A 144,179-nucleotide genomic window follows, 5' to 3' on the forward strand; every position below is an offset into this window, starting at 1 on the left:
CTGTGTTGGAAACCAACAATTTCCCTGCTCATCTCTTCCCACTTCTAGCTTAGTGGTAAGTTATTCTAAGAGACTTTCTAGTTCTGCTAGTAGTTACCTCCCTAACTTTGAAAACTGTTTCTCTTTCTCTGTATTGATTTATCAGTATCATATTATCTATTGACTTCCTTCTATGAAAGGAAGGTCTTTCCCATTCCTCCTTACATGTTTGTTATTTTCACTTTCCTGTTGATAAAATGTGTTACTTAAATAATATGTTTTCAACTCTATTTCCCTATCAACTTTAGTTTCTATCTCATCTCCCTTCTATGAAAATAAAGGTGTTGGGTTCCCATCATGGTTCAGTGGTTAATGAACCCAACTAGTATCCATGAGGATGCAGGTTCCATCCCTGGCCAGACTTGGTGAGTTAAGGATCTGGTGGTGCCGTGAGCTGTGGTATAAATCACAGATGCGGCTTGGATCCAGCATTGTTGTGGCTGTGGTGTAGGCCGATTAGGCCCCTGGCCTGGGAACCTCCATATTCCACAGGTGTGGCCCTAAAAATCCAGAAAGAAAGAAATAAAGAAAGAAAGAAAGAAAGAAAGAAAGAAAGAAAGAAAGAAAGAAAGAAAGAAAGAGAGAGAAAAAACAAAATAAAGGTGTCGGTAGGAGAGAACTCTAGCTTTATCCAGCAACTCTTTTTTTTTCCTTGCCTTTTGTCAAATATGCATTTACTTCTACCATATCCAGGTTATAAACATTTACATTTTGTTCTGGAATTATATTCAGTGTGTCACACTTGTCTGCACTTAGTGATTCTAAGGAAAGAAGTGATTGGGCTTGTGGAAGGAGGGATGTAAGAGATTATATGCTGTTCTGCTTTCATTCTCTGTTTTACTCTGTACAGAGATAATAACTTATTGTCTATAGGTCTCAAAATTTATCATATATTATCTTATGATTTTCTTATAGACTAAGTTATTAATATCTTTGTTTTGAAGATAACGAAATTGAAATCAAAATAAGTAAAATGACTTGACCAAGGTCATATAACTGGGAAGTAGAGCAGTTGACAGTCAAGTTAGGTTTTCTGATGACATATCACCTCATAAATCTGTTCTTAGTAAAATTTCCTAACCATTCAAATTTGCAAAAAAAGAAAAAGAAAAAAAGTAGAGAAATTTGAAGAAAAAGAAAAAGTCTGGGTTGGGTGTCTTGATTCAGGTTTGAAATCCATAGTTCATGTTTGAGTAGAGAAATCTGAAGCAGTTTCAAAGAACTGTAGAAATGCCTCCAGGCACCTGTGTGCTTCATGAATCCAAGTTGGTAAATGCTTACCTATCAGTGAAGAATCATCCAACATTAAACTAACCTTTACCAAGTACTCATATGCTAGTGTCTGAGTTAGGATATTTCATACTCATTATCTTATTAATCCTTCACAGCAATTCTTAAAGTAGAGAACATGTTAGAGATGGAATTAAGTAATTTGAAGTTCAATAACTCATCCCTATCATTCAGTCTATTCCTTCCATAAAATGGGCTAGAATAACCTCTCCTCCAGATATTTTTCAAAGGTGCATATTTGGAAGATGAATTGAAGTTGATAGAATGAAATGAGATTAAGTATCTTGGTTACTTCGGAGACAGGCAGTATACAAACATAACACTGATGAGTAATAGTGAAGTATTATAAAGCTTTGCTCAGGTTACTGGCAATGAAACTGACCCAAATGAATGGGCATTGGGAACCGATCCTGTGCAATGCAAATGATTCTGAACACTCTTCTTCTAAATTGCTAAATTCCAATGAGGATCATGCTAGCGTGATTGTACAATAATAATAGGTTCCTAATCCACAAAACTCACCCCGGGCATTTCCTATCATTTTTCAGTAATCCTGTGATTAATGCAAACTCATTAAAGAGGTATCTCAGGCAGGAGGCAGATCCAGATTTTATGCAGCTTATGTGACAAGGGGACTCTAAGGAAATAAATGAATGCAATGTTACAAATACAAAAGTAGACACAAAAAATGAATCTTTTTTGAATAACAGAGTACATCTCAAAAAATATAGGTATTGCAAACATGAGATTTATTGCAACAATTAAAAATTCAGAAAATAACATAACTTTATTAATGAACGCATCTATATGGTACTTTCTTTATATCTACTGTTGACCACATATTGGTTGACCACCTCTTTCTTTGACAATGTATTTTAAAAAAGTATTTTCTGTAAAGAGAATCAATAATTCAATTTTTCTTCAGTTTATTAAAATATATTTGTATAAAATTATTCTCGATAGTTTAGAAAAGTTTCAGCTTTACAATTCATTATTGATAATGGAAAATATCTGCCAAATTTCTTCTACACCTGTGATATGAGATTTGGATGACTTTTCACAGACTACCTCCGGGCTCTATACACATTAATCACTGCGTTTCTCCACTACCCTCATGTTTCCTGAGCCAGATGATTTAGGGCTGCTTGTATCTTCATAGGAGCCGAACTTTGGCCTTGCCCTTCCTTTGAATCTTGGTGCTAGTTGGTTATAAAAGTGGAGGCCAGTCCTACATCAAGATAAATAATAACCTAACTTTTCATAAAAATGACCGGGACCATATAATTTTATTCTACTAAACCCCAAGTAAATGCTAACCTACCTCTTCACTTTAACTCTATCTCACAAATACCCATGGTCATTTTGACAGCCAACTTTAGAGGAAAAGTGATAAAGTAAAGGGGGAGACAGAACTGCATTCTTTTCTTTGTTGTTTTTTTGTTTTTTCTTTTTAGGGCCGCATCTGCAGCATATGGAGGTTCCCAGGCTAGGGGTCCAATCAGAGCTGCAGCTGCTGTCCTACACCACAGCCACAGCAACGAAGGATCCGAGCTGTGTTTGCGACCTACACCACAGATCGTGACAATGCCAGATCCTAACCCACTGAGCGAGGCCAGAGATTGAACCTGCAACCTCATGGTTCCTAGTCGGATTTGTTTCTGCTGCGCCATGATGGGAACTCTAGGAACTGATTCTTAACCAACTTCAGTTAAATAGAATTTGCTTTTGAAAATTAAGAAAAAAATAGAAAAGAAAAATGGCCATGGGAATACTCTTGTAGTCTCAGAAGGGGCTCATTAAGTGAGGTATTTTGAAATTTAATCTTTATTAGTTTCACATAAAATTCACTCTGACACCAGGATTGTGGGGATAACAGAATTGGAGTGCAAAATCTTGATTTTGGTCCTGGCTTTCCCACTGATTCACTGTATGGGCCTTGGACAAGTTATTCAACCCCTGGCCTTTCAGTTATTTCCTTAAAAATATGAGTTTTGACTAGGTAATACTCTGAGTGCTCTTCTCCCTCTGGCATTGAATTGTATCAAGTAGAATTGGCTGTAGTAGCTAAAATCCAAACATATGGGGAAGGGGGGCTTCCTGTCTTCACAGTCTCAGGGCATATAATATCTAGGCCTGAATTCAGGAGTCAGAAGTAACCCTAGCATTTCTACTCCATCTTGGAAGAAGCTGCCTTGTTTTTCAAAAATTTAGTGATTTCCTTTCAAGAAAAAAGGTGTAGTCTTAGCAAGGACTCTAGTCCCTCTGCATCCCAGGATCTCCCTATGAGTCACTATGTAATTGATGAAGGGCTCATTTCCATGGTGACCACTTCTACTCTTCCCAGCAGCTGGAAATCTTAATCCAGCCCTGACATAGCTTCCTCAGTTGGGCTGGGCACCCACTTAACCAAAGCATTCAGGGCAGGACTTGACAGCTCGGCACTTTAGGCCCTGGAAGGTATTCCAGAAGGGAGAAGGGTGGGGGCATGGTGAAACCACTCATCTGTGCTCTCATTTTTTCCAGGGGTTAAGGTCTCAAGAGGTGTGTCCTAGCTCGAAAGGAACGTTAATGGCCAAAAGTCTTAGAGGTTCTCAAATGCTGAACAAAACATTTCTCAGTGAGTAGGGATGTCCAGGGAGACTTCGCCATACTGTTTGCTTTGGAGCTTCTTTGACAATCTTCTCTCTTCCTTGGTCCATTGGGCTAGGTTGGCTACATCTCAATTTCAATAATGGCTACCTCTTTCACTACCAGTCCATTCTCTCACAGTTTCCAGGTCTGTCCGACTCTAACTGCCTTTGCTCCAGGTCTGTCAGTATAAGACCAAGAGCCATTTGCCTGAATGGAGAACCATGCCTAAAAGTGAACAGACGGTCACAGCTGTGTCAGAGGATTCAGGCTCAAGTACATTCTAAAATAGAACACGGCCATAGAGGGCATGCTGTGCTCAACACTGCCAGGGAATGCAGCCTTGAAGCTTGGGTTTTTCACGCCTCAAACTCATTAACCCCCCAGCCTACATTTCACACATCATGTTCCTTCAGAATCTTTGGCTTCCTTCCTTCAAACGGAACACCCTTTTCTTCCTCAGGTGGCTTTGACTGGTCCTTTACTTTGTTACTGATACTACTACTCATCCAGAATTTTCTGAATTCCAGGGCTATAGTAGGAAACAGAATGTCCCTGTGGAAGGGAAGATCTGCTCTAATTATGAAAATTATTGGATTATAGGCATGTTGAGCTGGAAGGGGATCCTAGAAATCATGTCATTCTATCTCCATCATCCTACACTTTGTGCAAAAACAGGATCAAAGGTTACATGGTGAGTTTGGGTCATTACCAAGAAAGTAGGATACTGACTCCTTGCCCTGTATTTTTATAAGACCATTTATGAATCATTATTCTTAACAATTTTGTGAAGATACTTTAGATAAGTTTGATAGAAGTGGCTATCATCTACACTCATAGCACCAATTGTCTTAACTGTTTGCTTTAGTTTGAGTAAACTGTAGCCTAGAAGTACCAAAGAAATGATCCCTTGACATACACAAGCATATTGAATCTTTGTTTTCATTATCTAAATCTCCATGTACAAACATCATAGTTCATAACTAAGCACATTAATACATGCACATATTCATTCAAGAGGCCGTCAGACTATAGCCTGTTGGTAGGCGCTGTCTCTGGTCCTAAGGAGTATGAGATAGGAAATAAGACAATGCCAAGGTGGAATCCCCAGCACAGCAAGAGAACCATGCATGACCCCCTTCTACCCTTGTATGATATGGCTGTAGAATAAGGCAAATGGGAATACCTGTTTTTAAGGATATAAGATTGCTAGAGGAAAGAAGAGGAGAGAAGGATTAACTTAAACTAGATGCCCAAGGAAGACTTTTTGGGAAGGTAGTATATGAAATGGTCTCAAAGGATGGGTAAGAATTTTACATGCACACAATGGCAGGGGAGTGATAATCAAAGAGGGGAAGCAGTGTGGCCATAGCAAGAAGGTGGGGGAGATCCTGAGGGTGTTGATGCCAACTTGTGGCAAGTTGATGCTAGATCTCATGGTTGAGTCAAGAGGAGGAGGAAGCATGACTCTCTACTCAGAAAGAGGTAATTCCCAAAGACTTAGACCTAACTTTCTGTAAATTTGCATATCTGGAAAAAAGTACCAAATAGGTAGGACTTTCCAATTTTAGTATTTCTCATTTTAGCTATTTCTCTACAGAGGAGTGGCAAGATCTTCCTGCTTGGCTAGGTTCAAATCCTGCCTTTGTAACTCTGTGACCTTAGGCAACTGACCCAATCCCATCAGAGCCTCTGTTTTCTTATCCATGTAATTCAGCTAGGGTGCCTGTGAGAATGAAAATAACTTAAAGCCTGAACACTTTTCAGAATAGTTCTTGGTTCATATTGATATGTAAGTTCTTCCCCGTGAGCTCAGCCTCCCAGGGCACAAAGATGGATTTGGTAACCAGACTGACTGGATCACTGCTTGAGGCTTGGGTTTCATTGCTGATAAAGAAGATTCAGTATAGTTATATGTAGAGTGATCAACTACCCTGTTTTGTCCAGGACTGAGGGGTTTCCTGGGACATGGGACTTTAACTGCTAAACCTGGGATAGTCTCAGGGAAATCAGAATGGATGGTCCCCCTACCCATGGATGAGAGTGGTGGCTCTAGAGAGATCACTTAGGTTCAAATCTTAGTTTTTTCATTACCACACACATAACCTTGAACTAGGTACCTAACACTCTACTGTGGCTCAGTTTCTTTATCTGTAAGATATAGACTAAAATCATAGTACTAACCTCATAAAGTTGTTACGAAGATTAAAAAGTTAATATACATCATGCTAGCTCTTTCTTTTGTCTTTATTCACCTAACTCTACATTCCTTAGACAATAATTAAAAAAAAACTTGTTAAAAAGAATCAAATTAATTTCTACCCATGTACTTACACACTTTATATTCTCAATGGATTTGAGGTGGAATGAGTCTCTTCTCTACAAGTCCCTGGCTCTGTCCTCATATTTGTGAGATTGTATTACTTGGTCTTTGGCACCATTGGGTGCAAATGGAAAGCTGTGAGAGTATTTAGGGAGAGAATGTGAACTATGACTCAGGTCCTTTCTACTCTCCCTGAAGTGGGCATTGTGGTAAAGTGGAAAGTACTCGGGGAAGGGGGTCAGGACACTGGGCTCTGTCACAGGTTTGACCTTGGCCTTCCCTCTCTGGATCTCAGTTTCTAATCCTTTAAACAATGGGATTGGGTGGCATGATCCCCAAACTCCTTTGGTTTCCATTGAAAATATTACATGGACACATTTTCTTCTTTTCCCTTTCTTTCTCCAGCTCAGGACACAGAGAAGGGAGAAGCAGACAGGAGCAGTCTCCTTGCATTTCCCCAAATGTCTCCCCATCCTAAGGAGAGGAATTCTGAAGCCTCACACAAAGACTAATGTAGGCTCTGCCCCCTCTAATTATGGCCCATTAAGGCCCCAGATCCCTCCTGTCTGCAGAACAGACTATCTAACATTCTCCCTGGCAGTCCCTTCGCCAAGGACTCAAGCCATTGCACTCACTTCTGTTGATGTTTATGTTGAGAAAGTAGATAATCCCCACTGCAGTGACAAGTTGATTGAAGCAAGTAAAAACCGAATAGGGTTTAGAATTCTAATTGCTGACAGATTCATAATGGTGTGTGAGCCTGATGTCTGCCTGGCTGCTCTGCTATTCAGAACAAAGTGTGACTAAAGAGTGTATTGTTTCTGGTATGAAGTTTTTCAACCCCAGAATTGTTTCTTTTCTGAATGGAGGTGTGGGAGAGAAATGTGGCTTTCTAAAAATGATAAAGAAAAACAGCCAGAGGATTTAAAACAAGGGGAAAAAGAGAATTGGATGGGTGGAGTTTTCTACTGGAAAGATAAAGGTGGAGATGGGTTTAGGGAGGAGGACATCTGGCTTCTCTTTGGATGGTGACATTGTATTGCTTGGGGCAAGTCACTTAACCTCACTGACCTGTCTGTTAAACAGGTGTGTTAGGTTGAAAGTGTTTACAATTTTGTTGTCTTACAGTAGTTGTGTACTAAATATTTCTAGGAAAAATAATATACAGTCAAACAAAATCAGAATAGTTTGGTTTAATATCACCAAACTCCTGGCACTAGCTGAGAATATATATTGTCCATTGATATCTGTATGTATCTGTGAAATTACACAAAGTAGACTGCAAGAATTCACAAACACATCTCTCATATTGGCTGTCCTTGGGTGGATAAGGAGGGAAGTAAGACTAGTGGTTGGGGAAAAAAAGTATTTCGACTGTATTTGCATAGATTTATTTCTTATATAAAATATTTGCAAGAAATAGGACAAAATATAAAGAATTATCTATTATAGGTAGTGGGAAATACAGGTGTTATAATAGTTATGATTTTTTGTACTTCTCTTATTTCTCTAAATTAAAATGTTGAGAAAATATTTATTGCTTCTTCAAATTCTAGTATTTTGTGATTTTGCAAGACATCCTCTTTGAGCTTCAGCTTTCTCATTCTTATCTCAAAAACAAGAAAGTAGAATTTAAGAATCCTTAAATTCTATTCCAGGTAAGAAATAAAAACAATGGGGGAAAGGGATAAAAACATACATAGAGAGTATGGCATTAATATATGCATGATACTATATATAAAATAGATAACCAACAAGGACCTACTGTATATAGCACAGGGAACTATACCAATATTTTGTAATAATCTATAAGGGAAAAGAATCTGAAAAAAATATGTATGTATAATCAAATCACTTTGCTGTATACTTGAAACTAATACAACATTGTAACTCAACTATACTTCAATTTAAAAAGAAAAGAAAGGAAAAGAAAAGAAAAGCAAAATGGCTAATTGGCAGAGCAGGAAGAATCAATTTTACGCAAGTATGCTGGAAGATGGTGTTGGGACAAAAGAAAAGTGATGATTTTTTTCTCTTTTCAATTTCTAGTAATTCTCTCTCTCTCTCTCTCTCTATATATATATATATTTCCCAAATGCTAATTTAAACATATAACACTTTATTCAATGTACGGTCATTCCTTAAGTCCCTTCTCTCTGGATTCTTTTATGCCATCTTCTCTTTAGCATGTGTACCATATACTGCTTTGCTCTTGAACTACCCTGGCTCCTGTATCCTTGTAGCCTAAACATTACTTTTCTTGATGCTCTGATTATTCTCCATGAAAAAAACATTATTTATACACATATATAATATATATATCTAACATATAGAAAACACACACACACACATCTCAAATGCATATATGTATTCATTTGTTATATTATATGTGTATATATATGTATATGCATTTGAGATTTATCAGCTCCAGGAAAAAAATATATTTTGTAGCTCATGGTCTTTTTCTGGTTTCTTAACCACTTTTATTTTCAGGAGTATCCCTAAAATGTGCACTCTTAGTAACTTTCTAAAGCTTTGATGCTGAAAAACCTTTTGGAATGGATAAATTCATGTTTATAATAATTTTACTCACTCATCAGTTGTCATTATTGGGTGGAGTTAACTTGAGACAAAACATAGAATGTTTCTTTTCAGAAATAAACTTCAGTTCTATACTCTACCTGCTCTATTATTTTGTCTCTTCACATCCTAATCTCACATCAATCTGACTTTTTTAGAACTATCTCCTGAATTTATCCAAGTTCTTCTCCAGTAAGATGGTGAAAAGCTTCAGGCACATTATGAGCTAATAAATTGACAGTTTCTAGATTAAAGCAAATGCAGAGACAATGATTAAAGAGCTTCTACACTAGTAAAGTGAATAATAAGCACTCAGAGATTGTCCGTGGATAAAGGATCCCTGTGGGCATATTTCAAAGTCCATTCAGTGGTCAGGGGTTGGAGAGCTCTTATAGGAGAAGAACATGCCATAAATCACTTGCTCTTCAGATTTGTTTCTAAGGAGACAGAGACTGAAGCCATGACTTAACCTTGCCAAGATTTTAAACCTGTGGTTCCATGAAGTCTAAGTATTCTGAAGCTGAGACCACCAAGCTATGTTTCTAATATCAAAAGCCAACTGAACACTGATACTCTCCTGACATTCTGAGAACACTAACATGGGATGGTTCTCTACCCTTCCCTAGCTGGTTTTTTTGACAGTCATTACTTCCATTCTATATTGTGGGTGGTGGTGTAAATTTAGGAAAAGTTAACTGTTAGCCACTCCAGATCCAACAAACACAATTTAACCATTATGAACATTGAATCCTTCTGCTAGCTTTTAACACCTGCCTTTTCAGAGCTGTTGATTTTTTTTTTTTTAATGAAAAGTCACACCCTGATCAACTTAAAGTGTAATTGACAGAGAGAAAACAGAGCCTGGGTTATTGTCACTATCAATGGACCATAAAGAAGATGAAACCTGATGACACTGGCATGTGGGGGGAGAAGTTCCAGTGCTATTGTATCTTCTGAACCACTGACCATCAACAGGTGTTTATGGACATCACAGTTATTGCATATCCATCACAAACCTTGGGAAAGAAGATTGAGAGAGTGAGGGGAGAAGAAGAAAGATTTGGAGTTATCCCTGAGAGGGGTCCTCAGTCTTCTAAGGGTTGAATTCTTGTAACTGTTTCTTGCTTTAGGAATACTAAGAGTCAAATGGCTACCCTGAACTCCTGTTTTCCTAGGGACGTCTATGAGAAATACAATATCTTGATATTACACTAGAGAAAAAGGATTGAGGATTATGCACATCTTCTTATTTAAAGACATAGAAACCAGAGAACAAAGCTCATGACCCCACAATCAACTGAGCATCAGAACTGGAAGTTGTATTTTTTTTTTTTCACTCCCAGGCCCATGTTAGGCCTGAGCTTTGAAGGCAGATTTCATTGGACTTTTTTATCCTTTTTAATTTAAATTTATTGGAGTATACTTGATTGGCAATATTGTATTAGTTCCAGGTGTACAGCAAAGTGAATCCGTCATACATATAATTATAACCATTCTTTTTGCCCATATAGGTTATTACCAACTATTGAGTAGATTTTCCTGTGCTATACAGTAGCTTCTTAATCATCTATTTTGTACAGTAGTGTTTGTGTATTATTCCCATACTCCCAATTCTTCCTTCCTCCCAATGGTTTCATCTATGGTAACCATAAGATTGGTTTTGAAATATGAGAGTTTGTTTCTGTTTTTTAAATAATTTTATTTTACTAGATTCCACATGTAAGTAATACCATATATCTGGTTCCCCCTGACTTACTTCACTGAGTATGATAATCTCTAGGTTTAAATTCCACCTCCTCTCCTTAAGAAGATTGTAAACTCTTGAGCATGTTACTCAGTCTCTGTGCCTATGTTTCTCAATCTGTCAGTTCAAAATAATAGTAATATCTATTTTATGGGATTGTTGAAAGGATTAAATAATATAATTAAGGTAAAGTGCTTAACATAGTTCCAGGCACATGTTAATACAATTTATTCTAGCTATTATTATCATTATTATTATTGTTATATCATGCAATTGAGGACATAGCAAGTCAAATCTGTATTCCCTGGATAGGGAGGTATTTTTTATGGTAGCAAGAAAGTGGCAGATCTGATCCTATCACTGTCATTAAGAAACTTTTGAGCCTCTGCATCACATTAAGATTTTGCCTGCCTTCTTTATCCTCAAGATAAGGTTCACAAGACCCTTCCCAGCTGGCACTGGCTGGCAGTCCCAGCTCCATCCTTGGTCCATCTCGTTACCTATCCACCTGCCTACTGCTCCCCTCCCCAAGGTTTGATCAGCCCCACCCTAGTTTTCTCAACAATTCATGACCTCCCTCATCTGCAGGGCTTCACACTTTTTCCCTAGACCAGACAAATGCCCTCTCTAATCTCTTTTCCTGGTTAATTTCACTTACTCTTCAAATTGCTTTGCTTTAGCTAGGCAGCCTCCAACAAGCTGTTCATACGTTGTTTCCTTCATGACACACTTTTGAGTTTCCTGTTTTCTTGTCTCACTATATAGCTTGATTAGATATAGACCCATATATCTAAAATAGAGATATATTTTTTTTGCTGTTTTATCCCAGCTTTTAGAGTCATGTCTGCCTTGAGGGTAGGTACTCAATATATATTTATTGAATCGACAAATGATACCAGGGTTCCCTTCTCCCTACATGGAGAATCTTGCAGCCTGAACATAATGAAAAATTTTGTTCTACTCCCAGTTGCTGGTAAATGGAGCTTACAGGTTGGAATCAAAAATTACAGACGTAGCAGTTTCCCAAGAGGACCCACCTGAACCTTTGACTTCACATGAACAGGGTTTAGGAGAGAAGATTGCCGTGCCCTGAGAGAGGCCTGGAATATCAACAATTAGGCCATGGGAAAGAGAGGAGAATGGTGATTAGGTCTCTGTGCTAAGCGAGGGACTTGAAGATGTGTAATTTCCATTGTCTGTCTAGGTAATCCTCCCTTACATTTTCCCATGATTGCCCGCAATAAGATTTCTTAATCATTTGGGAGGTTTAGAGTGTGATCCCTCGAATGTGTAATTATCTCCATTATTCAAAACAAAGAAGACGCGTGCCTGTCAGAAAAAAATACAAATAAAAATGTAGCCTCCAGCAGAAAACCAAGCTCAACTCTCTACTCCACTCCAGATTCTCTCTCTGTTTTTCTCCCAGTCCTCCTCCCACCCCCACTCCAGCCCTTCACATGAAGTGGTCCACATCTCTGCTTCTGTAGGCTCTTAAATTTCAGCAGCAAGGCAGGAGTATGTATAAGAAGTGGACAGTTTCCTTGGACCAAAAAACATGCAGCATTCAGTTCAGACCAAGGCTAGATGGCCCCATCTCACAGGAGGGCATGTGCTGGGCCAAAACGTAGTTGCTGCACACCTTCTCAAGTAGTTTCAGTGTTCTGTTTTGTTTTTTTCTTCTCCTCTCTGTAGAAAACACATTGTTCATTTATCCTTCTGAAATCTTGAAATGGTGGTTCTGGTTCTTACAGCCTGTTCAGCCAAGGACTTGCTCTTGATAATCCCTGGGACCCACTGGGCCTCACAGTAAAATGAGAAAAAACCCTACATGGGGTTTGGATGACTGTGTTCTAGAGATGCCTCTGCCCAATACCAGCTGGGTGACCTTGAGAGTTTTCTTCTCCTTGGGTTTTGATTTTTCTCATCTTTAAAAGAAAGCTTTGGTTTACAGTTGATCATGGACATGGAGAGCAGATTTGTGGTTACCAAGGGGCAGGGAGCAGGAAGTGGGATGGACTGGGAGTTTGGGGTTGGTAGATGCAAACTATTACCTTTAGAACGGATAAGCAATGAGGTCTGACTGTACAGCACAAAGAACTATATCCAATCTCTTGGGGTAGAACATGATAGAAGACAATATAAGAAAGGGAATGTATATATATGTATGACTGAGTCACTTTGCTAAACAGCAGAAATTGACACAAAACTGTAAATCAACTACATTCTAATAAAAATGAGAAAATAAGAAAACAAAGCATTGGTTTACACAAGGGATAGCCATTTTTTTTTTTTTCTGTAAATGATCATATAGTAAATATTTCAGGAACTGAAGGCCACATGCTCTTGATTGCACTTACTCTCTTCTACTGCTGTAGCACAAAAGCAAGCCACGGTCAATAATGGTGAGTGTGGCTAGGTTCCACTGAAACTTATGGATATTGAAATTTGAATATCATATAATTTTTACATGTCATGGTGCATTCTTCTTCTTTTGGCTTTTAAACCATTCTTAACTCATGGGCCATACAAAAGCAGGCTACAGGCCCTAGTTTATCAATCACTGATCTGTATCTTAGTTCTACAAGGGGGCAGGATCTACAAAATTCAAGGGAGATGTGTACCATAAATACGCAGCAGCATACTTTGTTCCATTGATCTGATTGCCTTTTTGTCACCATATTCAATTTACTTTGAATTTCAAATGCAATTAATATGAGTGTGTGATTTTGTTTTGTTTTGTATCACAGGGAATTTGAAAAGACTGAGTGAGTCTTTCGATTTTGATTTTGATTTTGATTTTGATTGTCCCCAAGACCTTCATGTTCATCCTCTAAGAACTCCTGGAATGGGTTACAGCTCACCTTCTAGGGTAATTCTGGGCCACTGTGGACCAAACAACATTTGTTAAGTTTCATATATTCATGGCCATGACAGGGAGCTGAGGCATGAATAATACAAAAGAGTGGATAGAAAATCATTTATACTGCATTCGGCTTTAAAATACACCATGGATATTTTTTTCCCTCTGAAGATTTACCTTCTTAATCCCTTTTGCTGATATGAAAATGAGTTTGCATTACCTGAGCTCACAGTGGATTATGGAAGAATGGAGGCAGAGGAGAGATGTGCTGGAAATGCAATAAAAGTGACACCCCAGGTTAAGTCTTTCTCCTCAATGCCTCTTGACTCTCCCACCACTGGGATTTCTCTTTTTTGCCAGTTCCTCCATCACACCCTCTCATCAGAGCCATACTATTGTCTTTCCCATCATGAAATTTCACCTTAGTCTGACCCCGATCCTGGGACTTCACTCACCTGGTTTTGAGATTGGGATGTGAAAACACTGCATAATTGAAATAGTTTATGGATCCATAATGAACTGTATGGAAGGAACATAATATTGACTCATCAAATTCAATTTTTAATTTGTTTAAAGGCACTTTTATGGTGGAGATTTGCCTTAGCTCTCACATGAATATTCCAGTGCCCCCCCTTTTTTCCATGGCATCCTCTTTTTTCACCCAGGAGGAGGTCACTACTTTCCAGGTTAGCCAACCAACATGTGAATGCATCCAGCACAGGCCTTGCCACCCCGCTTCTTCAATATCCTGGAAGAGATTTGAACAAGCTTTAGTGAGAAGCTGAGGAAAGTTTCTGAAAAAGTGACTCCCCTTAGCAGTTAACTTGAAAGAGTTGGGAGATGAGTGATAAGTACTACACTTCCCCTAGATGAGTTGATCTAAGATTAACAGCTGATCAGGAGCCTACTTTCCAAATGGATTCTGGCAGGTTCTAGGATACTTTGTGCAGCATAGGGGAGCAGCACTGAACAAGGATTGGCGTTGCATCACATCTGGGCAAAACCCGCCAGTGACATGCCTCAAAAGTGTCCTTGACCTCAGAGTGGCATAGAAGGTATGGTAAATGGTCTATGAATCTCTTTGGAGAGTTCAGAGACAGTAATCTCAGGATCTGGAAAAATGTCATGATGAGAAAAAGCAATGTCAAAGCAGAACATGATGTGGAATATATGGCAAGAGATTTGTGGCATTTCAATTCGTGAGTGTTTATTGAGTTTTTGAGTACATGTCAGATACTGTTCTAGCCACTTGAGATACAGTAATAATAATAATAAAAAAACATAAAAATCCCTGCCTCATGAAGCATTTTGGGGATGGGGAGCAAAGGGAGAGGAAGGAAAATAGACATGATAGAGGAATCCTTAAGAAGCTGAAAAATACTGTGGATGGAGAATGCTGGAGGTAAGTGGTTGATTCTGAATATAGTAATCAAGGATGGTCTCATTGAGCAAAGACCTGAAGAGGGTGAGAAAGAGAACCTTGGGGATACTGAGAATATCCAGAGCAAAGGCTCTGAGGCGGGATATGTTTGACATGTTTCAGGAACGAAGGAGGCCAGTATACCTGCAAGTGGTATGTTAGGAGTGAGTCAGGGAAGTCAAGATCAGGTGGGCCATGTGCATCCAGATCTTGGATGTGGCTATAAGCTTTGGCTCTTACTTTCAGTGAGATGGGAAGTCTTTCACTATTTTGTGTAGATGGGCAACATGATCTGACTTAATTTTTAATGGGATCACTTTAGATGCTCTGAGTAAAATCATTTATAGATATATATGGGGGAAACAGAGAGAACAGTAAGGAGGCTAATGCAATAACCCAGGTGAGATATCATGGTGGCTTGGATGGGGGTGCTGCAAGTAGATTAACATAAGTGATTGGACTCTGGACATATTTGGAAGTTGGAACAGTAGCATTTTATTATTGTATAGATATGGGCTATGGGAATATGAGGAAAAGTCAAACAAGTCCACGTTTTTTGTTCTGAGCAAATACAAAAATACGGTTGCCATTTCCAGAGTTTGGAAAGATTAAGAAAGAAGGCTAGGGGTTATGGAACATTAGGAATTGATATGGGATGTGTTAAGCATGGGATATCTATCTATACTCTTAGGAGGAGGTGGGATCTAGTGAACAAATGACAGGGTTATTGAGGAATAAAGGCAGTAGAACACATGGGCATTAAAGCTGGAAGGTAGAAATGAAAACATCTCAGCTAATAACAGCTTGTACTGATAGAGCTTTGGTCCAGAGGTTTTCTGCATGATGTAACATCAGCCTTCTCAGAACTTAGATACATTCTTGCAAAGAACAGAAGAGAAATGTGAATGAACTCAGTTGGAATTTAAAGAGACTAAGTTTATCCAGAATGGTAAACATTGTTATTTTTGCCACCAGGCAGAAACTGGGCTTCAATAAAGATTATATGCAAATGTATTACAATTTTCCTTGTGAATCTATGTTTTCTGTTGTAAATACCATATGTGCTACACATTTTAATAGCATGAGTGAAGGAAAGATAATACAGTGAATGTATGAACTTCATGAAAGAGTAACCTGAAAGGTACATTTGAATGCAGAGTGGAAAATATAAATTCAAGGAAGGAGTGGTGGAGCTCACATAAACTGATAAGACAGGTAATCAATGGTTCTTCTCTTATTTCATTAGAAAATACCCGAATGGCAGGTCCTAGATCTAGGGATCAGACCCTAGTGTGACATCAACAATCAGAGAAATCTTCAGGGAGCATGTCTCAAACCACCTCCTATGAGGGAGTCACTTGCGAAGAGTTCATGGAATTACCACTATCATTTCCACACATTCTGAAGAGCTGGCATGGAGCAGGGATTATACTTTTGCTCTATTTTTTTTTTTTCTCTTTTGGACACACCTGCAGCATGCAGAAGTTCTTGGGTCAGGGATTGAATCCTTGCCACAGCAGTGACCACTCCCGATCCTTAACCCACTGCACCAAAACAGAACCCATACTTGTGCTCTAAAGGATAGAGATTAGGACTAATGTAATGGGTGCTCTTGGAAAAATGATTTCACAAGGTAAAATTGACAATGTTGTTCAAAGATGGGATGAACTGCTCCTAGGAGTTAGTGAGCACCCTGTAGACAGAGTTTACAAACAAACTCCAGAGCCATTCGGCAGAGAACTGTACAGAAAGCATCCAACAACAAGTTCCTGCCCAAACCTGAGATTCTATTAGCTAATCATGGCACCATGAAAAATGTGGACTAAGACAAATACTATTGATAAAGGCTCAGCAAGATATAGGAAGACCAAAAATAAGGACCAAACTCATGAAGTCATTTTCTGTTTGTATGCATTTGGCAAAGTTTAATGACTGGTCACAAATCTAGTGTAGACTTTTACTGGCTGATTAGATAGGAATATTTTAGGTTTATTTTAAATAGAGAGACTTGAACAGTGCCTAAATAAATACTAGATAATTTGGCAGTTAAGAATAGTTTCAGAAGAGAGCTCTTATTCTCCCTTTTTTTATAAACGTAAGCAAGAAAAAAATGTTTCTAACGGAGGTTTTAAAGGATCAGAATCTGGGATTGAAGAAGAGGCCACAAAGCTTCATTTTACTGTGAGCTGTCATTTTTCAGATGGCTCCTAATCACATTCCACAGCCTGTCTGGAAGGACCAAAATATTAGTGTTCTTAGATGCAAGGCAGTTAAGTGATTACTGTCTCATGCAAAGGCATCTTGGTTTTAGCTGAGATCGACACAGCGGAATTACAGTCTCTGTGTCCTTAAGTTGGCTTCAGACATTTTTTGACAAACAAAAAGACTACAGTCACACCATTAAGGTATGTGTAGAACTCATGGAGGAGCTCAGAATCAGGATCTTGTCTCTGTTGCATGATATCCTCCTTTGAGTTTGTAACTCAGAGTTCAGTCATTGGGCAGTCCTCTTTTTGTCCAGAAATTTCACATTTAATATCCATTCAATTCAGCCAATACTTTTTTTTAGTACTCACTATGTAGCATCTGTTATGGGAATTACTGTGGGCTTTAGAAGGTAATGTGGGCTATGTCCTGGCCTCCAGGAGCTCACAGAGGGAGTGAAAATCCAGGAAACTAACAATGAGAATGTTGTGCTTTGTGTTACAATAGAGCCCAGGGAGCAGTCCATGCTTGACTTCAGAGAGTTGATACAGGCCAACTTTTAGAGGTAATTAGATTTTAGACAAGAAGGCAAAGATGGGAGATTTTGTCTGGCAGGAAGACTAACACAAATCAAGGTCTGGGGGCATGGAAAAATAGGAAGGCTTAGCACCTCAGGCTGGTTGGAGGAAAAGTTAGGTGGATGAAGAGGGTTGAAGGTTAGAGATGAGGCCAGACAGGTAAGATGGAGCCAGAATCTTAAAGGACTTGGTGTGTTAACCCTAAGAGTTGGACTTAATATCCTGAAAGTAATAGGAGACATTCTTATTTCACAGAGTTGTTGAAGATACAACAAGATAATCCATGGGAAAACACTACAGGAACACATATTTAGAGATCTGTTTATATTTTCTGTCATTTCCATTTTGCGGGGAAGATCCTTGGACCATAAGAGAATGTAATCAAAAGATTGCGAGATAAGTGCAAAGGGTTCTGTACCTGGAAAGAGGTCAGTGAGAGACAAATCCAAGGTAAGCTCATGATACTGAGGAAGGAAGACATCCTGATGCCTTCCCATAGCCCAAGGCTCGTGTGGTTGCTTCAGGGAAGCAAGCACTTGTGTTTGCACAGAATGTAACACCTTTATATTTGCATTGGCTGTGAAAGATTGTAGACCAAGTTAATATACTTGCTTGGCAACCCTGGAAGAGTCTAGGTGTGCTCTGGTGGTTGAGATGTCAACTTTTAGAAAAACTATACAGTGAAAATAAAATTATCTAAAAGAAGCTGTTGTGATGGAAAAAGACACTAGAATCCAGGGTCAGAGAGAATCTGGACCAAATTTGAATCCTGGGGATCGTGCCCTCCCTCTTTTTGTCTTATTCTTTTTAATTGAATTTCTGCGATATAACTAGTATTTTGACAAATATATTCACCTATGTACCCATCACCTCAAACAAGATAAAGAACATTTCCATCCACCCAAGAAATTTCCTCATGCCACTTTTTAGACAATGCACTTTCACTTCTAGCCTTGGATTTATATCACTATGAATAGTTTTGGTTTTTTCCTAGGACTTCATGTAAATGGAATCATACGTATTATTTTTTGTATCACTTCTCTCTGTTTTTTTTTTTTTTTTTTTTTAATGACTGTGCCCTCAGTATGTGGAAATTCCAGAGTCAGAGACAGAATCCAAGGTGCAGCTTGTCCTATGCAGCTGCTGGGGCAATTCCAGATCATTAACCCACTGCACTGGCTGGGGATCAAACCCCTGTCTCTGCAGCGACCTGAGCTGCTTCAGTCGGATTCTTAACCTACTGAACCATAGCAGGGAACTCCTGTATGACTTTTTTTATTCAGTATATTATTTTGAGATATATTATGCTGTGTACATTAGTGATATTTCTTATTACTGTGGAGCAGTTGTCTACCATAACTCCTGATTACTAAACTAAAACGTGTTGCTCTATTAACTGATGATAGATGGATTGTGTTGAATTTTCAGCTTATTCTTTTTTTTTTTTTTTTTTTTTTTTGCCTTTTCTAGGGCTTCTCCCACAGCATATGGAGGTTCCCAGGCTAGGGGTCTAATCAGAGCTGCAGCCGCTGGCCTACACCACAGCCACAGCAACATGGGATCCGAGCCGTGTCTGCGACCTACACCACAGCTCACGGCAACGACGGATCCTTAACCCACTGAGCAAGGCCAGTGGAACCTGCAACCTCATGGTTCCTAGTCAGATTCGTTAACCACTGCACCAAGACGGGAACTCCTCAGCTTATTCTTTTATCCGTGGACTCTACTGGCAAAGATGGCAGAGACAGCACCCCTAGGCACAAAGTGTAAGTGTAACTTGCTACAATAGTTTAAAAGGAGAATTTGACAGTATCTATTTGTTTTAAAACTTCATTCTTTTTTTATTTAGCAAGTCTACTCTTTAGGATCTATCATACAGAAATAGTCACATGTTTTAAAAGCCATTAGTATGAAGCATTTTTTAAAATCCTCTACATTTATTCCTCTGGAATCTCCATCCATTCCACAGGATTTTTTTTTTGCTATTGTTGTTGTTGCATCCTTACCTTTTACTCCTCCCTGGTACTGAATTTTTTAGCTGACCTTAATGTTATTTAGGAAGGAAGGCATTTTTTAATGCAGCCAATTCCTCATCCAAAAGAACTAGAAATCTAGGAGTTCCCATCATGGCTCATTGGTTAATGAACCTGACTATTATCCATTAGGACACCAGTTTGATCGCTGGCCTTGCTCAGTGGGTTAAGGATCCGGCATTGCCGTGAGCTGTGGTGTAGGTCTCAGGTGCAGCTCGAATCCCAAGTTGCTGTGGCTGTGGCGTAGGCAAGCAACTACAGCTCTGATTCAACCCCTAGCCTGGAAACCTCCATATGCTGCAGGTGTGGCCCTAAAAAGACAGAAAAAGAACTAGATATCTATATATTCTATGTATTTGTATTGACATTGTTAACATCGGAAAACTTCGATTGTCTCAAAGCTTCTAACTTTGGTTTTTCTTCTTCATCCTTAGTTCTGAACTTGTCCAGAATTTAAGAAATCACATAAGGAGTTGAAAAAGTGGAATGTTTCATATGTTGCTGTTTCTTGCATTTCTCCCTGGCATCCTGGGACACCTTGTTATCCAGCCAGGTTTTTTTAGCCAAATGCCTTTTCAAAGAGGTTTTTGTAGTTATCTAATGAGTTTACCCTATGAAGTGGTCACTGTAAGTATTTTTATTTTACAATTGATGGAATTTAGTCACAAACCAAGTAAATATCCTCCAGAGGGAAAGACCAGGCAATGGCAGAGCCTCAGACCAAGGAATGCCCTGCTTATGTCTTGGCATCTGCACGCTCCAGCAGTCCACCTGAATGCACAGCCCGCAACCTGAATGTCTGCTAGCATCTGTAAAAGAGTGGTATTAAGACAGTTGTAGAGCTCAATGACATGAGCCAAAGTCCAATCCTGGTAATACGAAAGTCTAGAGCTGATGTGCACTCTTCCACTTATGAAATGAATGTTTCAGTGTTTATAGAAGTCCTATTTTTGTGCAAAACATTATTCTAAATTTGGGGCCAAGACTAGGAATGGATCATTCTTTGGCACTTAGTATGCGTACCAAATAAGGCAAATAATAAAAACAGTAACATCGAATCCTTACTATGTGCCAAGCATGGTGCCAAGTATGTTATATAACTTTCACTATTTAAATCTCACAACAGGTAATGCTATTATTATCATTTTATGGATTAATAACCTGCTGTCCAGAGAAGTTAGGTGACTGGTTATAGTAGCACAAGGGGAAGTGACAGAGCTAGCCTTTGAACCAGGCAGTTGGTCCCTCAGGTCTGCATTTTTAATATCCTGACTATGCTGATCCGTATAAGAATGCTTCCACTTCATAGGTATTATAGGGCAGTTTGCAAATGGGTGTCCTTCTGGAAGGATGGGAAGGTGTGGTCAACAGCCCGTTATGCTCTCACTAATCACTCACTGTTTTCCACATGTATCACTCATATTTTCACACTTTTTTTGCTCTTTCTGTTTGACTCTAGCTTGAAATGAGCTCACTCCTATATTCTCCAAGCCTGCCTGTCCTTTGAGATTCAGGTCATGTGGCACAGATTTCACGATGGCCTTCTAAACATCCACCACCAGAGTTTATTTGTGTTTCCTCTGCATTCCATCGCCATCACCTGCTGCTTATATTTTTATTTTGCCTGATATTAGAGTTGATATTTTTTAACCTATTTCTTCTCTCTATGGCTTTTTTTTCCCTTGTGTTTTTAGGGCCACACCCACGGCATACGGAGGTTCCCAGGCAAGGGGTCAAATAGGAGCTGTTGGCCTACACCACAGCCACAGCCACACCAGATCTGAGCTGTGTCTGCAACCTACACCACAGCTCACGGCAATGCCATATCCTTAACCTACTGAGCGAGGCCAAGGATCAAACCTGAGTCCTCATGGATAATAGTCAGATTTGTTTCTGCTGAGCCATGATGGGAACTCCTCTCTGTGCCTTTCTTGAGTGCAAAATGTAAGTATTATTTGTCTTTCATGCAAGACTGGGCATGGTAGGTGTACCAGAAGTAGGTACACTATTACCTGCCAGAATGGTAAGGGTTAAATGTGACCAAGAAGGGGCTGGGCATGAAGTAGTTACATTTTTCTTAAACAATTATCATTTAGTCATCTGTCTTCAGGTCAAGGGCTTCTCCACTCTGGGTTTTCCAGAAGAAGATTTATCTTGGATCCAGCTCTCTTCCTCCTCTCCTTCATAGGAAAGATACGCTGAGTTGAAGCAAGTTGTGCAAAAAGGGGTTGAAGTGATGAAATTCGATCATAAATAACAGAGACCAATGGGTCTTTCTTGTAACTCTCAAAAAGCTCAGGAATGGTCTGATGTATAACGATTCTTTTCTTAACAATAATCTGCTCCCATTGTTTTAAACAATACAACCACTGAGTCTTTGGAGTTCTGTGCTCTTTGCTGGGGAGATTCAGAGGTCTCTGGAGCCGAGACTTGCAAAGCTCATGCACTTTCTTCACTTCATGGATCCAAATATAGGCTCTGGTCATCTGTCCTCTGAATGTTCATACTCTGTCTTAAAGAGGTTAATGGATCTATCCAAGATCACTGAGCTACTTTTTTTTAAAATGAATTCTCACAGGTCACATGGAGCTAAAACAAAATTGCCAGGAACTATCATTTTAGAATTTGTATCATGATCAAATTTCTCCTTTCTCTTACAGAGATCAAAGAGAATATTTTTGAACTTCTGAAAAGCTGTAGAAGAAAGGGAGACTTTTATGAACCAAGGGGTTAAGATAATAATGATAATTTAAAAAGGGCATAGTTTCTAGTTTCCCTCTCACCTAAAGTCCTGTTGCATCAGGCTGTGTCCCTGCCCAGCCAGAGTATTAAATTCACTGCAAGCTGCTCAGAAAGCTGTATCTATTTCAAGGTCGCAGCCCAGGCTGTGCCTTTTTTTTTTTTTTTTTTTTTTTTTTTTTTTTTTTTTTTAATGAATTGTTGGGCGGGAGAGGGGTTCAGGAGGGTGGGGAGACAGAAGGTAGAAGAGAAGGGGGGTTATTTCAGGCCTTGCTTCTCTAAGCCTTCGACGTCTGAGCCCCAGGACAGACCTTCCTGTTGTGAAATACTGGACCAGTTGTTGCGGTCTGAAGATAAACAACATTCCAGTAGTTCCCCCAGAGGCTACCCGAGGCCTTGTGCTTTTTAACATTTCCCTGGCCCTACGATGATCCAGGAGCTGAAGCTTACTGCAGTGCTGCAGTACACACAGCAATTTTGTGGTCTCTGTGTTCTTACATTGGGCTATGGTAATGAGCCCAGGGTGAGATCTAAATGCCTCTGCCTGGTTGTTAAACCCCTGCAACACTAGCATCTTTTGTGTAGCTTTGGACACCCAAGCTGTGCTTATGAGAGGTTTGTAAGAATGGTTTTTTGCCCTGGTATGCGAGGTTTCTGTCTTCATTAAAGTTGGAGGCTGAACTAGGACTCCCAGGTTATGTGAGGGCAAGTTTGGAAACCAGATGCAAACCGTTAACAAAATCCACCTGGGTTCATCATGAAAGGGTTGGGCCCCAGGTTGCTGTACCCAACAGAACAGGCATTTCAACGAGTTTCTCATTAGTTCTTGGTTCCTATATAGGTAGGCGTGGCTTTAAAGGGCATAAAACCACAACAAATCAAAGAATAGCTCAGACTTGCCCTTGACTTTATGACTGAGAATTTGAGTAATGATTCATGGACTGTGAATGTCGGCCCTGGTCCCTGGCTCATCTCTACCTGCAAACACCATTGCAGCCAACAAATTTGAGAAACACATTCTCTCAGTTCTGGTCACTTTCTGCAGCTTATCAATGGCACTTACACCCATTGTTATAACTTCACCACAGTTGCCTATAGGGCATATACAAGGAGTATTACTAACCTAATTTTAATAACAAGAAACTGAGGCTCAGAGAAACGAAAACATTTCCAAAATCTTACACCTGCCACTATTGTATAAGTCAAATAATTTTAATTTCTGTTGCCATTCGGCATTATTTTACCTTTTGTGTGGGTATGAATATGTATAATCGCTAATTCAGTCAGTTTAAGATGGCTATAGCAGGCAAACATCTAAAGTGTCCCACAGTGATTTCTACCTCCTTTATACAAAAAGAAAAAAAACATTTTTTTGCTGTAGTAATGACTTTACTATTATGTTTTGGGTATGACACTGTGGGGTAGTGTGAACAAATATGCAGATTAAAAATTTGAATATGATATTTTCAATAAAAGGAAAGCCATCATAACATAACAGAGACATAAATAAAAAGAAAAATGGCTATTTTAATCATTAGCAAATAAACACAATATTAAGACATTCACCTTTAATAAAACTTAGCACCTGGCATGCCCAGTTTTTGAAACAATGACATAATAGTAACGAATTATAGGTAATGGAAAAAATAAATAACAATAACTGTGAAAGGTAACCAAAGGCAAGAAAATAAATACTAATACTGAAAAGACTTTTGCAATCATCAAGCTAAATGGTCAAATAATCTAGGACATAAAACAGCTTAAGAGAGCAATGTCTGTAATATGATGGCAGATTCAAAGTACATGGAGTAGAGCTTGAGAAGGAGGTTAAAAAGAGAAATAAATATAATCAGAGGAAAAATGTCACACATGTACCATCCCATAGTTTTCCAAATTTTTAAATTATAAATGACTTCTCTTACTCTTGACAAAAATTCTGTGATATAGCGAAGGAAGCAAGGAGGAGGTTGTTATTCCCATTTTACAAACATGGAAACTGAGGAGCAGAGATATCAAAAGTCTTGCCTAAGGTCAAAGAAAAGAGAAAAAGTTAATAATCAGCTCTTGTACTTCGAGCTTCTCATTTATGTTTATGCGCTTAGAGCTTAGCCTTTTGTATAGTACTCATGTCAAAATCTATGTCTTTACAAAAAGCTTTTGATGGCCAATAAATAGGAACATATGGGAAAAAAATAAGCCTCCATGTATTTTAAAGCAGCAATGGAGTAATTGCAAGATAGTTTTACTTTCCATTAATAATCAATGAAAACTTTCCAATTAAACCAGAATTTGAATAATTCAAGAACTGTGTCACATAAACTCTTCTGTTCTCTTTTGGTTCTGTTTTTTACATTTTTGTCTGTTTTGTTTTTAGGAATAAGTCCAGCAACTGTAAATTTGCTTATTAAAAAAAAAGGGATTTTTCTCTTTATATAAAAATCAGTCAGTCAAGGATTCAAGTGAAGATGATTATTGCTATTCTGTTTTTGAAATGTCCTTTAGTGTGTGACATGGACGCATCAGACCATGAGGCATACTTTGCCAAAAAGTGTGATAAGAACACATACATCAGAGACAGCTAGAGGAGGGTGTGGCACCTGATGGGAAACCAGTAGGAATGGCAGCTATGACCCTGTAACTAAGGGGACAGCAGAGGAGTCCTAACTCTCCACTCTAATCTGACTGCCCAGGGCCAGTGGAATCAGCAGAGGTCAGAGCTTAAAAATCCCCTGGTCCATTTATAGACAGAAAAATAAGAAGCCAAAGAAGGAGAGATACTTACAGGTTATCAGGAAGCATAGCTGTCTTCCGTGATTTCCACTCTCATTTTCCCCCTTGTATTTAGAGGAATAACAGGATTTTTCTGGTGAGAGTAGCAAGCATTGGGAGTGTATTACATCACTGCCATGGCTTCTGGGATCTTTGCCCCCCTTTTCCATCTCCCCCAGGGGCAAGTGGGATTGATCTTTAGCCCCCTATGCAATGCCTTGGAAGAAAGCTCGGCCATACATTGCCACCATCCTATGCTTGGTTATCTAGGGCTTATCTTGCAGTGGGAGGGAAAATGCAATGTTCTAGGTTCTGGAGTTCTGTTTCTGCACTTTATACCCGTACAATCTGAGACCAGTCCCTTAACTTTACAAGGCCTCAGTGTTTTCATCCCTTACATGGGGTTTAACAGGTGCTACCATGACACCTTCACACATTTTTATGAGGATTAAAAAAGATGGATGGTATTAACAATTGTAAACACTGCAGGACAGCATAGGTATTAACACCATCTGTTTCCAAGAGGAGTATAGAATAGGGGTTAGAAGCTATGGATTTACTTAAAGTTTGTTCAAAAGCTGCTTTGGCCACTCAGAAGCTGTTTAAATTCAGGTGTGTTGTGTACCTTTGCCAAAATCTCAGTCTCTTCATTCTGAAGTGGGAATTGTAATAGTTCCTACCTCCCCTCAATGGATGACTTTGAGTGTTAAATTAGGTAATGCCACAGTGGATAACACATAGTAAGTAATCAGGATGTGTTTCTATTCCTGGGACACCATAGCTACAAACTCTGGCTACTGTGATTCCCAAAATCTGCAAGAGTAAGCCTTTCTGGAAATCCACACTAGAATTCCTTATACCGCATGGGTGTTCTTTTGAGCTAATCCTTAACTATCCTTGGGAATATCACTATTCCCGATTTTTAAAATACAGTTATGTTTATAGCAGTCAGTAGAAGTAAAAAGAATTCTGTAGAAATAATTCAGCCAGTGGAAGTAAGAGAATTTTGACAAAGTCAAAAGAATTTTTCTGTACCATGTTTTCTTACTTCTGTATTCTAAATTTTTCTTGGATGATAGTGAGCTCTGGCAGGGATGGGAAGGACAGTGGGCTTGGGAGTTGATGAGAAAAGGGAATGAAAGCGATTGAGGAGATGACCAGACTGAGAATTTCATCCTAGGTCTGCTCCAAAGACACAGTGTGACCTATCACCTCAGGTGTCTTTTCTGAGAAAAAAGAAAAGTTTCCCACTAAGGGAAGGAGGAGGGTAGGATCAGAGCTCCTCAATGTGGCAAAACAGTCATAGCAAAGCACTGACACGGTTTCTGGTACAGAATTTGTACTAAATAATTATTCTTCCCCACTCTTTCTCCTTTCTAAGGAATTCCTAGCGCTAACATTCTGTAATTTTGGAATTGTGTCTTTTGGCAAAGGGAGACAGACCCCTCTGTCATAGTTATGTTGAAGTGTTTAACATATGGGCAAAACCTCGTGGAAAGAATCCCAGGAAATCAGGTGATAGTTTCCTGGTCTCAGAAACTCCTTCCTAGTCCACCTTTAAGATCTTTTCTTTTCTTTTTTTTTTTTTTTAATAATAATTTTGTGAATCCTCCCAGTCAAGACCTTGGCACTCTTGCGTACAGAGCTATATGTACTTTAAGCCACTCTCTCTGAAGCAGTGATCCATATCTTGGTGCCATGTCATCCAGAATCCTTTGGAAACCAATGTTTATTAAAGGAGGATGGATGGTACTGAGCCAAGCCCTGCAGACCACACAGAGAACTGAACTTAGGAGCCTCACCTAATTAATTGCTCTAATTGGCTTTACTAACCAGCCAGCTTCACTGCAGAGATATTATCTGTGAGCTGAGAAAGGGATCTTAAGTATCCTCTCTAATCAAGCTCCTGATGTTATAGGAGTGGAAAGTACAGATGGGAGGGTCCGAGTGACTGTCCAAGGGTCAGAGAGAGGTAGAAGGGGTAGCACTAAAAATTGGATCTTTTGACTCCCAGTCATTTTGTCACCAGTGCCCCAAAATAATGTCAAGGCATAGAGAATGCATCTTTCTTCATGTTAAACTGAACCTCCTTCCACCAAATTTTCCAAATCTCCTCTAGACATTCAAGTTCAATAACTGAATGGACAAGGGTATGCACTCCTTAAATGAAAGGCACTGCAGAGGCTGTTTAAAATGGCCTGGAGGCTGAGCCTGCTGACCTTGCACTGGGTCAATCTTGGGTCAGACACCATTCACTAAATGGAATCTCAATGCACAGATTTCAGGGTTTTATTCTGTGGGTTTAGCTGGTATATTGTCCCAGCTGTTGGAAGTACAGGCCATAACATAAGTCTCTTGCCTCTGTTGCCCCTGTGGAGAGACTTGTGCTTGGCAATTTCAGGAAAGTCTGTTGGCTGGGGTGATGGGTTTATGGAGAATCCTGAGGAAGCAAGCAGTATTATTCAAGTAGAGCAGAAGTTCTCAATCTTGAGCATTGGAATCACTTGGAAGGTTGGTTAAAACACAGAATAGGGGCCCTGTCCCCACCTTTCATGATTCAATAGGTCTGAAGGCAGGAGTTCCCTGATAGCCTAGTGGTTGTTAGGATTCAATGCTTTCACTACTGTATCTCGGGTTCAATCCCTGGTCTGGGAGCTGAGATCCCACATCAAGTCTCTGCATGCTATGGGAAAAAAAAAAAATCTGAATGGGTCCCACAGATTGCATTTCTATCAATTTCTTTAGTGATGCTGCTGCTGCTGTTCTGGGGACCACACTGAGAGCCACTGGCCGAGAGCATAATGTGTTGATGTACACAGCTGGTATCCAGCCACATACAGCTGATGTCCAACAATTTGAATGGAATATAAAGAATTCTGGAAGCTCTCTCTTTAATGAGCTCCTTAGGCAAGCACTGCAGCTTTTTCCTTTGGGTCAGCCTGGGTCTTTAACAATCTGGCTAGCATTTAGGAAGGCATTTGATATTCTGGTTTTAATGTAAACACTTCCCACCTGTCCCAAGTATGTGTATCCCTTTCCAAGAGCTTCAACATTTCTGACATTGGCAGAACCCTAATCTTCTCTCTCCCTTCTCACTCTCTCCCTCTCTCCTGGCCAGCATCTGTTCATTTCACAGCTGTGGCTGTTTCATTCTGTCTGCCCCTTTCTCCTTGTGTCCCCAACAGCTCACTGGCCCCTCCCCCACCCCATTCGGATCAAAATACTCTGTTTTTATTTATTTACTCCACAGCTGTCAGTGTTGTGTCTGGGTCACTGCAGTGCAACTTGCAGGGAAATGTGATCCATGAAGAGTCCTTAAAACTGCAGATACTTGTAGTAACCAATGGACCCACACTCAATAACATAGATAGCTTCCTTGGTCCCTGGGTTGGTCTGAAAAAGGCTGCCTTAAGGCTGTGTGTCAGGGTGACCCCAGGAGGAATGAAGCTGAATGGTCCTTGGAATTTACACTCAACCGTTTAAAGGTATTGAACAATTCTGAGTATTTAAAACTTTAGCACTAGAAAAGGAGATGGAATTGTTCAGTGGAAAGAGCTCTAAATTAGGAATCCAGAAACTAAGTTCTAATTCCAGCTCTGCAACTAATAAGCAGAGTGACTCTGAACAATGAGCTCCCCCCTTTCTAATCCTTATATTGAAAATAGTGGACTTGATAATTTCCAAAGTCCTGCTCTCAGTGGCCTGAGTAATAAAAATGTGAAGACTCCCTTGAGTGTTTGATTTCTATATGGTGGCTCCATATCCTATACATAGTGATCCCAGCTTGGATTCTAAGGAGTTTCCAATTTTTCACTGGGGTAACTGAAAAACTTGACAGTGTGGGTTTTGAGGCAGAGACTAGGACAATGAAAGCAATATAAGTGAATAGATCAACCAATAAGGATTTATTCAGCAAGTGATATGTCTAAAGGAGATTTGAGAGAGGCAATCTGGCAAGCATTCATTCACCACTGGTTGAAGAGGGACTGAACTGGACCAGATGTAGGAAAGGTAATCAATATGAAAGAAGAATCATCATTATACAGAAGGAAAGTGAACAGACTCTGTGAATCTATTCTGCCTTCTATTCTTCATATCCATGTTCTGAGTTAAACCAACCTGAAGGATAAAAGACAGAATCAGGAGTTCCCATTGCGGTTCAGCACTAAGGAACCTGACTAGTATCCATGAGGATGCAGGTTTGATCCCTGGCCCCGCTCAGTGGGTTAAGTATCTGGCGTTGCCATGAGCTGTGGTGTAAATCGCAAACACAGTTTGGATCTGGCATTTCTGTGACTGTGGCGTAGGCCAGCAGTTACAGCTCCAATTCAATCCCTAACCTGGGAACTTCCGTATGCCACAGGTGTGGCCCTAGAAAGAAAAAAAGAAAGAAGCAACAAAGAATCATGCAGATATTAGTGGGGAAATGACCTAAGGAATGAAATGAATAATAAATACTGCCTGGTAAAAGTTTTAATTGAATTGCCCTGATTTCTCACAGTAGGTAATCTTTTTGGGAAACAGTTAATATCATATAGGTTAAAGAAAAAAAAATCCTTCTTAATGCCCAAAATGCACTCCTGTGTTAATATATTTTTTCTCTTTAGTGCCTTAATATTTTGGTGCTCTTTTTGTTGCTAATTTTTCATCAAAAAAGATGAAAAAATGCATTAAATAATAATTCACTTTTTAGAGCCAATTACAACTGCAGTACACAATCACACCCTCTTTTTCATTTGATTAATACAATCACCCTATGAGGTGGCCAAATAATCACTGCTATTCTCTCTCTTTCTCTCTCTCTTTTTTTTTTTTTTTTTCTTTTTAGGGCCACAACTACAGCACATGGAAGTTCCCAGGCTAGGGGTTATAATCTGAGCTACAGCTGCTGGCCTAGGCCACAGCCACGATGTTAGTTTCGAGTCGTGTCTGCGACCCGCGACACAGCTCATGGCTACACTGGATCCTTAACCCACTGAGTGAGGCCAGACATTGAACCCACAGCCTTATGGATACTGGTCCAGTTCATTAACCACCGAGCCATGATGGGAACTCCCTCACTGCTATTCTCAATTCCACATTAGGGATCTGGGATCAGAGAGGATCATGGGCACTGTTCAAATGGATAGTAAGTGTGATAATGTCACCAAAATACAGACCTTAATTTCCATTAATTAATTTAAAAACATTTAATATGTCTTGAAAATAGGACTTAGTTGGGCTGATGAAGATAGAAAAGTTTTCTGTTCTTAAAGGCAGTTCAGCGGGGAAGGTCGAGCGTGTGAAGGACTGGATGCAACTATGAGTTTCAAGTGCTGTGACCAAAGTACCATGTCAAATAGGAGCACAAAGTGGTAAGCTTCAGGAGAGAAAGTCACACTGGTTTCTGTTAATCTCTAAGTTATGAAGGTTTCTCTCTGGCAGACATTTAGACCCCATTTTACTATAACTCTGTTCCTTAGCATGCACACAATATGTAGAGTGCATACCAATAAGAATTTATCTAGAAATATTGACTGTGATGCCCATTTCTATACAACAAATACAATTGATCACTTCGCATGAGTTACAAATAAAAAATATTTCCATGATGATAAACATCTCAAAATGTGATTTGGAAAAGATTTTGCAGAAGAAAGAATAAGGAAACGGCCAGTTCTGTGCAATATTAAACTTTTGGACTATGGTAAGCATGCCACATTTCCTTCATAGGGCTTCCTCAATATTGCAGAAAATTTTCAATTTAAGTATTTCTTCAACATTTTAGTCATTCTCCTGCCTTCATTTTTTTACTCATCATTTTATATTTTCCATGTTGGTAAGTTTTCAGTCTAAAAATTCCTCTGTGAATAGAGGCCATTTCAATAGAAGGTTACTTATTTTTTCTATTATTTTTCAGGTCTTTAACTCCTTTCAGAACTAAACATGTATACTTAATATAGAGCATGAGGGCATAACCTCACGAAGATTATATAGAGTTTAGTTGTTTGATAAATCGGTATGCCTGGTTAACATTTCCTCATTAATTTCTTCCAATGAAAGACATGTCTGAACTTTATATGATGAAAGAATCTTTTGCTGAACATATGTGCAAAATTCCTTTAATAAATACTTATTGAGCAAAAACAGCTATGCTGGGGGAACTAGTGGAGCTCTCAGAGGAGCCTTAGGAATGATTTAATTAAATACTTTTATTTTAGAGAAGTTCAGTAATTACCATAACTCACCCAACAATTCAGAGGCAGAGCTGGCACCAAAATTTTTCACTGTTGATTTTTTTCCTCAGAGGCTATTTCCTGTAACTGACTTAAGGTCAATGGTATTTTCAAGCAGGTAATTTTCCTGGTCCCCACAATTTCACCATAAACTTAATTTAATCATAAGTTCTTTAGAGACTTCTTCAACAGATGTTGTACCAAATCCTGCTGAAGCTGTTTGGAAACAGTGATACTGGGAAACTTTAATCAGATATTTGCAGTGTTTCTAAGCAATTAATTGACAGTGGTATTCTATAGTGCAAAGATCCCTGTTTGTTACTCAATGAAGAATCTATTAATACTTTTTGAGGAGCCCTTATGCAAATCCCTTTATTTCTCTAGGTCCTCATTTTTCTTTAGTAAAATTATGAGACTGGTTTAAAGATCTCATTTTTTTTTCCCCTGACATTCTGGCTCTATAACTCAAATCTGGCTATTGAATAAGACATTCAAGATGATCATGACTAGATGAGTCCCATTATCTTAAAGGGTATTTTGTATCACAGAAATTTTAACTGATATCTCATTGTTCATTGATTTAAATATTTTATATCAAATTTTTATTTTGTTTAATTTATCAGATACACACACACACACACATATATATATATACTCATCAATGATGTATGGGGATTTTAGATTTTGTTTACCTGAAGGTAATTGTCCCATGAAAGAAAATGGCTATGAGATAAGTCTCTTTCATGGGAAGCCAGTCCACTTAAATCTAACTGTAAATAGACCATTAACACCTCTACACTTTTGTTTATGAAACTGACAGAAGTTTAGCCTTGGGTAAAATCAGCTCAACAAACAGTGAGAGGAATGCAGTGGCCTACCCCATCATTGGAGAGCAGACTAAAAATTCTTCTTAAGTGGCCTGCAGTTGGAATAGACTGCTTCGTGAATTCTTTCCATATCCAATTCTCATGATTCTGCAATAACTCTACTTCCTGAATGTAAAAATAAACTGTTAGAAGAGCAGTGGAATGGTGACTCCCTTCCACCCTAGGACAGGTCCAACTCCCAGTTAGATTCACCTTTTTTCAACTCAGGTAAAACACCACTATCTGATTTTTTTTTTTTTTTAAACACCTACACTTTGAGGGCCTGATATGACTGAGAATAGTGAGCTATAGTAGACACATTCTTGGAAGTGAAAGGTACTCACTCTAAAAATACAGATATCATTGACCTGGCATCAATAGGCTCTCACTCCATCCCTTTGTTCCCCTCCCCCAACCCCTGCAGTCTATCTTCTGTAAAAGTACATCCAAATATAAAGTAGATGGGTCGTGTCCCATTCCATGGGATCTTGAAATGTCTGTACTTAAAATGGGATAAAGCTAAAGCTGTGTTTGAAGTGTCCTAAACTAGGGCACAAGAGCAGCTGCTCTTATTTCCAGCTGGATCCCTCAGCCTGGCAGGGAGGAAGGGCAATGGTTACCTTGACAAATTCTCATTTCCAGGCATTTGGAGACTTAGAGGTGGAGATTGCTCAAGGCAAAATGCTGACAAGTTCAAAGCAAAACAAAACCTAACAGAACAAAACAGAAAACAAGAATCATCATAATAATAACAAAATTATTCCAATGTGATTTATTTTAAAGAAAATCCATTTAACGATGTGAATAAAACATATAGCACAATCTATGCAATTCAAGATGACACATTTTTCCATCCTTCTATAGCTCATTTAACTCTACTGTTTCAGATGCATGTGTTGTTTACATTCACTATGAGGACCCAGGTATTCCAAGGTTCCTAGGTATATACTGATGAGATATATATTATTATGATGAGATACAGATCATATATATATCTACATTCAGAAAATTAGATATATCCATGTAGAGACTTGGTCCCTAGAACCAGACTTAAAGTAACGAGGAATGACTTAACAGTTACAGAAAAATTCATCATTTGCTTTACTGTTACTACTTAACATTTATTGAGACTCTATATCAGGCAATATATTAAAATCTTTGCTTATTTTATTTTTACCACAAGCCTATGAAATAAGGCATGATTGGTCTCATTTTATAAATGTCAGAAAGTGAAGCTCAGAGATATTAAAGTAACGAAGTTGACACAACTAGATAGTGGTGGATCAAGGGTCCAAACTCAGTCAAATCATACTATAAGCCTGTCTTTAAAAATACTACATTGCTTGGCAGGAAAAACAAATATAACTGATATTTTTCTTCCTTAATTCTAGTAGTCCCTTTAATGCCATGATGTTACCTAGCTGAACTAGGTAAATCAAAATTTATTAATTAAAAAAAAGAGGTAGTATAGTAGAATGAGTAAAAAGTCTATCATTCTGGCTTTTGAGCTTTAAAAATGTCTGTCTCCTTTGGAGAGAGGCAGAGACAGAGACTGGCTGACCTTATACTAATCCATTTCCTCTTCCTTCCAGTACACAGCACAACGTTTCTTCCCAGCCTCCTTTGCAGTTAGGTGTTGGAGTGGAATATGAGTGGAAGGGATGTGCACTGCATTCAGGCCTGAGGCACTGGAAAAATAAAAGGACCTCCACATAAGATGATCCATGCTTCTTCTCCCTCCCTGTTGGAGGGCTGACTGGAATGAGAAGGTCCAGCTTGGCAAACTCAAAATGTGTATGTTAGACATGATGAGGCCCTGAGTCACTGTGTAGAGGAGAGCCACTGTTCAGAGGATTAGTAACATCTCTTTTACATTTTACCTGAGGAAATAGATTTCTATTGTGTCAAGACACTCTTATTGGGGGTTTATGCGTCATGTACTAATATAGGTGACTATGGGAAAAATCTTTGAAAAATAGATTTAGGAGGCTATCTGATGAATGTGTATATGTGAGGGGAAGGGATGGGGTGCTGGTGGCGGGGGCGGAAGAGTTTTCCCCTCTGGCATCCAGGTAAAGATCTCTTGAAAATTTATAGGACAAAAGACCTCATTTCTTCAAGAAAAAAAATATATGTTACATGTATATGTGTATATATATATTTTGGAAGGGAGGTATGTGAAAATTGATGGAGTTATACCTATAGATAAAAATAGATTTATAAGGCATATCAATCAATAGTAATAAACCCTTTATGTTTGAATCTTAATTCAAACAAATTGTTTTAAAAAGCACATAAGTGTGAAATATGTGGATATTAAGTAGATATTTGATGACAGTAAGAGATTATTCTTTTTTTGTATGCTAATATTTTGCTATTTAAAAGAATTCATAGCATTTAGAGATTGCCTAAATATTTACAAATGAAATAATATGATATCTGGGATTTTCTCCAAAGTAACATTGGTCGGGATGGCTGGGAAAAAAATTAGATAAAATGATTTGTTTGTGGTAGGAGATAGCTAAATCAAGGTAATGGATACATGGAGTTCATTATACTTTCTCTACTTTTATATATATTTGAAACTTTCTATTACTAAAACGTTTTTTTAAAAGGAGAATATTTCCTTAGTTAGGGAGAGAACTGAATTATTAAGCAATGCATATATAGCTATTTTGAGACCCTGAAAAAGTTACTCTGCCACTGTTTCTACCCCAGATGAAAACCCTGAGAAGGATGGCCAACTCCTCTTACAGATTTATAGAATTAGAGAATTGTGAGGCCTGTGACTTGCTTCCCAGGAAAGCCTGTACAAGAAGCGAAATCCAGTGTGGAAATGAACACATGGTGTGTGCAAATAGAGCTTTGGTCTCACAGGGTCTCTTGTGGCACAACGTGGCCCAGAATCAGCAAAAGGGGGCAAAGAGACTGAAGGAGAGCCCTAGACCTCTTGGCATGAGAAAGAGGGATAACTGAGTAGGGACCTGTGTGGACCTCAGGACATGATTCAAAGTTGTAATGGATCTCAGTGAATGCTTACACGGCGGTAGAGGACCAGATGCTTCCTGATGCCTCAGCATAGAATAAATCCTTTGGAACCTAAATGAAAACCTGGGACAAGGAGAGTATTCCTGAAGTGAACAGGGTTACCTTCCACCAACCGGTAGAATGGGGTACACAACGTATACATCATATCCAATTACACACCAATAAAGAAAATGAAAATTTTACCCACCCACATGTTGGGACTACAATTCATATACACTACAATTACAGTGCCTTTCAAAAACCCAGCGATTATTTCCACCATGTGTAAGTTCCTCCAAAGAAGCTCTAAACACTCCTCGTTTCTCTGTTTTTCTTCTTCATTGCCTTTATCTTGGCCCTTTAGGTTAGTTAAATATTTAAATTCTTAATTCCTATAGGAAAAGATCTTCCTGGGAGATAAGAACTCTGGGTTGGAGCCTGTGCTCTGCTAATAACTGTGTGTGACAGGCAAAAATAATTTACCTTTATGGATCTGAGATTCTTCTTTTTTTTTTTTCTTTTTGCTATTTCTTTGGGCCGCTCCCACGGCATATGGAGGTTCCCAGGCTAGGGGTCGAATCAGAGCTGTAGCCCCCGGCCTATGCCAGAGCCACAGCAATGCAGGATCCGAGCCGTGTCTGCAACCTACACCTCAGCTCACGGCAACACTGGATCGTTAACCCACTGAGCAAGGGCAGGGACCGAACCCGCAACCTCATGGTTCCTAGTCGGATTCGCTAACCACTGCGCCACGATGGGAACTCCTGAGATTCTTCTTTAGTGAAGTGAGGCTTTGACTCTAAATACATATTCAAGGTCTTTTCAACAGTGGGCTATTTTAAGGTTTTGTTTTGTGTTTGTCCTCCAGGTTGCAGAGAATGTCAGGGAATGTCAGCCCATGCCATGTAGATTCACTGGTTGACCCCATATAATGAGGTATCACGGATCAGAGTCTAAATTTCTGAAGCTGGGTCAGGGGTTAGGATCAAAATAATCAGTATTTTAAGCACAGTATGGTACTGGGGAAATCATAAAATGACAAATTCTAAATACTAGAAGGGATCTTAGAGATTATCTATTGCATGTTCTTTTAACCTAGAGAGACAGTTACTTGTCATATTTCAAACGATAGTGGTAGAGCCTCACTTTGAGCATGAGTTTTTTGGTTTATGGCTCAGTTAATCTTTTCACTATTCCTTCCAGCTTTAACTATAAAGCTGCAGATTTCAACACATCTATTTTGTTGTTTATCTCAAATACTATTACTGAGCATCTGTTGGATACAGAATGCTATGAAAGCTTCTGTATGAGTCATTGAAAAGCCACCCATACTTGTTAATTATATCAGATAATGAAAGTTCAACTGGGCTTTGTTTTGTTTCCTCCTTGCCCCCACAAGGGGTTTACCACCTATGTTTTCTTTTTTGGGGGGAAGGATGAGGGAAGGAGCTTTGTTGAGAAGGCTTAAATGCATATTTTGGAGGTAAAGTTGAAAACAAAGTATAATTTTGGGAGAAGAATAGTACTTGACCCAGGCCTTACAATGTGGGTAGAATTTTGTGAAATCTGGGGCGGGGGGTAGAATTGGGAAAGATATTTCAGAGAAGAAAAAAAATCACTGAAGTCTGAAAGAAAGAGAATGTAGAGAATGGGGGGTAGGGTGGAATCTGTTATACAGATGTACCCAGAATTATGGCAAGGCTGGAAATTAGACCTGGGATTTGGACTTTGTCATGAAAGAGGGAGTCATGGCAATATCAGTACAGGAAATGATGTGAACTCTATGGGCCCAGAGTCCCCTAAAATCAATTTTGGCAAAATTAACCAGATCTCTGTTTGGAAAGATACACTGTTTGCATGTTTTGACAGTACCCCTAAGCACGGGAAAGTGCTAGGGAGGAGCTTTCTCTGAGTCCCTAAGGAGGTAAATGAAATTGGGGTTAGTTTCATTGGGAATACTAATTTTAAAATTTGAATTCAGCTAGGAGGACTGAGAAGATGTTGGCTTCAAGCCAGAACACAGAAAAAACAATGGTAAATTAAGTTAAAGTGGTTTAAACCGTTTTAAATAAAACCATTTGGCCATTAGGGCTTTAGGGCCCTGTAAGGGCCTGAAATAATTCACAAGTTTGCATTTTCACAGTGACAGGAGCAGCTGACAACGTCTACTCTGGTTTTCTTCCTGAGGGCTTGTTTTAACACGGTCTTACTTTCACAGCATATAAGGTTTAACTTTTGGAAATGAAAACCAATAATCAATTCTAAAAAATGATATTAGGTTTGCCAGACTCTAGGGTTTTTGTCAGTTTCCATCTGTGTCGCCTCTGCCTTTATATCTGGATGGTACTTATAAATAACTATTGTCCCAAGGGAATCATTTATGCCATAGAAATAGAAAAAGAAATGAAATCTGTATGCTTTCCTATGATAGCAGCTGATTGTGCAAAAATTTCCTCCATGTGTAGTTACTTAAAATAATGTGCAAGTCTTTAAGAGCTCCAACTCTGGAACCCAATACCTAGATTTTAATTCCACTTCTACTACCTTTTTGCTCTGGAACCTTGGCAGACTTAACTTCTCTGTACATAGTTCCTTCATCTGTAATATATAGGTATTTGAGGCTTAAATGAATTATAATACGTAAAGGATTTAGAAAGGTGCTAGGCAGACAGTAGGATCATTAAAGTGTCACATGTGATGATAATAATTTTAATGTATTTATTTATTCATTCGCATTAATCACTGTTCCCATCCTGGCCCTCAGACCCCAAATCTGCATGGCTACCTCCTCTTCCTATTCAAGCCAGAAATGCTCCCATCTCTGCACTTATGCTGGAATTGAATTATTCATTCTAAGAACTTTCTCATTTAACCTTTTGATGAAACGTTCTCGTTCTTTAGTTTTTGGATCATGTGACATTGCCTTTGTGAAGTCTGCTCCCAACATGCCCTTTTGTAGCAATTCTTAGAATTCACCACCACCTCTTCTGTGTTCCCATAACATTTTTCATATTGTATCATTCTTTTATGTTTGCCCTCATTACTAAAGGCTGAGCTGCTTGAGTCCACAAAATATTGCCCTTTAGTCTCTTTCTCTCTAGAACTTTAGACAGAGTACTGTTTCAAATGAATACTGTGTATAGTCATTGAAGTAATTAATTAGATGGCACTGTGCACAATGATATTGGAAAAAATAAAATCATTAGAAATCATGAGAATTCGAACAAAGACATCACTAAATTTTGTTGAACTGTCTAGAAATAAGACCTTAAGTAAACTGAAACCACATGCAGGATCACAAATAATTAAAAGGGGCTTTTCAACAATTTTTAGCTTATAACAAGTAATGCCAATTAATTTTCACTGAGTATGAAAACAATTATGCCATTACTTCCCCCTACACCTGTCACAGCAATATTTTTCTAAAAGCGTGAGGATTTATAGCATATTTCAAAAGTTTTCAGGTCCACCAGGTTTTATTTATCTAGTCCCCAAATGCTTTTAAGTTATATTTATACACACATGTCCATGTACACACACTACCAGCACCACTGCTACCATCACACTAATCCAAAGCAATTTCTTATAGATCCCTTCAGTTAATTAATTATTATCACATTATGATTTTGAATTGCTGAGCAATATAAAATCCTTTCTTAGCATCTTTGGGAATTCACGAAGTAAGAGTACTCCTAACACAGATGAATCTACAAACTAAAATATGTTGGATAATTTAGTGGATATTTCTTAAAAGGCAAAATGCAAATTATTAATTACTTTAGTTCAGTGGAATTAAAAAGGCAAAATAACAACTACGTATTGGTAACAATGATAATGATATATGCTGCAACCTACCATGATCAAAATGCAATCATAAATTTGTAGTTGCTAAATAATATTGCCTTGAAATTCATAATTTATAAAATTAATTGGATAAATTTATAATCACTGCAGACATTTTTATTCTTTTTTAGGGCTGCACCCGTGGCATTTGGAAAATCCCAAGGTAGGGATCAAATCAGAGCTGCATCTGCCAGCCTATGCCACAGCCACAGAAACACCAGATCTGAGCCCACATCTGTGATATACAACACAGCTTGTGCCAGATCCTTAACCCACTGAGCAGGGCCAGGGATTGAACCCACATCCTGACGGACACTATGTCCATTTCTGAACCACAATGGGACCTCACCGTGGGCTGTGGGCAATTTTTAACACAATCAGACAAAATTTGGCACTGAATATGGAAGATTTGAAGACAATATTAACTAGTTGATAGAAACTAGTTATTTGCTATTATCCAGGCAATTGTTCACAAAGGGAGGTTCATCAAGCTTTAAATAGTCAATGTCATGTTCTGGAACCAAAGTGGATTTACATTAAAAAATCATCTACATAAAGGAATGCCCATATCTTCACTCAACAACAATACACATTTGCAAATGAAGAAACACATTCTAAAATAAGTCATGAGTTAATGAGCAAATCATATTCAACCCAAGAAATTACAAAAGAGGAATTATGTAAAACTATGCAAAAAAGAAGTCTGGAGGAAGGAAATACAAATGGTAAGAGCAAAAAATAGTTTGAAACAAAAAAGTAAACGAAAAGAATCAAAGGCCATTTTTTAAATGGCCACACCCTCTGCATATTGAAGTTTACAGTAATAATATTCAAAATAGTATTGTAATCAAGTTATCATCTTTTTCTAAATTTCTTTTAAGATGATTATTAAAATTTTGCCTCTATTCCCTTTGTTTCTTAGTTCTTTGTATATACTTTGTCATTAATGTTTCCCTTGTATTTTAAGAGAATTTATCAATTCCATCTTCAGCTGTAGCTATTCTACTAGTCAATTTACTGTGATTTTAATTTTGTTAATCAGGAGTTCCCACCATGGCTCAGTGATTAATGAATCCGACAGGGAACCATGGGGTTGTGGGTTCGATCCCTGGCCTTGCTCAGTGGGTTAAGGATCCGGCATTGCTGTGAGCTGTGGTGTAGGTCGCAGATGCGGCTCAGATCCCATGTTGCTATGGCTCTGGAATAGGCCAGTGGCTGCAGCTCTGATTAGACCCCTAGCCTGGGAACCTCCATATGCCTCAGCAAGCGGCCCTAGAAAAGCAAAAAGACAAAAAAAAAAAAATTGTTAATCACATTTCATCTTCAAGATATCTAATTGGTAGTTTTTCACAACAGAGTTATTGATTCATCAACATGGTAAACTCTTCTTAAGCTGAAGATACTTATTATAAGTTTCAGAGTATTTTTTGCACTAGGAACGCTATATCTTTGTGTGCTAGTTCTCATGTTGATTGAAGTTGGTGACTCCCTCTCTCCCCCTACCCCATGTTATTGATTTTCCTCAAGTCTTGATGATTCTAGCTTATCTCTTCATCTTTGTATTTAAGAATATTTGACCTTTTTTAAAGAATATGATTTCTGGAGTTCCCGTCGAGGTGCAGTGGAAATGAATCTGACTAGGAACTATGAGGTTGTGGGTTCTATCCCTGGTCTCGCTCAGTGGGTTAAGGATCTGGCATTGCCGTGAGCTGTGGTGTAGGTAGTAGATGTGGCTCGGATCTGTTGTTGCTGTGGCTGCGGTGTAGGCCAGCAGCTGTAGCTCTGATTGGACCCCTAGCCTGGGAACCTCCACACGCTGCAGGTGCAGCCCTAAAAAAGGACAAAAAGACAAAAAAAAAAACATGATTTCTGAGTTTTTCAGTCTGTCTTCAAAATTGAAAGAGAGAAAAAAAATGTGGTCTTTGCCAGGTTATACCAAGAGCTAGTATTGCAACTATGAGGATTCCTTTTAAATATAACCAATTATCCAAGACCTTACCCTGTGTCTCAAGTCCAAGCGGTCGTAGTGACCACTTTTGCTTAAAGCAAAAGCACATTTTTCTCTATTGTATATAGCCTAGAGAGTGAGAGATGTGAAAAGGAGATCTCTCTGCATGTTATCCTGAAGGTCTCCCCAAAAGACTTCCGTTCTTAAAGACCTGTTACCTTCAAACTCAGCAAACACACATGCATCGCCATCGCTACCTTTTATAGCAGTGCTCCCTTTTAAGTGTATTGAGCTATGATTTTCCTCAGTAATCAAATCCTGTGTGTGTGTTGTATGTGTACATACATATATATTTAGGTATATGACAAGAATCTGGTATAATTTCTGTTAAACAGAAGTGAATCGTCCTTGCTTTTCAGTACTATAACTCATTTATATGCCTTATTCAAAATTCTTATATATAATACTTAATATGTAATTCTATATTTATAATTTTGAATATATATACACACATACATACATTTAGTGATTTACAAAGGTGTAAAAGATGAGAAGAAGGTAGGTTCATGTCTCATTTCACCATTCGATTCACTTTCACTCAGTATCTAAGTTGAGAACATAATCACTTCCTGGTTTAAGAAAAAGTTACACTTAATAGAAATTCCAGGAATTCAAAAGAGCACAAGTCAAGCCTAGGTGTGTGTGTGGGTTAAGGATTTAAAATAATCCTTATATAAATAAATATCAGTAATTTGTACTCTTTTTGTTAAAAAAAATAAAGTTCTGAATTGTACATCTCATACCCTTTTTGTCAATATTAGAGTACTTGAATTAGATTTTAAAAATTCATTGGAAGTCCAATTTTTAATTTTAGAAATCTAATGAATTATTGGCATTTCATAACAATCTTATGCCATGCACATTAATAAATATGTGAATGAACTATGTAATGTCTTATCATCATAGATACATTTCACAATTAAAATATTGAATTACCTACAATAAGCCACATTATTAAGTATTTTTAATTAACTTCTCTCTGATTCTCCTTAATGGCAGTATTGTTCATAGTATGAGATTATAATTGTTTTAAGCCATAGAACTGCCAAGTTTCACTGGAACTGCTGACCTCAGGAATTCTTATAAGAGATAGTAAACCCCTTACTGTTTAAATTAGTTTTGATCAGCTTTCTGTTACTGCAGATAAAACCATTCTAAGACAAAAGAACTGATTTTTAAAATATTACTATTACTAATAAAATTTTCTTTTTAGGGGATAAGTTTTTAAACTTAGAGATTGATTTTGTTTTATATGTAAGTTAAATTTCATTTGTAAATATTACTCGCTTTGTCTTTTGCTGATATCTGACGATGGTTAAAATGAGTTCTGAGGGCTGGACTGGCTTCCATGATTCTGAGACAAATTCCAGAACGGAGTTAAATGTTAAACTTTACATAACAACCTGGCCTAGCTCTCAGTCACAATGGTTGAAATGAACAAATGGTTGAATATTCAGCTTTGGTAAAGTATTTTTCCAGGCTACACAACAATGAATTGCTATCAGACCCATCATGTGGCTCCAAGAAGATAAAGCTTCTTACCTATTATATATACTTAGCCAGTGATATATCTGCTCAGGCAACTGAGAATAAATCTACCTGCATGGAATTAGGGAAAAAGAATATTTTCTGAACTAAATTAATATGAACTTACTTAGAAAGAAAAAATAAAAGATTGTAGTTCTCTTGAAGTGCAGCAGGTTAAGGATCCAGCGTTGTTAGTGCAGCAGGTCAGGTCGCCACTGTGGAGCAGATTGGATCCCTAGCCCAGTAACTTCCACCTGCCAAGGGAATGGTAAAAAACAAAACAAAACAAAAAACATACTAAAGTATTCTGAAAGTTTTAAAGAAAACTTTTCATCATTTCTCTTTATTTTCATTGTTGCAGAGGAATATATACAAATGTACAAACTCTGGTTTTTCACTAATTCATATGTTTACTTGAGGAACAGATTGAAATTTAAATGTTTAATTGGAACCTTATTTGGTAGGTGAGTACTTAACTCATTTTGAAAACCAATTTTCACTGGTAGTATCGATAGCGAAAACTTCCACTAAGATCCAATGATCTTTCGGTCACTGTTTACCTAGAAACAAGTTGACATGTAAATATACAAATACTATTTGGGACTGTGGTGTCAAGGGTGATTCTCCATGGGACTAAAGCACATAAAATAAGAAATGGTTTGAAATATGTCAAAAGAAATATTTAACCTATTGGATTTAGAATCAGAAAACCTAGGTTTATGCGTTCATGTTATTACCTGTGAGATTGTGGACTTCAGTTTCTCATCTCTGAAGAGGAGATAATAATGATAATAATAATAATAACAGCAATAACAATGACAGCAACTTTTTCCAAGGAAGTGTCAAAAGGAATGAGTTAAGATATGTGAGAATTTTTTTAATGAGAAGTTTATAGAAATCCTAAATTTCAGAGGGTTCTGAATTGCTACGTAATGGGCCATGCAAAATATTACCTGGGAAAAAAAAAATAAAAGCAGAAGGCACATTTAACACTCATTTTGAGAAGAATTCGGTTTACAGTTTTGACTACGGGGCTTTTTTTTTTTCCGCTATCTGGGATTACCCAAAGGCAATCATTTATTTTTAAGTTCTTAACCTATTTCTCGGGTCAAATGTTTTTGGGGAATCCCACCAGGCCATCTCTGTAGAGTCTTATTAGCACTAAAATTGGAATCTAAGAAATCTGGGGTCTGTTTACAGCTGTCATATTAACTGTGTGGCTTTAGGCAAACGGTTCGGGGCAAACCCAGAGTTTGATAAATAACAAATGAGATAACAGATATGAAAATGCTTGGTTGACTGAATATGCCCTGGTCCCCTTTGTGAACCTGATCAAATTGAGTTCTCTGTGCCTCAGATTCCTCATTCACAGGATGAATAAGTTGGACAGGATCATCTCTGAATTTCTTCCAGTATTTACATTAACCCAGTTTCAATTTTTTTAAGTGTTTAAACATTTTGGGGAAATGATAAACCATAAGATAAATGTTTTTTGTCAGAGTTAGAATGGGAAGATAAAACTGGTAAAAAGACAATAATATCAGGATATGCCATGTTTTTTATTATGTTTTCTTTATTCTGCCTCTTTTTCTCTTCCTGAACATCCAGGACTATGGTCACAAGGATACCTTGGGAATACAGACACAGAAAAGCACCCACATGCTGACTTTCCCTTCCTCTGTTCTCTGTTTTTAGTAAGTTCAGAGTAAAGATGAGACGGAATCTACCAAGAACCGTTTCCTCAGCACTAAACTTAGACTTAGCCGAGATCCCTAGCCAAAGAAGGATCACTAACCTCTTTAAAATGAAGTGGGTCTGATTATACACATTTGACTTTCAACAAAGGATCTACTTGAAAAAAAGAAAACGTAAAGTGCCTTGGAGGTTTTTGTATTCCTTAATTTACCATAGTTTCTAAGAACAAACACTGTTTATGAAACTCACACAGTTTTAGGGCCGATTTCAGGAGCGAAGGAAAGGATCTATGGGACATCAGGGAGGAGAAAATCATGGCCCTACATCTCAGGTGCTATCATGCAAAGGTTTCCTAAAGAAAAAGAGCAGGGTGCTTATGGAGACTACAAGGCTGAGAGATGCGGGCAATGTGTTATGGAAAGTACATTCTGCCCCACATTTTCCAGGTCTCCAGCATCCTGTGGTCATATTCTCCCTTTGTATTCTCACTTCTTGTCCTCCTGGACCTAGTTAGCATGAACTTGAAGTTTCCATCTCCTGGCTCAGGAAGGTGGGAGTGAGGTTTTCCAATCATTCCAAATTTAAGTCCATTGTCCCACACAAACTTGGTTGTATTTCATAGTCAGTTACTGTAACTGTTTTGTCCAGTGTTGTAGGTGCATTTGAGATGTAGCACTTTTTTTGTGGGATAAACCTGGGTTCGTAACCAACATTTATGCCATGGTTTCCATAAGAAATTTTGATCTCAGTTCCAAAATACTTCTTGGCCTCTACATTAAGGCAGAATTGAAGATAATTGTTTTTTTTCAAGTGTACCCTTCTAAGTTGAAGATAAGAGGCACATGAGAAATGAAGGTGCAGTCTAATCATGGTCTGGTACTTGATGTCCCCTGAGTCCTCAAAGAATGTCTGGACCCCCCCAAACTTCCATTTGCTCAACACAAAGTGATACGGAACCTTTTTGAAATGAGTTGATAGTGACATGCCAGGCATCTTCTAATAATCGTTATGTTTCATTCTTCTCTCTGGCCATATGGAATTACTAATTCTCCAGAACAGCCATGCTATCTCACACCTCTGATGTTATACTCCCTCTTTATCCTTAAAGATTCAGCTCAAACATCATTTCCAAGGAAAGCTTCCTGAGCGCTGCACACACATACAACCCAAACACACACAAGACAGTCGCCCCATGGAGCTTAAACATGCCATGTATGTAAATTACTAATGTTATAGGATATATCTCACAGTATAAAATTCAGCTCTTGACCTTCCATCTCTCACTTTTTGAGAACAGGTGTCATGTTACTTGCCTTTGTATCATTTGTATATCCCCGGCATGTGGCAGGTAATCAATAAATATCTCTTGCATAACTAAATGAATACACGGAAATAGTAAGGATTTTTATGCTGAGTGATGATGCCCTTCTTAATTCACACCTCAATTTACCTGGGCCAAGCATATCTTTGGTTGGGTGAATAATCAGAACTGCTCCATGTCCCAGAACTCATTAGCAAGAGCTCTGCAGGGTGAAACCATGCTCCTTCACCCTCATTCACCCAATCACACTGACAGTAAGGAGCTACAGGGAAGCACCCAGAGCCCACACCCTTCCTGTAGACTGTCCCTTGGCACGAAGTGTTCCGAAGTCTGAGTCAGCTACTTCTGACCATCTGCATGCTTGACTGCTGCTCAAAACTCGGAAAAAAAACCGCCCAGGTGCTCAGCCTCAGAAAAACAACAAGGTGGTCTGGGACAACAGAGACCAAATTAACCGAGTGCAGAAGTAAAAAGGAAGCAAGCTCAAGCTGAGAGTCAGGAGATCTGGTCTAGTTGCTCCACTAGAAGGTAAATGGGTTAAGCTAAACCATCTCTCACGTCTTGTCTGATACTCAAGTTCTAAGATCTGAAATAAAGGGCAGTCTATCTGCACCTGAAAGGATAATAATATTTGCCCTCTCTGGATTAACCCTATTCACAGCTCAAGGTCACTGTCAGTGATGATTCAATATGCACACCGGATACTCTCCTGGCCCTCATTCCACGAGGCTCCATTCTAAGAAAGTTTAGTCTCACAGTCTCACAAAGAGCTCACTGCTCCGTTCCACACACCACGAATGATCACACAAATGGCTCTGCACTGTCTATCTGCAGCATCTCCATCAAGCACTTTATTTGTGCCCTGCAGATAGACTAGGATCCAATACTAATTTCTTTGGAATAGATCAATAGAAGCAGGACTACTACCAAGAGCATCACCGTTTACTCAGCCTGTAGTGCTTCCAAGCCTTGTGCTATATGCTCCACGTGTTTGCTCGTTGTGTTCACATCACCATTCAGTTAAGTGTTTTCCTGATATATATAAAGAAACCACAGTTCATCATTCATGTAATTCAGACAAAATCTATAAACTAGCTGAGAAATGGTATATAACAATTATAATCCCTCATATTTGCATACTACTTTAGGCTTACAAAGACCATTTTATAACATCATTCTATTTGGTTTTCACTATGATGCTTTGGCTGATTCATGATTGTTTCCACTTTAGGAAACGGAAACTCGAAGTGAGGTGAAGTGATAGCAGGTCTCTTGACCCTAGTCCTGGGCTTTCCCAGGAAACCACCAATCTTTGCTGGGATGCCTCAGCAGTAAAGAAGGGCCAAGTGACAGAGTTTCCTAGTGAAGTGGCCTGAGGTCAGACAGAGTGTATGATGCTGAATGTCTGGATCTTAGATTAAGATTGTGAATGAGATGAGGGATGAACAAATGCAGAGATGGAAAGAGGAAATTGTAGGAGAATCACTGCTCATGTTCTCCTGGATTGGACCGCATAGACATCACATCAGTAGTGCAGGGGCAGATCTGTGCTGAGCTCATGTTTAAAGAAAGGTTCCCTGAGTGTGGTAAGGGGGGAGGTCATGCTAGGTGGAGCCACTTCTGTTTCCGCAGGGGCTTTTGGTGCCTATTCAACTTGAAACTTCAAAAATAACTCATTCTGTGTGGAATAGCAGGTGTTCACAGTCAATATATTTGCTTGGCCTCATGTTGTCTGTTGTTTGGTGGCAATTTCTCTTCTTTACCTACTGTCAGGTCATTAGTCAAACAGAGTGACTCGCGAACAGTACTTAGAAAGGAATTACATATCTGAATCTTTTGGACAAGGGAAATTGATATTTCAGATTCTGGGTAAAACTAGGTTTATCAAACAAAGTTGGTGGAGGTCACTCTGTCATTTGGTGAAAGTCAACGTTTAGAAAATCCAGGATGGCTTTTATTTTATACATGCTTAATTCACAAAAGAAGTGTGGGTGAAATTCACTTTAAGGAACTAGGGGTTCTTGGAGTTCCCGTCTGGCTCAGCTGTAACGAACCTGATTACAATCCATGAAGACGTGGGTTCAGTCCCTGGCTATGTTCAGTGGGTCAAGGATTGGGCATTGCCATGAGCTGTGGTGTAGGTCACAGATGTGGCTCAGATCCCAAGTTGCTGTGGCTGTGGTGTAGGCCAGCAGCTACAGCTCCGATTACACCCCTAGTCTGGGAACTTCCATATGCCAGGAGTGTGACCCTAAAAAGCCAAACAAACAAAAACCAAGGAAACTAGGGGTTCTCTTTATCTTACGCTTTGGTCCCTCTTAATTTAATTTTAGAAGACTGCGATTGGAAGGATGATCAAATAAAAGTCATCCTTTAGCAGTGCTTGTATTCATCCAGCTGTGTGTCTTCTGTCCCTGAGTGAGCCTTGACTGACTCCTCTTCTTCTGCTTTCCTTGCACATTTAATGATTTGCTTATTTCTATAGATCTTGCCTCATAAACATCTTCAGATTCTCCTTTAAATCTCACTTCTATCTCTTTAGATTTGTCCTAGGTCATAATTCCTGTGAACTATTGTAATCGCCTTTTAATCATCATCCAGACTCCAATCTGGAACAGATTACTGACAGACTACAAACAGATTAACCCAATGTGTAAAACCTTCCATGGTTCTGCAACCTCAAGATAAAATTCCAAACCCTGCACCTTCTGCTTCCTGAACCTCATTTCTTGCCCATCTACCATACATCTATTTACTATATTGACTTGCAGATCCCAGAACTTGCTACACTCCTTTAAGTCACCTTGTCTCTGATTATGGTGATGCCTTAACCAGAATGTATTTGCTATCCTTGCCCTACTATTGATTCATTACTGCATGATATTTTTTCTCCTTTCACCCATCCCTGACTGCTCTCTTCCCCAGGCCTTCATCATCCATTTATCTTTTGGAAATTTACACACTCTTCTTAGATCTGATTTCACTATAATTTCAGTAGTAGTACCTCCATTTGTTTACTTGCTAAACAGAATTTCTCAAGTACATTAGCTGTGCTTTTTATCTTTTTTTACCTATAGGAAGACTCAATAAATATGATTTAAATAGATATCTATAATATATTAAATTTTTTCCCAGTTCAAACAGAGAAGCTACTCATATTCTTTTTTTTTCCATACTGAATGATACAGGGAAAGTCTGTATTATCATATTGATTTTTTTACTTTCTGAGAATAATCTTTATTTAATAATAAAGGTTTCTTCCTTCAAAATTGTTCATTTATGTGTTATCTAGTTTTTTATTGTATATCATTTTTATATTAAAATATTTTATTGACATATAATTGACGTACAATGTTGTATTGGTTTCAGGTGTACAGCAAAGTGAATCAGTCATACATATACATATATCCATTTTTTTTCCCATATAGGTTATCACAAACTACTGAGTACATTTGCCTGTGCTACACAGTAGTTTCTTGTTAATCATCTATTTTATACAGTAGTGTGTATATGTTATTCCCTCCCTCCTAATTCCTCCCTCTCCCCCATGGTTTATCCTATGGTAACTATGAAATTGGTTTTGAAGTCTATGAGTTTGTTTCTTTTTTATAAATAAGTTATTTTGTATCACTTTTTATTAGATTCCACATATAAGTGATATCACATATTTGTCTTTCTCTGTATGACTTACTTCATTGAGTATGATAATCTTTAGATCCATCCATGTTGCCGCAAATGGCCTTATTTTGTTCTTTAATGGATGAATAATATTCTTTATAATTATTTAATTCAGGGGTCTGCACTGCTGTAATAAATGGCTGTCTGAGAATGTGTATGTCTCTCTTCTTTACTGCATGACTTCTAGGAATGATTGGTTGTGATTCAGTCTGGCCCTAGTATCTCTCAAATTACTCATACTTTCAAATATCATTCAATCTTCATATTGATATATTGTTCACTCAACCATTTTGAAGAATTTTGGAAAGAAACATATTTAGTTTACACCATGAAGAGCAAATTGTCACTTTATAATGTAACACCATTCTTATTTAGAGATATTGATAATGTATTGGAAAGGTAAACATATTTCAGCTTGTTTATATTTGGTATGGAACATAAATGCCATTTTCATCTGTTCCTTTTCATTTATGGATTGTTTTGTAATCTGAAAACACTTACTTTGTATTCTTACTCCACTACCTTTTTTTTTTTAATGGACGATTATTTTATTAGATTTGCATTTTTTAATTTACTTTTTTATTTCTACAATACGTTTTCTTTTTCTACTGTACAGTGTGGTGACCCAGTTACACATACATGTATACATTCTTTTTTCTCACTTATCATACTCCCTCATAAGTGACTACACCAGTCAGAATGGCCGTCATTAAAAAGTCCACAAATAACAAATGCTGGAGGGGTTGTGGACAAAAGGGAACCCTCCTGCACTGTTGGTGGGAATGTAAGCCAGTACAACCACTATGAAGAACAGTATGGAGGTACATTATAAAACTATACATAGAACTACTATATGATCCCACTCTTGGGTGTATATCCAGACAAAACTTTCCTTAAGAAAACACATGCACCCGCATGTTCATTGTAGCTCTACTCACAATAGCCAAGACATGGAAACAACCCAAATGTCCATCGACAGATGATTGGATTCAGAAGATGTGGTATATATACACAATGGAATACTACTCAGCCATAAAAAAGAATGACATCATGCCATTTGCAGCAACATGGATGGAACTAGAGAATCTCATAATGAGTGAAATGAGCCAGAAAGACAAAGACAAATACCATATGATATCACTTATAACTGGAATCTAATATCCAGCACAAATGAACATCTCCTTAGAAAAGAAAATCATGGACTTGGAGAAGAGACTTGTGGCTGCCTGATGGGAGGGGGAGGGAGTGGGAGGGATCGGGAGCTTGGGCTTATCAGACACAACTTAGAATAGATTTACAAGGAGACCCTCCTGAATAGCATTGAGAACTTTGTCTAGATGCTCATGTTGCAACAGAAGAAAGGGTGGGGGAAAAAATGTAGTTGTGATGTATACATGTAAGGATAACCTGACCCCCTTGCTGTACAGTGGGAAAATAAAAAAAATTACATAAAAAAATTTAGTTTTTTTAATAAGTATATGAGCATGCATATTTCTTATTTCTTCTTATGTTCATGGTAGTAAGTTGTATTTTTTTTTTTTTTTTAATGGCCGCATCTGCAGCCTATGAAGTTTTCCAGGCTAGGGGTCGAATCAGAGCTGCAGTCACGGGCCTACACCACAGCCACAGCAACATGTGTTCCAAGCCACGTCTGCGACATACACCACAGCTCACGGCAATGCTGGATCCTTAACCCACTGAGGGAGGCCAGGGATTGAACCTGCAACCTCTTGATTCCACAAGTTACTAGTTACTGGTTACTAGTCAAATTCGTTTCTGCCAAGCCACTGAAGGGAACTTCTAATTTTTTTTTTTTTTATGGCAGTAAGTTGTATTTATCAAAGAATTTGTCCATTGCGTCCAAGTTGTCAAATTTATTGGCATAATGTTATTCATAATATCATCTATTTTTCTTTTGACATCTGTAGTGCTTTCTCCTCATTTATCACTGATATTGCTAATTAGTATTCTCTCCCTTATTTTTTTGAGCAGTCTTGAAAAGTGTCTACTAAGTATTAAACTTTTGCCTTCATTGTTTGTTTCCTATTAGTCCAGTTTCTATTTTATTGATTTTTACATGTATTTTTAATTTTTCTTAGTATTTCTCTTCTTTTAATTTGCTACCTTTCAAGATTTTTTTTATGGTGAAAAATTAGCACATTGATGTTCATCTCTCTTTTTTCCTAACATAGGCATTTAAAATAACAGCCATTTTGTTTTTTCTTTTTAGGGCCACACCAGTTGTGTATGGTAGTTCCCAGGCTAGGGGTCAAATTGGAGCTACAGCTGCAGGCCTACACCACAGCCACAGCAACAGGAGATCAGAGCCACATCTGTGACCTGCACCACAGCTTGCAGCAACACTGGATCATTAACCCAATGAGTAAGGCCAGGGATCAAACCTGCATCCCCACAGAAACAGTCAGGTTTATAACCCACTGAACCACAACAGGAACTCCCAAAATAATAGTTTTCTTATTCCTCTTTTTATTCCCTTTTCTTCCTGAAAAAGTTAGTCCAAAGGACTTTTGGGGTCCATATTGGGAAGAGGGGAAAAACTATGGTGGCCCAGAGTGAGATTTTAGATCCCGGCTAGTGTGAGGAAGGTGTCTAAGGGTAGGTTTTGGAACCCAGCTCAGGATGGAGCCTGACAAGTGTGAAGAGAGTTTGTTTGTGTCAGGGATGAACAGCTTAACTTGGAACACTGGAGTCCTGACAGGGAAATGTGAGCGTGTATGTGTCAGCAGTGAGGGAGATTTTTCCCATACAAGGGGTTAATCAAAGAAGCAAAACTATTAAGCATAATGGGAGCCAGTGTCTCACTATTAGAGAAGGGAGTTGCAAATATGGAAAGGGAAAAACAAAATGGAAATGGTGGTGTTAGGTTAGAACTGAAGCTGTCAATGTGAACTCATAGTTTTCAGTATAGATAGCTAAATAGATACAGAGATAAATTAATAATAGATATATAAATAAACATAGATATAAATGAGTGTATATGTGTGCATGCCTTAGCTTGATTCACTAAGAGGAATTGAGAGCAGTAACGTAGTTTTACAAACAAGCCTGAGTATCATTTAAATTTTGGTTTTGAAATGAAATTCTCCACTAAAGGAAACCGGAGCTCTTTGAAGGAATGGCTATTTCCAGAGCTTGGGCAGAGAAAGCACAAGATGAGCCTGGAACATTTTGTAATGCTGAAAAGTAAAGAAGTACTCTTGGCATGATGGGTACATGTCCAAAGAACAGAGATGCTAACTTGAAGGAGCTTCCCAGGCCAAGTGTGGGTCAATTTAAGCACCCAAATAAATAAAATTGGATTATAGCCATCAAATAGACTATAACTATATGAATCCACGAAAGTATAAATTAATTATAAATGCAAAGATTAATAAGTCACATAAAGGGTAAATTTGAAGATAAGGCAAAATGTGCTAAGGTACATAGACTAATCAAGCTTGTGTTAAAGAAAGATGCATTGGTAAATCCTTGAATCCACTTCAGTTTTGTTGTTTGTTTGTTTTTAGGGCCTGACTCGCAATATATGAAAATTCCCAGGCTAGGGGTCAAATCAGAGTTTTAGCTGCTGGCATATGCCACAGCCACAGCAACACGGTATGCAAGCCGTGTCTGTGACCTACACCAGAGCTCATGGCAGTGCTGGATCCTTAACCCACTGAGTGAGGCCAGGGATCAAACACACATCCTCATGGATACTAGTTGGATTTGCTTCTGCTGCGCCACAACAGAAACTCCCAAAGTCCACTTCAGTTATTCTTTAAATATCTTAAAATTAACCTCCATTGTATTCAAGTAATAGTATATTTAGTACTCTTTATAAGAAATACTGATGTAATATAATTTTAAATGATGTGTAAATAATTTATAAACAATGGCTATTTCTGAATAAGAATTATTTTTAACTTCACTCTTTCAGCTTTTCTCTAGTAAAAAGTAATGATGTTTCTTATAGCCATCTATGTGTTTTCCTAGGCAACTGTAACAAGTTTAAACTTCCTATTTAACAGAGTGTCTGAACTGGAATTTCCTGTGCTTTTCCACATCCATTCTCCGTTATCCTCCATCATGCACTGTGATCTAGGAGGCTGACATCTGGATGTCATGTCTAGGATCCCATTCCCCAAATCTTCCAAATGGATTTGGCCAAAGGAGATCAAAGCGGAACATTTGTTCTTACTGGCCAGCTTTCCACTGGATGATGGTTGGACCATGGCTCTCATCTATGGCCATAACTCTTATCTGTCACAGCTCCTGAGAGGGACCCTCCCCTATAGCTATAGATCATGCCAGGTACTGGTAATTGCTTCTTCCACCTGCCCCTTGAAATAATCTGGATACTTCAGCACCCCTTATTGTTTTACTTAAACATGGTCTACAGTTTTACAAATTGCTTTTTATTAAACACTCTTCAACAACAGTGTGCCATCTGTTTTCTGCTCAGAATCCAACTAACACAGTATCTAATGACTCCCCCCCATGAAAATTATGCTTCCTCTGACTATTGACTCACAGATTTATAGATCTTAATGTTCTATTACCCTAGTAGGTATCTTTTTAATTCTAAATAACACACTGCAATTTCCATTTCTTTCTTTATATATTTTAGATATCCTTTGACTTCCCAAGAGGAAAGATAAATAATTTAGCACCCCTACAGTGCCTAAGGGAAGTGATTTGTCAGAAGGAAGGAGCTGCGTGTTCTTAGAATTATTAATAGAAAAATATCGTGTTAAAACTGCCTTTGACTTTGGTCCTTCAATCACTATATCCTCCATTTCAGCTGGAGTTTTATCTTCTCATTATATCCAAACATCTATAGCATTTTTAAAAATAGTATTTTGGGTACATATTAAATGCTTTTTGCTACAAATATAACATGTATTAAATAATAAAATAATTAGTATCTGCAAGTATCTCATGAAATAGAGTCTATCATTTAGATAGTTGGGACTCGTCTTTCTTCAGGTAAACTTATTGGGAGGTAAAGACTATTTTGTTGTTGTTTTTTGTTTGTTTGTTTGTTTTTTGTCTGCATCTGAGGCATATGGAAGTTCCCAGGTTAGGGGTCAAGTTGGAGCTATAGACCCAGCCTATTTCATAGCCACAGCAATGTGGGATCCCGGCCCCATCTGCAACCTACACCACAGCTCACAGCAACAGCAGATCCCCAACCCACTGAGTGAGGCCGGGGATTGAATCTGCATCTCATGGACACTATATTGGGTTCTTAATAAGCTGAGCCATGATGGAAACTTCAAAACATTGTTCAATGAAGCAAGCTCTTTCGCATTGAAATATCTGAGCAGCCATATGTATAAATCTGTTGTCATAGAGCCCAACAAAGCACAGCACATGTATGCTAGGCCTGGCCTAAGTAGTGCATTGGAAAGGACTCTGATTTCTCCAAATTCCTCAACTTTTGCTGTTAACAGTGATCAGTGAGCTGGGCACCATCTGCTAAAGAAGTCTGTCTCTCAGACTTGGTCCCTCCACAGGCTTCCCCAACTCAAATGATGGCAACATCATCCTTCCAGATCTTCAAACTAAATACCTTGAAATTATCCTTGATACCTCTCTGTCTCTCACCGTGGCATTTGCTCTGTCAAGAAATTCTGTTGACTTTTTCTTTATAATTTGCACCAAGTGACAGGTGAGGTGTATTATTGTTTTAATTTTATTTTGAGACAAGTGAAGATCAAGAAGGTTAAATGTTATGGCTAAAGTCACATAGTGAAAGTATATTCTGAAAAATTAGAAAATGTAAACAGGAAAATACCCACACAGATTCCTCCCTGCCCTGCAAATCCTATTTTTTAGTGTCACGTTGAAAACATTTGTTATTATGATGTTTGGCTATGCTTTATGCTGATTAAGGCATTTCATTATTTATAAAACATCTCTTTTTCCTAACTGTAAGATACAACCCTTAATTCTTGGGAACTGAGTTTATAGTGTTTCAACCTGTGCCAGAGTTTCACTGTTGGCATTTTCACTTGTTCTTTCACTCTACTTTTACCAAGATACTAATGCTAAGAGTTTTGTGTTTTGTCTTTAAGTCTGTTTATATGGATTATAAATGGGTGAGGTCTAAATAAAAAAGAAAACAACTTTATAAAAATACTCTAGCATCATATTACATTAGCTAATATTAAATTGAACATGACTGATTTGAAAACATTTTTCAGGTGTGTCTATGCTAAAAGCAGTTCTCATTGTCCTTCCTATGTTTTGTGTGTTTAGCTAGTATTTTTTGTGTCTTTGTGATTCGGATTGTTTAGATAACATTCCTTTGTTATCCCTGAATCACTCCTGCATTCCTTTATTTTTCTTTTCAACTTGTCTATGTAAAGGGAGTAATCAGAAAATGAGTCTATCTCCTTTAAGAATAGATTGAAACTCTAGTAAAGCAACAAGCCTTTTTTTTTTTTTTTCTCTCTTAATTGAGGATCTGGCCAAATAAAAATGCAAAAATGCCAAAGAAATAGACTTATGGGAATTCAATAACACAAAACAATGGCTTTAAGAAAATTTTCAAATAGTGTATCAATAACTAGGTAGTTTTAGAAGGCATTGGAAATAAAAAAAATAGCTTATGGAAATAGGGAATCCATTGACAAGAAATCTGAGGCAGTCAGATTTGTCTCTTATGTTTTGTTGGAGTGGAGTGAGAGTTATATAAGGCAACTTCCAGTATATCTGATAGTTGATAAAAGTGTAGTATGAAGGCAGAGGAAGAGTCTGTACTACTTCTAGGTTTTAGGTTTATGTCTCTTAACTCTTAAATTACAAATAGGACAGAGAGGGTAATGTGACCTAATTTAGATACCTGGATTTGGGGATTCTAAGTTTGGCAATGTAAGGACTTGCTCTGCCTTCTTGGGAAAGTCATCTCCCTTTTGTAGGGTTTCGTGTCTTAAGTGAAAAAAAAAAAAAAAGATACTAGTCCTTTAGTCTATCTTTCCTATCCTATTTCTCTTCATTTGACAGTATTAGGATGGGCTGAATTGTCTGAATTAAAATGTCAGAAAATCCTATTGTAAGTATTTCAATGCTTCTGATTGAATGCAAACCTTTGGAAGTGAATGATAAAGATCCAATAGTACTTCGGTTTAGTTTAGTCTTGCCTGGTAAGGGATATTATAGACTTCAAAATAGCACAGTACTTTGCCAAAAACAAAAGCATAAATAACATTTATTTATTTAATCATCCAACTAACATCTTTCATCTACAAGTTTATATGATAAACTATAACTATAAAGTTACTATATAGCATCATACCTCAAACCATAGCTACGAATTATTAAGGAACTAGTATACGGCAAAAATTTGGATACTTTACCTAGAGTTTGATTATAACAAGTCTACAGAGTGTAATATTACTGTCACTTAAAAATAACCCTTAGAAATGTTTAACGGTTGTCAAAGATCACACATGCTAATAAATTACAGAATTTATTTCATATTATAATTAAAAATCACTTTCATATGTGAATTAAAATATGGATTTGAATAACATTAAATTATGTATTCCTTTTTGTAAACAAAATTAATAAGAATATATGTCAAAAATCTCATTTTCCCAACAACTTACACTGTCATGTTGAGCAAAGCAGTTCCTTCCACTGGATCTTGGTTATACCCACTATACGTGGAAGGATTAAACCAGATGATCTCTATCTATCTCTACAGTCTTAAAATAATGGACTATTAATGGACTTCTGTGAGCTTTTATCCATGTTTTCCTCTCTTTTTGTATGTCCAAGTTATTGTGAGATCATATTTTTGAAGCATAATAATGTGCTTTTTAGTCCTGATGTTTTCTTTTTGACTCCTCCTCCATTTAGCCAGGTAGACTCTCTTTGGATTGCCTCAAAGAGGAGATGCCATAAAAGAAATAAAAAAGAAAAATAGAGTTAATCCTTGGCTTTTGAGTCTTAAAAGTCTTAACTTCAAGGCACTGAGTAGGATTCATATGCTTAAAATTAGATTATAGAGATTATGGGGAGGGGGAGGAGAGATGCTTTCCATTCTGGAGACTTCAACAGATGCCTTGAGTTGTGGAGAAAAAGACTGTACTGATACAGTAAGTGGGGGCCTCAGTAGGTCCAAATTGATCTTGAGTGGCACAGAGGGTAGCAGCTTCAGTAGCTGAAGACCTCCCAATCTCACCAGGGCACAGACTTAAGATAGAGCCTTTGCTGCCTGGAGCCTACGAGCAATGTGGGGGTAGAATGAGAGCCACAGCCACTCTCTCAATTTTCATTAGAATGAAGAATGCACATTGCCTGGGTTGAGGGATTTTGTTACCTGTCTTTCATCTTGGCCTCCATCTGACAAGACAGCAGCCAGCAAGCTGCCCCACTGGCTGTCCGACAGAGTGTTATCCTGCTTGACATTTTGCTTAGTCCCCATCTGACTTGCCCCAGGTACAGATACTCATTTCCATGTGCCAGAATATTTATAATGAGATATTATAAACTCTGCCACTCTAGATGGAGATTTAGGTCAGGAGAAGTAGGACAGAATAGTGTGGAAAACAAAATCCCTTCCCTTCCCTTCCCTTCCCAATGAAATATTCTTATTTTATAGGGGCAGGACTGAACACAATCATCTCTTGGTCCCATCCACAAATGAATTCAGTGATAAAATACACCTTGTAAAAAAAAGAGTCCTCTGTCTTAAACTAGAATACGTTAAAAATATCCAATAGGGCAGATTTGCCTTAAGGAATGAAACATAATCTTTCCAACATATTCTTCCATAAAGAAAGATAACTTGGGGGGGAAATGCCCCAGGCATTGTTGATGACCCTAGTAGTGACACCTATGATTGAAGTTATTTTTTATATCTTTTGATTAACTTTCATGGAAACTCAAAGCCCTGAGGTTTATTTACCTCCAATATTAAATTCACTTCTACTCCTACCCAGGACAATGTGTGGTTAAAGGAAAGGATCATTAATTCTCATTTCTAAAAGACAATGAAAATTTATGCCTGAGTCTCTTTATTTAACTGTGGATTTAAAAACGGACATCCCTGGGCAGCTAGGTCTCACTGGTTTTGCCAGTACATTTATTAAACAACTTTTGCTTACTTAAATGTGCATGTGTGGCTTTTTCCCAGAAAATATCCCATGGTGCATTATTCCCAATTGACATCTAAGGTAAGAAGAAATGTATGTCATTCCAAACATGGAGCACCACCAGCTCTAACAAGTATCAGAGAACTTACAATAGTCATTAGTATCCCCCTTTTTAAAGTTTTATTGAAGTGTAGTTAATTTACAAGGTTGTGATAATTTCTGCTATACAACAAAGTGGCCCAGTCATTAAGATACATATATCCATTCTCTCTCAGATTCTTTCCCACAGAGATTATCACAGAATACTGGGTAGAACTCTCTGGGCTAAACAACAGGTCCCCATTGGCCAATCATTCCATATACCTCAGTGTGCACACGCTAACCCCAAACTCCCAGTCTAGCCCTCCCACCCCTCTACCTGTCTCCTTTGGTAACCATTAAGTTTTTCAAAATCTCTGAGTCTGTTCTGCAAATAAGTTCATTTGCATCCTTTTTTTTTTTTTTTAAGATTCCACATATGGGTGATACCATATGAAGGTTGTCTTTCACTGTCTAACTTCACTTTATGATAGTTTCAAGGTCCATCCATGTTGATGCAAATGGCATTATTTCATTCTTTTTTATGGCTGAATAATACTCCATGAATTCTTCTTCTTAACGTATTGCTGGAGATGTGACATATTGCATTGAAGGAGCAAGATGAGATCTTTGCGAAAGAGAAAAGGCTATGTCTGTTGCAACACACTGATATTAGGATGTTGCGCTGTAAAATTAAGAACACACTGTCATTTTGATGTTAGCTCATGGTACAATCTATTGTCCATGCCATGCCTTTTCACCCAAGGTCACAATTCAAAATTCCAGTTGAGGTTTGGAACTTTGGCAATAGCTCAAGTTAACTTTTATGTTCCAACCAAGAAACATTTCCATTATATGCCTCTTCCAGCAACCTGCAAATACGTAGTCTCCACCTCCATTCAAATTCCCACCTGCTACTCCATTATTCATCAAACATGTATTGATTATTTAGGAGAGCTCTTTTTTTCTGTGCAAGAATTGGCAGTGGTTCTTGTGAAGTTTTGAGGTAAATAAGACGTGGTTTCTGCCCTCAAATTACTCCAGCCCTGTAAGGGAGAGACAGGGACTCTGAATCATATGCTGCAGACTAACCAAACCAACAACTGATTTTATGAACTTGATCTTTTCCCTTGTGATATTGGATATTTCTAAGAATTAAATCTTTCATCAAATTATAAACAGTGATGAGCTGTTTTATTCAAAAAATATTCGTGATGGTCTATCACGTAGCAAGATATTGCTAAGTATTAGAGATACAGGCAAAACTGAAGACTGGGCCCTTAATCATTTAACAGCCTGGTAAAAGGAAATCACCAATGATGTGCCATAGACTAGGTATAATGCTCCCTGGAATTCTAAATAGGTTTTGAATAATAGTAGCATTATTAAAATATCTGTAAATTCTGGGGTTAATAGACACAAACTATTGCCTTCAGAATGGATAAGCAATGAGATCCTACTATATAGCACTGGGAACTGTATCTAGTCACTTATGATGGAGCATGATGGAGGATAATGTGAGAAAAAGAATGTATATATGTATGTATGACTGGGTCACTTTGCTGTACACTAGAAAATTGACAGAACACTGTAAACTAACTATAATGGAAAAAATAAAAATCATTAAAAAATATCTGTAAACTTCTAAAAGGACTATTTCGAATGGATAAAAATAAATCTATGTTTATTTGGAAGTGTGATCTCTGGTCTGTTTGGGGGACGGGGACAATATAGCAAGATACAAAAGACTCTGTCCTTGGATCTTGAGATACAGCTTCTAGTGCTACTCTTTCTGTGTGATTTTGGGAATTTTATCCACTCTAGCCCTTCATTTACTGTGCTGTAAAATTAAGAAAATTGACAAGTTATTTTCTAACATCTGGGCCAATCCAATGAATGCAAGTGACTGGACATCACAGACTTGACTTCTTCAGTTGTTCATCTGCAAGGTCAATGGTGAAAAAAACCCGACCATGTGGGTCTAAAATGACAGGGCCAGCTGTACTAAGACCTTCGTAAAATGAACTGAGAAATGGAACTTCGAAACCAGAGGGACTTCCCAGAGAGCTGGTGAAAAGCCCTTCTTCCCCAGAGCCCAGCTCCTAGCCTAGCTTCCATTTCAGATATACCAGTTTCATGAAAAGAAGGCTCCTGAAATGAACCTGTTTGTGATCACAAATTCTTTAAGATCCAGGCCAGCCTAATCCCTTGACCTGAGGTTGTACTGAATAGAGGGATTAGGGTATTTGATGTGAAAGGTGAGACATCCTGAGGTTAGAGTCTCAGGATGAGGTCACTGGTTTGGCCCCTTGCTTATGAGACCTCAAGCAAGTTCTGTGCCAACGCAGGAGAGGTTTCCTCCTTATTTGGTTTGTGATATACACTGGACAGTCACCGCAGTGCTAATCGCAAATAAAATAGGGAGAAAACAACCTATTTGCTTGCCTAACATTTTCCACTGAACCACAATGAACTATTGCAGAAAGCAGGTGCAAATTCATATGGTGCCATTTCTACCAGTTTTCTTACAGCAAAGCAGAGTCGCAAAAGATGAACTGCCTTCTGTCTGGTCTAACTTATTTCTCCAACCATTGGTTTTGGTTAACCTTGGTGAACTATTATTAATTTCTCTTATGAATGTATGTTATTGGGTTGAAATTTTGTATTCCTGATATATTTATTTCCTTAGTATAAAAAATTATTCTATGGATGTTTCAACCAGTACCAATTTTCTGGACAACCACACATAGAATGAGTAGAAGAGAGATTTTTTTTTCCGTGTATATTTGCACTGGGGATTGTATTGTCCTATGTTTATATGAGACTTTAGTTGATGGTTGGTATGGGGCATTATATTATTGGGGAAAACTCCTGACTATTTGGTTTTTAGACATGAACACACACACACAAAATGCCTGCTGAGTGTTAGTTCTCTCAATGCAAAGTGAAATACATGAGGAACTTTGCTCCTCTCACAGAGCAACAGTGAAAGGATATTCCTCAAATTATCAAAGGGACAGTATATTCTTTTTTCATTTTTATATTTCTAGCCAAATATTCTTTCTCATGTGCCAGAGGAGACTTTGCATTATGCAAAGGTTTTAGTCACTAGAGGGAGATGTAATCACAAACTCCCTTTAGTAGGTTGGAGACCATGGGACAGATGGAAGGCAAAGGAGCCAGGAAATGACTTGGTCCCATATCCTGCCAGAAATCTCAGTGGTAACAGAGATCCAATGGGTATCTTATGTTAAGCTCACTCTCTGGTATGCTGATGGCTACTTACCAGAAAACAGCTCATCTATCCAAACCTGCAAGGACATCTCTACTGAAAAATTGGCACTCTTAAAGGGCCACAACTTCCATCTGTGTTTAAGTAAACACCTGTTACTGTTAGATGTCGTAGGTTGTTGAAAGCCTGGGCTACTTAGCAGTATCACGGAATATAAATATTTTAAAGAATATTTATGGATCCCATAAATACTTTTCTTCTTAAAGGAACAGAGATCCTGGAGTAGCAGAGGAGATAGGAAATTTACAGGTCACTTAGTCCCTTCCCCTCAATTTAGAGATGAAAGAACTGGGTCTCAGAAGAAATTCGTTTAAAGATAGTACTTAGTAGCTACTCACTGAACTAGAATTTAGGTCTCCTCACTCCTAATTCAATGTTCATTTTACCACTTTCCTTTCTATATTTCATGAAGACCTACTACTTGCTGGGTCCAGTTAGTGCTACAAAGATGAGTAAATGTTGTCTGTGACCTAAAGGAACATATGAGTAACAATTATTGGAAGGCTATGGAGGGTCCCACAGTGGAGGAACTCAAAGGGGCTAAATAAAAACAAAAGAGCTAATTCATGTACATGGTTTGGATTGCAGGTATCCCAAATACATACTATAAAGTAAATTTTTCATTCAGGTTCCCTCTCCAAACCTTGCCATCTCTGGATATTCCAGTCTCAACCCCTCTTTCGGTGAATTATTATAAATTTAAAAAATATTAGTAAGTGATGCTCAATGAAAAAAATGTATAAAATTTTAAGTAATGTTTAATCCTACTTATATAACAAGGGACATGTGTACAGAATTGAAACTGGAAGTAAATAAGATAAATGTTTACAAGCACTTGGTTTCTGAGGGCTAAAATTATGGATGACTTTTATTTTCTATCTTTTTAGTAATTATTATAGAAGTAATAGATGAATATATTTTATTATAAAAATCAAAATGTAAAACTTGGAACTTTAAAAAAATTAGAAGATATAGAATATGTTAGTGATATTAGAATTAGTGAGGATTCTATAAACAAATCCAAGAAAGCACAAACCATAAAAAAAATATTGATAGTTTTGACTATATTAAAATTTAAAACTTTTTTATGATGATATAGTGTACAAGAGCAAGTGGAAGACTGAAAGAAGACTCTTGAAACTCAAATAAATGATAATGAATAATGAAAACTGTGTCCTTAATTTATAAGAAACTTCTAAAATTAATGAGAAAATGTCAAATAACCCAATAGAAATATGACTAAATATTAAATATAGGAATTTTGAAAAAAGAGAAAACTGAAAGGCCAATACATATCTGAAACTCCTCTAGCAGTCAGAGAAAGTTAATTGAAATCATAGTGAAATTCACAACTATTAGACTAGCAAATTAAAAACTTGGAAAGTATCAAAGACATCCCACTGGTGGGAGAGCAAATTGGGAAAATCATTAGCAATGGTATTTGGGAATATCAAATACATTTGAAAATATCATACTCTTATGACTGAAAAAATCATTTTTAGGACTATTACTTAGAGGAATGCTTATATACCTACATGAAGAAATATGTTCAAGAATAATCATTATGATAGAATTTGTAAGACGGAAGTTGGTGAATGATATTCAGTAGGTGAATGAATATATAAACCCAGTGAAATTCTAGGCAGCAATGAAAATAACTGAACTTAATCTTCATGTATCAAGATGGATAATTATCAGGAGTTCTAGTCATGGCACAGCGGTAAAGAACCCAACTAGGAGGTGGGTTTGATTCTCACTCAGTGGGTTAAGGATCTAGTGTTGCCATGAGCAGTGGTATGAGTTGCAGACACGGCTTGGATCTGGTGTTGCTGTGGCTGTGGTGTAAGCTGGCAGCTGCAACTCTGATTTGACCCTTAGCCTGGATCCTCTGTATGCCGTGGATGCGGCCCCCAAAAAAAGATAATTACCAGAAACATAATGTTAGGGTGAAAAAGAGATATCATTGGATACATACAATATATTAACATTTAAATTGTTTTAAATTAAGTAAAAGACATTATTTGTACATGCTTATGTATGTATTAAGCTTATAAATCATATTGTGGGAAGGATATATATGAACAGCAAAACAGATATGATTCCTAGGGAGAAAAAGGGGGAATAGAATTTTAGGAAATTGTAGGATAAATTTGTATCCTGAACTTTTATTTCTCAGCAATTTTATGTCTTTGAAAACATGTTGTATTTCTTAAAAAGAATGATTGTATTTATTTCTCCCTAAATATGTTTTTATTTCTTTAAAATTCTGACGCCAATATGGCAAAACATAACAACATAGAAATCTGGTTGGTGTTTATATGCATGCCTGTTAATTATTTTCCATATTTTTGTGTATTTTAAATATTTCATGACACAAATTAAAACATTAGAAAATCAAGACATATCAGATAATGATGAACTAATAAATTGTAAAAATGTGCATTTATGAATCTTTTGGAATATTGAACACTGGCTGGATACTTCATGAATTAAATGATGAATTTTTAAAATATGGATAATTATATGAAAATTTACTTATAATATCATGCCTGGGATTTTCTTCAAACTTATTTACAAAGGGTGAAAATAGATAGGAGTAGGGATATAATTAGATTGGGTTTAAGTTGATAATTATTAAAATTGGGAGATATAGACATGGGGATTCAGTGTATTAGTGTCTTTACCTTCCCACAATGAAAAGTAGAAAAATGAATTGTTTAAAAAATAAGAAATTTGTAGAAGAAAAAAAAAAAAAAAAACTACCTACAGCTTAAGTTCCTCTTCTAATTGCCATCACACTGTTGTCATTTCCAGACCTATTCCCTGAAGTCCTGAATACATCTATTCCTATAGAAAAGGAAATGTTTGCTTATTATATATGTCATCATACTAAAAATATTGGGTACCTTCCTTCCTCTCACCAACAAACATTTGCTAGAAATCTATCTATGGCAGTACAATGTCCCCACATAAGTATTCTTTCTTTCTTGTGTGCCTTGAGGCATATGGAGTTCTCAGGCCAGGGATCAAATCCAAGCCACAGTTATGATCTGCACCACAGCTGTGGCAATACTGGATCCTTAACCCACTGCGCCCTGCCAGGGATTAAACCTAGGTGCTAGCACTCCAGAGAAACCACCAATCCCATTCACTGCATGGGAACTCTCCCACATAATCATTCTTAAGGCTGCATTAAACTCCGTACAAGGACATAACTTACTATCTTATTGAGCTATAGTTTTCTAAATCCAGTTGAGAATGTATGAACATAGTACAACTAACATTCTTTTGTAAATGTTATGGACATATTTCAATGATTTTTAATTTATAAATTTTTTTGCAATTAATATCTATCTAGAATTTTTCAAAATAAAATATGCACATCATGAAAACTAAGGCTTCCAATGACAACCACAAGTCTTCTGTCTTAGCTTTTCACACTGTCCAGGACATTTAGCCATTTATGGATTAAGTTCATCTGCTGGTTATTTCCAAAACCCTAAATAATGCACTTATACCACTATTACTTTTATTTGAAAATGTTACATGACATTGTTTGAAATTTTGCAAGATGAAAATTTAACCTTATTATATTAGTTCTCATTTCTTTCCAATATTTCATTTTCATGTAGTTCTATTGCTTATATTTGTAACTTTAAATGTAAGTTAAACTACTTATGATCTTATAAATATACTTATATCTTTGTTTCTTTTTTCACCAACTTCAGATAGGGCTGCTCTGCTGTTCACTTTGGAAAAGAGGAAATTAATTTCCCTAGTTTTATTTTTATACCACATCCCCCTTCTAACTCCTGTCAGCCATACTTTTCAAGATTAATAATTGCATTATCTTGGAGTTCCAGTCGTGGCTCAGTGGTTAACGAATCCGACTAGGAACCATGAGGTTGCGGGTTCGATCCCTGGCCTTGCTCAGTGGGTTAAGGATCTGGCGTTGCCGTGAGCTGTGGTGTAGGTTGCAGACGCGGTTTGGATCCCGCGTTGCTGTGGCTCTGGCGTAGGCTGGCAGCTAAAGCTCTGATTGGACCCCTAGCCTGGGAACCTCCATATGCCGCAGGAGTGGCCCAAGAAATGGCAAAAAGACAAAAAAAAAAAACAAAAAACAAACAAACAAAAAAAAAATTGCATTATTTTCTGAAGTTAATGAATTTTGTACTTTGTATGTGAACAGACTATAATAAGCAGATAACATTATGGTTCTCTAAGTCTTGGTCATTTCAGGGCTAACTATGCTAAAGTGTTTTAGGATGAATTTTCTTTTTTAAAACTCTAATGTAATCATTCCTTTGTGTTTCTTGTTATATAATTTTCTTAGAATCCATTTTAACTGGATTTACAATTCTTTGATTGCTGATACCTTTTTTTTTTTGCCTTTATTCTCATTTAGTATGTGAACTGTCTTTTCAAATATCTCTAACAATATTATTAAAAATATCAACATTACTCCTATTTCCTATGTCATTTTTGTGTCTTTGGAGTCAGATATTCTTTATTCACTTTTGAGTTTTATTTGATGGAATTTCCCATATGTCTTGTGTTACTTTGTTTCTATTCATAGATAAATATGTAGGATTTAGTTAGAATTCAACTCCTTATTTGGGTTGGTGAACTTTCTTCAGCATATCAATAGGCTTCACCTGATGGGAAACTTTCTCTACATCATGAAAATCATTTCTGTAAACAAGCAATTCCTAAATAAAATGTGATATCCTGGATTTTGTCTTGGAACAGAACAAGGATAAGAGTATTAAAACAAGTGAAATACAAATAAAATCTTAAGTTTAGGTGACAGTTATGTGTTAATGTTGTGTGCTTGGTTTGGGCACCTATGTTAGATATTAATATTAAGATAAACTGAGGGAGTGGTCTATGGGAGCTCTTCACTCTATTTTCAACTTTTCTTTAAATCTTAAATTACCTCAAAATTAAGTTTACTACACACATGCACACTACAGAGAGACAGAGGGAGAATGAGGAAGAGGGAATTCCATACTCTGTTTATTTTCTTGGCCCAGGCCATTTTATCAGAAATGTGAAGATTGAAATATATTTAACAAAAACTTATGAACCACCAACTATGTACCAGACATGGTGATAGATGCTTTGAAGATATAAAGATGAATGACGTATTTCCACTTTTGTTTATAAACAATCACATTTTAACAAAGGCATGAATGCCATTTATAATTTCCCACTTATATGGTTAAGCTGGTAACCTTGCCTTTGTAGAATAGAATAAATCAAAGGGCCCACCACCTTCCAGGCGAAGAACAAAAACTGATGTCTTACCATTACAATTTTAACTATCTGAACAGTTTCTTGCTGAGAGTAGATGCACACAAGACATGAACGTTGTGCTATACTTGTGAAGGTAGGAATAGTCTGTGATTCTGCCTTGGTGCCTAGCACAGTGTCATATGCATAGTAGGATTTTTAAGGTGTTGAATAAAAAAATGATTTATTTATTCAATAAGTATGTAACTCATGCAAACTCTGTGCTAAGTATAGCTTTTACATTTGAAGAAAATATGAATGTAAACAAGGAGAGATGATCTATGTAACATACATGTTGATGGTTAAATGGGTGGCAAATATAATGTTGTGGAAAGTGCCCGGGCTCCAGAGTCAGTAAACTTAGATTTTGAAACTGGCTCTGCCACTTATTATCTACTGTCTTTGTCATCAGACTTGCCTTGTGTGGAATAGGATTTATAACATTCACTTACAGGGGTTTAAATAAAACAATATGTCCTAAATCACATTGGAAATAAAAAGTGCTAATCAAAGTAGACATTTTAATATACAGAGATCCAAAATAAAATAAAACCAATTTTTCCTATTTACTCTCTCCAGCAATTTTGTTCAGAAAAACATTAAAAACAGCTTTAGAACATATTTTGAAGTATTTTTAACAAACTGGAAATCAACATCTGAAATTTTTTTATCAATGTGTACAATAGTAAGTCGAAAAAATTCCAATTGTACACTTTAAGAAAAGTGTTGACAAATGACTTCTTCATTTCAAGGTAAAAGCAGGTCCTGTTATTTTCATTTCTATGAAATCTGTCATCAGCTTCCTAGCTGCTCTTCTTCATGTTTTAGAGTGCACTCTCCATTGCTAATTGACCTCAAAGTGTGGTGGCCTTTGACAGCTCCCCATCATAGAGGGCTGGAAAGCAAAGTGACCAACAACCTCTTCTAGCTCTGAAGGTTCAATGCTGGAAAAGTGAGTATTTCTGAACAAGTCATTCCTGAGTGACTCGCTGTGTTCCTTGAACAAGTCAATTCACCCTTTGTGAGTGAGGTGTGCCTCTCCCTTGTATACTGATTAAGGGGCTGGAATATAATAAAGTAAGACTGTATCAAAATCATTTCACAAACACTTATTGAGACACTTCTATGTTCAAGGGCCCAAATCAGCATTTCTCTCTTTTTTTTTTTTGTTTGTTTTTTATTTTGGGGCCATACTCATGGCATATGGAGGTTCCCAGGCTAGGTGTCAGAGCTGCAGCCGCAGGCCTGTACCACAGCCACAGCAATACCAGATCCAAGCCGTGTCTGTGACCTACACCATAGCTCATGCCAGATCCTTAACCCACTGAGCAAAGTCAGGGATTGAACTTGTGCCCCCATGGATCCTAGTCAGATTTGTTTTCCCTGAGCCACGAAGTGAACTCCCAAATTAGCATTTCTACAATGTTCATAATGCACTTTTGCAAACAATATCTCAATGAATTCTCAGAAAAATCCTGAATTAGTTGTGTGGATGGGTAGAGATTATCAGCATTTTATGAAAGTGGAAACCAATGTGTAACATCTCAAAGTTTTAGGTCATAAAACTGGAATCTGAATTCGAAACTCTGAATTCAAATCCCAGTTTCCGTGGACTTAATGTTACAAAGGATTCCCAAGGGAGTAGTTGCCAAGGGGGAGGCAGAGATAATAAGACACAGATCCTACACTGAAGATGTTTGCTGTCTCTACCTAAACTTTAAGATCTTTACTTAAACTTAAGATCAATACCTAAACTGTGGCCGCACAAAGTAGAAACTGAAAGCTATAGGAAAATAAGCATAATTTAAAATATGAAAAGCAATCAAAGAGAGCATCTTTGTAATGGGAAATGTTTGATATTGGCTTTGAAGACGAGTGATTGTTGGGACCTGCTGCCTAGCACAGAGAACTCTACCCAATATTCTATGATAATCTATGTGGGAAAATAATCTGAAAGAGAATGGATGTATGTACAAGTATAGCTACATCGCTTTGTTGTAGAGCAGAAAGTATTATAATATTGCAAGTCAACTATACTTTAAAAAATAAAAAAAAAAGAGATTGTTTTGTGGGGGGTGTATATCACACATGTTGCGCACACTATTTTTTAAACAAAATATGTGTGTAAAGACTATATATATTTATATGACTAAAAGAATTATAACATGGTTATTACTCACATATCCATTACATTCTCAATAATTGTGAAATCACTCCAGTGCTCTTCATCTATTTAAAATCCTGTTCCTCCACTTTCAAATGTTTCCACTATCCTGAATGTTAATTATTCTTTATTCTCTTGCTTCTCTTGTAGTTTCACCACGGATATATGGGTCTCTAATTACATATTGTTTAATGTTTTGGTCTTTATATAAGTGAAACCATATTACACATTGTCTTCTGTGACATTTTTTTATTTGACACTTTGTTTTTGAAATTCGTTAATATTGATCCATGAAGCTGTAGTTCATTACTTTCGTATGTGAGTTGTTTTTGATTTATTCCTTTCTATTATGAACAATGTTGCTATGAACATGCTATTGTCCAAGATCTTCATTTAGGTGTGGAAATTCTGGGTCCTAAAATATGAAATCACATCTGGAAGTGTAACAACGAATCAAACCGCCTTTCCAAAATAGGTGTGCCAATTTATTCTCCCCCTGGCAGTGTGTGGCAATTTCCATGACTTCAGATCCTTGAAAGCAGAAGCCATCTTTTTCTTTTTCTTTTTTGTTTTGTTTTGTTTTGTCTTGTATTTTTAGGGCCACACCCATGGCATATGGAGGTTCCCAGGCTAGGTATCCAATCGAATCTGTAGCTGCTGGCCTACATCACAGCCACAGCAATGAAGGATCTGCTCTGCTTCTGGGACCTACACCACAGTTCACGGCAACGCCAGATCCTTAACCCACTGAGGAAGGCCAGGGATCGAACCTTTGTCCTCATGGATACTAGCCAGATTCGTTTCTGCTGCACCAGGACAAGAACTCCACAAGCTATCTTTTTCATTTCTGTGTCCTGATCCCAGTACAACACCTGGCCCAGAGTGGGTACAATGTCATGTTTGCTGGTCGAATGAATGAGGAGAGCCAATGCTTAAGCAAAGCCAGAAAAATAGGGTGCAGGTTCTTTTAGGGATTTTATAGAACACCCACTTGTTTTTTCTTCCATTAGGAAGAGACAGATGCTCTATTGATAAAGATTTTGTAGGCAAAATTACATTTTTTGTACCTACCATGGTAATGCTGAGTCAGTTTCCAGCTTGTGCTCTGATTCTTGCTAACACTATTCCCTCCTTTCTTCCTGGCTTGGACAACACTCTTTTATTATTATTATTATTATTATTATTATTATTATTATATTTAGTGCTTAAGGAATGCACGTTCAAGAGAGATGAATAAGAAACTATAGTTCAAGATAATTTTTTACATTATCATCTAAAATTGTACCATTATGAAAAAAACCACTATTAGCCCTGTATGGATGCACCGTAATCTATTTAATTGTTACTGAGGTCATTTTGATGTTAGTGACTTCAAGGCTAGAGGAAGTAGCTTTTGGGAGAATGCTTATTCACACAGAATGCATAGGGGATGACACAACTTTTTGACTTAAAAGTAATCCAACATTCAAAGCAGTAGCATGGACTTTCAGAACATCAGAGCAAGAAGAGAATTCCAGAACATTTAAATCATTCCCTCATTTTCCATAAGAGGAAACAGAGCCAAGAATATTAACCCCAGCAATAATGATTACACATCCTCACTCTGAAACTTCATATTGCTTCTAAAAAGTTGAAGAAAGGTCAAGTTCCTCACTGGGCATGCAAGAACTTCTTAGTATTGTGCTCTTTCCAGTAAGCCAGGTTCAGTCAACAAAAATGCTTGCTACCTACTATGTTCCAAGCTCTGCCAGAGACTTTTTTATTTATGTCTAACTGTTTATTGCTATCACCAAATACCACCTGATTTTACAAATGAAGAAACTGAGGCTGAACATTTAGCAATTTTCTTGAAGTCTCAGAACAAATTGCCACAGTGCCTAAATAACCCAAGTGCCCTGATCCCCAGGGCAGTACATTGAGATAATTCTATTCTAGGGAGTATCAATCACTTAACACATTCTAATTTCATTGAACCAAGGGCAAGTGACAATGGATTTTCCACCTGGCATTATTCTTACCTATTAGGTCTGTCTCTCTTCTTTAGTCATACATGGATGGCTTTGATTTCTTACTTTCAACTTCTCTCCAGCCTGACATGTTGCTGTGACACCCGAGTCAGAGAAGGGTGGGGGCAGGGTGGGTAGTGTGGGGTGGGTCCGGGGCAGTGAAAAGTAGATGACTGGGTGCTGTTTTTGCTCTGATATTATTGTCAAGATCCAAGATGCTGTCCCTCTCCTGTTGCTGTGTACTCTTTGCTTTGTAATTCAGAAGTGTTTATCATGACAAGCTGTGAGCAGATGGACTGGAGAGTGGAGAGAAATTTGACCCCAGAAAGATGTCACTTAAACAGCTGAGGATAGTATTTCACCAGATGTCCAAGCATTTAACCCCTTCAGGGCCTTATGAAGATCAGTAGCAATGCTTTCACTTGCTGAACTATTAAGCCACTTTTTTTTCTTCTTAGTGCATAGTAGTAAGTATTTGCCTGTTATAAAGCATGTTCTGTATTTAAAAGCATTTGTATTTAGCATCTTCTTGGATGCATTCATCAATGCAGAGAGTTGATTGTGATAAATATCATTACTGCTACTTGAAAAAATAGGCAACCGAGGCCCCCAAAATCCAAAGTCACATGGAAAAACAGAGGAAGAGCTAAAGGAATCAGGAAGTTGGGAGGGATCTCAGCAACTACCTAATCTGAAACCCATACTCAGCAGACACAACTGAAGCCTAAAGGGGTAAGCAGTTGGCCGAGGCTCCCCTAGTGCATGGTGAGTCCATATGGCACTTGAACTCAGGCCCTTCTTGTAGCCCCAGGGTATCCTTGGCTAATCTTTCAATTCCTGCCTTTACACTGTCCCAACATGCCTGCCTTACTAGCTGGCAAAAAAACAATTTGATGTGCTGGCTGGAGATGAAGGGGAAAAGGGACTTCCATGTTCTACCCAGTCATCCTGTACAATTGTACCAAGCTTCAAAAGCTCTCCTGACTCTTAATAAGTAAATGGGTTACCCAAAAAGATTGAAATCAAACATTCCTAGTAATTTTGAGAATTGCTTAACTTTCTGGGTTTAAAAAAAAAAAAGTTCACCTCTTTGATTTAAGCAGTCTGCCAACATCAAAAATAGAAAAAAAAAAAATTCTGATTTTTAAATTCTCCGTAAAGGAAAACAGAGAATTGAGAAAACTAGCGTGGAATGAAGAAAAGAATAATGGATTAGTAGTCAAATAACCAGGATCTGAATTTCAGATATATGTTCTTCTGAATGTTACTTTGATTCTCTGAGCCTAAGTTTTTTTCTTATGAAAAATGAGAGTTATTAAGAGTCTTATCTGCTTTCCTGGGAGGATGGTGAGAATCTGTGGCTAATCACTGTGACTCCTTTATATTTTATTTATATATTTAAATTATACTACACTAATATGCAATAGTATATAAAATAGCATTAATGGTCATCTCTCCTTTTGTATGGTGATGGAGACAGGTGAGCTTAGCAGCTCAGAGAACATGTTGGGGAGTTGTATTATCTGAGTTGGAATTACAGTTTTATTATTTACAATCTGTGTGACCTTGGGCAAGTTTCCTAAGCTCATTGGTAAGACATGGGTAATAACAGAATATTCTCCACTGGTTTGCTATGAGGATTAAATGGGTTAATGTGTGTAGCATTCTAAGATTAATGCATTTTGCATACTAAGTGCTATATAAGTGGTTGTTAAATTTTTTTTAAAAAAGATACTGGTTACTTCAAGGAAAATATATGTTTAGGATAACAGGAGGTTTTCTTGTGGTTTCCTTTTAGCTATATTCCTATTTCAGTTTCTAGCCATAGGACTTCCTTGCATAAATATTATCTCACCTCTAGGTACCTTCCTTGAATTCCCACCCAACATTCCTGGAAAGCCACAACCAGATGACTTTTCTTTTGGTTTTCTGAAGGGGTGAGGGTGATTGGTCTTCCTGGGTCCATGGTGACCAGATGGCCTTGAGAAGTTCTGCTGGATCAAAACACAGGTTCCATGCCACTGTGAACACTGCCTGATGACCTCAATACTGCTGCCCCAACTTTTCAAAAGCAGGAAGGGCATACCCTGGGAAGACTGAGTTTCCTTCAGTTTGAGCCCTATGGTCCATCCCTATGGACCAAGGCAGACACCATTTGCTCTGGGCTGAAACCATGTATTGGCATTCTTGATGCGTTTGGTAATGCTTACATGTTGCTGAACTACTGGTCTAAGAATTTAGTATGTATAACCTTAGTTTTAATGCTTACCCCTATGAGTTCTGCACTATCATAAAACTCCTTTTTCAGATGAGAGAACTGAAGCATGAAATGTTAAATATAACTTGTTTAAGATGGTGCGCCAGGAAATCTACACTTGGAACCTAGGATCTGGGCAGTACTGACAGCAGCTCAGCTCATTTCTACCCCCATTCTGTTTGCTGGAAACCTCTTCCATACGGCTCCGTCTAAGTGCAAAGCAATCTGGGAACTTACTTTCCAGTAGCAGCCCCAACCTATGGAAAAGGAACATGAATATTGGGGGCACATCTAGGTTCTCCTTCATAAATCCACATTTAGTAATAAATTATTTGGGGGCAACTTTCTCCAAACATGAAGAACTATGGATGAATAGTTTTATAGATCACTGAAATTTATTTTGCAGTGTTCAAACAATAATTGATTGATGTGCCTATTTCACTGCACACTGGATGATTTTATGAATTGTCATGAAAACGTTTTTAACTTGATAGTTCCAAATTGCATCTCATTGTAAATTACCTTTTCTGATTTCTAGTGAGAGCTACACATTTCCATGCTTGCAAACTAACTTTGTTTCCCCTTTTGTTAGTTTATTTTCCCTCTGTTTAGTTTGATTCCTTTTTTTTTTTTTTTTTTTTTTTTTTTTGTCTTTTCTAGGGTCACACCTGTGGCATATGGAGGGTGCCGGCTAGGGGTCTAATCGGAGCTATAGCTGCCAGCCTACACCACAGCCACAGTAACGCCAGATCTGAGCCGCGTCTGCAATCTATACCACAACTCACGGCAACGCCAGATCCTTAACCCACTGAGCAAGGCCAGGGATCGAACCCTCAACCTCATGGTTCCTAGTCGGATTCCTTAACCACTGAGCCACAACAGGAACTCCTCCTAAGATTCCTTTATTTTTAACAGGTCTTTATCAACAAGTATTTGTTTCTGCCAAATTTTCAGAAACTATTTTTCACAGGTTATTTTATTCCCATTTGTTGCTGCTGGTTTTGTACTTTAACTATATAAAAATGGTCTATTATCTCTATGTGAGTTAATGAAATGCACTTGTGCCTATTTTTAATTACATTTATTTTACAAATATTTTACAAATATTTTTAATGCTTTAAGTCTAGAAGTAAAGACTATACAGTACGAGTAAGAATCTAAATAATTTTCATTCAAATGGCAACCATTATTTCCTATTCTATGCATCGAATAGTACTTTCTCTACTTTTAATTTCCAATGCCTCTTTTTTCTTTTGGAGTTCCCATTGTGGCGCAGTGGAAACGAATCTGACTAGGAACCATAAGGTTGAGGGTTCGATCCCTGGCCTTTTTCAGTGGGTTAAGGATCTGGCATTGCCGTGAGCTGTGGTATAGGTTGCAGACGTAGCTGGGATCTGGCTTTGCTGTGGCTGTGGTGTAGGCCAGTAGCTGCAGCTCCGATTGGACCCCTATCCTGGGAACCTCCCTGTGCCACGGTTGTGGCCCTAAAAAAAGAAAAAAATAAATAAAATAAAATAAATCGAGTATACTAAATTGCATCAATTAGCAATGACAACATTAAAAAAAATTTCCAATGCCTCGTTTTCATAAAATAAGTCTAACTATAATGGGTCTATATCCAAATAACTTATTCCGTTCCACTGAAATAGATATTCTTGTGCTAATATCACATTGTGGCTTTATAATATATTCTAATAACAAGTAGGGGTTTTCCCTCTACAACATAATTAGTCATAGTTTTTAAAGACTATTCCCTATCTTTTTTTTCTTCTAAATAAACTTTAAGGAAAAGTTTGTCTAAATAAGATACAGGGTTTGGTTTACCATAAGCTCTAAACAAATATATGAAATATAAGTATTGCAATATAGCATAAATTAGTAATAAACTGAACTAAGTTCTGGTGCTGGGTTGCTCAAAGAAGAGGAAACTTGTTACTCAGTGCTCTAAAAATCACCAGGAGTAGTTCAGGCAGAACAGGATATAGTCATAATGAAAGACTTTGATGTATCATCATAAGTATTAATACAGCAAGATATCAAAAATAATCATACAATGCAATTAACTGGGCAGCACTATTAGATATGTATCCAACTTTGAATACAAGAAAAAAAATGTTTTCTGAAGTCTCCAAGGATCATTTATAATAATAATATTTTAAAGGAGAGATATTATAGTAAACAAATATAAAATAATAAACAAACAAAATAATAAAAAAATTTTTTAAGTAAACAAATATTTAAAAAGTAGACATTTTTACAATTTTGCACCTAATTAAATATTGGATAAAGGGAAAAAGATTATTTATTTATTTTTAAAAAGTCTATGTAGGGAGTTCCCATCATGGCTCAGTGGTTAGCGAACCTGACTAGTGTCCATGGGGATGCAGATTTGATCCCTGGCCTCTCTCAGTGGGTTGGGGATCCGGTGTTGGGGCGAGCTATAGTGTGGGTTGCAGATGCTGCATGGATCCCAGCATTGCTGTAGCTCTGGCATAGGCCAGTGGCTACAGTTGGATTGAACCTCTAGCCTGGGAACCTCCTATGCCTCGGGTGCGGCCCTACCCATGTGTTTGTGTGTGTGTGTGTGTGTGTGTAAATTTTCCAAGTGTTCAGAACATGGAAACTTTTTCTCTTTTGCTGCAGAATACATTCATACTTCCTAAGTTACTTTATGTTTCCATTTGCCTTAAAATTGAGAAAACTTTGCATAGTTCCTATACAGGCAAAAAATTAATCTGATCTGAGTTTTGCCATTACAGTTATCAATGATGGGTAAGGTGATTTCCGAATTAAATATATATGAATGAGAATGAAGAAAATATATGAATTCAAGTGATTATACATATTATTCATACCTTTTCAGAAGGTTCTTTCTTCTCTTCAGAAACATTTTTAAAATGTAAGGTATGTACATACATATTGAATTGATTATAGTTTGATATAGTGCTGAAGATTTTTGTCGTTTCAATATCTTTATAGTGGAGCAAAAAAATTATTAAACACCTGTGAAACCCCTGAATGCACAAGTTAAAGACTTTTATAATTCTCTCTCCCCACCTGCCATCCCTAGCCCTTCGCCTGACAGACAACTAACCTGACACACACACACACACACACACACACACACACACACACACACACACCCTCCCCACACACGTCTTTTTGTCTTTTTAGGGCTGCACCTGCAGCATATGAATGTTCCCAGGCTAGGGGTCAAATCAGAGCTACATCTGCTGGCCTACACCACAGCCAGAGCAATGCAGGATCCAAGGTGTGTCTGAGACCTACACCAGAGCTCATGGCAATGCCAGATCCTTAACCCACTGAGCAAGGTCAAGGATTGAATCCTCAACCTCATGGTTCCCAGTTGGATTCGTTTCCCCTGCACCACAATGGGAACTCCAAACCTGACATGTATTTTTATTTATTTTTTATTTATTCATTTATTTATTTTTGTCTTTTTTGCCATTTCTTGGGCCACTCCTGCGGCATATGGAGGTTCCCAGGCTAGGGGTCTAATTGGAGCTGTAGCCACCAGCCTACACCAGAGCCACAGCAACTCGGGATCCGAGCCACGTGTGCGACCTACACCACAGCTCACAGCAACACTGGATTGTTAACCCACTGAGCAAGGCCAGGGATCGAACCCTCAACCTCATGGGTCCTAGTCAGATTTGTTAACCACCGAGCCACGACAGGAACTCCAACATATATTTTTAAAGCAACACTCCTTATGGGGTATTTCCAAACTATGCTACTGAGGGTTCAGAGAAAAACAGAACAAACTCTTTTATTCACACTTGTGTTTCATTAGTTACCTAATTTTAATTAAATTGTGTTAAAAAAAAGGGAGTCAGAATTCTGTGACACAAGCGGGTTTTTTAATTTTTTTTAGAAAATTATAGTTGATTTACAATGTTGTGCCAATTTCTGCTGCATAGCAAGGTGACCCAGTCATATATAGATATACACACATTTCCTTTTTAGAATGGATAAGCAAGGATGTCCTACTGTATAGCACAGGGAACTACGTTTCATCTCTTGGGACAGACCATGATGGAAGATAATATAAGAAAGGCACAGGAGTTCATGGATCTGGCATTGTCACTGCAGTAGCCTGGGTCGTTGTTATGGCATGGGTTTGATCCCTGGCCTGTGAACTTCCACATGCCATGGACTCCCCACCCACACACACACACACACAAAAAGGAAATAAACAGGTTTGGGAACAAACATATCTGATCCTTGATAACCCAAGTGGAATGTTTTCACTGTGTTAGTGCCCTAGAAAAGTGGGTCTCAAAGAGTGGTCCCTGTATCAGCAGCATTGGCCTCATCTAGGAGCTTGTTAGAGATGCAAATTCTGGAGCCCCTCTACAGACCTAGTGAACGAGGAATTCTGAGGTGAGCCTCAGGTGTCTTATTTTATTATCATTTTTACATTTCTACATACTTACATTTTATATTTTATTGTTAATCACTCTTTTTGGTTTCTATCTTTTACAGTAAGCTTATTTTTGTGGCTTTGTGTACAGCTTAGTAGAAGTCTCCTACGTAATTCTGAAGCACCATAAAGGAACCATGTGGCCTCGAACTGACCTGAGCAGTCTAGCAGCTCAGATATTGGTAGGTGGTAGGTGGGAAGAAGTCTGTTTTATGTCTCCTGCTTTACCTTCAAATCTTTTCAAACCCACTGAAAACTGGCAGGTCCCCTTGAAGGACTGCTGCTAGAGACCTAAATGCCAGGTAAAGTTGTAGCTGAATTCCCAGTTCCTAGCAAACACTCGCAAAAGATGAGTTCCCATTCTTTTTTTTTTTTTTATATAACTTTTGTGGCTGCATTGGTAGCATATAAAAATTCCCAGGCTAGGGATAGCATCAAAGTTGCAACTGCAACCTACACCACAGCTTCTGCAACACAGGATCCTTAACCCACTGACTACAGTGGGAAATCCTGAGTTCCAATTCCTAATAGAGTTGCTTTTCCAGGTCTCCAGGCAAGAGAAAAATCTTTCTGCCTGGGCTTATTGTCTGCAGAAGGAAGAGGGTAGGGGTTCAAAGGCAGCTTTGCTCAACATTTTGCTTGCTCTTTACAGGTTCTAGCACCATACCTGGGGTAAAGGGATCAGGCTCCATCCACCCTTACTCTGTTTCTCATATTCTCTTCTCAGGTGAATAAGGCTTTGCTAGTCCAAAGTGGAGATTCTCCCCCTGCCCCCTTTTTCCTGCTGCCAGGCATTCAAATGCCACCAACAGAGAAATGGATAAGAAGCTCTCACCCACCTCTCTGCTTGGTTCACTATCAGTGTGAAGAGGGCAATGCAGTGAGGACTGACGCCTGTTTTCTCTGCACTTACTCCCTGCGTGTGTGGATGGGATATTGTGGATAAAGGTGGTTCTCTGCTATAAGGTGTTGTACCTTTGAATCACTTGAGGAGTTTTGAAAAATACTAATGCCTTGGTCTATTACATCAGAATCGCTCGGAGTTCCTGGTGTGGCTCAGTGGTTAACGAATCTGACTAGGAACCATGAGGTTGTGGGTTCCATCCCTGGACTTGCTCAGTGGGTTAAGGATCCGGCATTGCCATGAACTGTGGTGTAGGCTGGCAGCTACAGCTCCGATTCGACCCCTAGCCTGGGAACCTCCATATGCCACGGAAGCGGCCCAAGAAATGGCAAAATGACAAAAAAAAAAGAATCGCTGATAATGGGACCCTGTCCAAGGTCTTTTTAAAGAGCTTCTTGTGGGTTCCTGCTGTGGCATAATGGGATCAGCAGCATCTCTGCTGCACCAGGACGCAGGTTGAATCCCTGCCCATGCCCGTCACAGCGGTTGAAGGATCCCACATTGCTGCAGCTGTGGCGTAGGTCACAAGTGTGGCTCAGATCTAGTCCCTGGCATGGGGCAGCCAAAAATGAATTTAAAAAAATGTCTCACGTGATTGATTCCAATGTCTGGTGGCTTGGGCTGAGAATCATTTGTCAAAGGAAGGCAGTAAGAACAGTCCATGAGAGGCTTTGTGTCTCTGGTTCACAGGTGAGTAAACTAAGCCACAGAGAAGTATCATTGCCTTGGGCCAGCAGGCAAGACTGGAATTGAAAGTCCCTTGGACTAAATTTCCATGCTTTCTGCAGTCTCCAGGAAAATCTCACTGACTGGCGCATTCACAATCCTGTGAGTTAAGACAGACACAAAGATTGGTTGTGAGAAAGTGTTATGTGAGTGTCAAGAAACCAGCAATTAGTGATAAATATAAAAGGTCCAAGGGAAACTGTCACACACACAGGAGAACATATTCAATGGAACAAGGTTTCTAATGCATCTGGGCTTTGGCTTTGAAATCCCAAATAAAATGAGAAAGTGTTCTCTGTGAGCTAAATGTTCCTTAAGGGCTCCCCAAATGGGGGTCACTTTTAACTGAAGGCCAATTAGCAAGTGCATGTTAGTGATTTATTTATTTATTTATTTATTTATTTATTTCCTGAGGGTAATCTCTTAGAAAAGCGTTACCCTTAATGTAACTAATTTGTGATTCTTTGTATAACTAAAACCCACTGTTCCAGTGCAGGAGGATTTTCTTACAGCTTTTCTTGGCCTCTTTTCTTAATGGCAATCCTGGTTCCTAAAACAACTCATTACTGAAGTAATTATACCCTCTGCCTCTGTAATCAGGGCCTGATTATCCAAAATTCTAAAGTTATCTCTTTCCCCCTCCAAAGCATAAAAAAAAAAAAAAAAACACACACTCACACTCTTAAAAGTGCACTTTTCTCTCTTCTTTCTTCCTCTCTCTTCTCCCCCCTCATCTCTCTCTCTTTCTTTCTCTCTCAGTCTCTCCTTCTCATCCTCCCTCCCTCCCCCTCTCTCCCTCTAGCTATGTTAAAAGAACGGTTGGTTCAGAACTTGGAGTATTACATTGGAATCTCTCCAGAAGTTTATAAATCTTTTGAAGGTATGAGTCCCTTGTCAAAGGGAGGGTTTTTCTTTTCTGAGCTGAGTGAGGACAAGGTATGTGAGGATGGGCCTTCTCAGTTCAATTTGCTCAGTGCACAGGGAACCACCTCCTCCTGCTGACTAAAACCCTTTGATGACTTCCTATTACCCCTAGGCATCTTTAGCATTAAAGGCTTCTGCTTTGTTTTCTGTCTTCCTTTGCAGCCTAACCTTCTGGCACATTCCTTTGCCTTTCAAACTCCATTCCTCTTACTGGAAATGGAAATCTGTACACCTCCTTGTCTTCATGTGAAGTTTCTCTGCTGTATACATCACACATGTATGCCTGTATGATTTTCATATTCACATCTTCATGATTAACTGCCCTTTTTCCCCCCTACAAAATCCAATTGAATCATTACCTCCCCCTGGAAGTCCTTTCTGCCTTTTCCAACTCTCCTGCAGTCCCTGCCTAATCCTTGACCACCAAAAAGAAACAACAACAACAACAACAACAAAACAAAACCCAACTATTTGACTCAGAATCCTCTTTGTGTTTTCATGATACTTTGCATTACTATTATTATCATCAGTATTTTAATTTTTCTCTTTCTCAGTCAAACTGTGAGTGATGGTATCTTCTTTGTCTACCATTTCTTTCAAATAGCCCCATGACTGAACACTAAAGAGGATCTCTGGGCTTAGAAAGATCAATATGGAGACATATTTATGGAGACATAAAGCACAAATTCCTCAGGCGTGTCACTGGCAAAACCACTCTTTGCTTCCTACACTCTATTAGAAACAGTACCATGGAATGGCCATTCACTTAGGTGTACACCACTCCCTGAAGGAAGCCATCCCAGTCTCACAGGTATTGCATCCAAGCAGGTATATCAGCTGTGTCCTCAAAAGAACATTTCACCATTTCATTGTGCCAGCAGTGTCTGGGTCCTGAAGTAGTCAAAATACCACTGATTGTAAATCCATTATTGCACCGCACTTGCTGCAAATATGGGTCTTTTCTCCTTCCAGATTTGATGCTTTATGGGATCCTCTATCCATGTACTGGATGCTCTGTGAACCCTTATTTCTGATATCAGTGAAGCCCCTATAGGCAAGAAAATAAAATTTATTCCTGCACATTTGTCAATTCCAACCGATATGAAATTCTGCCTTTTCCAAGATCGAATCACTTAGCAAGTGGTAACTTGGTCTCCTCAAGAGATGCAGTTGTATTTGGAGTTCAACTTTGAGCTTCTCTTCTGGAATGCTGGGTACTAGGCAGTGGCAGTAGTTAGATCAGACTTGGTGAGGGTGACTCCAAACAATTGGATCCATCCATTGCCTCCAAGCCTATTCTGCATCTGCCTCCAAGCCTATTCCACAGCAGTCCCCAAGCCTATTCCACAGCAGCCCCCCCAACACACACACACTTTGAACCCATAGCACCACTGGGTAGGGCAGGGAGAGGAAAAATGATTCTGGCTGACATCCTCTGGCTAAGTGATTTTCTCTACTTGGTTGTTCACTGACTTTTGTGACAGATGCTCTCTGGTGGGCATGAAATGCAACTCAAAGTTTTTTATACTTGTCTTTTCCCATATACCTACCCACAAGCTTCTTCCCCAGACTTCCTTGTCTTGCCTTTCCAATCTTTCACTATTCAGGGCTCTGACCAGTCAGCCAAACCATTCACCACTGACCATGAATCTGCATATATTCTTACAACAGACTACTTTCTTTCCACTTGATGCTAATGACTAGATGTACTAGCCCCAAGCTCTGTCTGTTAGAAAGATTTCTACTTAAAAATATCTTTCAGGGTTACTCTGGGAGTGGAGCTTTAATGCAGCTGCTTTCCATTTTCAGCTTGCATCCGTGCCTGGATATCTGGAAACAACCTATCCACAAACTGAGCTCAGCTTCTCCACTTTTCTATAAGATGGTCATAAAAATTCCCATGCAACCAGAGGTGTGGCTGGAGGTAGATGTATTGGTATAACACTAGTAAATGGCATGGTCTTTGGAGCTGCTTCCTCATGTGGCTTACTCATGTTCTGTAACCCTGCTTGTGTCATAATCTCTATGCTATGATGGACCATTATCGGATCTACCTGACCATATGATTTGTGTGTCTGATGAAACCCAGCTCATAATGGACAGCTCTGGCTGCATGATCACATGATGCCCTATGGTCAGGCATTTCATCTTTGCCAGAGTGCAGAAGAATTGCAAGGGGGGCGGGGTCTAAGGAAATAAATTATCATGAAGTTTAAAAAGAAGACAATTAGCATACACTTAAACAGTGGCAGGGGTATGGTAAAGGAAATTTTAAGGTCTTAGACTTTTCAGAAAGAGGGTAAGGGTATTAATTAAATGTAGACTTTGATATGTTAGTTATTTTGTGATTTTTTTCAATAGCCACCCAAAGAATATATATAGAATGTATTATTTCAAAACAAATAAATAGTGAAAGACGATTAGAAAAAAATGCCAAAGGAAAGTCAAAAAGAAGAAAGTATATAGAAGAGTGGAGCAAATGGACAGGATAAAGAAAGAGAGTAAACTGTATTAGCAAAAACTTTGAAATTTAAATGGATTAAATTCTACAATTAAATGTAAAGGTAAATCATATTAACTTATAAAAATATGTAATTATATTGTTTTAAAAAGTATAAATATAACATGAAGATACAGAAAGTTTGAAATGAAAAGAATAGAAGTATGTGATGAAATTGCCAACTGCAAGACAATTATATTAATATCACACAACAAAGTGTAAGAAAAAAACATTACTAGAGTAAAGTAGGCTCATTTTATAGGGATAGGCATTTTAATTCATTAGAAGTTTACAATTCTTTATTTATATTCAGCTAATAATGCAGCTTCAGCTAATATGAAAAGCAAAAACTCAACAGAGTTATTATAAGAGAAATAAAAGACTTCCATAATCACAGTGGGAATTTTAACAAATTTCTCCAAGTAGTTGGTAGAAGATTGTATCAAAACTCAGTAAGGATAGAGTATAGTTAAGCACTATTATCACAAACTAGACATATTTGCATCCAATAACTACAGAACACTCTTTCTGAGTACCTATTAATATAACTGCTTATAAAAGTTGACCTTATTTTGAGTAGCAGGTTTTAACAATTGTTCCAGAATTAAAAACATACAGAACATACTATCTGAAGACAATATAATTAAGGAAGAAATACATACTTTAAAGATAATTTGAAAATACATGTTTGGAGTAGAAAAAATACACTTTTATATTAGAAATTAAATAATAAATTAAATGGAAATTAGAAAATATTTTGAACATTACATAGTAAAACTTGTGGAATGCAGCTAAAGCAGAATTTACAAAGAAAATTTTGGGCTTTTTTTTGTTTTGTTTTGTTTTTTGTTTTTTAAGGCCGCACCTGCAGCATATGGAGGTTCCCAGGCTTGGGGTCTAATCAGAGCTACAGCTACCGGCCTATGCCACAGCCACAGCAGCTCTGGATCTGAGCTGTGTCTGTGACCTACACCACAGCTCACGGCAATGCCGGATCCTTAACCCACTGATCAAGGCCAGGGATCAAACCTGCAACCTCATGGTTCCTAGTCAGATTCATTTTCACTGCGACATGAAGAGAACTCCAAAAATTTTAGCCTTAAAATGCATATGTTAGAAAAGAAGAAAGACTGAAATTAATATACTAAATGTATGTAATTAAGGCAAGACTTTCTAGGTGATATACCAGATAAAATTCAAAAGGCAAGTAACTAAATAAAATTCAGTCCTTCCTATGTGACAGTGTGGTGTGAGTATTCCTGATTAGGTGATAATCTATGTGACATTCAGGTACCAAGTCTCCTGTCATCGTGTAGCTTGATCTCCTACAGGTTCTTGGAGTTTTCTCCCTCTAGCAAATAGAAGAGAGGGAGAAAATGAATGATTACATGCAATCATTTGATAAGTAAGTCCTGGAGGTAGCATGCTACATTTTCCCCTAAACTCCATTGATAAAGATTCAGTCATATGCCCATGTGTAATTATAAAAATCAGCTTAGAAATGTAGTCTAAAATGTGACCAGGGCAATTCAGGCTCTCACAACTTCTATTCCACTTTCTACTAAAGGTTCTAGTTTGTGAGGTAAAAGACCAGATAAAGTGATAAATGTTAACAGAATGGGAAAAGAAGAAACAAACAACAAAAAAGACTGTTGATAAATGTTGAAAATAGAAAAGTTAATAATATTGCTAGATACAAAAATCAATTGCAAAATTCTATCTACCAGAAACAAGCAGTTAGGAAATAAATGTCATTCAAGCATGCAAGATGCCCTAAGACGAAGAAAATCTAAAATTTTTGAGTGATATGAAAATACACCATATCTTTGGATTAGAAGAGCCAATATTATAGAGATGTCAATTTTCTAAAACTGATCTGTGATTTCAATGTAATATAAAAAACATCACACGTCTTTATGTATATAACTTTAATAAGCATTTTCTATAATTTATACCTACGTAAAACAGACGAGACTGCCTAAGGCACTCTTGAAGAAAAAAAGAATAAAGTGGGAGAACTTGTTGTGCCAGATATTAAGACTCATCATAAAGTAACAATAATTAACACAATGTGATATTTATACTTGGTTAGACAAATAAACCAATGGCATTGATGTTTTAAAAAGTTCCAACAAAGAAAAATCAATTATTCTATAGCCATGACAAGAAGTCACCTGAATCAATTTCAAGCTTGTCTAAATAAACAGCAATAACTTGTCTCGGTGAGCACTCTTTTGTAAGCCAACCAATTTGGTACCACCCTTCTCATCTGAAAGTCAGCCAATCGGTGATGTATGTGCTCCAATAAATCCACCTCTGAGTGCCAATCAGTCAATAACAGTCTTATCCGACTTAACCACACATTTCCAGATTATGTCAACTCACATTTCTGAAAGTCCACACTTTCCAAAAGTCTTAAATAAGGTGAGCTGTCTGTTCTTCTGTCAGAGACCGACTCTTCTCTGAGAACAGACCTCTCCCTTACTCTAGTAAACAATAAACACAGCTTTGTCTTTTATGTTGAGCGATGATCTCATCATCTTTTGGATGAATAGTGTGAAGAATTTAGAGATGGGAGTTCCCTTCATGGCACAGCAGAAACAAATACGACTAGGAACCATGAGGTTTTGGGTTTGATCCCTGGTCTCGATCAGTGGGTTAAGGATCCGGCATTGCCATGAGCTGTGGTGTAGGTCGCAGACACAGCTTGGATCTGGTGTTGCTGTGGCTGTGGCATAGGCCTGCAGCTACGTCTCCACATCTCTGATTGGACCTCTAGCCTGGGAACCTCCACATGATACAGGCGTGGCCCTAAAAAGACAAAAAAAAAAAAAAAAAAGAAGAAGAATTTAGAGATGGATCACTACACAAATGGACACGATTTATAACAGAGACTGAGTCACAGGTAAGTGCAGAATAAATAATGCTGAGACAAAGGCTGATCTTTATTATACAAAATGCACAAAATGTATTTCATGTAAATTAGAAACTTAAATATAGAAGTAAAAGTTTTAAAAATTTTCTAAAGTAATATAAAATGTCTTTGTGATCTCAGTTTAAGAAAATATTTCTTTAACCAGCTTTAACCAGTCCCCCAAAAGTAGTAACTGTGAAAGAAAAAGTGATTTTTTTTTTTTGGTATTTTTAAGGCTGCATTGGAAGCCTGTGGATATTCCCAGGCTAGGGGTTGAATCAGAGCTGCAGCTGCCGGCCTATACAGCAGCCACAGCAACATGGGATCTGAGCCTCCTCTGTGACCTACACCATAGCTCATGGCAACACAGGATCCTTAACCCACTGAGTGAGGTCAGGATCAAACCCGAGTCTTCATGGATGCTAGTCAAGTTTATTACTACTGAGCCATGATGAGAACTAGAAAAAGTGATGAGTTTGTATTAAAAATTTAAAGTTATATCATTCAAACACCATAAAGAAATAAAAGGAAGCCACAGATGTTGGAAGAAGATATTGATATCACAGTATCTGAGATCAGTACTCAGCATATATAAAGAACTACAAATAAATGTTAAAAAGCAGACAACACAATAAAGAAATGGGTAAAATATTTGAACATGCACATCACCATAGAACACAGCCAAGTAGCCTATAAACATTTAAAAAGATCCTTAACTTAATTAGTAATCAGAAAAATGCAAATTAAAAACATAATGTGTTTACCATCTTAATTATTTAGCAAAAACTCAAAGGTTTGACATCATATTTTTCAAGAATGTATTGTAATGGGTAATCTCATATAATTTTAGTGTGAGTATTACATTAGCATGACGTTAAAAAATGTTCTCCATTATATAGTAAAATTGAAAATATCTACATTTTATGATTCATAAATCCTCATCTATGTATATAACCTAGAAAATATCCTGGCGATAGACACTAAGATATCTTCATAAGAATATAGATGTCAGAATTTTTATTCTCTGTCACCCCCAAAAAAACCCACCAAAGTGTGGATAAATAAATAATGGCATATTCATGAAATGGAATGCTAAGCAAGTTTAAAAAAAAATAGGAGCTAAACTAAACTAATGGATTAGGGATGCATGTGTTGGGGGTGGGACTACAAAGAAATGTGGAAAAATGTTTGCGACAAAATTTGGAAGAGTCATATCTAGGGGGTCAGGGAGGGATGTGCTTGTGAAGAGGTCCCTGTGTGAGATGTTGTCAGCATTTTATTACCCAACATGGGTTGTGATTTGGGTTTGCTTTACTTTTAATTTTTAATTTGTACTTAGAAGCTTTATGTTCTCTTCTGTGTGTATCATAACAAAATTAAAACAAAATAAAATAAGTAAAAGGAGATCTATGTGAACCTGGTGGTGGGAACAGAAAACTCACTGTGGTGGGGCAAAGAGGTGACACACGGTGAGTCAGTAGTGCACATTGCTCACAGGCTGCCATATTAGCAGAGTGCCTCTGGATGAGAGTAAACAGAAGAACCTGAAGACCTTAAATAATAAGAAAATATACTCTCCAACATGGTAGCAGTTGGGTGACTTGGCTTCAGCTTGTTAATTCTGAGACATTTCTTTATCTCTGTAGTTTTGTTCCTGCATTTTTCCACCTGAGTTTTTCATATCCCCAGGGTTGAATGATGTAAGACGACTGAAATGTCTACCAGAATCATGTCTTGATTTCTCTCTCCTCTTCGATTTATCAAGATGTAGAAAGCCTTCTCCCATACTTCCCCACACATTGTCTTGGACAGTTTGACATCACATGCGTGTTTGTAAACTGATCTTTATCAAATTGGAATGGGATTCTATTAATTCTTTCTGATGGAAGGCACGTTGGTGAGTAAGTCACCATAACCACTGTCAAGAACTGGGAAGGGTCTGATATTTGACTTGTAAGCTGTGAAGTTAGCCTGCCACAGTTTATGGGTGCTGGTAGAAGACATAAATCTATTAGGTCATCGACAAAGGGAAGTTTCCTATTCATGGCAAGAGAAGCAGCCTGAGTATCAGCAATTTTGCACGGGTTCCCTGAGGCCCAGCTCCCAAAGGGCAGCAAAAAGACTTCTAGGTAACACTTGCACACACTTAGGTACATTATGGAGAGGGATCCTGAGTTTAGGGAGCCTGAATATTTCATAATGACCTATAAGCCTTTCTTCCCCATGTTGAAAAAATGTACTATCACTCTCTTCCAAGGCTATTCACCACATGAACATCCTTGAAAATATATTTTGGAATAAAATTAGTTATTGTCTCTGCTCAGAGGAAGTATACAAATGTGGGAGACCCATGGATAATTATCCCCTAAGAACCACTGCACGATTTCTCTCTTAAAGGAAAAATTATTGGGGTATAGTTGATTTATAATGTTGTATTAGCTTCAGGTTTACAGCAAAGTGAATCAGCTGTACATAGACATGTATCCATTCTTTTTCCCCATATGTTATGACAGAACATTGAACAGACTTCCCTGTTCAATGCAGTAGGTCCTTGTTAGTTATCTATTCCATATATAGTAGTGTGCATATGTTGATCCCATCCTCCCCGTTTATCTCTCCCCCATGGTTACCCCCTGGTAACCCTAAGTTTGGTTTTGAAATCTGTGAGTTTGTTTCTGTTCCATAAATAAGTTCTTTTGTAGCATTTTTCATTAGATTTCACATATAAGCAATGTCATATTTGTCTTTCTCTGACTTAATATGATGGCAAATTTTCTATCTTGAGGTTGTCTATGAATGAGTAGAGACAGTAAGGCAGGTTGGAAACACCTGATCTGGTGTAGAGGCAGCCTGTTCCTAAATAGAGCCAAGACATCACTCTTTCAAGTGCAAAAGCTTAAAGGAAGCTGAAGGACATCTACAATCATCAGAATTCAGGAGACTAGATAGTTCCAAAACAAATATTTACAGATTTAAAGTTAAAACAAAATCTTAATGCCTCATTGCACTGAGAGATAGCTTGTCCCAAGAGAATATACTTTTAGAGTAGAAAATGAAATCTAAAAAGGAATTTCCCAGGGAATTAGTAGAATATGTAAGTACTCAGAGTATAAATATTAAAATGCAAAGCAAAACTAAAATTATTGAAAGAGTTGGTGTCCTAAATATTCCTGAACTCATGAAATATCTGTACAACTGATCTTTATCTTTTTTTTTTTTTTTTTTTTTTAGGGCCGAACATGCACATACAGAAGTTCCCAGGCTAGGGGTTGAATCAGAACTGTAGCTGCTGGTCTATATCACAGCAGTGCAGGATCTAAGCCGCATCTTCAATCTACGCCATAGCTCACAGCAATGCTAGATACTTATCCTACTGAGCAAGGCCAGGGATGGAATCTGCATCCTAATTCACTAGTTGGATTTGTTACCACTGAGCCACGACAGGAACTCCCCAGGTGGGAGTTGATATCTTCCCAAGTGATTGTTGTCAGAGAATCCTCAAATTTCCTTCCTGCATATCAGGAAAACAATCATCAAGGAAAGTCATTCTCTGGGTTGCTGTGATGGTGAGAGACATTTCAGAGCATGAGAATCCAGATGACTTCAAAAGCTACTTAATATTTATGAAACTAAGCAGAAGTATGTTTTTCTCTATGGGTTACTCAATTTCATCAAATCTTTTTTTTTTTTTTTTTTGTCTGCCCTGTTGCATATGGAGTCCCGGGCCAGGGATCAAACCTGAGTCACAGTTGCAACCTACACAGTAGTTGCAGCAATGCTGGATCCTTTAAACTACCATGACCAGTCAGGGATAGAGCCTGAGCCTCAGTGTGCCACAGATGCCCCTGATCTCATTCCACTACTGTGGGAAACTTATTGTCATCAATACTTTTGTGAACCTCCCACAAATAGCCTCTCTCCATATAGAAAAGTAACTGTAAATAAAATCCGATGAGCAAACACTATTCTTATATCTTCTCTGTTAGCCCTTGTTTAAGTGGCAATTATCCATACAAAGTCTCTCTCTGCTTTTTTCTGCAATTGATCAACTCCTGGATGAGGATATGTATGAGCTCTCATACACACAAACCACACACACATTATGAGGAAAAGGGAAACTCTCATAACTGGAAGAGTCACTACAGATCATCATATTGAGTTATTATTATTGGTTTATATCTGTCTCGCCTACCAGATGTTGCAACCCTTGAAGCAGGGATCATAGTGTCATCCATCTCTATAACATCAACTCTAAACATATGACTTGGCATTTGGTAGGTTCCAATAAATGGTGGTTAAATAACAAAACACAGAAATTATCCAGTCTAATCTTCTCATTTTATAGATGAAAACAGTGAGACCCAGGAAGATGACAAGCCTAAATGTAAAAAACTACTTAGCAGCAAAGCCAAGTGTAGAATTTAACTTTTGACTCTTACAGTGCATTTTCTAATAGGCCAAGACAATTTACCATTTCCAAATGGTACAAGGAGTGTTTCTCTCAAACACCAACTCCTACGAGGAACAGCAGCTAACTGCATGTAATTAAATTAAGGTGTGAGAAACCCTGAGTACCCTTATTCTGGAACAATATCTCCACTTCATTTAAAATTAGCCACTGTGAGTGGGATGGGACAGATCTGATTATGCATCACTGTTTACCCTGACACTGACTTGAAATGAAACTACAACCCCAGTGCTGCTTTGAAAGGTAGGTGGTTGTATCCAAGAAAAATAAAGCCCCTACTCAGCAAAGCCCCTCCTCAATTATAAGAGAGATACACTACCAGTAAGGATTTTTTTTTTTTAAATAAAAGGAAAAAGTAAGAGAGTGCACATTTGAGGATAAGTGGAAAATGAATTTGATTTGAATGAAAATCACTGCACCATATTGAGGAAGAATCAAACAATGTAAATTAGAAATATAACATTGCACGTCGAAAGAACATTTCCTGGCAGATGTTACAGCTGAAAGTATGGTCTATCTTACCTTTCCTCTAAATGGCAAGGCAACAGATGAGGAAAAGAGAGAAGGAATCAGAAAATAATTGGCAGTGAAAAGGAGAAGAATCACCATGGGAGACCTATTATCAGGGTCAACTATTATTCAACTTAATGACTTGATTCACTTTTTTAAAAAAGCCTTTAAAAATTATCTGTTTATATGTTCCATATATTCTCTTTGGAGTTTCATATTGGTCAATATTGTGCAAAGAATAGATTTTACCCGAGACAATTTGAATAAAAGGATTTATTATAGCAGGGCAGATAAAAATCTGTAGGATGCAATTCCAGAATCTATTCTCGAGTCTACATTGCAGAGCTAGGCTGCCACAGGAGCTGCTTCTCCTGCCATGATCAGGAAGCTGCTCCTCAAATCAGGAGGTGTCCTTTAGTACATATGTAAATACAAGACTGCCTCAATCTGAGATGCTAAATTAGCTACAGTCTCTGGTTCTAGAACTGCATGCATTATTGTGCTCCAATCCAGAAACTTCGTGTGCAAAATTGGAAGCTGCACTAAAGCTCCAGGGTCTCTCCCTCATGCCACCTTTTCCACTCTCAAGAAGATGTTTTCTGCTAAATCAGCAAGTCTGAGAAACAGAGTTTGGCTCCAGAGCCATTGCCACATTTGCTATCATCCACAGTGAAAAATACATGCCCACTATCCCAGTTCTCCCAGTTCAAATTTCAAGTCTCATGCAATTCTACCTGACATGGCGGTCTTGGATTGCCAGCTGAAAATGAATTGGAAAAAAATTTGTTGTGCTTTCTGCTTTCCACAGGAAAGAAATCAACATGAGAGGAAAGTTGGGATAGCTATTCTGAATCAAGTCTCATAACCACATTAGACCTTACTCTTACTTCTCCAAGTTTATCTTTGAAAATTTTCAATCTTTTTTTTATTATACAGAGAATTATGTATTTGGTCCATCTTTGAGCAAAGTCTCAAAGTCTAGAGCATTCCAACTATAAGTAAGTGTTTAACAAATATCTATTTAATTTTAAAAAAGTGGAGATGCATTAGACTGGCAAAAGCTAGAGTTTCCATTCTGCTTTATACTCTGTGCTTTGTACTCTGTCCTGCTTTATCCTTTTTATACTCTGTGTAAAGTATTCTCATTTCCATCTATTAAGTCCTTTGATATCCTCAAACCGCCTGTGGAGTGGACAGGATGGCTATTAACAATCTTCATTTAAAGGGGAGGAACTTGAGGTTTGGAAAAACTAAGCAATAGCCTTACCTTAAGTTCTTATAAAAAGTAAGTGGTTCTCTAACTTTAGGATCAGATATTGCATGTGGTCTACCGCTAACTAGTTGTCTGACTTTGGGGCAGTTACTCTTCAGCTCCCACTCAGTTTCCTTTCTTGTCTGTATGGTAATACCCAACCCTCTCTTTGAGGGTTCAAAGAGAATAACCTGAAATGTACGGTGTAGATACCATGTCCTCCAGTTATGTCATAAGTATTGTGTGAGGATTATTTTCAATATTTGCAATTGTTCATCAAAAAGAAGTCATTTTTTAAAAATTTAAAAAAATATTGAAGTATAGCTGATTTACAAAGTTCTGTTAGTTTCAGATTTAGAGCAAATTGAGTCAGTTACACACACACACATACATTCTTTTTTTAATTTTTTCTTTTTAGGGCCGCACTCAAGGCATATGGAAATTCCCAGGCTAGAGGTTGAATAGGAGCTGCAGCTACCGGCCTGCACCTCAGCCACAGCAATGCCAGATCCCAGCAGTGTCTACAAACTATACTGCACACAGCTTATGGCAACGCTGGATCCTTAACCCACTGAGCAAGGCCAGGGATCAAACCCACAACCTCATGTTTCCTGGTCAGGTTCTTTTTTTTTTTTTTGCCACTTCTTGGGCCGCTCCTGCGGCATGTGGAGGTTCTCAAGCTAGGGGTTGAATCAGAGCTGTAGCCGCTGGCCTACAGCTGAGCCACAGCAACGCGGGATCCGAGCCATGTCTGCAACCTACACCACAGCTCACTGGCAATGCCAGATCCTTAACCCACTGAGCAAGGCCAGGGATCAAACCCGCAACCTCATAGTTCCTAGTTGGATTCGTTAACCACTGAACCACAATGGGAACTCCACTAGTCAGGTTCTTAACCCGCTGAGCCATAGTAGGAACTCCACACACATATATTCTTTTTCATTATAGGTTATTACAAGTTGTCATTTTTTTCAAGTGGGAGTATTATGCAATGTAAGTCTCACAAGTACATTTTGTCAGGCTAATTGTTTTTTATTGAAGATAAGTACATACAATGTAGGGGTGGAAATCATCAAGGTGAGAGGCATGAATTACTGCTGGCCCGGAGGATGAGGCTACACATTTCCATAAGAAAAGCTGAAATCAGTTGCAAAGTTAAAGCAAATCCACAAAGAAGAAAAATTTAGTTTGTCATAGCAGCACTGAACTTATTGCTTTTTCCGTAATGCAGTTCCAGAACTGAGCTCTGTCCACAAATGAGCGAAGAAGACAATGGGATTTGCTAACATTTCAGTCATGGCGTTAGATGGGATATAATGACCACTCTAAGCAACACAAGAAAATCATGTCCTGGATGCCTCTTTTTCCCACTTCCCAATCCAGGCATAAAAGTGGTTCACTTGGACGCATCCTGGCTCTCCCACTTGCCTAAGATGTGATCTTGGCTGAGCCAACAAATATTTCTGAGAGCAAATCCTCATCTGTAAAATAGAGGATAGTGCTTCGAATGTAGAGGCTTGTTTTGAGAATTAAATCGATAGTTTGTAAATGCAGCCAGCACAATACCTGGTGCACAATTGTCCCTCCAAAAACATTCCCTAAAAGTTACGTGGCTATCTGTCCCTACATTTTATAGCAGTTCCCAGATCTTTGGATATCGTAGATCATATTTATTTACCTTTTAATATAAACATGGAAAATATATTTATAGTCACTTGATTTCTATCAGATATTAATAAAATGTTTTTAAGAGAAAATTGCTCATATCGCACAACAAACAGTAAGATATTATAGTCTCTTTATAAATTATATTATTAATAATATATTAATGCATATGATATATATTTATACATAAAATATATTAATATATTTTAGTATCAAAATAATGAGATTAAAACTTTTTTAAAGTTATCAAATGTTGAAAAAATAAATTAAAATGAATGTTTCAGTACAAAATTTAATGGAAACACATGGAAAATTATGCAAAGATGACTAATGAGCAAAGCCAACTCCTTGGCTTTTAGAAAATGTCATAGAAAGCAGACAATTTATTCCCAGATGCTAGGATTTCTGCTACTTAATTTTTGGAATAATGGATTTCTAAAATAAGGAAAAGACAAATATCTAAGAAATAAACTATGAAAATGATCAGTGCAATTACTAAGCTGAATAATTAATTGTGGATGATGGAAAATCAAAGCTTATTTCATTTGTACACAGCACTCTGCAGCAGTAGCTGTATATTGGATAAATAAAATGGTTTAGAGAAAATGACACACCCTGACTTAGTTTTTTTTGTTTGTTTGTTTGGATTTTTGGGGCTTGGGTTTTTGGGTGTGGTATATTTTGTTTTTATGGGTAAGATAGTGATACCAATTGTACAAAGGGTTTTTTTGGCTGAAATAATATGTGTGAATAAGGTTTGTACACTGTAAAAATAGTATACAAAAATTGTCTTTCTCTCATACTAACTTAAATACTTTCAGGTCTATCACTAAAATTTGACCTATTTTCTCACTCATTTTAGGTACCCATCAAACATATATGAATAAGAAATCCAAGTAGAGTCCAAGTTCATTTTACTAAGTAATGCCACCTTAAGATCATCCTTGCAACTCCAATTCTGTATCCCCCTAGTAAATCTGCTTGAACTGCAATTTCTTTCAAAAGCTCCAGTTTCTTCCCATTTCCTTTCCAGAAACCCTCTCTAACCAACCCCACAGGAAACATTACCTTTCTATTTCAAAATATGTTGAAATTTGTTGCTTATATAATTATTTATTTTTTATTTATTTATTTTTTTTGTCTTTTTGCTATTTCTTGGGCCGCTCCCGTGGCATATGGAGGTCCCCAGGCTAGGGGTCGAATCGGAGCTGCAGCCACCAGCCTACGCCAGAGCCACAGCAACGCGGGATCCAAGCTGCATCTGCAATCTACACCACAGCTCACAGCAATGCCGGATCCTTAACCCACTGAGCAAGGGCAGGGACTGAACCCGCAACCTCATGGTTCCTAGTCGGATTCGTTAACCACTGCGCCACGAGGGGTACTCCTATAATTATTTTAATAACTGTTTATTCACCATTTTATGTGTAAGTCTATCATTTATCTAACTAGACTGTAAATTTTTAGAGGTTAGTCGAGAGCATTTGCACCCTCCATAGGTCTTTCCTTGTCCACACTCATTAAATGAAATGCTGTTTATGACATTAAAGATCTGGGGTTTTATCTCTTCCCAACCTGCATCAACAGAAATAAGCCACTTTCTGTAATGGAAGGCCAATCCTCTTGTCATATCCTTCACTGTGTGCTAGCCTCCTCAACTGGTTCTTCTTAATCGGAGAGATTGTCTTCAATCCATAGGAGTTGAATTCCTATGCTCCTATTGTCCCCATAGGAACTAGCACAATTCCTGTTGTCCACTTGTCCAGTTTCAATAAATGTTTGAGGAATAATTATGTGATGGGACAAAATTTGCTACCATTCAATTCTACACCAAAGAGGGCACCAAACAGAATACTGTTTTCCCATTTCACGCTCCTCTAATGAGGAAAGATTCCTCTACTGAGAAGGAGATTAAGTTGATCTACGTAATAAGGGCCTAAGAGAATGATATTATAGTAGTTGCAAGATTAAGGAAAGTGGCTAAAATTGTGTTGAGTGTTGCTTTTGATTGGTTATATGGGGCCCTTCTAAAGTCTATATATGGATAAAAGCAGAGAATGAAATGCTTTTAATTGCTTTCACCTGTTGAACAATGCTGGTTGAACTTGACAGGGCTCATGTACTGATCCACATGGGTCTCTGTGTACTTTAGGACTGTAATTAAAGGGATGAGTGAAACTATGGATCAATTAAAGTCTGAGAGAGTCTCGGGGCAGGTTTTTTAATAAGCAGGAATTTTGGCAACAGTAGACTGTGGGCTGTAATAAGCCTAGAGAACTGTCAGTTGTAGTTTCAGCGTTTTTTTTTTTTTTGTTTTTTGTTTTTCCTATTTTCACTCTTCTAAGCTTCCCCAAACTCTCATGGTCCAATGTTGGATCTGTTGGGTAAACTTGAGAATCCAGATTCAGTGTCATTTCTCACAAAGAGGAATGGTAACTCAGTCTAAGAAAAAATCAATATGAGGAGTTCCCTCTGCAGCAAAGTGAGTTAAGAACCTGACCACAGCGCCTCAGGTCGCTGCAGAAGGGTAGCAAAGGTTCAATCCCTGACCCAGCCCAGCGGGTTAAAGGATTTGCAGGCTGCGGCTTGGATGCATTCCCTGGTTTGGGAACTTCCATATGCTGCAAGTGTGGCCATGTTTAAAAAGAAAAGAAAATCTGCATGAATACACACAACAGAAAAAAAATGTATATTAGATATTTAACTCTGTGTTATACATAGTAACCAAGAAATAGGCCCTAACGTACAACAGAGTAAAACTAGATATTTTGTTATAGCTCTATAATGTAGTACTATGTGCCCCAATAATTATGCTGTGAAAGAAAATTTACTAGCATGAAAAATACTTGAATACATATTTAATTAAAAATTATAAATCGTTTATATCAAATAATTAAATGTTATGCACATATATATACACATATATGTACACACATATAAATATACATAAACAGGTATATTTATATATATAAGCATAGTTATATATAGTAAGATTTTCAAAATTTCTGTAGTGAGCATATTATTATTGTGTTCAGGAGAAAAAATAAAAACTCTTACAAGGGAGGAGAATGTATTGCACACTGATTTTTAAAGATTTACTCTAGAGGACTCAGTATTAAAGAAAAGTGCACATTAATTGAAATTAAATCCATAGAATCTCTCTGTTAACATTTTATTTACTCCCCTCGCCAAAAGGGAAGAAAACAAACAAAAAAACCTTGCCTAAGGCCAGGAGAGAGAGGAGAGGTAAAAGAGGGGAGGAGGAGGCTGAAGACTCCTCCTGTGTCCTGGTAAATGGAATCTGCCTGAGCATGCATGCCATGCTTAAGCTGCCAAACATCTTCTCTCAAAGAAATATTGAGGAGCTGCTGCTATGGCTGATGAAATCAACCTGACCAGTTCTTTTTGTCTGCCTGCCTCCTCCGCCTCCAGTTCATTGTGCAAGAGAAAGCTTAAACCATCTTCCTGTCAGGTGGAATGAGAGGATAAGCACCAGGTGGCCATGCTCCTGGTCCTGGGGCTCTGGGTGCAGCTGCTGGGTACAGGGCTAGGCTCTGCCCCAGGGCACACACCGTCCCTGTGTTGAGGGTTGGCTGGGTACAGTGTGTCCGCTTCCTATTCAAAAGCCGGAGTTTTAGGTTTGAGGAGCCAGATTCTTATGCTGTGAGGATGAATGACTATTAGGAATGCAGGAAGCAAATTAATTATTTTGCAAGAGGAATTCTACTTGGCAAGTTCAATTCAGAGACCCTTTTGTGGCTATAATGAAAGCTGGGACATGGGGAAGAGCTATGGACAAGCAGAAGGTTACATCAATTCAATTGACCATTGATTGGATATTTAATATGGCAAAGCACCTTCTAGGCATTATGGGAGAAACAAGGACTGTCCTCTAGGACTTTCTAGCTTCTGCCTGGAAGGTAGAACTGCAAACAGCTTATATGATTTGGCAGTGGTGAAAGAGACCCTAGGATGAGCTTTGGAGATCCAGTCAATCACCCATTTCCCCAAAATCAATACTACCTAAATGTAGATACTCTGGCCTTAGGCATTCTTGTGTTGATAAGTTGGTGAAAAGATAGTAAAAGAATAGTAGAACACCAGAACCCCATTGCCCATCCATTCAAAATATTACAGATTATGTCCACCAACCCCAAACTATCCAGTCACTTTGCTGTACAACAGGAGTTGAAGAAACCCTGTAAATAACTATACTTAGAAAAGATGAATAATAGTAGATATAGGATATTCTAGACACCGGTAAGTGGTCCCAATCCTGTTTTAGCAGCATACTGAAATTTGTCGTTTGGGGTGATCTACTCCCTTGTACCAAATTTCATTTTGTCTTTAGCTCCACCCATCTCTAATATTTTCTAATTGTCATGGAAACAGCATATCTGTGAGAGGCAGTGAAGTTTAGCCATATTAGAGCTTGTACCTTTCCAGCTAAAATCATAGTATTAATTATTGGGAAGAGACTAGAATGGCCCTTGATTTCTTTCTTCTCTTTCTGTCCCTTATCTTTTTGATTCCTCACTGTAACCTCCTTCAAATATAAGCTGTATCGTGCTCTTTACTTTGTCACATTCCCCAGTGATGCCCACTGACATGAAGCCTGGAAAAATAAAAACAATCCCGGTAGTGTGCTCCCACGAGAAAACCAGGAGCTCTGATGTTGGCTTCACAAAGCTATGTGACCACTGATCTTCTAGCCAGTTTCTTTCTGTTCGACTATGTGCTACCCATGTTGGTCTGCTTCTGGTCCAGCCCAATTCACTCTTGTTCACCATGGAGCACACTGATGAATGAGGTATGGACCTTGTTGTCTGGTTACTGAGAGTCCATCAGAAAAGAAATGACAAATAAGCACACAAACAACCAAATAATAATGTGGGAAAAGATAGTGTCTTTTCTTTTCAGGAAAAAGGCAAAAAAGACAGTGGGGTTCAGAAGATGAAGAACACGCATCTGGCCTGAGAAAAGTATAAAGGGAGAGGGGCCACTCAAGTTGCCCCTTGGAGAACAGAATTGTGTTTTAATAAGAGAATGTGGAGAAATAAGGCAAGATGCATTGAACAACTTAGGGTTACAAAGCTATGTGTGGGGGAGGCCTGCATGGAGAAAGGGGCACCTTTAACTTAGCAGCAGATTATGCAGCTGGAATAGCTGATTATGCTGGATCGTGGAAGACTTTGGACACCAGTGTTCCAAAAGAATGACCTATGTGGTAGGCAGTAGAAAGCTTCTAAATCTCTCTGATTAGAAATGTGACAAGATTAGGAAAAAAATGCATGATGAAATAGCTCTGAAGAATACTTTAAAAATTTAAGTATTTGTCTAAGTAAGCAATGATGATGCCTGAGTATTCTGGGAATAGATATTGTAAGAGGAAAAGCTGCTGGACTTGGCCAGTGATTAGTAACAGAAGTCCAAGAGAAAAAATCAGAGCTTAACTGTGAGTTTTGGGCCAAATTAACAAGGCCAGCTGGGACTTCCCTGTGGCAGAGAGGGTTAAGGATCTCGTGTTGTCACTGCTGTGGCTTGGGCCACTGCTGTGGTGTGGGTTCAATCCCTGGCCAAAATAAATAAGTAAATAATAAAAATAAATAAATATATATAATAAATAAATAAAAATAATAAATAAAACAAATAAATAAATAAAAATAAATAATCCCTCTCCTAAATAAATAAATAAACAATGCTCTCTGGAAGAGCCAGGGAAGTCAGGAAGAGGCACTGTCATGATGGAAGGGGACAAAGGCAGAGTGGATCTGCTTGAGCTTCAAAGATCTTGAAGGATACAAACAAGGTGTTGGTTAATTCCTTAGGAAAGTGGGTTGGTACTGAAATCCACTTAGGTTTAGAATACCTGAGTTGGTTACCATTATTGTTTGGTGGGCGTTGAAGCCATAAATGTGCATGAGAGGAAGGCAGTGAAGACAGAGTAAAGAAGTAGGAGAAATGGCTCTTTTTCCTGAAGCCTCCCTTGAGCTCTGGTAGATGGGTCTGGCCAGCACCCAAACAAGCACAGATCTGTGGGTTTCTTGGATCTGTTCACCACAGTGACTAGTCCATTCCAAAGCCCCAACAGTCAGTTGGATCAGAGTGTAACCACAGGCATCTGATCTTGACCAGAGTAAGCTCTAGAGATCAGCTCTGCTTCAGAGAGGGCCCGGAATGGAACACTTCTCAGCCCACCTTGCCTTCTCTTCAGTACAGTTACATCACAGTTGTAGAATTGCAAGGTTGAAAACAGCTTTATTTGTGTGTGTGTGTGTGTGTGTGTGTGTGTGTATTTGTATGAATAATGTATCCATAAATGTTTTGTAAATTATAAATGGTTATACCATTATTATTATTGTTGCCAATAGTATAAAGCAGAACAATATTGAGATGGTGGATAACACAAAAAAAAACCACAAAGTCTTGGCAACAAACACTTTGGGCTCCTCGTTTGTCACTTGAGAAGACCAAGAGGGGAACAGCTTGCCTGAGATCCGACAGAGCCACCGGCAGGACTCAAACCTCTGGGTTTCCAGTCAAGTCCTCTTTCCTTTTTTTCAGCCATGTTAATCCTCTCCCCATTCTTGCTTTTTTTTTTTTTTTTTTTTTTCCCTCAATCTAACACACAACATAACATTGAGTAGAGAAAGGGGTCATTTCTTCCCTTTCATTTTCAGTTCTAAGCTTGAGGGCAATTTGGAATACTTGCCAGCGAGTTGGAAAATGGAAAATTCCTTCCAGCACTGAAAGAATAGCAGAAGATTGTGTTTTAACCCACTGACTGGGCTGAGGATTTAATACAATCAGGCTTTTCCTGGGTGCTGTGGGAGATGAGGTGAGTCAGAGGGGGTCTGTATCCCAGCTCTTCACAGTCCTCTGGGAGGTGCACATGCAAACAGCTAAGGCAAAGCTGAATGGCATAACTGCCAGAGGAAGACAAACAATATTTTTGGTTAGTTCACATCCTGAATGGGTAGAAACCTGGAGGCTCTGATGTTTGGCATCGCCTGTGATATGCTAGGAGAAACAAAGGTCACCTTTAAGGAAACCATGTTTCCATAATGCCAGGCATTCTAGGAGTATTTATTTTATTAGTACTTATTTTTATTGCAATATAATTGATTTAGGATTGTTTATTTATTTATTTTTTCTTTTTTGGTGCCCTCAAGGCAGGAGTTCTTGGGCCAGGGATCAGATCTGAGTCGCATTTGCAACCTAAGCTGCAGCTATGGCAATGCCAGATCCTTAACCCACTGTGCCAGTCCAGGGATTGAACCTGGTCCCAGGCTCCCAAGACTCCGCCAATCCTGTTGCCCCACAGCAGGAACTCCAGGATCATTTGTTCTTAAAAGTGGAACAGGAGTTTCCTGGTGGTGCAGCAGCTGAAGGATCTGAGTCCTTCCAGGAGCTTGGGTTGCTTCAATGGCACAGGTTGGATCAGTGGAACAAACTTCTCTCTCCACCTGTCTTTTTACACTCTCAGACTCTGGGGGCCTTAACAGTAGACTCCAGGAAAGGCGATGGAAACATCCTATGACCCAGCACACCCAGGACAAGAAGCTACAGGGGTTTTGGCTCACTGCCAAGCTGCAAGATGAACCCGATAGGGTTCCTAAATAACAGCGTGGCCTCAGCCTCTGGCCTGACTTCGTGCTATTCCAGTCGTGTGACCTGTCTCCTCCACTGATCTAAGATAACACTTATCACAGACCGCCTTGGAATCAAGTTACTCTTGTGCAGGCCCGCTTCCGCCTAGACCCCATGCCTCATTCACCTCTATCCCCCAGAGCCCTGGCACTCAGTAAAGCCCAGTAGGAGTGTAGGGTTGGCTGTAATTACAGCAGACCTCTTCCTTTTTCACAGGTAAAAGCTATGGCTCTTCTTGGCCAATTTGAAAAGGAGAAAATGTACATTGTGTTGAAAGCCTTGAATGATTTCAGAGACCAGGGCTCTGAAAGAAATGCAGATCTACAGTTTACTCCCTGGAACTCTGTGGCAGTCCTTTCCCCTTCCACACCTGCATTTCTGTAGGTGGTTAGAGGGGTTAATATGTTTTATCCCTTTAGTTCTCAGGTTTATTTATTTATTTATTTTTGTAATTCTATGATTCTATTACTTTGCTAGGTAAATTCAAATGTAAAATCCTTTTTGGCTCAATTTCTCTTTCTTTATCTCCACTGATCCTTGACAGAACAAGATGTAAATGAATCAGAATTTGTTCTAAACATAAAAAAGTTTTATTTATTTATTTTAAACATGAGTGGAGTATAAGAGAAAGATCAATGTGCTGTTATTGAATGAGAATAATTTTTCATTCATAGGTTCTGACCTTCCAAACTCTAGACCAAAAGTCTTTAAAAGCATGGAAATAGTTATTTCTTGTTACCACGCTGAAGTGAACTTTGTTAATTTTGATTGGCAGATAAGGAAGCATCTTGGGGATTTTAAGAAATTCTCCAGTGTCACAGAACCAGTCAGTGTTAGTATCAGAATCTCAACTCAGACTGACCTCCTACTTTGTTTCTTCGCTCCTTTTATCCACCTTGAGCAAGGCACTTCTGTGTCTCAGTTTGGCTGTAAAACGGACTTGATAACATTTCACAGAATTCATGGAACATTAAAATCATATTCGTAAAACAGCAACAACCTGGGAAGCCTGAAAGAGCTAGCTAAGAGATGATCCCGTTAATAAATAGCCAGTGTCGTAGCCCAGGTCCTCAAGTCCTGCTTTCAAATGAAAGTGAAATTCAAAAGCTGTTGATCTCTCAGTACCAAAAATCTCTTGATCTTAGTTTTGCTCAATGCCTTGTCATTTTATATCCCTAGATCCAGTTATCAAATTGCATAGCTCATGAATTCAAGTTTACTTGCCAATAGAATTAGAGGAGTTAGAATAAAACTAAGAAAATCTAAAGATTATCCCTTGGATTATTTTTTAATTATTAAGTTAGCAAAATTTTTCAAAATGATAATCCTTATTAAGGATACACTGAAACTAGTGCTCTCACATATAGCCTGTGGCAATAGGAAATCCTCTGTAATACAATCTGTCAATGCTATCAGATGGCAGTGTTCGTGTATATACATATATACATATGCATGTATTTTTAATTTTATGGCCACACCCCCAGCATATGGAAGTTCCCAGGCCAAGGATTGAATCTGAGCCACAGCTATGACCCATGCCACAGTTGCAGCAATGCCGGACCCTTTAATTCAAGCTGCAGGGCCTGGGATTAAACCCACACTTCTACAGCCACCCAGTCTTCTGCAGTTGAATTTTTAACCCACTGTGCCATAGGGGAATGCCTTGGACATATATTTCTGACATACTAATTATTTATTTAGTGATGTAAGAAGGGGTGAAAATTTTGGAAAAAGGTGAATATGCTTGTCTCTTTTGCCTTTACATATACTTGACTTTAACCCAAGTCAGCCTGCAGCTTTTGTCATTTGTGGGGATGCAAGTGGGGAAGTACAGGAAGTCATTAGGGTTAGTATAACAAGAATGTGGAGGGAGAATGTTAATATTCTGTTTCTGGCAACCAAAATAGGAATTAAATGTCTACAGGAAGTAATGAAACTTAAAGCAAGGCTTATAAAGAGAAAGTGATTTCCTGAATTCCCCTGGTCTTCTACTTTAAGGCCTGAAAGATTGATCTTACATTTTAAGGAAGATACTGGTCACATAAGGAAGAGAAAGAGGGGATAGCCCATTCCTGCCAGTTTGAATAATTCTAAGAGAAGGAAGAGAAACCGAGATTAGGTACCATGTTTTTCTTCCCCATCCAGAGGACCCACTATATTGATGCGTGCAACGAGAAGTAAGAGTTGCTTAAGAAATACCTAACTAAATGGGGGAGCAGAGAGGTGGAGAGGAGGAGCAGGAAGAACCCAAAGACAGTTGGAGCAATGGCCTGCTTTCATATTCAGAGCATGATGGAGCTTAAGGCATAAAAGAACTCCAGCCTTCTGACTAGTGAACCTCAGACATGGTGCAAGAAATGAGGATCAGATGGTCTAGAAAAGTCGATGTGCCAGACCTGTTCATTACTGTGCTACTCACAATGGCAAAAAAGTCCACATAAACTCCGTGTCTAATAAGAAAGAAATATTTAAATCGAGGTACCCTCCTTTTGAATCAGAGTTTTATGAGGAAGTTGACATTGAATGTAAAAAAATACTATAGCATGGAAATCTGAGCTTTTTCTCCTGGCACTGAGTTTCATCCATTGATTTTTAAAATGTTTAAATATTTAAGATCTATTTTGCAGGTAAATTTGTGTTTTGCAATGGTATTGAACTTTTCGTAAATGAGGACTATACATTTTGTTTGCACTATATTCAAAATCAGTTGGAAGTTTTTGAACTAAATATTCAGTGAATGAAGTAATTTAAAAAACATTAGTATTGAAACTTTTAGATAAATATAGTTATTAAAAATAAAGTTTATGAACAGAAAGATGTTGAAACTTACCCCTATAAAAGCAGGAGAGAAACAAAGCAAATTAAATGATGAAAGTCCAGACTGCATAAAAAATTTAATTTTAAAATTATTTAATTTCATTTTAGAATATGTAAACTTATAGAAAGAGAATTTTAATGAAGCTCCTGTTTATATTAGATAAATTTATAGTCTATTTTAGGATGAAATAAAATGGAGAAATCCTTTTATGTTGTAGCATCTAAGTTTTGTGAAACTTCCAAATGAATAAAAAAAGAAAAAGTTTATTTAATGAGTTTTGACTTATAAAAATATTTATTGAAGAAAAGCATTCTAAACAGAGGCAAAAGACAGTATCTTTGAAAATATTTGGGCTGAAATATTTGTACATTTTTGTATGAAATATATTAGAATAGGAAATACTTTCCATTTTGCAAACTTTGCACTGAGTTTATCAAATATTTCAACCGCAATGAAAAGAGTATTTTCTCAATTAAAAATATGCCTATAGTGGGAGTGCCCATTGTGGCTCAGCCCATTGTGGCGCAGCAGAAATAATCCGAATAGTATCCATGAGGATGTGGATTCCATCCCTGGCCTTGCTCTGTGGATCAGGGATCCAGCATTTCCCTGAGATGTGGTATAGGTCACAGATGTGGCTCAGATCCCATGTTGCTGTGGCTAAGGAGTAGGCAGGCAGTTGAGGCTCTGACTGGACCCCTAGCCTGGGAACTTCCATATGTGGCAGGTTCGTCCCTAAAAAGAAAAAAAAAAAAAGTCTCTAGTGACGACTCAGTTGAAAATGACAATAATTTCAAATTTATTAATTGGAAAATTGTAAAATACTTTAAAAAATATTTCAGTCAACTATCTGAAAAAAATTAAAATAACGTCACACTGAAAATATGTGTTCTTCAAAAAACATGAGTTTCCTGGTATTAGAAACATATGTAACTAAGAAAATTAGTAGAATTTGTGAACGTATACAAACAATGGTCATTCAGTTAGGTTGTTAAGTTCAGATAATTAATATGAAGACTTTTTTTTTTCCAGCTTTAATGTACATGGATACATATTACTTAAAATTTTTAGTGAAAAATTATTTCCGCTTTTATTTTTGAATGGTACTATTTTATGTACATCGTTATCATATGCCATTTTATCAAAATAAATCAAAATAGATCAAAATAAATAAAGATTTCAAAAATATTTATATAATTAATATAGTCACTTGTGATGGAGTATGATGGAAGATAATGTGAGAAAAAGGATATATATATCCATGTGTGACTGGGTCACTTTGCTGTACAGTAGAAAATTGACAGAACACTGTAAACCAACCATAATGGAAAAAATAAAAATCATCAAAAAATAATAATTTTAACTACACTTTTATTCTCAAAATTGCCCTGAATTGAACATATTCTATGATTTCCCCTAGCAGAGAGATTTCTCCATATTGCTCCTTTATATCCAAAACAAAGACTGGAGACAAAACAAAATTCTATTCTTAAGCATCGAGAAAAGACAGCAAAGAATTTTTTGTACGTGCCAAAATGATTGCACTCGGTGGTGAGGATTATGAATTCTTATTTCTTTTCTAATTTCCATTTTGAAAATTAATATCATGTTATTTTTATAAGGAGGAATTGTGCTAGAGAAAAACAGAAAGTGTTTGGAACTTCATGCAGAAAGAGACTGCTTGAGTCAGTATGGCTTCTGCTAATAGGACTGAGGGCAGCAAAGGTAAAGATGCAGGCACACGGTGCCAGCTTCCCCCACATCTCGTGAACACATGCCTTGCCTGCATCTGTCAAAGCCTCAGCTGGTCAAGATGTTCTTCCTTCCTTGCCCTCCAGACCCAGCCAAAGTAGTACTGACAAATAAGGTCAGATTTGGGGGCTGAGGTGAGTGAAGCATTTTATATTTATATCCATAGACACACACTCCTGTGTATGTTCCAGTGACTTCAGGGGACTTTCCACAGCCATGGGTGTCCTGTGTCTGGTGTGAGGTAACTCCCTGGCCCAAGTAGTTCTCTAGATGCAAATCACTGGGTGAAGGGGGAAGAGGCTCCCGGGGTTATGAATTGAGGTGGAAAGGGTATCTTTCTCCACCATGTTTATCTCTTTTCTGTTCTATCTATTCACTATGCTAATAACAAACATAGGATTTTTTGGATAGGGTGTTTTGTTTTCCTCTGACTGTGACTGCTAGCTTTAAGATTAAGGATCTATGGAATATGTGACTTCATGACTTTCAGCTTGTATATGGCTGGGGTTTTTCTGAGTGATTATTTTGATTATCTGAGGGGGACTAATATACATAGAACAAATAAAATAGAAGGCTGCTTGGCATGAAACCAATACATGGTAAGTATTGGGTATTACTTTGACCCTTTATGGAGGAACAGTGTCTAGAGGGGAGAGTTTCAGTGGAGACAAGAAGATGATGAGAAATGGTGTGAAATAATAAGAATTAACAATTTAGAATATAAGTTGAGCACATATTACATAGAAGGCTGAGACTCCGAGAATAAAATAGTGAAGACAATTCCTGACCACAAAGCATTCACAACCAGATGATGAAATTCAACTGAGCTAAGTGAGTGTAATGTCTTCCATTTCATGCAAATTTCTAACCACACTAGTATGCATTTTCTGGTATGAGTGTTCAAAGGAGCTAAAAATTGTTGACCAAAATTCAAGCGGTGGAGGGAACGGTGGCCATCCTCTCTTTATTAGTATATTTAGAGAGCAACCTCTGCCTGATGGACTCTTTTTTACTCACTGACATCCTCTAGCACAAAGCAATGGTTTAAGTGAAATAAAAGTACAGTATGGTTGTTGGGGAAGACACTGTTAGATTGCCTATCTAGCAGGTTTTTTCCATTTCTTTTTTGTTAACAGAATCTGCTTCTGTTGGGATTTGAGGTAGCAATGTGCTCAGGAAAAGTGACTCCCAACCTTCAATGATATTCAAAGGGTGAAGTTTCCTTTCCTTTCCTTTCCTTTCCTTTCCTTTCCTTTCCTTTCCTTTCCTTTCCTTTCCTTTCCTTTCCTTTCCTCTCCTCTCCTCTCCTCTCCTCTCCTCTCCTCTCCTCTCCTCTCCTCTCCTCTCCTCTCCTCTCTTCTCCTTTCCTCTTCTTTCCTTTCTTTTTTTTAATGGCCACACCGGCAGCATATGGAAGTTTAAGGACTAGGGGTCCAACTGGAGCTTCAGCAGCCAGCCTATACCACAACCACAGCAATATCAGATGGAGCCATGCCACATCTGTAACTTACACTGAAGCTTGTGGCAAAGCCAGAGCCTTAACCCACTGAGCCAATCTGGGGATTGAAGCCACATCTTCAGGGACACTATGTTGGGTTCTTAACCCATTGAAAAACAAGTAGAACTCCTCAAAGGGTGAACTTTCATTAATTTAAGGCTAACTAATTTAAGACATTTTTGCTAGTGAGTTTTGCTTTGGCCAGTCATTTGTTCAGAGTGGTGTGCAACCCTGTTCTTGCTAATAGAAAGTAAGGGGGTGGTACAACCACTATGGAGATCAGTATGGCGGTACCTTAGAAATCTGCACATAGAACTACCATATGACCCAGAAATCCCACTCTAGGGAATATATTTGGACAAAACTTTCCTTAAAAAAGACACATGCACTTGCATGTTCATTGCAGCTCTATTCACAATAACCAAGACATGGAAACAACCCAAATGTCCATTAACATAAGATTGGATTAGGAAGAGGTGGTATATATACACAATGGAATACTATTCAGCCATGAAAAAGAATGAAATAATGCCATTTGCTTCAACATGGATGGAACTAGAGACTCTCATACTGAGTGAAGTAAGTCAGAAAGAGAAAGACAAATACCATATGATATCACCTATATCTGGAATCTAATATATGGCACAAATGAACCTTTCCACAGAAAAGAAACTCATGGACTTGGAGAATAGACTGGTTGTTGCCAAGGGGTAGGGGTAGGGAGTGGGGTGGTTGGGGAGCTTGGAATTAATGGATGAAAACTATTTCCTTTGGAATGGATTAGCAATGAGATCCTGCCGTGTAGCACTGGAAACTATGTCTAGTCACTTATGATGGAGCATGATAATGTGCAGCAAGAGAATGTGTACACGTATGTGTAACTGAGTCACCATGCTGTACAGTAGAAAAAAAATTGTATTGGGGAAATAACTATTAAAAAATAATGATAACAAGAAATAAACAATTAAAAAAATTTAAAAAAAGAAAGTGAAAATGTGTTGGGAAAGTTCAAATGAAGGAGCTTGAGAATTAAGGTTAATATTAAAGATCCGTTTGACATCAAAATGGAGAAAATAACTTGCTATATTGTCTTTAACAGAACACTTTATCCTTCTCGGTCTCAGTTACCCCATTATATTTATCACTTTTGTCTAATAAACAGAGTTAATGTTAATTTTATTTTACTTTATTTTTTTATTTTTATTTTTTTTGTCTCTTCTAGGGCCGCACCCACGGCATATGGAGGTTCCCAGGCTAGGGTTCGAATCGGAGCTGTAGCCACCAGCCTACGCCAGAGCCACAGCAATGCGGGATCCGAGCTGCTTCTGTGACCTACACCACAGCTCACGGCAACGCCGGATCCTTAACCCACTGAGCAAGGCCAGGGATCAAACCTGCAACCTCATGGTTCCTAGTCAGATTCGTTAACCACTGCGCCACGACAGGAACTATTTTAGAGAAAATAATTGGATGTTAATATGATTTCCAAACAGTGAATACCTATAACATGCAAATGATTACTATTAAGAATGAACTATTTTGATATCTTTATTTTAAAATTTTTGTACAAATAAATCAGTGATGTCATGAAAGTATATGCTAATACAACAACCCTAGGAAAGTGTGCTTTTTACTTAAAGAAACTGAAGGTAAATATAATAGTATACAAAAGACTTGCCAAACATTTATTTATGTGTACATATTTAATTCTCATTGTCTGAATTAATTTCTCTCAAAATCCATGTAATTGGTTGATAGATTGGTTTCCAGTTATTCACTCTTAAGAGCAATGCTTCAATAAGCATATTTTGCATATTTCCTTGCACAGATGTGAGAGTGTTTCTCTAGAAAAGTGAAGATTAACTTCTGTCTTGTAGCATATACATGAGTCTAAACTGTACTAAATGCTGTTAAATGGTTCTCTGGAGTGGTTGTGACAATTTGCCAATTCACTTACACGGCATGAGAATCCCCCTACTCTCTCTGTTTCACTCTTTGACATTATTGAACTTGTTCATTTTGCCAATATGATGGTAGGGGAATTGAAAGTTACTGTTGTTTAATTTGAAGTTCTCTTTTTAGAAATTAGAATAGCTAGAAATAGGTGTGATGGCAATCAAAAGAATTCATGATAACAGTGATTACATAATTGAGGTTTATTTTTCTCACATAGGAAGTTGCTTGCATCGCTTTTGCAGATCATTAATGTAATCAAGAAAATTAGGCTCAGCCATCTTTCAGTTGCATTATCCTAAGAATGTTGTCTTTTCTTTTTCATGCTTATTATCCTGTGGTTGCAAGATGATTGCCACTGTATCATTTCAATGTTCAATAGAAAAAGAGGAAGGCAGAGAGATGGCTCATATAAACTCTTATTGAATCTGTTCCTATTTATCAGCAAAGAGAGGATCCCTAATCTTCACTCCAGCAGACTTCTTATGCAGTTTTTGCTCAGAACTGTTAGTCAATATTAATACATTGTTCTTGAAGCTTTATACAAGCTAGAAAAAAATGAGTATATCCCTCATATGTTTTTTCTTATCCCAAACTGTCTAAGTATTTTGAGGATCTCTATTATTTATATGACTTTTAGGATCAAACTTGTCATGCTCGACTTAAAAAAATCCTATTGGATTTTTATTAGAATTGCATTTTTTTTTTTACATTCTGGAGAAATTTAAAACTTTATAATGTTATAAACAGCAAAGGGTTGATCCTACATTTTAAATTCAATCTGACAATCTCCGCCTTTTAACTGAAGTGTTTAGTCTCTTTACATTAATGTAATTATTGATAGAGTTGTGTTTAAGTCTACCATATTGGTAATCTGTTCTTGACTTTCTCTTAATACTTTCATGCCTTCTTTCAGATGAATAAATTATGTGCTATAAATACACTATCATTATTTTGACATTATAAGAAATGATAAAGATAAATTCTATGGGAGAAAAGGAGATTAAGCCAGATGTAATTTGAGATTTTCAGGAAGCATGAAAAATATCAAAAAGGTAAATATCTAGAAAATGTGATACATCTGTTATTTTGTATTATATAAGCATTTAAATGTCTAAATTATTTTTGAGAGGACTGTTAATTGCTTAAAGCAGAGCAATGATAATACATTGCAGTTTTTAGAGCATATATATAAATAAATCATAAAAAGAACAAAGGGTGTTTACCCTCATTTGTGGAAGAAGACTGCTTCAGCTCTAGTAGCTCCACCACGCATAGAAATAGGGGTGGCTCTCTCTCTCTTTTTTTTTTTTTTTTTTTGTCTTTTTGTCTTTTTGCCTTTTTTCTAGTGGCCGCTTCCGTGGCATATGGAAGTTTCCAGGCTAGGGGTCAAAATGGAGCTGTAGGCGCCGGCCTACACCAGAGCCACAGCAACACGGGATCTGAGCCGTGTCTGCGACCCACCCCACAGCTCACAGCAATGCCAGATCCTTAACCCACTGAGCAAGGCCAGGGATTGAACCTGCAACCTCATGGTTCCTAGTTGGATTCATTAACCACTGAGCCATGAAGCAAACTCTTTTAGGAAATATTTTAGGTTATTTTGGTATTTTTATACCTTCAAACTTCTTGTGGGTTTCAAAAACTGATATGGTAGCTTATATAGTTTGTTGTTTATGTTAGGGAGATTTTAATTTCTATATCGATCTTAATCATAATAGAATCAGAAATATATCACTCACTTTTATTAATTACGAAGTTAATATTTGATCCATAGTTTATTTTAAAGTCTGCTTTTTAGTTTGCTACTATATGAGGAATTTGATGCCTCTGATGGTGATTTATAATTTTATTGCATTGTGTATTATACTAATTATTCGACTTTTAGAAGAGTTATTATCTTGTTGGCATTACTGAGAAATGGTATGTAGACCTGGAGCTGCTGCCTCTCATTTTTTCCACAAGGATATAATCTGCCTAAGAATGAAGCCAATATAGAACTGAGAAATAGAGAAAGAGCAAGGTCTAATTATATTAGCCCATAAATCAAGTTGCTTCTAAGGTCTTACTTGGACTTTCCAGTAACATAAGTCTATTATTTCCCTTCTTGTCTCAAGCTATTTTGGGTTGGATTTTTGTTGTTGTTGTGTGTAACCTGATTAATGTGGGAAACATGATGAATACATCTTTAGGAGTATTGAGTGTGTTGTGATGGAACATAGCATGTCTCAGTGTCATAGCATGTAGTTATATCCTCACTATATATAGTGAAGATGTTAGTTCACAACAAAATATCCAGAAAGAGTTCCCTGGGGCTTGTCAGCCATGACCATATGTGATGAGTTAGTGCTACAAGAAAGGTCTTTATCATCTGAAGACATAAATCTCCTATGATGGTTAATTTTACATCCCAATTTGACTGGCTCACAGGGTACCAGATCTTTGGCTAAACATTATGGCTAAGGATTTTTGTGAGGGTATTTCTAGCCAGATTAGCATCTGTGGACTCAGTAAAGCAGATTGCCCTGTCTAGTGTGAATGGCCATCATCCAGTCCACTGAGAGCTGAATGGAACAAAAGGTAGACTTTGTCCGTTTTCTGTTTAAGTGGTTGAGGCTAGACATGGATCTTCTACCCTCAGACTAGGATTTATTCATAGTTCTCAGCCCTTCAGACTTGAACTGAACCATTTATAGGTATGCATGTGTATTATATGTTTATACACACACACACACACACACACACAAACACCCAGAAAGAGAGAGAGAAGCACACCTCCTTTTATTGTTTTGCTTTAGTGGCTTTGCAGATGTTGTGTATTTTTATAAATTGAAGATTTGTAGCAATGCAGTGTCAAGCAAGTCAGCCGAAGCCATTTTGTTCAATAGCATTTACTTACTTGGTATCTCTGTGTCACATTTTAGTAATTCTCACAACATTTCAAACTTTTTCATTGTGATTATATTTGTTATAACTTGTGATTAGTGATCTTTGATATTACTACTATGATTTGCTGAAGGCTCAGATGATGGCTAGAATTTTTTAGCAATAAAGTATTAGTAATTAAGGTACATATTTTTTTAGACATAATGCTATTGCACACATAATAGACTACAGTAGAGTGTAAACATAATTTTATATCTACCAGGAAACTAAACGTTTGTGAGACTCACTTCACTGAGGTGGTCTGGAACTGAACCCCATCTCCAAGGTACGCCTGTATATTTACATGTACAAATACATATATTCCTGGTTCTTGTTCTATTCTCTGAAGATTCTTGGCTAATACAGCTCCCTTTTGCTGTCTTATAGAGTTGGAAATAATGTACAATTCTATTGCTTTCATTACTCAAGACCTTTGGTTCCAAGCAAAATCTTTCTTAAAATGTCTGTCTTTGACTTTTTTTTTTTTTTGGTTCCTGGACCAAATTCCAATGTGTGTGTCTGTGTGTGTGTGTTGTGTGGGAGGTGTATTCCCACACAATGCCAAGCAGTTTTCAGACACCAGCAGTGTGTCTGAGAATTAAACTCATCTCTGATGACGAGCTACCCGGAGATAGGGTAAGATTTCACAGCTTAAGGATTCTGTCCTATAAGACTGCCTCTTACCACTTCAGATACCAGTCCCAGGTTCAGGTTGTTACCTGTGCTCCTGACTTTCCAGGTATAAATCAGAGGTTCCCACTATTGACCCCCACTCAGGTTGGATTTGTTTGTTGGAACAACTCCAAGAATTCAGAGAAACATTTTACTGACAAGATTACTAATCTATTATTTTTAAAAAAGATGTAACTCAGGCAAGGCCAGGTGGATGAGATGCACAGGGTAAGGCATCTGGGAAGGGGCAAGGAGCTTCCATGTCCCATCCAAGAGTACCACTTTCTCAGTATCTCCATGAGCTTACCAACCCAGATTTTTGGGTTGTATGGAGGCTTTATTAAATAAGCATGATTGTTTACACCATTGGCCATTGCTGATTGACGTCAATCTTCAGCCCTTCACCTCTCTTTGGAAGACAGAGGGTAGGACTGGAAGTTTCAACTTTCCAATCACACCTTTGGCCATCCTGACAACCAGCTCCCATCCTTAGCTGCTTTTTAAAAATCACCTCATTAACATCAAAAAGATACCTTTAGGGCTCCAAAGAGTTTTAGGAACTCCATGCCAGAAACTGGGATAAGACCAAATATATATTTCTTATTGTAAATCACAGTATCACAACCAGCATTCACATGAGGGCAATGTTACATTGTTTGCAGCTTGGCATCATCAAAGAGGAGACAGTACTCTGGGCTTGGTGACTGTCCTCATTTGTTTTCCTTGCCATTGCCAATATTTACCAAACAGAACTGGCTTTGCCATGGTTACCAGTAAATTGGTGCCTGTGCCCATCCAGCTAAGGCTGTGGTGTCTATACCTGAGCATGCATATGCCCAAAGATGCCTCGGTGTTTGCAACCTGCGGCATTTCCTGAACAGCCGCATCATGTAATTATTCCCTACATTTCTTCAGGAGAAAGCCAGAGGAAAAAAGGTTCTCTGCCAAAACTCATTTTTTTTTTAAATAAGAATTTAAACAGAATGAATCCTTGAGCAATCACTTCAGGGTAGTTTAAACAGGCCAATCCTCCTCTACAAAGTGTTTTCTGGGCCCTACCTCCTCTCTATTCCCTGGACTGTTGTATTTTACTTAGGACCTCATTTCCTCTTACTTAGACTATTAGTACCAATCCTTCTATAACTGCTTAAGGCTTGCATAAAAATGATATTAACTAGTCTTTTCAATAACCCTTTAGTGTAGGTGATGTTTTCCCCATTGTGCCAATGGTAAAGCTAAAGATAATTCCCCCTCTGTTATATTGTGAATTGGTTCTAGAACTCAGACTTCCCACTGCAGTACTTGATATCCTTATGGTTATACACTTTTGACTCTGACACCACTGTTTGAATTCGGCTGAATGAGTCCTCATAAGTAAACTACCGTAACAACAAACCGTAGATCTCAAGGATTAACAGAATAGAAGTTTGTTCCTCCTTATATAAAAATTCAATGTTGATGATCTTCTCTGTAGTCATTCAGGAACCTAAATTCCTTCCTTCTTGTGCCTTCTCATGCCTCTAACCTAAGTTTCTTCCTTCTTGTGCCTCTTCCGTGAATGATGTTTCTAGGATCCATCAGAGAACTGAGGTAACAGGATAACCCACTACTTATATTAGGAGAGACACATATATTCACAAAAATCCATTTCCCTGGAGCAGAAGCTCCTAGAGCCATAAACTTGCAAAACATTTAATTTTGACAAATTGCTAGAAATTGACTGAGGACAAGTGTGAGAGTAAGAATCTCCTGGGCCTCTCAGTCTTAGGAGAAGCCAAAGGCATTTGTGAGCTTTATGTCCAGAAACCCAACGAGATCATCCTTGTGAAGATTCCAGAAAGATCATTTTATGGATATCTCAGGGGTCGAGGAAGAGTGATTGCCTTAGTTTTCAAGGGCTGCCATAACAACATACCACAAATAGGCATGGCTTAAACCAATGGAAATGTATCCTTCATAGTTCTGGTACATAGAAGTCTGCAATAAATGTGTCAGCAGGGCCATGCTCCCTCTCAGAAACCTAGTGAGGAGAATCCTTCCTTGCCTCTTCCTAGCTCCTGGTGGTGGACATTGACCCTTGGTATTCCTTGGCTTGTGGCCACGTTGCCCCAGTCCCTGCCTCTGTTATTCCCTCTGTATGAGGATACCAATCATAGTAAATTAAGACTCACCCAAATGATTTCATCTTAACTTGATTAACTCTGCCAAGACCTTTTTTTTTTTTAAACAAATAAGGCTATATTTATAGAAAGTTCATAACCGTAATCATTATGAAATATACCTAGAATCTTCAAAACAAAGGCCTACCTTTCAGGAGCAAGGACTTTTCCAGAGCCTTATCACAACTGAGGTGAGGGAATTCCTCCCACTGCAAGCCTCTCCAGCCTTCTGCCTCACCTAAGAGAAAAAGTAAGAAAACAAGCTCAATAGAAGTTATGGCTTTAAGACAATAGACTGGAAGTGCTGTAGCCAGGAAAGGGAGTAGGGGACAGAGTGGGAAAAAGAGCTGTTCTACTGGAGAAACATTTGTGAAGGTCACAGTCCCAAGACATAGGTCCACTAAAAGACTGAGATTTTAACCAGAGGATTAAGGAACAGTCCCTATCAGGCTCCAGTATAATAACAGTGGATTATAGCTTAGAAAGCTGCCAAATAGACTCCCTCTTAAGAGGAATACTTAAGGAAGTACAAAGTCAAGAGAGGAGACAAAAACAAGGACACTAAAGAATTTGGATCTTCTGGCACTTAGAATTACAGCAAACATTAAACACAGCCAAACTCCTAGCCAAATTAACATAAATCCTCACACTAAAGGCCTATTTATCTCAGTGTCTATTTCCCAATAAACGTATACAGCTTTTAGAGCATACCAAAAGGTAAAGGAAAACACAGTCTGAAGAGATAAATCATCCTTAGAACCATCGCCATGTAGAACACAGATATTGAATTTCATGCATAAGAAATACAAAATAACCATTAATATGTTAAGGGCTCTAAGGAAAAAAGTTGACAAAATGCAAAGAGATGGGTAATATAAGCAGAGAGATGGACACAGTCAGGATCCAAGGGAAATTCTAGGAATTAAAAACAAAGCAAAACAAACAGACAAACAAAAATAAAAACACTATACCAGAAATGAAGAATGCCTTTTGATGGCTCATCAATAAATTTGACATTGCTCAGGGATAACTGAGCTTCAAGATAAACAAATAGAAATTTTCCAAGGTTAAATTTAAGGGTAACAATACATACAAAGGAAAGAAAGAAAACAGAACGACCCAAAGCAATGAAAAACTACCTTGACTATCAAGAGGAAAAGAGAGAATAGAAAGAAAAGAACAAAAAGTGAGGTAATAATGATTAAGAATTTAGCAAAATTAATGATAGGCATACCAAATTACAGATGTGGGAATTTCAAAGAATACTAGATAGGATAAATAATAAACATACATTCATATATCAATTACGATAGGATTTTCTAAGCATATCATACTCAAACTCAGAAAATTAAAGAAGAGATAAAATCTTAAAAGATGGAAAAGCAAAAAAAAAAATTTACTTCTATAGAGAAAAAAGGGTAAGAATTATAGCAGACTTGCCATCAGAAACCAAGCAAGATGAAGAACATGGCATGATATTTTTAGTGTTGAAAGGAAAACCAAAACCAAACAACTAACCTAGAATTCTATATCTGGAAAAATTATGCTTTGAATGTGAGGAAGAAATAAAGATTTTTTTCATACAAATAAAAATTGAGGCAATTCTTTGCCACCAGATGTTCCCTGAAAGGAATTTTTAAAGAAATTCTTCAGACAAAGGGAAAATGACCATCAGAAAAACGGATTTCCTGACTAGGAACCATGAGGTTGCAGGTTTGATCCCTGGCCTCGCTTAGTGGGTTGGGGATCCACCATTGCCCTGAACTGTGGTGTAGTTCACAGATGCGACTTAGATCTGATATTGCTGTGGCTGTGGCATGGGCTGGCAGCTGTAGCTCTGATTGGGCCCTGCCCGGAAACCTCCATATGTCACAGGTGCGGCCCTAAAAAGCAAAAAAAAAAAGAAAGAAAAAGAAAAACAGATTTACATAAAAGCCAGAATTCCTGGACAAATTGGTAGTTCTAGGCCAAATGCAGGAAAACAAAATGAAACTGGAACATGCTGCAATGCCAGGAAGTAAGGAAGTATTCAAAAAACCAAAAAGGATGAGCATGTCAAAGGAGCAGAGAAGCCAACCTGAATATGCTCCCAATGGTCCAAGCTGGAATAATGTGAGCAACAAAAGAAATAATGCTGTATTGGATTATAACTGAAAGTATAAAATTAATAGGATAAGTCCATACGGATGTGTATAAACAATTAAAACAAGAAATAAGTGGGAGAGATGGAACAAATTTTTCGTACATGAGTTTTCCATATAATATACATAGAAACATCTCCTTCCAGAAACTGTCAGTTAATTCTTCCTCTTATTGAGTATGGGCTGAACTTAGGAAATTGCTTCCAAATAATGGCATATTTAAAGAAAAACTGTATAGAAACTTTACAGATGAGTATTTGGTGTATTCTAACTAATGAAGTGATCCAGGTTAACATCACCAGTGCTAAGTCATGTTGCTATTACTTACTTCCTGATCGAATGTGATAAGAAGTATACTTCTCCTCTATAGTACTTTTCCTCCAAAGCCCAAAACACTGTAATCATGTAAAATTATGTCATAATCATAAAAAAGCCAGAAGACAAACCCGTATCAGGGGACATTCTACAGAATACCTGACCAGTATTATTCAAAACCATCAAGGTCATGAAGAACAAAGAAGAGTGACGAATTTCAAACACCAGAAGAGACAAAGGAGAAATAATCAATAAATGCAATATAATATCTTAGATTAGATCCTAGAAAAATTGGTGAAATCTGAATGAAACATGGAGTTTAGTTAATAGTAATATAATCATGCCAGCTTCTAAATTTTTGTCCAAAATACCGTATTTATATAAGATATTACTATTAGGGGGAGCTAGGTGAAAGGTGTATATGAATATTTTGTATTGTTTTCACATCTATATTCCATATCTTAAATCATTCCAAAATATTTTAAAAAGTAAAAAGATGAAGATACATCATGTAAATTTGAATCATAAAAAAATTTGAAGTGGTCATATTAACTTTCAGCAAATTATATTTCAGGAAAAACAATATTTCCTGTGATAAAGTGGTTTATTTTATGAAGATTTAAAGGTAAATGTATCTAGAAGACATAGAAATCTTAATGTATACTCACCCAGTAACAGGACTTCAGGAAACAAGAAGCAAAAACTAACAGAACTAATATAACACCTGCCAGTAGCAATGAGTATATGAGGTCATTTTCTGACACAGGTCTGACTTATAGATGATTTCAATATTCCTGTTCCAATGACTAATAAAAAAATAAATAAGGATATAGGAGAACCAAACAACAATTCTATAAATCAACTTGACCTAATTGATAGCATTAAATACTTTCCCCAAGAACAATAGAATGTGTTTTTCCCCCAGTGCACGTGAAACATTATTGTGATATGTTGTTCCATAAACTAAGTCTCAGTAAATGTAAAAGGACTGAAACTATACAAAGCATTTTCCTCTGTCCTAATAGAACTAAATTAGAAAACAGAGTTCCCGTTGTGGCTCAGCCATAATGAACCCGACTGGTATCCATGAGGACTCAGCTTTGATCCCTGGCTTTGCTCAGTGAGCTAAGGGTCCGGCATTGCTTTAAGCTGTGGCATAGGTCACAGACGTGGTCCAGATCTGGTGTTGCTGTGGCTATGGTGTAGGCCAACAGCTACAGTTCCGATTCAGCCCCTAGCCTGGGAACTTCCATATGCCATGGGTGCAGCCGTAAAAAAAAGACGAAAGAATAAAAAAAGCTAAGTTAGAAATCAATAAGAAGGGAGTTCCCGTCATGGCACAGTGGTTAACAAAACTGACTAGTAACCATGAGGTTGAGGGTTCGATTCCTGGCCTTGCTCAGTGGGTTAATGATCTAGCGTTGCCGTGAGCTGTGGTGTAGATCGCAGACACAGCTCGGGTCCCGCGTTGCTGTGGCTCTGGTGTAGGCTGGCAGCTACAGCTCCTATTAGACCCCTAGCCTGGGAACCTCCATGTGCTGCAGATGTGGCCCTAGAAAAGGAATAAAAAAAAAAAAAGAAATCAATAAGAAAAGGGATATATCAAATTCCCCCAATGTTTAGAAATTAAATGGTGCACTTCTAAATAAGCCATTGATCAAAAAGAAATAACAAGGAAATTAGAAAATATTTTAAACTTCATGAAAATGAAAACATGACATAACGACACATGTGGGATTTAACTAAAGCAGCATGTAGAAGGAAATTTCTAGCATAAAATGCTTGAATTTTGTGAAAGACAAGTCTAAAGGCAATGCATACATTTCCACAGGAAACTGGAAAAAAATAATGAAATCAAAACTAAACAGGTAGAAGAAAGTAATAGAGTGGAAAGTCTGACACAGAACACAAATGAAACATGCAGATATAAGCTTCTCTTTAAAAATAATCAATGAAATTGATCAGTCTGTAGTAATACAGATCAAAAGAAGGAAAAGTCACAGCTTACAATTATCAAGATGAAATAAGGTACAATTCTAAGGATAAAAAATATGATAGGGGAATTTTATAAACAACTTCAGAGCAATCTGTTTAGCAACTTAGATGAAATGAATAATTTCTAGTTAAACAAACTGACAATACAAAATGTTGGAGAGGATATGGAATAGCTGGAAATCTCACAAAGTATTAACACAGTCAACAATGGGACTGAATCTCAAAACATTACATTAAGGGAAATGTGTCCAATATAAGGCATTGCATATAGTGTACTTTAAAATTCATTTATATGAAATTCTGTAAAAGACAAATTTATAGTGACAGAAAGCAAATCAGTTGTTGCTTGATGTCAGGTTGTGATGGGACTGATTAACTAGGTACAAGGGAACTTTCCATTATGTTGGTAATACTCTGTCTCTTAAAGATGATAGTGGTTGGTGCTCCTGTTGTGGCACAGCAGAAACGATTCTGACTAGTATCCATGAGGATACATGTTCCATCCCTAGCCTCACTCAGTGGGTCAGGGATCCGGCGTTGCCGTGAGCTGTGGTATAGGTCACAGACGCAGCTTGGATCCCATGTGGCTGTGGCTGTGGTGTAGGCCACCAACCATAGCTCCAATTTGACCCCCAGCCTGGGAACCTCCAAATGTTTCACCAAAAAGCCAAAAAAAAAAAAAAAATTCCTCCTCTGTCCAGTGGGGCATGAGACTTGATAACATCTAAGGTTCTTTCTAGATCTGCATTTCTGAGACATCATATCAGTGTCCCTATCAGAAACGGGAGAGAAGAAACAACCCTCCACAAAGTTGCTGAATATAAACTCCTCAGATTTGAGAGATGACTAAAGGAAATTAAAACAAGCAAGAGCTGAAATAAACTATCAAGCCTATGTGTGATTCTTTAAGAGGAGTTTTGCCTTATTTTAAAGTTTTTGGTTTTTTGCTTGGTTGAAGAGATTTATACCTTTTAAAAATCATTCCTGTTATACATGCCCTCCTGGGTTTTCTGAAAACATGGGCTACTGCAACAAAGGCATCAGTAAAGAATATTTTCAAAGGAAGTCACTATGCATATTGTTCTGGGAGTTTGTGTTTTTGTCATTTCTTTTACTCAATATTTAATTGTTTCTTTGGTGTCAGAGATGAGGGGTTCGAGCTACCTCCAGAGGCCCTGAGAGAGACCTCATCAATAAAGGTGTCCAGAGGCAGTCTATCCATAGGTTCAACATGCATTTCTAGTCATGTTTCAGAAATCTCAGGTCATGGAACCATTGGTGAAGATTACTTTGGAAGGTTCACTTGTTTGCATATCAAAGTTAATGGTGGTCATGGATGCTATGGTGTAGCTCACTGTACCCTCCTGCCACAGGACTGAAGCACTCATTCCCTGAGTGCTCAAAGTATTGGTAGCTGAGTTCTCCCAGTTCAGACTCTTTCCTGGGACATCCTATTGGCTAAAGACATAACCTAATGTCTTCATTCCTCCTTCCTAGAAGGAGCCATCATTGGATGACTGCTCAAAGTGGAGGTATAAATGTCTAGCCACCTCCTCCCCATCTAATTAGGACTCATCTGAAGTGTCAACCCAGTGCTAAAGCTTTCTGTAGATATGACTGACTCCTCTGATGTGAGTAGATTGCAATTTTAGCCCCCTTCTGCCCAATCTTGCTTCTCCTCCTACAGATGCCCCTCCAAACACCCTTTGCAATTAACATTCTACTGTAAATCTTCAAAAGAAAATAAATATCTATTAAAAAAAAAACCACAAAAACAACCAAAAAATTCATCTCAGACTCTACCTTGTGGGGTACTGAATTGTGAAAAAGGTCCAAACTTGCTTCTTTTCATGTTCATGTTTAGTTGGAGTTCTCCTGTAAAGAACTAATATGCCCAGTGTCCTCCTTCCTGCCCCATCACCATTCTAGCTTCATCTACAGTTACAGATCTCCTACATACAATACTTCATTTCTAGGCAAGTTATCTTTTAGTTATATACATATACTTTAGGGATATGCTCAATCAAAATGCATCCATATATCCATAAAAGACATGTCCTAAAATGTTCAGAGGTACATTGCTGTAATAGTCAATTACTGAAAACTGAAAACATGTACCAGCAGTAGAATAGATAAGTAAATTGTGGTATAATCCTACAATGGAATGTCATACATCAGTGATGTGATATAGTCTCACAGTGGAATATCATATACCAATTAAAAAGAATGGTCTGAGATTACAACCAAAAATATGGATGAATCTCACAAACAAGATGTTGTGTGGAAGAAGTGAGATGAAGAGGGCATATACATTATTTAATTTTTTTAGAACAAAAGTAGAGAATATTTATCTCTATTGTCAGGATGGTGGCTATCCTTTGGGTGAGGGAAAGGTCACTAGGAGAAAGTATAATGAGAAGTCTGAAATACTGGCCATATTCTATTTCTTATTCTCGACGTCGAGTGTTCATTTTGTTATAGTCACTGAGTACAGTTATGGCACAAAATACTTATCTGCATGCATGCATAATATATATATAGAGAATGCAATAATATATTCCATATGGTACTTCCATACAGTTCAAAAAAGTGCTTCCAAACATAGGATTTTATTTGAGCTTCTTGGGACTGGTGATGCCAGGACCATTATCATCATTTTAGAGTTGAAATAAATGAGCCTTTGAAAATTGTTTCAATTCAATTCAACTAATATTTTTTAAACCCCTAATGCATGCCAGGAAGACAGGACATACTGAGTAGTAATAAATCAACCCTTATAGATTTAAAAAAAATGAAATAATTTACTCCCAAAGAACATGATTATAGAATTTTGGAAATAGAAGGGACCCCAGACACCAGCGTCACTCTCCTTTTCAAGGTGATGGTGAGGCCAATCTAGTGGCCCTGATTTGAGTTAAGTTTCTTTCTTCCTCCCTTCCTTACTTCCTCCCTCCCTCTCTTTCTTTCTTTCTTTTGCTTTTTAGGGCTGCACCCATAGCATATGGAAGTACCCATGCTAGGTGTCGAACTGGAGCTACAACAGTCAGCCTACACCACAGCCATAGCAATGCAGGATTCAGGCAGCATCTATGACCTACACCACAGCTCATGGCCACACCGGATTCCCGACCCACTGAGTGGGTCCAGGGATCAAACCCAGTCCTCATGGATACTAGTAGGGTTCATTTCCACTGTGCCACAACGGGAACTCCCTTGAGTTAAGATTCTGATTCCAGCACAGTCACTGGGTGACTCTGGGCAACTTACCTACACTCTTTGTGCCTCAGAACCTCGATCTGAAATGCAGTGTTAAAAATACCCACCTGGGGAGTTCCTGTCATGGCTCAGTGGTTAACAAACCTGACTGATATCCATGAGGATGAGGGTTTCGATCCCTGGTCTTGCTCAGTGGGTTAAAGATCCAGTGTTGCCGTGAGCTGTGGTGTAGGTCACAGACTCGGCTTGGATTCCGCCTTGCTGTGGCTTGTGGCAAAGGCCTGTAGCTAGAGCTCCTATTCAACCCTTAGTCTGAGAACCTCCATATGACTGGTGCAGCCCTGGAAAGACGAAAGACGAAAAAAAAAAAAAAAAAAAAAAGAAGTACCCCCCTGGAAGAAAGGCTCCAAGGAAAATTTTTTAAAATCTGTGAGAACATTTAACATACTTCCCAGCAACTAGCAGTCCCAAGATAAATTACTCTCCTTTCCCTCAAGGTGATCCAAGATGAGTGGCTCAAAGTCCAACACCCTTTCTCACATGCTTTTCTGCTTCTCTAAATATATACAAACAAAGACGTAAAGTGTTAGGTACACCGGGGGTGTGAGGAACATGCCACATAAGCCCTGTCCGCTTTCCAGGGAATCTGCCTTTGGAGCTTCTGTTTCATAACCTGTGGGTCTGGAGAGCCTCTGGCCAAGCAGGGAGGCAGGGGCTCTCCCTGGTGTTGACGGCATGGCTGTGAGAGTACAGATGAGTAATCCTCTCTGGGAGGAAGGCAGATATAGCAGCCTGGAAAGCACACATTCGGGAGGCTGGATAGGAGAAAGAGCTGAGATGAGCAAAGACCACCAACCTGGGTGTGTGATGCAAAGCCTCAGGAATGTGTCCGAAGCCAATACAGCGGCCATCCTCCTCGTGCTCTGTAGTCCTCTGAGCCCTGGCAGCTGTTATTGTGACTGTTGCCTGACACCCTGACCTTTGCTGACACTGTCCTTCCGTCTTGTTTTTCGCCCACTGCTGTCCCTGTTTTCCACATACATGTTGATGGCGTATAGGTCCATGGAACAGTTTGGGGAAAAAAAAAATCTCAGTCTCCTGGATACTTGTCCTAGGACTGCAATGAATCACTTGTTCAGAAAATTGAAAGGAACTCTCATTCCAGGAAAACACTGCCTGCTTCTCTGCAAAGGGCTCTCCCTAATCTGGCCATTCTCTTTATGCATGTAAAGGAGGGCCAGACTCTTCAAAGTTATTTCCACCCATGAGGAAGCTTCCTTATATTTTATAAAGCACCTTCCTATCTCCCACTTCATTTGCTCTTCACAACAGCCCTTTAGGGGAGGTGATCCAAGTTACTTCCTTTTCACTGCAGAATACAGTGAGGTTCCAAATGGTCTCCTGAATTGCCCAAGAAAGTGAATGTCAAAATTAAAACCTGAGTCTACTGAAAACCGGCCTATTGCCTTACCCTGTGCTGGCTCTCAAGTCCACAGATAGATCTACTGCTTAGCAATCTGTTCTTTCCTAACTTGTACTTGCTCTGGAAGGGCTACCAGCAAGAAGAGCCTCTTCTGTTCTCACCATAGTCTATGAAAATTAATTAAAGAAAAGGACCATGTGAGCCAAACAGACAACCTGAGGTAGCCTTGAGAATATGTTTGGATGTCTTCTCTCAGAAGCTGGATCGACATCCTCCATCTGGGATTACTCCGCTCCCCTTCTTATGTCCTGCATAAACATTTGTACTGTATTTAAATCATCTACTTAAGCATTTCTCTCTTTCCCTTACATATAAGATCCCTGAGTTCAGGGACCTTATCCATCTCTTTATTTTCTGGTCCCTGAACATGGTAAACACAACGTTTGATTGCATGGTTGAATATAAAATAATATAGTCAATGGTATTGAGAATCCAAAGGTATCTAAAAAGTAATGTTCCTTGATCCTCATTTTACTAGGAAGAGATTGAAGTTTAGACAGTGACAAGGACATAGTCAAGGTCAGAAAGAACAAGATGCAGGAACAGGACCCCTTCTCCAAATGCTAGTGTAGGCTCAATTCTGGGTTTCAACTGTAATGCTCAAGATCCCTTGCCTTTCAAATCACCCCATTGAATTATATCTGAAGATAATAAGAAAATACTACAATCTATGTTGCTGGAGAAGTCTCCTCATCCAGAAGTACTTCTGAGCATTCCTCAGAAATGTTCAGATGTTATAGTGGGCCAGGCTATATGTGGCGTACTCATCCTCTCCCCTTGCTGTTTCCCTTAATCATGGACATGGTCTCCTGCCATTCCCCAAGCACAGAGCATGATGTGCAAAACATTTACCAAAGAGCTGCCGGTAGCACAAGAAAATTGCAAAGCCAGAATGAGAAAACTGGCTATTAGACAACAATGCTTCCTGGAGCCTGTCTGCCAAATCACACCAGAAGGGTATTCTGGCTCCTTTGCTCCTGCTCAGACTTCCACCAAATTGCTAGGGTCTGCTCTTCAGAGCTACCTCTACTGGAATCCTTGCCTTGAGTACCAGTTCTGGTCTTTGGTCCTGCAAGAGGAACTCTAAAATGTACTTTTAATTTGGAAAGGAAAAAATCTTCAAGAAGAACACCCCCCCCCCATCTCCATGATTTCTTAAGCAAAATTTGTCAAGGCAGGTCTGAGGAATTTGCATTTGTATCCCTTCACCAGTATTGGCTGTCCAAAGACAAAAGAGTAGGTACTTAGCTACATTACCAAAACTTTCCTAGACAAGAGAGTAGTGTACCTCAAAGAAAAACTCTTACTTCTTTATTGAACCACAGTAAGAAAATACACAGTAAACTTAGAATGCCTATTTTGTTCCAGTTTCCATTAATCAAATATCCAGGTGTCCAACCCCACAGTGCTTTTCTCAAAACTTGGGAGCTCTCTGATCAGGTGCAGGTGGCCAATGGCAAATATTTGGGATCCATGTGTATTATTAACAATAATTAACATTTATTGAGTGGGTACTATACGCCAGGGACTGTGGTTAGCACTTTGCATGAATTTTCTTATTTAATCCTTCCCAAATCTTATAAAAAAGACACAATGATATATTCTGGGTGTGGTTTAGGGTGCGGTTGGTTTGGTGCCCAAATCCTACCATTCATCTCTCTTCTTCTCCAGCGTTCCCAGCCAAAGAGCACATTCACCAAAGAATCAGCAGCCAAATAGGAGAGAAACTGCTGATATTAATAATGTCTGGGAAAGCCCACAAAGGAACACTCTTATGAAACAAAACTGGAGAACACAGAGGCCTGAGGCTTAGGAGAAATGTCTAATCATCCAGCCTTTAGCTTGAATAAAGGCTAGAACAAAATTCAGAGTGTAGTCAGCTTCCTAAACGGATGCCAAGAGTGGGAAAAAAGGTCATGGAATTTGACCTTAAGACACTGCCATTCTGCCCAATGATCCTCTTAAGTTTTGACCAATTAGATGAAAAATCCTTGCTCCCTAGGAAAATTCCAATGAGGTCAGACAGAGGACTGTGATGTAAGGGAGGAAATAGAGCTGCCCTCACCATAGGTCCAGGAAAATTAGTACATACAGAGGATAGAGGGCCATCCATGTGTCCCCTTTCCATATTTTATAGAAGAGGAAATAACAGCTTAGTGAGGTTAAATATCTTCTTCACCATCAAATGGCTAGAAATTTTTCTTCAAAGATAGGTTCTTTGTCTCCAAATCCTTAACTTGAACAGCTGCCTACTGACAACACCTGTTAATAATTGGCTTTTGCTACTTTCTAATATTATAGGACCTAAACTCTTTCAAACTTCTCCTCCATTGTTTCTGGGATCCTCCAAGGACTAGCTCTCAGTTGTGATCATGAACTTTGCCTGCCTTCATCACAGCACACCTGTCACTGCTCATTCTTTCCTGCTCTAGCATCATTGACAGTGTTATTATATATGAAGCTGCTAACTGAATCTTTTTCATGGTCTCTGGAGACCTATTGGGTTTCTCTGGGGTCCATCTTTACCTCTGTGGGCACATATACCACTACAGGTTTCAAGGGGCTCAAGAGGTCTTGAGTTCTTTCACACTAAATTCATTTTGGATTCTATGCAAAAGCACAGACAATTCCTTCCTTACTATTTCTTTGACACAAACTCTGAGGAAGTGCCACAGTGTCTCTGAGAGTTTTAAAGCAATCTGTCTCTTGAGTTTCTGTTTGCAGAGGCAATGTGCTACCCAGTCACCTCTTTCCATTTTTGTGTCTGATATTTTTTTAATCCAATGCCCTTGTAATTTATTCCTTATGCCCACTCCCAAGATTTTAAGATTTTTATAAGACATCTTAATTTCAAGAAAAGACCCCCCCCTTAATTGAACTGGAGAGGCTTATTAATTATTGAAAATATTCCACTAATCTTTAGAAAGAGCTTCATGTTTTTATTATTAATATGCAAGAAAGGGGAAAATAAATGTGAAGAGGCTATGTTGTTACTGGCCTCACAAGTGCTACCAACTCTCCTATACAACATGTCTTGAGAACATGTGAAAGGAAGCCAGGGAAATAGTGCTTCTCTTGGATATTTGCTGGGGACTGGATTTCTGACTTACCAGTCTCCCTTACTGCTCATCTGTTCACATCTCTATCACCTGGCTCTGTCCTCTGTCCTTTAATACCAGCTTGCTTAGGATGCCCCTCTGGAGATATACACCTTTCTCCACACAATCAACTCTCACCTTATGTGGGCACCCATACTTCTGAATTAGAGACTTTTTCTATCACTTTCTTCATCAGATGAACTCAACCTCTCGCGGCCCTAAAACAGGGAAAGTGTCATTATCTATTTCCCATGTTCGAATGTTCAAGTTTGTAACTGTTTGGCTTCCTATAAACAAAAATAGGAAACAAAATTAACAACCCAGATTTCTGGTGTCTCAAGTCAGTGTAACTTAGAAAAGAAAAGGGTTATTTAATACGTTCCCTAAAAAGTTTGGACAATTCACAAATATGTGGAAATGAACACACTTCTCCAGAGCAGGTGGGTCAAAGAAGAAAGCACAAAAAATATTAGAAAGTAAATTGATATAAACAGATACAAAAACACAACATACCAAAACTTACCTCTTCTATATTAAAAAAAAGAGAGAGACCTTAAATCAATAACCTAAACATTCACCTTAAGAAACTAGGAAAAGAAGAGCAGACTACACAAAGCAAGCAAGGGAAGGAAATCGTAAAACATTAGAACAGAAATAAAGGAGAGAACAGAAAGAAGCAAAATCAAAAATTGATTCTTTGAATAGATGAACAAATTGACTAAATTTGACCATATGACAATTGAGCCTGTTGGAGACAATAAGGCAATTGAGCTCATTTCCAAAAATTGATGCTAGAGAAGTTTGTACTCTTTGCAAAATGCCCATGCTTTTGTATAAAGTGGATGGACACAATAAAAATAAGTTCCTTCAATCCTTTCTTGCTAAGCACCTACTCTATGGAAGCTCTCGCTATGTAACAGTGGTTGTGAGCCAAGAGAGCTGTATAAGACACAAGACTTCAAAGAGTACTAATAGAGAAATAGACATGTATCGGATTCTGTTCAGAATCATTTATATGGATACTTAACATGTAGTAATAACATGAGTGACTATAATAAAGGCAATATGAGGTAAGGGCCATTAAAGATACAGGCAAGTTAACATATTCCAGCTGGGGAAATCAGGAAGGATCTGAGAAATTTTGATTACATTTTGACATGTGATGAGTAGGGAATGATGATTTTATTTTGTTTTGTTTTATTTTATTTTATTCTTTTTGGCTGCCCTATGGCACATGGAGTTCCCAGGCAATGATCAGATCCAAGCCACAGCTGCCACCTACACAGGATTCTTAACCCACTGTCCCAGGCAGGGAAGCAAATCTCGAATCTGTGTTCTGCCACTCCAGACACACCACCAATCTCACTGTGCCACAGCAGGAGCTCAGGGAATAGTGTTATTATTTTTTAATAGTATTTTTCTCGAGAGGACTCAAATATTTACAAGTGGAGAGTTTAACTTGGTGTTCAGTTTGACCTGACTGTAGAATTTGTTTAGGAAAAGAGTATAAACATAGACATACATTTAGGGGATAGAAATGGAAAGCTTGGTTGCTGATGCCAAAAATTTCAAATCATTTTATAGGCAGTGAAAGAATTTTGAAGGGTTCCAATCAGGAGATCCTTGTGATTAGAAAGTGATAGGCAGTGATTTTTTAAGAACCTATTGCCAATGTTGAGAGTTAAATGGGAGCTGGATCCAGAAAGAGGCAAAAAAGCAATTAGAATTCTCTTTCAACACCCTAGAGGTCAGGGGGATATGTGCCAAAAAAAAATCCTTGTGTGGTGAGCTTTTATAACAAATCACATATATTTTTTCTTTCTTCTTATAAAATCCATTTTATCTCATTGCAAAAAGGCAGAAAGATACTGAAGAAAGTGAAAGTAATCCATAACGCTCCAATTAGGAACAAAATAGTCTTTATTTTGGTCTACTTACTTCTAATTTTTTTTTTTTTTTTGGCCTGCGTAATTAAATTTTCCAGGGTTAAGATTATAACACGCATTTAATAGTGTATTTTAATATAACATTATAAGCATTTTTAATACATGTTTATTGTCTTAATCATATTTTAGAAAAAATGATAGAAAAATTTCTTAAGTGACGGTAACTGTTAATCATGCTTTTTAAAAAATTGATAAATATAAACACTTAAAGAGGAAAAGAAAGCTAAGCTATAAACCACCATTTAGAGATAAGTAACAATAAGTATCCTTGAAGTACATTTTAAGTATAGAAATTTACAGTAACAATTGAGGCGCTCCTGTCACGGCTCAGTGGTTAACGAATCTGACTAGGAACCATGAGGTTGTGGGTTCAATCCCTGGCCTCGCTCAGTGGGTTGAGAATCCGGCGTTACTGTGAGCTGTAGTGTAGTGTAGTGTAGTTTGCAGACACGGCTCAGATCTGGCGTAGCTGTGGCTCTGGTGTAGGTTGGTGGCTACAGCTCCTATTAAACCCCTAGCCTGGGAACCTCCATATGCCATGGGTGGGGCCCTAGAAAAGGCAAAAAAGACAAAAAAAAATGCTAACAACTGAATAATACTAACTATTGAAAAATACTATATAAAATGGTCTAGGGCTATCTTTTTTTTTTTTTTGCTTGTGATTAAAAATCATTTAGAAGTGGTTTACATGTTGTATAATATTAGAGCTACATCACTATTTGTTCATACCTGACAGTAACTATAACAATTTATTTACTGATGTAGAGCCAGGGCAAACTATTTCTTCATATTTTCATTACAAATCAAAAAAGAAAGTACCTAAGTATAAAAGATAATAAGTTAGATAGACACCAATAAAGTGAGCTTGAAAAAAATAGTGGCATGGAATAGAGATAAAATCAAATAGCAATGGATTGGGAAACAGAAAAATGATAGACTTAATAAACAGAGTCGGTAACACTGCTCTTTGAAACTAAAAACTTAGTCTTCGGTCTTGGATTCTTCTTCCAGTTCCACTGACAACTGTCTTGGGAGAATATCACTTGTCAGGCTTAATTTCTAGCTTCCCTTACTCCACTCTACATAAGACACAAAACAACAACATCAGGGAGTTCCCATCAGCTCAGTAATTAAGGAACCCAGCTAGCATCCATGAGGATGCTGGTTTGATCCCTGGCCTTGCTCAGTAGGTTAAGGATCTGGCATTGTAGTGAGCTGTGGAATAGTGGTATAGGTCAAAGACATGGCTTGGATGCTGCATTGCTGTGGCTGTGGCATAGGCCAGTCGCTACAGCTCCAATTGGACCCCTGGCCTGGGAACCTCATATGCCTGAGGTGTGGCCCTAAAAAGACCAAAAAAAAAAAAAAAAAAAAAAAAGCCACATAAATATGCAATTCATCTGATTGAGATTAAATAAATATATTGAGCTTTTGAAAAATTAGGATGCTATTTCAATTTAAAAATATTTTAGCTTAAATTAAATTATATCTTTGTAAAGTCAGTTTTAATATATGAAAGTTTTATCTCAAAATACAAAGAATACATTCCAGAGTTATGAGCTCTTGCACAGGCTGGAAGTGTAAGAAAAAGTCTTAAATTTTCTTCTTAGATTATTTGTATGAGGAGCAAAGTAAGCAGATGAATAGTCTTGTTTCACAGAGGAGGCAGCTGAAAGAATAGCTTAGTCAAGGCATCGGGAGTTCAGTGTCAAACTCCTGCTTTCACATTGTTTCTCCATCACTTAGTGCCCCATGGACTTGGTTGAGCTAATCTCTCTGCACCTGTTCTTTCAACTGTAACATGAAACACTGAGGATGCTATGCTTCCAAAAGACTCTGAGAGACAGGAAGAGAAAGTATCATTTTGAAAAACATTTAGCAGTAATCACTTTTAATGATTTTGCTACCCAAGACACTCATCTTTTCTTCGTATCTTATTTTAAAAAAATCTTTACAAGCCTAGCCTGCCGAATTGATAAAATTAGATTTGGACAGGACCCCCAAGAATGAGTATAGTACAAAAGCATACTTGGACTCATGAAGGTGGTCCATTGGTAGGATGTATCGATTTCTTGCTTCTCAATGTTTATAGTTTCACATTTCTCCAAGATCTGATTCAAATCTCTTATCTATTGAGATTATAACCTGATTCAAATTTCTTCATTGAGATTATAGTTAGAGATTAGGAATTTTTCTATGAGGAGAAGACAATTGTACCTAAATCTTCCTTATGTTTAACTGAAAGAAATTCATTTGTTTATTAATCATTCAGTAAACATAAAAATTTGCTTGATTACTTAATTAATGCTTTGCAAGATGCAAAAATAAATAAGACATGGTGTCCGCCCTAGGGGCATTTACAATTTATAAGCAAGGGACTCAATACAAATCCTTGGGAAAAAAAAATATGTATGTTTATTCAGAGAAAGGCTTCACATGGATTCAAGCCCGGATGCTTCTTTGGGAAAATAAGAATTGAGCTATTAATTGAAGAATTTAGGATTGTAGGAGTTTTATGGGACAGGGGAAGGCAATACAGCCTGAAGTGAGATAGACTTTGAAAGCCTTGCCCCATTATTCAAGGTGATGAGCGTGTTTTGGATACATTTGAAAACTTGAAACGTGATAGAACCTGTGTTTTTAGGAATATTATTTTTGTATCTACATGAGAGAGAAGGGACAGGAAGGTAAGGGTGGCATTTCTCCCTCCCTCCTAAGGCAGAGGTGGGAGGCTCTGGAAGGAATGACATGACAGAGGGGACCTGAGAGGCCAGTGAGTCTCTCTGCATTGCACAAATACTACCAGAAGAAAGCTTTCACTTTCATGAATGCCATCTCGGAGATGCAAAACTCCCCCGTTGGCTGGCATCGATTCGCCTTTATTTACCTTCTCTGAAACAGCTAGCAGGTTCCATACGAATGATATCTTCTTGGCAGGTTAGACTGCTGAGACAGTTTCTTTCCTCCGTGGATAAATAGGCATGTCTGACTAAATCTGGAAAGTCTTGTTGCTTGACTACAGTGATGCTTTCCGCAAAAGCCTTCAACGGGGCCATGTGCTCATATCTTTGTAATCATCACCGTTGTTGTAATAAACTCAAAATGTGGCATTCGCTCTGGAACACACCCAACCCTCTGCCTAGCTGTGAACTCATGCGAGAAAACATCCCCACCTATCCCCACAGAAAGGCTGGAAGTTTATTTTGTTCCAAGATTCGAAGCCAACTAATGTTTGAGCAATTTCGAAAAAATGGCTATTTTTAACCATGGTATCAGTAGAACCATTTTTTAAAATTCATTTACGAGGAAATGGTTGCAGTTTACTTTAGAAGTAATTGGCTTTATCATGAGTAGTATAATGTTCCTGAGTACAAATTTGTTATTTTTGAAGTTTGAGCCTTGCTCTTTTCTAGATTTTCATTCTGTGCCAACCCCTAGCTAGTACCTTGTAGTGTTTAGTGATTGATTTTGCTATATTTCTGTTTGATCTAAACTTATAAATGAGCATAATAGAGATAAAATAGAAATATTTAATTAATTTGTGCATTTATTCATTCCAAATGATATTTAATGATTCCCCACCGCCTTTCACCATCCATTGTACTAAATGCCAGGGGTAGAGTTTACATGGCCTTTGCCCTCCAGAACTTATATTTTTATAGAAGTCTAAGGCATGCCTACAAATATCTCTACTATTATTCCTCATGTTATGGGTCTATGAACAAAACACTGGAGCACAGAGAAGAGATTATTTATTCATCAGAAGAATGTAACACATATTCACAGAGGATATGACATGTTAGATGAGTCTAAGAAGTGAATAGGATACAAACAGATAAAAACAGAAAGAACATTCTAGAATGAAGAAAGATCATGAAGACATGAACTGCAAGGCGTCTTTAGGAGGGCAAATAAGAACAGCATGGAGATACATTCCCGAGTCTGAACTTGAGCAAGCTGCCCAACCTCTCTTGAAAACTGAGATAGTAACACCTCTTGTACTCTTGGATTAAATGAGGAAAAATACATGTAAAGCACTTGGTGCCGTGAGACTATTCAGTAAGTATAGTTTGATGGTATTCCAGAGTAACACATGTTTTCTGGAGGTACAGGATGTGTAGATGAGAGCGGAGAGGGAGCTGAGATTAGAAACATTGATTGGCATCAAATCATATGGCCGCAAAACTGAGTAGCTTAGATCACATTCTGAAGGCCAGCAGCAGCCACCTACTTTTGAAGCAAATCTTGGCCAAGGTCAGATTTTTATTCTACAGAGATCAAACTGAGACAGGGTGGGGACTAGATTGCAGGAGGGGGAAGCTACGCTTAGACTGGAAGGCCAAAGAACTGATCCAGGTCAGAGAAGCCGGGATTGAAACTCTGCACGTGCTGTGTGCTACAAGGAGGGAACAGACCCACAAGAAATGTAATTCACACAGAGAAACTAAATTGGAAGGGTTTAGCGACTACTGAACGTGGCAGTGAAAAATCCCAAATTATCTCTCAGTGAAACTCTAAGAAATGTAGGCAAATTTGCATTTTGTTCTGCAGTAGCACAGATACATCTGCTTATTGCCCAGCTGCTTGGCGTTGGAAGCTAATCCACATGGAAAAGAACATGGCTATTTTCTGCTGCTAAGTCATTCCCAGGCATGTGGGAGTGTAGAAAGAATTGAATCCCCCCCCCACACACACACATACACCATCACCACCACCATCAGTCCCAGACCTTTTGGTATCTATCGACAGATTCTTGACTTATTGGGAGAGGAAGTTGAATCATTTAGTAGATTCCTCTCTCATTTTACTGCACTCAGAATAAGAAGTGACCTATCTAAAAATCAGAGTGTAAAAAGCACCAAAGCCAGAACTCAAATCCAAGTTTTTCATGCTTAGCCCTTCACACTCTTCCTTTGACTCCCTTGATAGGATAAATTGCTGAGAATGCAAACAGACATCTCTAATAGCTGAAGAGTGAGCATTAACTTTGTCTCTATGCGGAGAAGTGAATTATTTAGCTTTCCTTTTGAACCTTTAATGCCAGTTGAAGGTCAATCAAATGAAGATAAAACATCCTGCAGCTTATGTGTAAATTAGTAGTAAAAATTATTTGATTCATGAAAAAAACACACATATACAAACCTACAGGGGCACATTGCTGGAGTCAAGTTAGGCAAAATAATTTTTTAGTTTTCTTAGTTTTGATTATAAATTCATGGAGACATTTTTACAGAATGAACTACAGGTTCCAATTAGAATCAGCTCAAGGATTATTCTCCATGAATATAAAAATGTTAATTCCCAGAGTTCCCATTGTGGTTCATTGGTAAAAAAAACCCGACTAGTAACTATGAGGACACAGGTTTGATCCCTGGTCTTGCTCAGTGGGTTAAGGATCCAGTGTTCCGTGAGCTGTGGTATAGGTCACAGACATGGCTCAGATCCCGTGTTGCTGTGGCCGTGGCATAGGCCAGCAGCTGTAGCTTCAATTCAACCCCTAGCCTGGGAATTTCCATATACCATGATTACAGCCCTAAAAATACAAAAAAACAAACCAAACAAAACAAAACTATTACAATACATTTAAAGTTAAAATCCTCTGTCCTTTATATTTACCCTTTTTGTTTGGGAACAATGATATAATTCTAAACCACTGATGCTTGTCTTTTTAAGGGTCATCTAAACAGAATGTTAACTATTTTCCCTATTTCATATGCAGTATATCTGAGAACCATTCCTGAATAACTGGGTTGGGATCATTATTATGAATATAGATTGACCATATTTTAGATCTGGAAATGTCCTTAGATATGACCTACTATTTTGATCTCTGTGTGATGAACTACGTGTAATTTGTTGATGAGATCTTCTACTAGGATATGCAGGATGAATATAAACCTATAGGCCTCTAGTCCAAAGGTGGCATGATCTAGTGTATCCTCAAGGAACTAGGAGTATTTAATGCATAAAAAAATTTTAAAAGTGAGCCAAATGCAAAGAGCAATCAAAACATTGCTGTCTGGGGCAGAGAAGAAAGCAATGGATTTGGGGGAAAAGAGAGGTGAATTCTCATTCCAATTCTGTTACTCTCCTGGGTTAACTCTCTGTTGTTGTTTTCCTTTGTTTGTTTCAGTTATCTCAGTTGTAACAAGATGATCACTATGAGTGTTCCTTTCAGGTCTGACCTACAATTGTGTGATTCTTCTTTGAGGGTGTCTTCTTTTAAGCAGAGTTCAGGATAAGCTGAGTGATGAGTAGCCTGATTTAACATAGAAAATCCAACATTCAAATTCATTCTCATTTCACTCGGGATTTTATTTTAAAGTGATATTTAGTGAGCACTTACTAAGTGCCAGAGTATGTGCAAAGCACATTAAATGTGTTCACTCATTAAATCTTTCAACTCTATGAAATAGGTACTATTTGGTCTTAGCGACTTCTTAACATCATAGGGTATTTTTGTCATGTATCTAATAGGAAATTTAAGCAGCCTTCCTAGTGTTACTGTAAGCAGGATGTGAATCCAAGACAGCCATCTGAAAGCATTACCAGAGCATCTTTCTTGATCAGAGAGAGCTCATTGGCTACACATTTCCCTGCCCTGACCAATGAGACACTCTTCTGCCGAGTTACCAGTATCACTAGGTTGGAAAGAAGTCTTAGGAAGTTTACATCATCCCTATATTTTTGAAGTTACTAAATGTGAAAAATATCATGACCTCAGTGTTCCCTAGCTGAGCCAGATTCATAGCATTACCACCACCTGCTCTTCCAAAGGTTTCCATTTAATGCAGGTTTAAAAATAAGGGCTCTGAACTCTCTCTTGCTTTCTTTAGAGAAAAGGTGTAAGTCTGGTTGGAGTGTTTAAGAAATTCCAGGGTGATGCAGTGGAAAGAACTTGTCTCAACTCCACCACATGACCTTGGGCAAGTCAACTGCACAGCCTTTCAATTTCTCCATCTTTAAAACAATGGTTGAACAAGGCAATTTCATTGGAGGAGAAACAACCTGAATTAGATTATGTATCAGTTTATTGCTCTTTAATTTCCACACACACACAAAAATCTTTAAAGACTAAAATGTACAATACTTGGTAAAACATGGACTGCTAATGAAATGCTTTAAGCAGTAGGTTAAAACATTTAACACCCTTTTGTATTTTCCTCCCTCCCTTCCTTTCTTCCTTTTTTTTTTTTTTGTTTTTGTTTTTAAATCTCTTCTTTATTTTTCCCCTTTTTTCCATCCAGGCATTACTCTAGGTGTTAGGGATACAATTGTGAATAAAATAAACTAGGGTGATCTAATCATGGAACACATATCCTGGGGTGGCAATAACATGTAACTCAATAAATAAGTAATTTAAAGTTGGAAGAGGGGCCATGATGAGAATTCAATGGGAAAGGGGATTTAAAAGTGGTGTTTGCAACTAGGGCCTTTTATATTTTAGAGAGGGTAGCTGAGATGGGTTTCTCTGAAGAGGAAACAGTTTGCTGGAGATCTATGTGTTAAAATGCAGGTAGAATTTTCCTGAGAGGAGAACACCACTGACACTTGAAGGTAAGGTACATGCAAGGGGCTGAGGAAGACATAAGCATGGCCAGTTCAAAGAAGAGAAAGAAGGCCTAGGGTCAGGAGCATGGTGAATTTGGGGGAGAGTGGAAGGAATGAGATCAGAGAGGTGGGCATAACCCAGGCCATGGAGCGCCTGTTAAGGGATTGGATTCTTACTCCAAGCATACTTGAAAACCACTGAAATGTTTTCAGTAGCGGTATGATATATTTCATATTTAGAACTACTTCTTTAACTGCAATGGTTTGTAAGGGACAAGAGTAGAAGCAGAAAGACATGTTATAGAAAGTAAAATGAGTAATTCAGGATATCTAAACATCCAGGAGCCTGGGGAGTAAGCAGTATGCTTGTTGGAAGAAGTGAAATTTGAATGGGAATCTGGTTTGAATGCATCCAGTAACAGGCAACCCTTTACCTTTGAAGGCACCCTACTCTCCTTTGAGACAACTCTCTCTCTCAGAAATGACAGGCTACAGTCAATCACAGTAAGCAATAAGTGCTCAGTAAGTGTTACTTCTTGCATGTTTGCCTTGTAGTGTTCATGCATCTGCCCTAGATTCATCCTTTGTGGTCACACATGATGATTCAAGGACCCTAATTAAAACCCACTGAGTGTACAAAGATGGACTGAACATTTCAGTTTCCTTTAATCAGCTAATTGTGTACAATTTTACACTCATTTAGAGACAGAACAACAACCATTACCCCTCCCCCAGAGCCTAATTACCATAGGTGTACAATTCTTGTTACACACACACTAGGACTGTGCCGTGATTAAACTGTTATCCTGATTTGCCTATCCAGACATAGAGAGAAAGGTCTGGGTGTTTGCAGTTTTGGGGGCTAGTTGCTAGAGAAAGAAGAATGTCCCTAAGGCCAAACCATGCGGATTGGCCTTAACTAGCATTAGTCATAGAGTGACTGGAAGACAGCATGTACTAGGTGAAAAGGGACATGGTTCCAGCCATATGGAGGCAGATGGGGTTCTGAAAAACAAGGGAGATAGGCAAGAGGCCAGGAACTATAGATGTAATACAGCTGTGTTGGGAGACTAGGTGAGCAGTGACCCAGGGTTACAATTTTTCAGGGCCCGTTAACTAATACGTATATGTCCTAAGTAAGCTAGATGTTTTTTCTGTGCCTTGTCCTTGGTTCTCCTGCAATTGGCCTTTAGTATTAATAATTTTGTACAATTCTATCTCATCTCAGCTATTTACCAAGGAACCAAGAAATGGGATATGGAACATCATTTGGCCTAGAACTTTAACAAGAAAGTACCTCATATCTGAGATGCAGCATTAGGAATCCACAGCAGAGCCTGAGGGCATCATGGTGGACTAATGGTGAGAGAATCTGGTGATCCTTTTCTCTGTTCTTTTCCAGGTAAAGATTCTGCTTTGATTCTCACACCTTGTGTTTTGTATTACATAACTGAAGATATTTCCCTTGGATCCTCGCCATCCTCAAAACAGGCACTCTGATTCAGTTGCTTTCAAAAGTTTGGTTGTCAGCCCAAGAGGTCAGTAACATCTGGGAATTGCTAGAAATGCAACATCTTGGACTCTAGTCAGACCTTCTGAATGTAGAATTCTTGGGGTAGGGGTTAGCAATTTCTGTTTAACAAGCCACTCCAGATGATTCTGAAATACATTAAATTCTGAAAAACATTAAAACATTAAATTTCAAAAATCCCTGCTCAAATTGGTCCTAAAATGAGGAATGTAGAAGGGTTCCACACTTCATCTTAGTGAGGTAGAGCAGGATTTACTTTACTTGCTATAATAATCTCTAGGTCCATCCATGTTGATGCAAATGGCAATATTTCATTATTTTTGAAATATTTTCCAATACTTTCAATATTGGAAAATATTTTCAAATATTTTCCAATACTTTCAATATTGGAAAATATTTTCAAATATTTTTCAAATTCAAAAAGTGTACTTTTTGAATTTCAAAATGTGATTTTTTGTATTTTTCTAAATTAAGAAGTATGGTTCAGAATTCTTGTTGTGGCTCAGCAGGTTAAGAGCAAAACCCAACTAGTATCCATGAGAACGCAGGTTCGATCCTGGCCTCGCTCAGTGGGTTAAGGATCTGGCATTGCTGTGAGCTGTGCTGTAGGTCTCAGACATGGCTCAGATCTGGGGTTGCTGTGGCTGTGGTGTAGGCCAATGGGTACAGATCCAATTCGACTCCTAGCCTGGGAACTTTCATATGCAAGTGTGGCCCTAAAAAAAAAAAAAAAAAGCAAATAATAAGAATTAGAATGATAGTAAGGATTCTTATCAGGAGAAATGCTGATGTATACACTGCACCTTGTCCATACACCTATAATACTCATTAAAAAGAAAGAAAGAAAGAAAGAAAGAAAGAAAGAAAGAAAGAAAGAAAGAAAGAAAGAAAGAAAGAAAGAAAGAATTAATTCATTAGTTAAAAAACACTCATTGAGCATCCACTGTGTGCCAAATGTTACACACATGTTCCACACATGTTCATAAAATGTTGTAACATTAGACCTTAGACTTTGGAACTCAAATGGAAGTAAAAAAGGAAATTGGGTCAGAAGTGTGGTATAGGTCAATGGTTGGGAATATCCAGAAGAGAAATGTGCATTGCTACTCAGATTTGAAATTTTTTTCTTGGAATTCTGTGTGGGAGAGATGAGGGGAGGTCCTTCCTAAAAGAACATAAGCAAGGACTTTGGGGTGGGAAATGATGTCACACTTGCAGGGAACACAAGCGCCTTTCTTTTGCTAGAAAACATACTCTCCCTTAGAGTGCTATTTTGAGCCTTACCAATCTAGAACAGCATATAGTAAGCCCTCAGTCCATAGGAATGCTTTGATTACTACACCTGGAGTAGATCTATTTTGGGGAGAAGAGGGATACGGTTCTTCTGCCCTGAGGATTCCTTCTGCCTATTCACACACTCATCCAAATCCCAAGTCTACCAACAAAACAAAAAGTCCAACTTGAAAAACCCTAGACAATAATATATTTTTAAAGTATATTCTCCTTCATAGGCCACAGAGGAATTTCCAAAGCCTGTCACACACTGGAATTTTCGGAAACTTTCTGACTCTTGTCTGTTTCTTCTATGTCTGCCTTATTTTTGTGATGAAACTGCTCTTCACCACCAGAGTGAACAGGAAGTGGAAGTGGCTTCCACATCTGGAGCAGGAATTTCTCTCTAGGAAACATTCTCATAATAGTCTGGTGAAAGAAGTATCCACTTTCTCTAGAAAAGAAGCAGAAAGAGAGGTAGAAGAGGGAAATGAGGAGTGAACAAAAATTCCTCCTACAATGTGGTAGGCAGGGCCCCAAGGGCTGATGCTCTTTTACTTTTTCAATCCATCCATCATGAGGTAGGTGGTGGGGCTAGACCCAAATTCACCACCAACTTTCAGAACACTTTTTAAGAGCTAAGTGAGGAAATGAGAGTTTGGAGGTAAGGGAACCTGCTGTGAAGGGAGGGAAAAAAAAAATAAGACTGATTTTTTTTTTTTAAGTCCTTGAATATACTGATTGGTGATAAGCTCTGACTTTCAAAGAGCAGAGTGGAAGGATAGATAAGGAAGGGTAATACAGGAGGCCAGTAAAGGTGCTGAGGATCACGGTTGTGAGATAGAATTCTAGAGATACTTTAAAAAACACAAATGTCCACCCCTACCTCAGCTCCTCTTGTTATGGGTCAGGGGTCCACCCTGACCTTCAGTCTGTTCTAAATGTCTCCACATCATTCTGATGGGCAGTAGGGGTTGAGACCTCTGATTTAAAGAGGTTGAAGAATCAAAAGAAAGTGGAAATGATAATAAAAATAGTCAAATATTTACAGGCAAAATAACCAATAATGTTCTGATATTTATCATAGATTTCATATATACCAAAAATACATATACAATCCCAAAATACTTATCTTTATTTTTATTTAAGTGGTATTCCTGATGGTAGAAATTGTTTAAAAGAGAATGCGAAAAATAACAGATGTCTTTGGGTAATTGTATAAAGGTGAAGGTTTTTTTTTTTTTTTTTTTTCTGTTTCTTTATATTTGTTGATTTTTCCAAAACAGATTTAGAATGTGCTCATTTTTTCAGATGATATAAATAAGACACAAAGCAAAAATCTGCATATTGAATCATTTTATCTACATTATGTAGAAATATATACCTATAATTACATGGTAATTTGAGAGAGATATTCACATAAGAAAAGATCCTTTAAACATAACAGCAATTCAAACTTTAAAACAACTTCACCATTGCCTTTCTTAATTTAAAAAAACTGTTCACAGAGGTCCCACTGTGGAACAGTGGATTAAAAATCCAACTGCATTGGCTCAGGTCTCTGCAAAAGCACTGGTTTGAGTTCCGACCTGGAGCAGTGGGTTAAAGGATATGATGTTGCTGCAGTTGCAGCATAGGTCACAGCTGTGGCTCAGTCCCTTCCATATGCCTCGGGTGCAGCCATAAAAATAAATAAATAAATATTTATACTATTCACAAGATCACCAAATGCTAGTGACCACTGAGTATTTGCTATTCATTTTTTTTTTTTTACCCAATACAGCTCCTGAGGGTCAGTACTTTTATTAGTCATGTCTAATAAGGGAGGAAACAAAGGCACAGATGGGCTAATTAACTTGCCCAAGATCAACAGACTGAAAAATGGCAGAGGTAAGGTGAGCTCTCCGTCTTGCTCCATGGCCTGGACAGTATCCTGTACTACCTAGAGCTGATGTGTCTGTTGATTTTTGGAAGTCTTCAGAACTCACCTACATCTGGGATGTCAGTTCTTTAGGCAGACTTGCCAAGTTATTTTAATGGCTAGGTAGGCACCTAGCTATGCATGTTACCAGGTATGCAGCAAAGTTCCTTAGCTGTAAAGAATCATACAAAAGAACTTTACGTCTACAAGAGTTAATGAATCTTAACCCAATCACACATTGGATAGTCAAATACGGAGAGTTAAAAGTTATATTCTACTTAAATAACAGCAATCCCAGGAGGTGGTTGGTGATCAGTCTTCATTAGCTCACATTTTAGTTTAATGGCCACTAGTAACAACAGAGATAAATTTTATAGGTGCTAATTGACCCTGCAGGAAGCCTTTGAAGTTCTCCCACTAGTTTGGGACTTCTTTGAAGTTTTGTTTTAGCTAAAGTGCCAGGTCAAAACCTGGGAAAAATGCATATTAGAGAAATAAATGCAGATACCAAAACCTTCGCAGTATATGAGTAATTGTAAAACTGTGGTTTAGTGACTGTGAGAAAAGCGAACCTGAGCAGAACTTGATATGAAGGGATTCCCCAAATTGCTCTAACTTTTTTTTTCTTGAGGAAGGACTTAAGATTTTTGTGAGTGTTACCACTCTGTTCTCACAACATTAGGAAGAAAAGAGAAAATGGCCTGCATATTCATAGTGCACTAAAGACTTTACAACTTGTTTGACTCAGAGAAGAGCAAATGCAAAACTCAGGGAGGGAAAGCAACTTGCCCCAGGTTTCTCTGCCAATGAAGAGAGACATTGGAAGCTATTCAGGTAAGGAGGACAGCGTATCTTCCACTCCACCACAGCTGCCCTGATTCTTCAGCAGTAGAAGTTGAGTCAGAATTCAACAAGTAGGGGAAGGACACGCAGAGCTAGTCATGGATGAAATAATGAGGAAGTGAAGAGTTTAAAACGAGAAAATTACACTGGTCCAAGAGTTACATTCTAGTGAGGCTCTACATTGACTTAATATACAATCAAGAGGCTGGCACAATGTGAACAGAATAAAAGTATTTGCAAGAGTCTGCATTTGACTCAGGAATTATTCCAAGTTTGGTTTTGATCCATCTGCTTCTCCCTCTATGGTCACTAGCTCTTTGTGATAGGAGAGATTTATTTACTTAATCTTTTTTTTTTTTTTTTTTTTTTTTTTTTTTTTTTTGTCTTTTGTCTATTGTCTTTTTGTTGTTGTTGTTGTTGTTGTTATTGTTGCTATTTCTTGGGCCGCTCCCGCGGCATATGGAGGTTCCCAGGCTAGGGGTTGAATCGGAGCTGTAGCCACCGGCCTACGCCAGGGCCACAGCAACACGGGATCCGAGCCGCGTCTGCAACCTACACCACAGCTCACGGCAACGCCGGATCGTTAACCCACTGAGCAAGGGCAGGGATCGAACCCGCCACCTCATGGTTCCTAGTCGGATTCGTTAACCACTGCGCCACGACGGGAACTCCAATTTACTTAATCTTTATTTGTTTATTTGTTTTAATAAAAAATACAGTTGATTTACAATGTTGTGTTAGTTTCAAGTGTACAGGAAAGTGATTCAGTTATGTATGTGTGTGTGTGTGTATACATATTTTACATTGGGATTAAAATATACATACAATTTTATATAAAATAGATAACCAAAAACGACTTGCTGTATAGAACAGGGAGTTATATACTCAATTTCTTGTAATAACCTATAATGAAAGAGAATGTAAAAAGAAGGAGAGATTGCTTTAAAACCCTGTCCTGGCAGAATCAACTCTAGTTGAAAGTCCCCTAGAGAAAAATAGAGTGGATGGTACACGATACCCAGGAATGGTGTAGAATTGACTTTTCCCATGGGAAGAGGAAACCTGGCTTAGTCTCAATGTAACTGTGCCTAAAATCTGAAGAATGGAGAAGGACACCTCACGGCCTCTTCCCCCTGTCTGATTTTATATGTAGGATTCCTCCTCTTTTATTCCTTGGAATATTGGAAAATTTTCAAAAGTAATCTTAGCACATTCTGTGCCTTTTGAGAACCATGGATGAAAGGGACACATAAATTTCAGTTATTATTACTTACATGCAATAATTTTTGTTAGATTTCCCTGACACACATTCTCCTTTGTGATATTTTTCTGGGAGTATGTTTATGTGTGAGAGTGTGTGTGTGTCTAAGTGGCTTTGACCCTAGGGCTTTCTTTGATTTATAGTCAGCGCTATAAGTTATGCTGGGGTGGTTTCAGAGTCTGTTTGTTCTGGCATCCCAATAAAGCCTTCCTTCCCATGGCAACACCAGCATATGAAGTAAGGCCTAAGGGGAAACACAGTTTTTGTTGCCCAGAATGAGGCAATAGCATT

General features: G+C 38.0%; 2 long non-coding RNA genes across 4 annotated transcripts; both read right to left on the reverse strand.

Moving 5' to 3' along the window:
- Window positions 1-14,008: 14,008 nt before the first annotated feature.
- Window positions 14,009-71,568, reverse strand: LOC106505765 (uncharacterized). Of its 3 annotated transcripts, none has more exons than XR_001300484.3 (6): window positions 71,337-71,568; window positions 42,822-42,948; window positions 32,910-32,999; window positions 32,302-32,415; window positions 25,222-25,302; window positions 14,009-14,212 (listed from the first exon to the last, which is right to left on the reverse strand). It is a non-coding gene; the product is annotated as an uncharacterized LOC106505765 (long non-coding RNA). The 3 variants fall into 3 exon arrangements; XR_001300482.3 differs by lacking the exon at window positions 14,009-14,212 and adding an exon at window positions 23,807-24,464; XR_014822660.1 differs by lacking the exon at window positions 25,222-25,302.
- A 41,367-nt stretch (window positions 71,569-112,935) lies between these two features.
- LOC110256550 (uncharacterized) lies at window positions 112,936-123,918 on the reverse strand. Its single transcript, XR_002338180.2, has 2 exons — window positions 123,839-123,918; window positions 112,936-115,553 (listed from the first exon to the last, which is right to left on the reverse strand). It is a non-coding gene; the product is annotated as an uncharacterized LOC110256550 (long non-coding RNA).
- Window positions 123,919-144,179: the final 20,261 nt, after the last annotated feature.

This window comes from Sus scrofa, chromosome 13, assembly GCF_054392235.1.
Source record: "Sus scrofa isolate SSC_HxYL_T2T_F1_AM1 chromosome 13, Sscrofa_HxYL_maternal_Yorkshire_Landrace_v2.0, whole genome shotgun sequence".
Classification (NCBI taxonomy): Eukaryota; Metazoa; Chordata; class Mammalia; order Artiodactyla; family Suidae; genus Sus; species Sus scrofa.